At 36.4% G+C, this 144,179-nt stretch overlaps 3 protein-coding genes across 5 annotated transcripts; 2 read left to right on the top strand and 1 right to left on the bottom strand.

Annotated features, from left to right (window-relative positions):
- The first annotated feature begins 28,713 nt into the window (after positions 1–28,713).
- spred1 (sprouty related EVH1 domain containing 1) lies at positions 28,714–77,879 on the top strand. Its single transcript, XM_034037849.3, has 6 exons — positions 28,714–29,280; positions 51,501–51,675; positions 65,978–66,146; positions 69,831–69,880; positions 74,844–75,008; positions 75,294–77,879. Exons 1-6 carry the CDS (start codon positions 29,249–29,251, stop codon positions 75,957–75,959), a joined length of 1,257 nt encoding a protein of 418 aa, XP_033893740.3. The 5' UTR covers positions 28,714–29,248; the 3' UTR covers positions 75,960–77,879.
- A 4,118-nt stretch (positions 77,880–81,997) lies between these two features.
- LOC117422378 (protein FAM98B-like) lies at positions 81,998–92,660 on the top strand. Of its 2 annotated transcripts, none has more exons than XM_034037342.3 (8): positions 81,998–82,279; positions 84,234–84,286; positions 85,115–85,243; positions 85,346–85,524; positions 86,081–86,161; positions 86,480–86,596; positions 91,275–91,442; positions 92,112–92,660. In XM_034037342.3, the coding sequence occupies exons 1-8, from the start codon at positions 82,242–82,244 to the stop codon at positions 92,331–92,333; spliced, it is 987 nt and encodes a 328-aa protein (XP_033893233.3). In that variant the 5' UTR covers positions 81,998–82,241; the 3' UTR covers positions 92,334–92,660. The 2 variants fall into 2 exon arrangements, with proteins under 2 accessions (XP_033893233.3, XP_033893232.3); XM_034037341.3 differs by having other exon boundaries at positions 82,001–82,279; positions 84,234–84,382.
- Positions 92,661–95,204: 2,544 nt separating this feature from the next.
- On the bottom strand, positions 95,205–127,632 carry LOC117422376 (RAS guanyl-releasing protein 1-like). 2 transcript variants are annotated; one of them, XM_034037339.3, is made up of 17 exons: positions 124,082–124,301; positions 120,628–120,809; positions 110,698–110,803; positions 108,594–108,656; positions 108,364–108,495; positions 106,892–107,045; positions 106,171–106,344; positions 105,692–105,808; positions 104,796–105,071; positions 104,029–104,109; positions 102,117–102,221; positions 101,223–101,332; positions 100,205–100,349; positions 99,731–99,767; positions 99,080–99,229; positions 97,806–98,125; positions 95,205–96,377 (listed from the first exon to the last, which is right to left on the bottom strand). In XM_034037339.3, the coding sequence occupies exons 1-17, from the start codon at positions 124,198–124,200 to the stop codon at positions 96,243–96,245; spliced, it is 2,406 nt and encodes an 801-aa protein (XP_033893230.3). In that variant the 5' UTR covers positions 124,201–124,301; the 3' UTR covers positions 95,205–96,242. The 2 variants fall into 2 exon arrangements, with proteins under 2 accessions (XP_033893230.3, XP_034784052.2); XM_034928161.2 differs by lacking the exon at positions 124,082–124,301 and adding an exon at positions 127,559–127,632 and having other exon boundaries at positions 95,206–96,377.
- Between the last annotated feature and the right edge of the window lie 16,547 nt (positions 127,633–144,179).

Below are 144,179 nucleotides of genomic sequence, written 5' to 3'. Positions count from 1 at the left end.
AAATAACCTGTCCACCCACATTTTTTAAAATAAAGGCATTGCATGTGTCCTTTCATATCTTATCACTATTATATTATGATCTTTTATTGCAAGTCATGGGGAAATAAATAAAATACCAAATACATCACGCAGCTGTATTGATATAGCAGGCACATGCGTTTATTAGTTATTGATCTAATGTTGGTTTTGGATTTCTAAAGAATCTTAAAAAATGACCTGCATTTATAATATAACACTGGGAAGTATTTGAAAAGCAATCCTTCTAATTATTTAACCTGTTTGTGTGAATTTTACCATAAGAAATAAATAGCATTTATTAAGAAAAAAAAAAAACATGAATTAATGTGGAGGATAATACAGTAAAGAAAAAAGTATTATAACTGAATATACATCATCTAGATAAAGACAGGTATAATAATGCTTTTATTTTAAAATTATATAGACAGGCCTTTTAAAGAACAGGTCTATGTGAGTTTCATCATGCCCTTTAAAAGTACTGAGTTGTAAAAGATATAAGCCTTATAGCGTTGAGAATATTGCTGTAAATTCCAATTCTGTATTGAGTAAGAACAATAGTTGCATATATGCTGAAAAATAATAATGTTCCCCATGGCTGATATAACTATTTAGGTTAGCTGCTTAGCCCCCTTTAGTAGCATAGATGTATCAGTTCAAAACATAAAACGTATGTAAAACACATCGACATATGGCAATCATTGGTTGTTTGTTATAACAAGTTCTGTTGTTCCTCGAATCCTATGGCTCATTACTCACTAGAACCATCCCTCACCATATGAGGAGAATTCCAAATGAGCTGTAACTGGGCTGTATTGGACTGCAGTTTTTGTTACTGCTAATTTGCAGCTGTAGTTCAGATGTGCAGTAGAACTGTAATGGTGGTATTGAGATTGAAGTTCATTTTCAGATAAAGAATGTTGCATATGGAAGCTGTCTGCATTTCGGTAAATCATCTACAGTTCATTATTACAATATAACTGATGTTCGCTGATTACAGGTGGTTTGCAGTTGAAAATGTTTTTTACTGTTTCAAGTACTTCGTGGTTAACCCTTCAGTGCCTGAGGAGAGGTCTATGCCAACTACAGTATCATGATCATATTTGAAAACTAGGCACAATAAAAACAAGAGAACAGTAGCTCTCTGTCTCACCGTTATTTCCATAAACATAAAAGGAGTGATGAAGGCACTTGTCGGGACATTTGTCTACTTGACTTAGTTTCTTATAAGTTTCACCTCATGAATAGACACAAAGCCGGCACCATCTGTTTTTTTCCTCCTTCCTCTTTCAGTCACCAGTGCATTCTGGGTGATGCAGTCAATTCATACCTTTAAAACTAGGCTGTGTTTTGATCACAGGGCCCTGCAACCCCAGGCTGTAATGTCAAAGGCAGAGTTAGCACATAAACCACCGTTCTCTAAATTGAACACAATATTCTTTCTTTATTTATGTATTTATTTGTTTATTAACTCTGGTGTTAATACTATGGTAGCACATTAAGGGCAGGAGAAAAATGTAATATAAATGTGTTGTGTCAAGAGCACAAGATAAATGAACTCAATATCTTGATATTTTAAACCTTGAATTTGAAATGTAAAACACAATTTGAAATGTCAAGATCCTAGGATAATTCATCTTATGATCTTGAAATGTCCTCAATGAGCCACCGTGTAATACAGAGCTCAATACATGCTGTTAAAATTACAATTTATGGTAAACTCTTGTCTTCATCTCTTTAATCTTATTGAAAAATTCACTGGGATCAAAGAGGCAAGATGAAAGACTTGTATTTATATGGTGCATGTGCGCACTATACACAAGAGGGCGCTGTGCTTCAACTGAAACAATGACAAATGAGGTCCCATCTGCACTGCACATTTGAAACATTCCATGGTCCTCCTGGAACAAGAGCAGGAGCAGTGACCCCAAATCCCAGGTCAAATTCCTCTCAGTCCACTCCCCACCTGTGGTCTGCAAGTGGATAGGGCCCCTCTTGAAACTGAGCTTGTGTGCTCCAATGGTGGTCTTGTATAAACAGCCACCAAATAAATAAATAAAACTGGGTAGCTCCGAGACATGTGGAATCAGTACTAATAGCTGGCCCTTGATGAGCCTGTAATGAGGACGGCATGGTAATCTTCTATTTTGAGAAAGTTAGGTAACTTTAAACAGGGATAATTAAGTACACAAGGTTTTGAAATGCAGTATTGACTGTCGTTTCTCTCTGGATAAGAGGGCTGACTGTTTAACTGTATTTTGCCTGGAACATGTATTTCCATTACAGAACATTTGAGTGTTCCCTAGCTACAAGGGAGCAATATTTATTTTGTCCACAAGGTGGAGTAAGAAGATATCTTTAAGCCTTGTTTGCTACATCTTGAGGGGCTTCACTGAAATAAATCTGGGGTGACCCAAGCTATGCAACAAACAAATGAGAAATATTTTTTTAATAAGGATCTATTCAAATGATACACATGATGTCAGTAGATATCCAAAACGATTGCATCATTAGACTTACAAAGCAATCTTGTGCTTGTGCTTCCCGCTCCAACATATATTTAAGTGATTTCTTAAGAAAGATAACAACACAAACTAGGCTGTCACAATGAAATGTATACTGATAGCATATAATGAAAACAAACTTGAATATAATAAGTCTATATACAGTAGTAGGTGTATTATATATATATATATATATATATATATATATATATATATATATATATATATATATATATATATATATATATACTACCAGTTCAGACGTAGAAAATATCATTTTATTTCACAAACACTGACTGTAAAAAAAAAAAAAAAAATGTCTGGGCCATGCAGCCGGCAGTAATTTCAAATAGAAGTAATGAAATACCAGTGACAGCATAAACAGGCACATCCTACTGGGTTTGGGGTCTGGTCTGTCATTTCTTATAAGGCCTGATGGGTTTGGTTTGGCTTGTTTTGCTGGGTGGGAGCAGGCACATGTGCACCCTCACCTACTCTCAATCAAAAGTCACCATGTTTACCTAGGACACACCTTAGTTGGCCAACAATTTGATATCCCTGATTGGTAATTTCTGGTAAAAGTCTGCAGGGTTGTTTCTTTCCATTCTGTCAGCTGGAATGCCTCATATATATATATATATGGGTTTGTTCTGCTTCTCACAGTCTGTATTTATTTGGGAGTTGTTCTGTAATGGATTTAGTGTACCGGTATTTCAAAATCAACCCAGAGCTTTAAACTCTAAAAAAAAATAATTCTAAGGTCAAACTTACAAAGGCTTTATGAAGGATGTATTATTATAGTTTAGATGTTTGTCCGCTAGACTTACTCCTTTCTTTATTTAACTCATTTGTTTTAAAGAGAAAACATCTGGGATCCTATTTAGATGATGTAAATGGTGGCTACTTTAAACACGATGATGTTGTTTAAATGTTAAATATGGTCCTTCTGTAAATACCATTAAATATAAAAATCCACTGCATTCACATGAGCTGTTGGAGATGCTGTTTTTCATTGCCTATGTACACAAAGATCTGCATTTGAATTAATTCAATGGCATTGCTGTTTAGATCCACTGCATCAAATGAAAGAGGGTCTGAGATTTAACATTTCAGCACATCTCTAGGGGTTTTCAATGAACTTAGAGTTTGTGAACCAGATAGATTAATGCAGTATGTCATGTTACATCCATAACAAACTGTAGTAAAACAATGAAAACATTGTAAAACATGGTAAAGCCTGTTAAAACGTATAGAATATGATTAACTCAAAAATGACAGTGAAAATATACCATCTCATGCAGAAATGTTTGTATCATTGGGATACAGCATTACCAGAAACAACTCTAGATGAAATATTGCACAGTGGTCCTGATTTGGTTGCAGACTGGTACTGATAAAATATGGTACTATGGAACTGAAATGGATTGCCTTATATATTGGCCACTATATTGCCACTGCATACCACTCAACTAATGGCACATACCATAGTACCACCAGACCTTAGTACACAGCCATTTTGATGTTATTGTAGTGCCACTGCATTGCCACTGATGTTCATTAGCTAAGTATGGTGACCTTTAAAAGTAAAAGGGATTCTCCACACCTGGGCTGACCAAACCCTCCACCTTTAGCAGCATAGATCACTACCACATGTGTGCAGTGTGAAAGAGTTAGTGAGCTACTGGTGCGTGCAAAATGCAAGTTTGAAGTAAAGGTGTTGGAGCCAAACCATGAGCTGAGCCTTTGAATAGCAGGGAACACCCACAGTCTCAGCAATATAAATCTTGAAAATGCCAAGAAGTGTTTTGGGTTTGTGAACCATTTTACTGCAGTACATTTTCATATGGGGAAGGTTGGGAGCGAGGGGAGAACCTAAACAAATCTCTTAAAGGGTAAATAGCTTCAAACGTCTTTCATGTTTGTTTTATCTGTACCTTATCCTTTACCTTATCCTTTTATAATGTGGTTCTACAGAGTGGTTCTGTAATGCTTTATTTCAGCTTAAAGAATCCTAACTACCTGGACATTGTCTTTGTTTCCTGATTCCAGAAAACTTGTGTGAGGCAATGATCTTTCTGTTCTATTGGACACACCTGCTCTTTATGGTATAGTAAATAAGGAGATTGAATCATCACAGTTGAAATCTCTTTCCATATACTTCAGCTACAGTACTCCATTTCACTGCTTGTTGAGTTCTTAACTCGAATCTACTTTCCTCTGCCTAACCCTTAAAGGTATGATATTTATATATAGATATATTTGAAGTCGTGGATGTTCTTTTTCAGTGGATAACCTACTACACAAACACTGATACATAAACAACCCTAATGTATTGTAAGCGAACTTCAATAAATAGGTAATTGTATATAAATGAAATACCTATTTGTATATGATATGCATGTATATATATATATATATATATATATATATATATATATATATATATATATATATATATATTATACACACACACACACACATATATACACATACACAGATACAGTACATATTTAGAGTTTTGCTTCATAAATACTGTGGGACCCATACCTAAAAAACCACAACTTCCTTGATGCAAGGCATAGGCCCAAAACAGAACTACCCCGAATGCTGAACCTTAATAAAACAGCAGTGTGAAAAGGCCATGACATAATGTCTCTTTCAGTCTTATAACAACTACGGTTCTGAGTAAATACCTATTTTAAATATGAAAGAGGAAGTTTTGTTTTGCTTCTCTTGGCTTTGCAAGAGGCTAAAACAACAGTCATTTTCATGATACACGTTCCACTCCTTTAAGTCAAGGAAGGCGACGGTGTAATTGCTAGCTTCACTCTGTGTAAATTAGTATTTGTTTATTTGTTAAGTCTGGAAAAAAATAACTGCTGCAAGTTGCAAGACGTTTGGGAAATGAAAAAAAAAAGTTTCAAAATGTTGCTACAGTAGCATCCTTAACATCATCTTAGAAACAGCTTGTGTATGATGTGAACTGGATACCTCTTTGCTGTTTTGGATATTTATAGAATCCCTTTTAACATGTTAAAGTGGTTGTAGCTAACGAAATAACTCCATAAATGTTACTTCTCATGTGCTTCCATTTGCTATATAGGTCTCAGATGTGCAGTTTTGAAAGAAACACGTAAAGGCAGTCTTTTACGAATTGTTTAAACAGGAAATCACTAGTTTCACGATGATCTTGATTTGATTTTCACAATAGAAAAGTTAGATTTACATTATAGTTGTATAGCTATCATTTATAGTATCTTGATGTATTGTTAACTATTGGAATTGACTAGTATGACAATCAATGTAATATTTGAAACAAATACACAGTGTTAATGTGTGTGTATGTGTGTATATATATATATATATATATATATATATATATATATATATATATACACACAAAATAAATTATTTTTTCATTGAAAATGTGTATGATAGTTTAACTGGAAAACGACCGTTTAAGGTTTTAACATTGAATCTATTAAACACAGATTTACAGCCTTCCATTCAAGCATGGGACAAAGATGCTACACTGCTTCTTATAATACAACCCAAGGGCAAAAACAGGATCCCTCCCTGCTCCTGTTAAACTGTACACTTACTGTTATGTTCAGAGCAGCAGCCATCTTAACCTGCTTCTAAATCTGTTGACTGCTGAAGTAGTTCAGTGACTTTTGTAATAGGAGAGTGAAAAACTACATGTTTGGAGAACAACATTATCAGTGGTGGTCTCCAATTTTTTCTGTGCTTATGTTTAAAATGTTTAAACTGTCATAGGCCTATATTTTACTTGTATCTGATTAATCTTAAATCTGTAATTTTTTTACAGAGCTCTAGAGGATCCAATGTTTTACCGATCTTGCAATGTATAGTTTTTATTGGGCTCTTCCAGCAAAGTCCATTATCCACAGCAACAAAATGAAATCCAATCCCTGTTACAAGAAATGATTCATAATCAATTAAAACCCTAATGATTAAACTGTGTGCAGCAGGGTAACAGAGTATGGAAATAAAAACCACCTACCTCTCAAGGGCTACTGATTGTGCTTGATCTTTGTAAACTGCATAGAGCCAGGAAGAGGAGGAAGTAGTCTATTTTTAACTGTGAAATTTCTAAACCTGAACCGTAGTGTGTGTGTTTTTGTTTTTTGTTTCCTTTTTCTCTTTTACGAACTACATCATTACACTAAAACAAAATAGACACTTGATAAATCTACAAGAGACACAGGGGCCATATTTTCAAAGCATATCCTCCACTCTTTAATTAAATCCTTTTTTTTGAAAGGAGAAAGAAATCATGTTAATCTTACAAAATGAATAGCCAAAGCACATTAAGAGTGCTTGTTTGGTTCTGGTTTTACCTCTTTCAAAAAAATAGGAGTTAATTAAGGACTGGAGTAAAGCCTTTGAAAATATGGCCCATATTGGATTATTCAATTGATCTAAACAGCAGTGGATTTTAATACAGTCCACTTTTCAATCATTAAAATATGAACTAGAGTGGCTTGGCTGTTAAAGGCACAACCACGTGGTGTACAGGGTCAGTCAGGGGAGTGCAGGTTCGTGTCCTGACTGAACCAAGTTGACAATCTTTGCTGGAGATTCCACAGGGGTTAGGGATGCAAAATCGACAGGGACTGAGTCACTGCACCACACAACACAAGACCCTATTTGCCAGGAACCTGATGAGCTCAAACTGACATCAGGAAGGCTGACCTTTGTCCACTAGGGGCAGATAGCTCCCACTTTTGAGCTCCAGGATGTAAAGAGACGATTAGCTTGGTGGTGGGATTGGAGGACAATCTCCTGAAATGTTGTGAGGTATTGCTTAGTGGTCTCAATCAAGGACATAGTGGACATAACTCCACAACTCATAACCACCACATAATTCCTATTAAACACTTTTGCAGGAAATCACATGAAGACAAATGGAAGAAGCATTAATTTGAGGAGCATCACAATTCACCATAAACATAAAAAAAGAAAAGAAAACTAACAGATTGCAGGTACAGGCTTAACCATCCAGGGTAGTGCAATTGTCACTCTCCCTTGATACCTGGTACGAAACCAGCCTATGGATGTAGGACCCAATTTAACAAACTTTATAAGGAAAAGGTTTTTTTGGGGGGGTGGGGTGTAAGTTCCTGTAATTAATAGAGCAAATGTGGAGCCCTATTGCTTGGTTTAGTGCATGAATTAATAATTTATATCTAGGAAGCTACTAAATTGGGCGCTGATGGTCATAGTCAAGCTCCTGACTGGGTTGATATTAACACTCCTGTAATTCATGTCATTTGTAGAATTTGCACCTGTTCACAGCTCAACGTGGGATGTTGGAGTGTGTAATAGCAGGCGTGTTTGCCTACTGCAATCACTGTATCTTGTTTTGACATTTACCGATACTAAAATTGTTTTAAGGTACTTCAGTGTATGAATCATTATATAACACACACAGACACACAAACACACTCACACACACACACCTCCCTGTTTCAGAAAGCCTTTGTGACATGATGATTTCTCACTCTTAATGAATCAACAAATTAAAGGGTTTGTATGTGGGAGGAGGAATTTTAAAAGCAATGGCAGCACAAAAATAAGTGAAACGAGCCCACAGACCAAATCATGTTACTTTGTGTTGCTTTATCCCATGACGCATCATCCCTTGCCTTACAAGCCTGCATGTCTGTCTCATCAGGTTTTTGTCTGAAGTACCAGAGGTGCAACCAAGCCTTCAGCATATTCTCATTTCACATTTGAACAGGCTTGTATAATTTAAACGAGTTATGCTTGATTCCTACAGACAAGATATTAGAAAGGTTTACAGTGCAGGTCTCTTTACTCCCCTAGTAATAGCAGCAAAATATCAGATGTGCAATACAAAAATACAGATACTGTTCAAAAAACATTTTCGACAGTCACCTGACCTAAGAGGTCAACTGCTCTTATCAGCCAGTAATACCAAGAAGTGTTTATTTTCAATACAAGTGAATGACAGATGCACTGTGAATAGCAGCCACCTGGTTTTTACAGCTGCAAGTGTCCAGTGCCAAGAGTAGTTATTTCAGGTTTCACCGGGTCCAACATGATAATGTCCAATTGTGTATTCTCACCACGGCAATCCCCACAACAGCTCAGGAGAACTGAAGGACTGTCCTTAGATCTCATGATCAAGCCAGGTGCCTCTTTACATCCAGGAGCTCCCACAGCAGATGTGGGTGAGTTACCGACCCCTGGAGGGCAAAGGTCAGACCTGCAGGTAGCTGCTTGAACAAATTGGGTGCCTGGCTAGTAGGGTCTGTTGTAGTAAGGTGAGGAGTAACAGTGCCTTCTAATTAAAAAAACATCCTTTGGCCAGCCAACATATTACCTTTAATTTTAGCTCAAGTGCATTCCTTACATTGTAAAAGAGCTTTGCAAGGTTATTACAGTGGTGTAGTTGAGGGTATATGCAGGTAAACGTCGCTTCCCCACTTTTAATTTGGGCAATATAGCGTTTACCCACTTCTCATATAAGGGATACGGGTTACTCATTTCTACTCTCCTGTGATATGCATATCCTGGGTTAAAGACAAGATAGTTTAATGGTGAGCATCTGTGTTGCATTGCGGCATGCGACATTGACAGCTGAGAGGACTCAGTCACAACTGCAGCGCGAGCAGGGGGCGTGGCCACTGGACTACGTGTTGTGTTTGTGTGTGTGTGTGAGTGTTCTGTGATTGGTTGTTTATGTTCTGTTGTTAGGCACACCGGACCTGCAGGGCAGTGCTAGTAGACTTCATCCTAGCCCGTGAAAGGATGCTCACAGAACTGTTCACGTGAAGCTTACCATCGGGCCTGTGACTGTTCATACATGAACAGCACTGAGTGGGCTCTGGTTGGCTGAGGGTCATCTGTTCATGTTTATCTGTTCAACTCTACCAAACGGGAGTTTACCCACTTTTTTATTTACCACAACACCACTGGTTATATAAGAATGTTGTGTTATTTTTATTTTATTTTTTTAATATCCACTCAAGATGCTTACATGTATGTGCTCATGGCAATTAGACTGGTTTGATGCAACTGTCCCATATTCTCCATAATGTTGTATGTGAGAGTTATATTGCTATTATTTGAAGTTCACAGACTAGTCTTTATCCAATAGTATCAGGTTTTGAATCCGTTGTTTGAAGGGTATATATATCTTCTCTGATCAAGCAAAGTCTTCAAAAACAAACAGTAACAGACATTTACACAAGAAAAGGAAGTCCAAAGGAAATGATTTTATGGACATGGTGTTCTGTATACCGTTTCACACATTACTCATATATTGCTAAAAATATCTTCTCTGTTCAAACAGAATTCACATCTATAAAAACAACAGACACAAATATGTCTCTAAGAAGCACTGTTCTGAGGAAGGACATAACGCCAAACAATTAAGGGAAATTCAGTGACAGAGATGTGTGTTTTACTGTAAGTCAAATAAATCCCCAAATCCTGCATTTAAATAATGTGTCATTGTGTCAAAGGATGGTTATAAACAAATATACCATGCCTGTTGCCTTTAAACTTAATATACCCATCTCTTAATATCCCTAGAATATTTGGAGCTGTGTATTTTTATAGACTATATTTGGACATTTTTCTTCCATTGATTTCACCGTGTAACAATTTTTTTTTTTTTTTTTTGGTTCCTGGGTGGTAAGTGTTATTTCCTAATTGCTTATGCCTCAAAAGTATAGAAAATGGCTATTATTCCCCACAAACTTTGCTTTTGTGACCAGGACAGTGATATTTTGAAATGTACCTATTTCCAATGAGAAAACAGGCGAATTTGTGTCTTTTCGTTCACATAAAGTCAGAAAAAAACTAACATGTATTTATACTAAAGTAATACAAAAATGACTACAAAAGATTTAGAAGTGAGTAGTTTTTCGAGATTTACGATTATACTGTAAATCACTTTCACGAATCAGCCCCCAAATGTAGTCTCCCATCATGTTCTCGTTATACTGTCCTTGGTAGCGGTGTTCAAAGTCCAGTATATCCTGGTGGAAGCGCTCGCCTCCGAGTATGCTCCCATGTTCTCCTTGAATTTATCAAGATGAGCATCAAGGATATGGACTTTGAGGGACATCCTACAGCCCATTGTGCCGTAGTTCTTCACCAGAGTCTCAACCAGCTCCACATAGTTTTCGGCCTTGTGATTGCCCAGGAAGCCCCGAACCACTGCGACAAAGCTGTTCCAAGTTGCTTTCTCCTTACTAGTGAGCTTCTTGGGGAATTCATTGCACTCCAGGATCTTCTTTATCTGTGGTCCGACAAAGACACCGGCTTTGACCTTTGCCTCAGACAGCTTAGGGAAGAAGTCTTGAAGGTACTTGAAGGCTGCCGACTCCTTATCTAGAGCTCTGACAAATTGTTTCATAAGGCCCAATTTGATGTGCAGTGGTGGCATCAGCACCTTCCGGGGGTCCACCAGTGGCTCCCACTTGACGTTGTTCCTCCCCACAGAGAACTCGGTCCGTTGTGGCCAGTCCCGCCTGTGGTAGTGCGCCTTGGTGTCCCTGCTGTCCCAAAGGCAAAGATAGCAGGGAAACTTGGTAAAACCGCCTTGGAGACCCATCAGGAATGCCACCATTTTGAAGTCTCCTATGACCTCCCAGCCATACTCATCATACTTCAAGGCGTCCAGCAAGGTCTTGATGCTGTTGTAATCCTCTTTGAGGTGCACCGAGTGAGCCAGGGGAAGAGACGGGTACTTGTTACCATTATGGAGCAGCACGGCTTTGAGGCTCCTGGATGAGCTGTCAATGAAGGACAGTATAACGAGAACATGATGGGAGACTACATTTGGGGGCTGATTCGTGAAAGTGATTTACAGTATAATCGTAAATCTCGAAAAACTACTCACTTCTAAATCTTTTGTAGTCATTTTTGTATTACATTAGTATAAATACATGTTAATTTGGATTCATATGTTGTTTTTTTCTGACTTTATGTGAACGAAAAGACACAAATTCGCCCGTTTTCTCATTGGAAATAGGTAAATTTCAAAATATCACTGTCCTGGTCACAAAAGCAAAGTTTGTGGGGAATAATAGCCATTTTCTATACTTTTGAGGCATAAGCAATTAGGAAATAACACTTACTACCCAGGAACAAAAATTGTCTTACATAGTGTTACTTATGTATAACATACTGATCATTTTAATCCTACTGATACCAAAATCTGGTTTGCGGTCCAATTTTCAATACCATCTGTATCCATGGCAATACTCCACACAACATTTTATTAGTGGTAGCCCTTATGACACAAGAAGAGTATTGTGATAAAAGCATTCTTCCATATTGTCTACTGGAGTAATTTTGGCCTCTAAAATCGAATGTGTTGGAAATCTGCTCGTACAGCATTTGAGGTGCTATTTTTGTGAGTAGTCCATTGATCTTGATGGGACTGTTTGATAAGTAGATACCTCCATTGTGTGGATAACACAAGTTTCAAGATACAGGATGCAAGTTTCTTCATTTCTTTCTTAGAAGCTCATTTTGATTCTTTCCTCATGCAGGCACAGTTGTATCTGCAGGGCCTGCAAAATGTAAAAAGCTACAGCCAGAGAACAAAGACGCTATTCAGAGTGGAGAGCAGCTTCCCTTCTGCACCACTCTGCGACCACAAAAAAGTCTGCTGGTACATGCTATCTGACAGACACGGGATTCGATGGCAGAACAAGCCCCACAAAGGAATCAGTCTCATTATTTTATATACGCTTGGCTGTAACAAAGCAGCTTTTTCGGTTAGATACATGTGTACATGTGCATGTAGTGGACACGCTCTTAGGCCTCAGCACTTTTGCTGTTTGAGTTGTGCTAAAGCCTTTTAAAAATACGATTTGCCTGTTAGACCCCCTTCACTAATTTGTGGTACATTCCAGTGTTGCCGAAGTTGTAAGAAGACATTGTTTCTAATCCCTCTTCGCAGGGGTCATTTCCTGACTTTTGTGTCCCTTTTCTCCAGTCTAGAAATTTCCCATACCCCAGTGACTTGCTATAGTGAGATTTGAACGGCAGTCCTTTCCTCGTGCAGTAAGTCAAAACATCTGAAAACACTAAAACAATCTTTGAACAATGGTCCCCTTTGCGTAAGTGTCAAAAACCAGAAGATTAAGCTGTGGTTGATTCTGAGGTTGAATAAGTGAATTACATTATTTTTTTAGTGTTTTAGATATGATAACATGTTGCAGTTGGGTTGTTTTTTGACACCACGTGTTGAAACACTTTTGTTAATAAATTCTGTCACAGATATTTGTATGAGGTACAGAGTAGGTGACTTCGGATCGAAAGGAAATGTTTCCTATGGATTTTTTTTAACATATAGCAGCAAACTGCTTATTTCACATGCTATTATTTGAAGTTGGGACAAGAACATTACACAGCCAAACAACAGCCACGTGGAGATCAGTTTGCATGGTTGTTTAAAACCTAAGAACATTTTTTGGTAGGCCATTTCCTTCTCTTTTTTTTAAAATAACTAACTAAGTTGCAAAACTAATTCTATGTATGTACGCCTTGTTTACTCTTGCACCTCTTGGTCAAAGTCATGTTTAATAAGCTATACTGTTACTAAACTGAAAGCAACTTGAGAGCGCTTAAGAAACCACAAATTATATTTGTTGTTTGGTGCTGGTTTTAAAAAGTACCAGGTTTTTTTTTTGTTTCAAAACATTAGTCATTTGGAGAAGGTAATGCTTTGAAAATATTCCCTATTGGGCGTTAATTTTATACCTATTCTCCTTGAAGTCTCCTGATGAACTTCCCTTTTAAAAACAGTCCCTAAGGTTAAATAGATCCCCCATCCCCATCAGCCTGTTGGAAGTATGAAACATCTGGTCTGTTTTAAATGTAAATGACACCTCCATACCTTACTTCTGACACGTAACAGATTAGCAAGTGCTCAAGACCCATCCTTGTTAATTCAGAGTTTACTGTATATATATATATATATATATATATATATATATATATATATATATATATATATATATTACATTCTAATCTTTCTCTGTTCTCCACAAAGCCGAGATGGAGAGTTAATCTGTAACTTCCACCCCCTGAGTACTAATTATTCCCATGCTCCTTTGCTAATTACATGGAAATGAAGCCTCAATTCCAGTCAGTGGACGGTAGTCTTCATTAGAAAACCACAGCACATTTCAACACTTTTGCAAGCTGAACACGGACCAGATGGGCAAGGAGACTGAGAGAGGATGGCCTCTCCAGAGCAAACATGCAATGAGTTGAAACTATAGTGGACTTGCTTTGCCACTGCTTGTGTTATCCTTGCTCTGTAGATACTTGTTCCGGTATTTTTCATGAACACCAAAAGCGGTGTCTTTGTTACTTATGAAATACTTTGTTGTTTCTTAGATGCAGGGTTATAATGAAGAAATATCATTAGATATTGCCGTTTTATATTTTCCATATTTTTTTCCAGTGTTTTATTGAATGTTCCATAAAGCTTTAACATCGTTGAAATCTTAATAAAAGCACTTCCCCATCTTGTTAGTATTGCATGTGTTGGCAAAAGACCACCTTGTTCTAAGTCGAATGCTGTGTTTCATACGCAATATTGGCAGGATATACAAAAACTGACTACACAAATCTTTAAAATGAAGAAATTGTCAGAAAGTACATATGAGAATTGACACTTTCAGTGCCAGTATCAAATAGTTTCACAGATGCACATGTTTAATGCATGTTTCCGTATTTAATAACAAATGAATGAAAGTATTTTTATTATTTTTAGGTTATGGTGAATGAACGTAACCTGTACTAAAAATAATGTTTCACAGCACAGAGTGCCATTGGTGGCTAGACGTTGTAACTGCAGTTTCTTTTATCGGGATTGCAACTAACAGCAATGCTATAAGGAATCTTTAAGGAGGAAAAAATCTAAATTTGCTGTATCGGACAAAGATTTGTATTTTAGCATTTAATACTTGCATTAACTGTTTAATTAAGAGCTGGATTTTAGAAACAAACCATTATGTGATATGCAATCTGTCTGAGATTTTACTGTTGTCTAGTTGTGGACAAAACATTGCAGATCATTTTGCACAGTATTTAGATGTCATTTTATTTCACAAACATTTACATCTTTTGGGCAGAAACACAGATTCAAACAAATCTGATTCTATTCAATTAGTCATCTAAATTTAAGGACTCACTTCAGTCATGTGTGTGCTGAATTCATTATAAAGGTCAAAACTTTTCAATTAAAGTACCCCAATTTAAAATTGATGCTATGTATCAGCCAGTAAGTCTTTAAAAATGATTCAGCACAGCTTTGTTACACCCATTATCTGTGAATATTGGTCCCGTTTCCACATTAAGAAACAGGGGATACAGATGGGCGAGGCTATTGTTGCCAAGCTGTTCGGTCGGCGCCGAAACCCAGGCCTTGTATTGTTGATGTGGTTATAGGGTGAAAACTCATGCATTAGTGGACACAGGGTGTGAGGAGACCTTGATTCGAACGGCTCTCTTGGGCGGTGTGTCATGGCAGCCACAAGGTCAGGTGGCTATCTCCTGTATCCATGGAGACACGGCGACATACCCCATACTAAAAGTATATTTATCGGTGGGACCGATCAAACGACACCTGGTAGTAGGGGTGGCAGAAAGGCTAACATACCCAGTAATTCTGGGCCGGGACTGGCCAAACCATACAGAATTGGTTAAATTAATGGCAGCCCTGGTCACACACGTAAACGTTTCAGAAAAAGGGAAAGGGGATCCGTTTGGCAAGATTTTCCTCTTTACAACTGATTTGTTTTCCCCCACTTTTTGTCCTGGTTGGAGAACGCTCTGATGGTAGCAAACGCCAAACAAAGGGGGTTGGCACGCAGTGTGACCGAGCGGGCGAGGTTACTGGGCCATCCAGGCCAGAGGCCATTCCAGCAGACATGTGGGACCGAAGCGGGCACTTAGTGTGGGACCAGAAAAACTATTCCACACTGGTGCACACTTGGGGGCAGGTCCGGTCTATTGAAGGTAAGGATGTTGTTGCCACGGGCACAGGACAGCCTGTAACACAATTAATGATTCCCCAGTCTTATCGGACCGAGGTCATGAGGCTTGCGCATAACATCCCTTTTTCGGGACACCGCGGAGTCGATAAAACTAGGGAACGCATATTGGCCCAATTTTATTGGGTAGGACTTTATAAGGATGTGTCAAAATATGTAGCCACATGCCCAGATTGCCAGCGAGTTGCGCCGGGTCAAGTGTGCCCCGCCCCTTTGGTCCCACTGCCAATTATTTCCACCCCCTTTGAACGCATTGCAATGGACATTGTAGGCCCTTTGCTACCTTCTGATTCTGGGTATATGCATATATTAGTGGTGGTAGATTATTCAACGCGATACCAGGAAGCAGTTCCATTGAGGTCTACAAGTGCATCTGCGATAGCCAAAGAACTAGTCCAGATTATAGCCAGAGTAGGGATCCCCAAAAAGATACTGACTGATCATGAAACGAACCTCTCCTCTCAAAGATTATACAAAATACTTAAAATACGTCCCATCTGGACCTCTGTTTATCATCCTCAGACAGACGGTTTGGTGGAATGTTTTAATCAGACTAAAACAGATGAGACATTTTGTGATTCAAGAGCAAAAACATTGGGCAATGCTTCTTCCCTATCTCCTTTTTGCAGTGAGAGAAGTGCCGCAGAGTTCAACAGGGTTGTCCCCTTCGAGCTCTTGTACAGCCGACAGCCTTGCGGCATCCTCCATCTAGTGAGAGAGGGGTGGAAGGAGCACAAAGGCTCATCCAAAAATGTAGTGAAGCATTTGCTCCTACTCAGAGTGTGTGCTCGCTTGAATTTGGTTGGTGAATTGGCCCAGGACAATTTAAAATCAGCTCAGCATCGGCAGGAGCAACAGTACATTAAAAATGCATGTATTCAAAACTTTCGGCCAGGAGACAAACTACTGTTGCTCCTCCCCACGTTGGAATCGAAACTGTGTGCTAAATGGCAGGGGCCATATGAGGTGATTTGGGCTATAGGAAAGGTAATTTACGAAATGAAGCAGCCTGATCGCCAAAATGAGCATGAAATGTATCATCTTAATATGTTGAAGCCCTGGCAGGCAAGGGAGGCCTTATTTATAGCCCAGGCAAAGTAGAGGATAATTTAGGACCCTGTCTAGAGGCACCAGAGACATTCCAATGGAGGAACAGTTACTTCCAGATCAGCAAAGAAAGCTGCGTAAGTTAATTGAGGAGTTCAATGGTGTTTTTTCTGACTAGGTAGAACTAACCTATGCTATTATCTCTCCTCCAGGTTTCACGGTTTGAAAGAGACCTTACTGGATCCCAGAAAGTCGACGAGGTGGTGTTAACAAAGAGGTACGGGCGATGCTTGAACTTGGGGTGATTGAATCTTCCAGGAATGGGCGATGCAGTTCAATTGTGATAGTCGCCAAAAAGGATGGCACCAACCTCTTCTGCATTGATTTCCGTAAGGTAAACGCTGTTGTCAAGTTGGATGCCTACCCCATGCCTCGGGTTGACGAGCTTCTCGACAAACTGGGAACGGCCAGGTTCATCTCAACTTTGGACTTTGGATCCCATTAACCCACAGCTCTAGAGAGAAAATTACATTCTCTACTCCTGATGGTCTGTTCCATTTTATAACCATGCCGTTTGGGCTACATGATGCACCCGCTGCCTTTCATACTAATGGACCAGGTCTTACACCATCGTGCGTATACGTATATTGTATATACGTATATTGACGATATGGTTATCTTAGCGTATCCATAGCATATATCCATAGCGTATATTGACGATATGGTTATCTACAGCTCCACCTGGCGAGAGCATTTGGTTAGGATCACAGCCGTCCTTCAGTCTCTAAAGGTAGCCCGGCTGACAGCCAAGTTGAGAAATTGTGTATTTGCCAAAATAGAAACTCAATATTTGGGATGTATTATGGGAAATGGGCAGGTGAAACCCGTTATCACCAAAGTCCAGGCTTTGATGAACGCGGCAATCCCCAAAACCAAGTCCCAGGTAAGGTCTCTATTGGGGTTGTCCAGTTATTACCGTAGATTCATCCCCGAGTATGCCACAGTGGTCAGTCCTTTAGTAAACCTCACTAGAATGTGTACTCCAAATTTGATTAAATGGTCAGGAGAATGTCAGGGGGCATTTGACACTATCAAGCAGAGACTTTGCCAGGCCCCCACCATCATCACACCAGATTTTAACAAAAGATTCATCCTCCACACTGACGCTTCAGATGTTGGTCTGGGGGCAGTCTTGTCCCAAAAGGTAGATGGGGTAGAACATCCCATCATGTACCTCAGTAAAAAGATGCTCCCCGGGAGATATTACCTGCTGGGAAATTCATTCGATCTCGTCACAGACCACGCCCGACTCAAGTGGTTAAGCACAATGAAGGACAGCAATGCCTGGATAACTTGGTGGTATCTGGCATTGCAGCCCTTCATGTATCATATGATTCACCATGCAGGGAAAGACAACCAAAATGCAGAGGTGTAATGGGAAAAGTAGATTTAGCCGAGTGTTCCTTCAGCTCCACTCTGAGCTGTGGGATATGTGACAGAGAAAGAATGCATCTTGGTTATAAATCTCCCTCCCGACCTGTGAGGACGCTGGGTAATGGGAACAGTGTGCCCCGGACTGGATGGTCTGACTGTTAATTTCCGGGTAAGGTGGAAGTTAGCCATATAGAAAAGGGGCAAAGCCACGGTACACCAAGTCATCGCCCCAGACGGGAAGCGATGTGGCAACCGTGGATTGGAGGAAAAACTGTTGCACTCATTAACCAAGGTGGCGTGAATGACGGTACAAAATGGGACGTGGCTAAGCGATCAGTTCCTTTGTTATGGTTGAGAGAGAACCGCTGAAAGAAAATAAAAAGTAACCGTGAGTGTTTAGTGTTTGTTTGTTTTGTCATTTCTAATTGTACTCATCTGTTCTTATTAGACAGCTAACACATACCGGGAGCTGTCACTAAAGGCCAGCACCAACCCGGACAACACTTCACCACTGTGCACTAATAAATTGTATTTCACCACTTGCACATTAGCACTCACTCACCCAATTTTTTTTTTTAAAAAAGCCTGAGGTAATACAGCCACCTCTTGTATACTTAGCGTTGGACACTAGGCAAATTCCTTGGTCACGGTTAGTTGGCAAAATCAATTTCTACCAGCTCACAATCCTAACTGGGGCTGAATGAGTCTCAGTTCAAACCTGCTTGCTCTCAGTCTCATGCCAGTGGATCTGGACTGATTTCAAATCGAATTGTAGTTCGAGGTATTTACAGTTTGTATAGTAGTTTAAAACCTAAGAATTGTTTTTGGTGGGCCTTTTTTCAAAAGACTGACTGGTTTTTATGTATTTACGCAGTAAATGCAAAAATATATGTTTTCTTGTAGTGTTTACCTTGCAGATCAGAACATCATTACAGATTACTATTTCAGATATTAAATATATTTTGTGGATACAGTAACTCAAAAGAAGAAAGCCATTGTCACAAACATGATTCCTTTCATAGCCTTTCCTCAGTCGAGGATGAAGCTTGTTTAGCACACAGACGACAGGATGTTTAAATTAGGTTCTTCAGACCACATAGTTCTTAAATCTAAATATTCTTGTTGTAAAGCTGAGAGTAGTCTACTGGAATTCCACCTACAAACAATTATAATAAAGGTTTCTGAGGTGTTAGATGTTAACTGATAAACACTGATAAAAAAACCACAAAGCAAAGAAAAAAGAATCCTGTGTTTTTCATATACACATCAAAAGAACACCAGAGACTACTACTTATGTTGTGTTCACTTCCTGCCATTCATAGTGCAGTGTTTTGTTTGCAATAGACACACAGCATACACTGTGATCCCATATTTGAGTTGCCTAAGTAATATAGTGAATTGAAATCCTGATTCTGAAACCATTAAGTACTAGTAAAAAGTGTATACTATAAAATGCAGTATATGGAAGTAGGATTTTGTATATCTAAGCTGAAATTGGATTGGCAAAGTTTGTGTTTTTGTTTTTTGGATATCCCTAGCAGAAAAGTTGAACTAGCCACACTAGTATAATACCAGTGTATAATCCTGAAGAAACTCTAGTTGAACTATCAACACACCATGCAATACATATGAGAACATTGTTGTCTTGCTATAGCAATGCATAGGTGCTAAAATCCATTAACCCCATAAGGAATCTTCTTTTCAACAACCCTCACAAAATACATTTCTCGCAGTAATCTATTACATTTAGAAGGATTTCTGTATACAGGAGCAAAGAAAGATTTTCTTAATTCTCAAGTACAAATTCCCCAAAGATACCAAAGAAATATAAAACAGGAAGAAGGATTTACAGCCAGTGACTTAGACACGAAGGAAATGCATGATTCATACATCTGCTAAAGATATTATTATACAGTACAGCCAGGGGTGAAATTCTCAACAAACAAATGCAGGTACTCATATGGACAGCCGGGTGTAAACATTTAAAAAATTGAGACAATTTGAGTGCCATATGAATAAATACTTTTAAAATGTATACATAACGGTACACGATACACTTATGAATACAAAATTAGCTTTAAAAAATAACTGATCAAATAATAACCCATTCACCACAAACAAAGAAGCTGAAAATACTAAAAGCATTTTGTCCTCTGCATATATCACTCAGTCATCTACTGTAAAATAACACTTAAGTTAAACTTTAAATGACAACCATTAAGAAATATTATACTATGTGGTAACTGCTGTAGAGAGGGAGTTTTGTTTCAAGATATCCTAAAAAAGGGATGATATTATAAAAACTGATATAAAAAAAACAGCTGTGCTATGAAAAAATGATACAAAAAGGTCGTCAAACAATGCACAACAACAACATTATATGCCTGTTTACTTTATGTATTTATTTATTCTACAGTAATATATTCAGTGTGTTCTCTGTTGTGTTTCTGCGTAGATTAATTACAATGATCTATTCCATAAAAAGATTTTCCAGGCAGAAAAGTAGACTCTAAAAAAAAAAGAAAAATGTATCCCTGGTATTACGGTTTCTGCACATTTTCATAAAGTAATATCATTACTGTGGTTTACTTATGCCTTTTTTTTAGATATACATGTAAGTGAGTAACTCATGTTTAACTTAAAACTCTTCAAAATATTTTAGGAAAGGAGGCATTGTACAAAGAAAAAGCACCTCACCGTTTTGGTTTTCGCTTATTACAGTCCTCAGAACAGAAAATACTAGAATCACAACAAAACAAAATGTTTAGCACTATACTTAACATGTACCTTGCAAGTTGGGCCTGTGTTTGAAAAGCATGAAGCACACCTACATCTGTATCCCGATTCTGACTCGCTTACCAAAATCTGAAGCAGCACTTTGATCCTGTTTTATTTAATGTTAATCCCTACTGTCCCACACATCACTTGCCATTTTAGAAACATTCATGCAAAATGTGGTAAATCGGTGCAAGGCAAAACGCGTTATGATAATTATTTCTAATATTTATAAACTATGTAATTTATGGAGAACACTGATGTGGCTTTTTGCCTTCAAATTCATGTGCAGCAATGTTCGTTTTGAATATTTCATATAGTTTCTCCGCCGCACGAAAGAAAATAATTATTACTTCATAATAATCCAAATTACTCCATACTGCTGTTTTCACGTTGCACTGCTAAGGTCTTTTCTCGTTGATCAACGAATGAGCACTGACACAAAGAGAAATGATCAGAGATTTGTGACTCATGCCAAACAGAAATCTGATCAGAATGAAAGCTTGGCCAATTAACCAGCGGTGATTATACTGACATTAATGGTGGCCAATAGCAGCTAACAGAAACAGAAGCAGTATGAGGAAACAGAATGCAAGCAGCACGACCTGTGCTGAATGAAAGCGCATTTGAGAAATGTTGCACTACTGGACTGTGTGAGTGGATGGAATGCATCTGCATTGGATGAAAAGCAGAATAAATAAGTCCTGGTACCCAGTACCGGCATCAAAATAAGTCCCGGTACAGAGTACCAGTGAGTACCGGCTGAATTTCACCCCTGAGTACAGCACAGCAATATTGTACTTTCCATAGATCAGTTAAGAGCCAGAACAGTTTCACAAGCAACCCTATTTACAGTTCACTTTTTTCACATGCACAGCTTTTCTTAAATGTTCAGATTATACTTCCTTAAAATTATTCAAAACCGAAATACATTGACCTTTTCTCCGCTAAAGAAGCTTCCTTAAAAAGTTACAGTTCATTTTAGAAATTGCACACTAAGTATTATGCAAGTACAAAGATAATAGTATTTATTTGTATTATTTAAATATGGATGGATTAGCCAAAATATATTGTCAAATTTGTAATATATGGGTACTACATTGGTAAATATACCTCAGACACTTTGTGGTTACTGCATGGAATGGAATAAAACACTTTTACAAGTTCCAAAGTGGTACTTTATAACATTCCCATGCAGTAATCATTTTGTACCACATGGCCTATTTTATTAAATCAACAATCCATTTTTATATTATAATCACAACATAAAAGTACATTGTGGCTAAGGCCACGCATATGCATTTCATAAATTGTGACATCAAACTGAAGACAATCCTGTATCCTCTATTTATAACATGGATTTTACAGGATCCTTTTAAAAGTAACACCACTTTCAGTCATCATTGTAGGTTTATCCACAGCTAATGTTTTTGGTTTTTCTAAATATGTCTTCTGGGATCCAGATCTCAATGGGTTCTCATCCAGGTTAAAAAAAGAAAGAAAATAATTGAAGGTCCAGTGTATACTAGTACAAAACTAGAATATTAAATGTGACCCATATTCACAGTGTTGTTCATCAGTGAAAACATTACCAGTGTCAAAGAAAGCATTGATGAAAAGCTTGACAGATCAGAAATGCAGAGGATGAACACAGGCCAAATGCATATATCTTGGTATATTAAAAAAAAGAGGTTAAGAAATAAATCAATCTAATAATCAAACAGTACGACCAAAGGCCATTGAAAATACTAAATGTAGTTTTTTCATAATTGTTGTTTATTTTTGGAAATTTGGTTTTGGTATTATCAAGTAAATAAGCTGATCATGCTCTTCCTTAGTTGTGGTCTCCTGTGAGTTCTTTAGGTCCATATCTATTTGTGATTATCTTCTCTGATGCATGACATTCAAGATATATGACACAGAGGTCTGATTTCCTGGGACATATCGTAACGAAGCACCCTTTCAGATGTCACTCTTTAAGAGTCACTTAACTGAATGCCTGTTGCATATTACTGTTGCTCCTTTAAGTGACCGATGACCCCAAAAGTTTTTTGAGAGCTCTGTAAAGTTGGCAGATAATTGGCATGAACCAAGGGAGTTGACCTGACCCCAAATACGTTTGTACAATTAAAAAGGATGTTTTGTAGCATTCTGTTTTGCAAATAAAGGATTTAATTTCGAGATTGCTATATATTTATGAGAGGCTGTTTATTGAGCTATCTGGACAGGCAAGGGTTGGAAAGTGGAAAGTCTTCAGATTTGAAAATCTGCCAAGTAGTCCACTAAATACAAATAAAGTTTGTGAGGCAGCTCTACAATAGACATATTATCCAAGTCCCAAGAATTGGCAAGGAATACAGTAGCCAAATGGCTTGTCCTTGAGCTTTTTTGGAGGGATGGGTTACAGCTATCAAGTCTGGGAGGGGACAAGATAAGCTCACAGAAATTCTCACATCACCTAGAAGAAAGATATTCAGTTTTGTTGTGTTATCTGTCTTCTGCACAAGAAATGATATCTCCAGGACAGACGAAAAGAGGTATCTTATCAGGCTTGCAGTTCCGATAGCTTAACTGAGGAGCCCCATCATGATTCTGCTAGTGGGCTACTGCCTTTTTAATTTATTTTTTTAACAAATAGCAGGTGGTTTATAATAAGAAAGAAGGTGTTAACTTGGAATTATATTTATTTAAATCCCACAAGGCACAACCATTAGAACACCCACTGGAGTGATTTTGGCCCTTTGGAGCCATTTCATGAACAGTGTCCCAGGAACCCTGCTCACAGAAGTGCAAGGCAAGTGTCAGTGAGAAAATGAGTCAGAGACTAGGATGTCTTGCCTCTCAATTCTTAACTACTTGACCACACTACTTCCCCCAACAGGCTGCTATGTCTCATTCAGTTCAGATAGGCCTGCTGTAAACTCATTTGGCAGTTCTGGGATAGCCCAATGGAATAACAACCTCTGGAAACTGCCTCTTCAGAAACAAAGCATGTGTAACTGCCCTTACCAGCTCAAGAAATACTTCGAACCACATGCAATGAATCATTTGCCCATATCCACTAAAGTGTTATGGGAAACTGTTTCCAATGTCATTCAATTCTAAAATCCTTTGTTTTGTGTATTGTGCATACACCACCCATAAAAGAATCACCTTTTTCACACTGTTTGTTACATTCTTCCTTATACTTCTTTATTAACTCAATATAATGTTTGCTTGTGTTTTTGAATTTTAATTAAAAATATTTATTTTTAAAAAGGGAATGGCTGTAAGTACTGTTTATAGAGAATTACATGATAGAGAATGTACTAAAACTGGGAAAATATCTCACCAAACACACTGCCATCGCTATGACAACCAAGAAGAACCACTTCGTCTGATCTTTCAATTCTGCCTCCACTGACATGCAACACTTATGTAATCCTGATCATTTCTATAGATGTCTAGAACATTCACATTTATTGTTTTAATGGGAAGGGGACAGTCATTGTGACTGTTCGAGCTGTTGCAATCAGGTGACATGTTTTATTTTGTACAGTACTAAATATATGCCACTTAGATGATTGAAGAACTTGTGGTGTAAACAGAGGTCTGGGTTCAATGGCTTATTTTATGTTTCCTGGTCACACCACAATATTTTAACATTTAGCATGGAATTTATGAAAAAAAGAAAACACTGATGATCATTAAATTGGACTATGCGTGATTTCAGGCTTGCATTATGTGGGAACCCAGCAATCTCGTCATTACCAAGCCGCCTAGAAACAGCCTACCTACTTTGACACCACAAAGCTATCCAGCTTTCCCTATCATAATGTCCTTGTGTGCATTAACAATATCATTAAATGAAATTGACAGTATCACTTATATTTTAAACATGATTTTTATAGTAGTAATCAGCTATGGTATATTTTGGTATAATTCTTGACAGTGAGCAATCTTTTTTTTTTTTTTTTTAGAACTCACGACAGTGTACAAGTTGTCCTGTTTATGGTTCATTTCAAGGCTGTTTAGATGTTAGCTGTGTTTAAAAATAACGCTATGGGAGTGATGCAAGAATACGGGCAAAGTGATTTGCCTGTGCAAAACCCCCATAATTCTGCCATAAATTGTGTTTAGCAGCTGTAATGTCTGATTTTACCGGCCGCAAAAAATGCAGCGTATGTAAAGAATGGTATTCGCCTGCCATTCTGCACCCGCTATCAAATTTGCACTTTGCCATCATTAATCCATTACAATTAATGAAAAGAGCATGGAATTGGGTGGGATCTGGATACTAAGCTGGTGCAAACATTATAATGTGATGTAAGGATTTGGGATTTTCTTTTGCACTTAGGCAATTGCTGACCCTCCAAAAACTTTACACCTCTTCTTACAAGGTGCAAACCATTGTAGAAGCGAGTAACTAAGAGCTGTATAAAAGCACACACCTGCAGACCTGTCATTGGCTTCAGGATGGCTGCTGTGGTACAATTCCTGATACGGTGACACTTGGCTCTTGTTGAGGAAAGACAGGAACACGTTTGGAGGAGAAGGGCAAGACGAAGAAGACACTGCATATTCAATCCCAGGGTCACTTTGTTTGGGATGCCAGAGAATGTGGTGCTAAAGTGTTATCATCGCAGGTCATCCTTGACCTCATAGCTGAATTGAGGGATGAGCTAGACCCCAGCGTCAATCTAGGGACCGCTATCCCTGCACATGTGAATGTGCTGTGTTCTCTGCACTACTTTCAGACCACAGTTGGAATGTCTAGGCACATATCTGGATGTCACGCTAAAAAGGGTAGGCCAATACATATCATTTCCTAAAGATACTACCATAACTGATGTTGGCTGAGGCTTTTCCAAACAACTCCGTTTCATGGTGACCTCAGCCGTAAGGACTCTCCGCTTCTTTTCAGAAAGCTTTTCTTTTCCGTGCGCCAAGAGGACTTTGCTGTGCTTCCTCTGACATTTTATTGGTTTGTATTTTCATGCTCCACAAATGTCATACAGCGACTACAGCTCTGTGTACTCCAAATTCTGCAAGTGCGTCTGCTAAGAAATAAATTATTATTTATTTCTTAGCAGACGCCCTTATCCAGGGCGACTTACAATTGTTACAAGGTATCACATTATACATTATACAGATATCACATTATTTTTACATACAATTACCCATTTATACAGTTGGGTTTTTACTGGAGCAATCTAGGTAAAGTACCCTACTCAAGGGTACAACAGCAGCGTCCCCCACTGGGGATTGAACCCATGACCCTCCAGTCAAGAGTCCAGAGCCCTAACCACTACTCCACACTGCTGCCCAATATAAAACCTCAATAAGGAACGATGCGCTTATTTGTGCGTGTTGAGTAATTTGCATTGCTTTTAAACTTACAGAGGGTGCAGTGCAAAATAATTGCCTGGCCCTAATGCAATTAGAATTTTGCATCTGCAATTATTTGCACTGCGCCTATACTTACATCACCCCTATATACCTTTACCAGTATTGTAGCTGTACAGTTTTAAATGGTTGGCATAGCAACAAATGCAGAGGCAACACATTTGAACTTCTTTTCATTTGAATCTAAGTGGTCTTTTTCTTTTTCTGCTTGATTTTGCTTTGAAGTAATGCATAACTCTAGACCAAAGATGTTCCAATCCTGACCTTTTGACTCATAATAATATGCTGACTAAATTTAAATGTGGTTATATTTATATCATTGTTAGAATGGGCCTTATTCACAAAGCTTACCGGCAAAGCTGTTTTTGACTTCTTAAATAAGTATAGAAACGTTACATGAATATAAAACTTAAAAAGGCTTTAAAAAAATACTCATGAGTTAAAGCTTTGTGAACAGGGCCCAATATTCACAAATGAAGACACTATAAAATGGTTTGCAATAGATGACTGAAAGTATTCAGCTAAAAACTGCGTGAAGGTGTTCAGGTTATAAGAGGTATGTAGGCTGCCACTCTGATGAAAACTATTATTAAACCAGAAGCCACATGATCATGCGCATAATTATGGTGTGTAATTTCTCCGAGTCTAGATTTCTGAATTAGTCACTCCAAAATGTGCAGCGATTAGCACACACACACACACACACACACACACACACACACACACACACACATATATCATCATCATCATCTTCCGCCTCCCCAAGATTCTTCCACAAAAGCCTGTCTGCTACGTCCCTCATCCACGTTGCTCTGGCGTGTTTCCTAATTTCATCTTGCCATCTTCCTGGAGGTCGTCTTCTTGGCTGCTTTATATCTCTTGGGATCCAGTCTACTATCTCCTTGGTCCAGCGATGGTCTGTTCTCGCTACATGTCCAGCCCACTGCCATTTCAGTTTTTTTGCTCTTATAATAACAAGATGAATATATGAATATTCTGGATATAAAGGGGTTGTGGGAAACACCTTACACTTATTAATCAGTGCTATATTAACTGGCTATGGTGGCCCTATGTACAATTGTGTTACGTCAGTTTTTATTTTTTGTCTATATCGTGTACATACTATTTAAAAAGAATGGAGACGCCATTTTAGTGTTCAATGCCATGCATCGAATTTATGGAATCTTGTAAACCATCTCTTTGAAAATGCCATCATTTATTTCTTATGTTTTAAACTTATAAACTGTTTACAATTGTTGATCAGATTTTATTCAAGGTGTTGTAAGTAAATACACTAGCAAAACTCCCAGGTTAAAATGTTTAATATCAATTAGTAATATCTAATAATAAAATGTGTTTTATTTTAAAGTGAAAGTATAGCAAGACTCCCATACAGTCTAATTTGCACATGCCTCTTGTTTTTCAATTTAATGTTGCGGTTTTTTTCCTGTTATCATCATTTCTGCATTTACTGCTATTTTAGGTATATGCAGTTCATGAGAAAATGTGATTTGCTGCTCCTTTAGTTTGTACTGCAACAGGCTGATTGGTTTTGCATGGTTCACAGCCCTTGATTTTTCGGGTACCTGTAGTTTTTATAGCAAACTATAGAAGGGACGTTTTACTTGGAAATATGGAGCGATTGTAACATTCTTTTTTAAATGGTGATGTCAGTACAATGTAGTTAAAATGGCATACATTGTAACTTTTATAAAAAAAAATAATAAGAAGAAGAAGAAGAAATAATTTGCTTTTCAACACACCTTGCACGACATTTTTTCGTGTGCTGCAAGGCTTTTATTTCCAGTGTTTCTGAGCATATTTTGGACCGCTGAACACCACTTAATTTATGGTATTTATAACAGACTCATTTCTTACAATAATCCACCGGTTTATTTATGTATTTATTTATTTTGCACAACAATTATGTATACCCAGCCAGTGTAAACGTGCAAATGTTGCTCCACAAAATGTGTATTCATTTAAAAATGTATCTACATATTATCCTAACTAACAACTTACTTCAAATAGGATGATGCAGCAGCAACGCTATTACTTCAAACGTGCAGTGTGCTCTCTAATGCCAAACTGTAACCAGGCTATGCAAATTGTAATGCAATGCATTGCTATGCTGCCACACAACCTTGCACATCCAGCTAAGCTTTTTTGCGTGCTATCACACTCAGGCTCTTCCCTTTTCTGCATATCACTGCACGCCTGTGAGTGAGAGGCAACTTCTTTTGGGAAGTGTGCGGACTACTTTATTTAAAAAAAAAAAAAAAACTTCGAGAAAACACACATGATTTCACATAATACCCAGTATGCTTACCATATCGTTACACATAGTGGATTATATTATAAACTATTATAAGCAAAGGTATTGATACTCATAAATGCGTGTATTCTTACATTTTGCTAAACTGGCGCGGAAGGATCCAGATCGAGCGCTGAGGTCAACGCTTCCGCCCAGTTTTCCTATGTAGTGTGTCGACTTGAAAATGGAGTTCGAGGAAGGGAGATGTGTTGCAAGTTCTCATTGAATTTTAATTGTGTTTTTGCATTTTTGGTATTAAACTTTTTCAACTCTGAAGATTGGAAATTTATCCTCGGAGGACGATACTGTAACTTTTCACCATACCGTCAGCCGAGGTTGCGTTAAGAATTACTACCTTTAATGTGCCAAATGTCGTGTGTTTGGTGGTTTTATTAAGCGCTGGAGTTTAGTTGATTGTTGCTGAGGGTGATGATGGTGAGGATGTTGATGTTGTGGTGGTCAAATTGTGCTGCAGGAAAAGAAATAACGGCTTCCAGACTGCTTTTCACGTTTTTAATTTAGATGCTATTTCCTGCTTTTAGAAAGAAAGCCGCGATGCATTTTTAAAGATCTGATATATTTTTTAGACTTTATATAAACAAGTTTTTTTCTGAAAGAAAATGGTGATATTTGCGGTTAATTTCCCCGCCGTGGCTCCCTCGTCGGTGTTACTGCTAGGATTTGGATCCCGGTGAGAAAAGATGAGCGAAGAATCGGGAAATCCAAACAACGAGTAAGTTTGCTTGTTTTGCATTATATTATTGCATATATACAGTATGTGCTGTTTTAATAACATTACAACATATTGTCTTGGGGTTTGTCTTAAAGAATTGGACCTCAGATAATTAAGTGTACGTGTAACAATAATGTTACATTATGCAAAAGTGTGTCTGCTTGTATATTATTAAAGGCAAAAAAAAGAACGTGTACCTACAGAATGCCACACGTCGGTACATTCGTATGACACGTAGGGAGTCATTTATAATAGCCAGGGGTTACATGTCAAATGAAAGTGTGTGAATCTAATATTTATCGGACACGTATATGCAATCATTTTAAAAGCTGCTATTATTATTATTATTATTATTATACACATTTGCCCATCACGCTTTGCTAAAAAAGCCATGTTGTCTAGTATTTTTATCAGTGAATTTATTTTCTGCGTCCTGTGTCAAATTTGGTATTTCATTAAGATTATTATTTATTCAAAATACATATTATTTATGTAATTTGTTTTACAAAAAATGACCATACCTCATTGGAACTAAGCGCATCGTTTACAACATGGCAACTCAAAATTATTTCATTGTGTAAAATGTACACGGCTATATCTTAAACAGCTATTAGTGTTTAATTATATTGATTTTATATTGGATTTATGTTTTCATAATGAGTAATACAAGTCGGCGTTTTTATTTGCAGAAAGCCTTTTAAATTACCATTCATAACAATTTAATTCATTTTGTAATACTTTTCTATTCATTTATTTTGTGACCAAGGACTTTATTACAATACAGAGAAACACGATTTGTTTTTATCCTTAAGTAATTCTTAATTTGAAAGAGGTTGACTGCTGCAATGTCAGTCAGTGACTCAAAGAGCTAAAAGAAAGACGCCATCTTTTATTTTTTATCAATCACCCTCATTTGCATACCACTGTCTTCATTCATAAAAAATGTAAAAAGAAACCAACAGCACGAAAAAAACTAAGGGCTTTTGTCTAAAAAACACTCAGTCTACTTATAAACATACGTTGATTTACCTTTTACATTATTGGCCTATTTTGCATTGAACATTTGGGGTGTATAAATGGGCTGATCTCTGCATGTGCTTGTTGACAGAGTCAGTGAGAAATATCAGCTCAGGGAGGTGCTGACATCACATGATCTCCTCCATTCATAAAGTACCTGGCTTCCCATTCACAGTACAGTGTCTCGGCACTGCATCGGCAACCACACAAAGATTAGACCTGCATTGAGAAAGAACAAGGGCTTTCTCAGGGTGTGGGGATGTGATCAGGAGACACTCCTTGCAAAGAGAGATATTTTTTCACAGTATATTCTAGTAAAGCATTAATTAACATTTGGAAATAGAAACTGTGTCTAGTTATGGATGAGTAAAATATATAAGGACACTCAAAACGTGGTTTCATTGTATTGCAAGCATGTCTAAATTTCACTTAAGTTTCAGATTCAGATCTAAATATATTTGCATGGTTTCACATCTGTCATAATTGTATAGTGAGATGAAGTGTTTTAGTTTCGGTGTAAAACAGTCAGTTGCATAGTGGTGTAGTTTTTATACCAATTGTGGCCTACTGTATGTGAAAGCCTTCAATATATTTATCTTTTATAATATACCTTTTAGATATATTGGATCTACTTTTTGATTTAATGTACTTAGGGGTGGAAATTGATTGTGAATAAAAGCTTGATCTTAAATGTTATCAATATGAGGACTAGTGATTTTTCTAATCCTAAATTAAAAACAGAAAGCAATGACAAGATCAGTTTTATGAATATATCAATAGTATTAAATAAGCAGAACATAACGGTGTGTTACACATTATCACAGGTGCCACACATACATATCTAGTCATGTAGACGGATGGATGCATAACAAAGCCGAATGTATGAGTGGTGGTGTGGATGCCATTTTGATTTTAAATCAACATTCAGCTACTTTGCGTTGAAGGCTATTATTTTTAATCCTAATCTTAACACCAGTATGATTTTTGATTTGCTGCTGCAAAAAAATACACCCCTTTAAATGTGACCAACCCTCTGTGTTTTGTGTAATAAAACAATTAAATCACCAAACTTAGTCTACAGCCTATTTATGTTTGCTTAAAATAAATTGCTGGCCGATCAGCAAACCTTTATTTTTTTCTTTTTTTTTCTTTCACAAACAAATCTCGGTAGATACAGAGAGGTGTTGATTATTACTGTTCTATTTAATCTGTAGTATTTATTGCTGTATTTGTGTACCTGTGTTGTTAAGCCTATTTATTTCCATTTTGAGTCAGCCATTTCAGGGGTGGACAAATCACTATTATGTGTGGTAGACCGATGAGCTACCAAGAGGTGAATGTAGACAGATATAATTGTAAGGTTCAAAAAATAAATCCGAGATCACTTCTGAAGGCCACTAATAAAACATGTTTTTTTTTTCCCATATATAACCAGATACTGCCAACGTTTGCTAACAACCTAGTTTCTGTTAATATTTGTACCAAACAATAACAAGCTAATAATAGTTTCCTTTATATAAAATGTAGGGAATTATGTTTGACTGCATCATTTGCATTATTTTCCCAGACTTTATCAGTCCTGGGGACTCAGTCTGGGTTTTTGATCCAACCAATATCTCATCATTAGTTTTAACATATTCACTGCGTAACAATTTAAAACAATCATGTTCTGGGTCCTAAATGGATTGTGGGAATTATTATGCACTTGTAGTAGTCGTAGTAGTGTTTTTATTTTTCCTCACCTGTGCCATTTATAGAACCTAGCCCCACCTTTTAGCCCCACCTTTAGTCTTCATTAGCTAAACAATTTCGTACTGTTTACTTTTATATTTAAATATTCATAAAATATCTATAAAGCACATACATATAAAAAGGATTTGTTATTTTTGTTGTTTGCCCTATGCACTCACACTCACAGTATCCATTGCACATTCAGTAACTAAACTCTGCAAGTGTAGCATTTGTTTTCAGGACGTATTATTATACTATCAATATACAGTAGTACCGTACAAATACACTTGGTGGCCTAAATGTGTACGCAGAATATAAACATGAGCACGGCTTTCTGCTGACCTTAATAAAAACAATAACGTCAGGGTATGAGGGTACAGGGTACATTTAAAATAGTGCAAATGCATTGCACACTTTATAAAGACATTACCACATGAGGGTGCGCCCTCACAATACCGTTAGCTAATTGTTCAGTTGGAAATAAAATAACGCACCTTTTATTAACTTTCTACTGTGCTCGAGCTGCAGTGTCCCTGCACCTTGGTAACACTGTGATAGCCACTGAGGGTATGGTGTTCTCTCCTGTTTATTAATTTGTTTTATATATATATATATATATATATATATATATATATATATATATATATATATATATATATATATATAATGTGTGTGTGTGTGTAATCAGCCATAACTTTGGTAAAATATAGTAGTCTACTGTATACTTGCAATCACTATATACCGCTGGCGCCATTCTAGTAAAGTATAAAGCAAATTCCCCACTCTGATTGGTTTATCTGTCATGTCACTGATCTTGCAAGCAACTAATGTGTGATTTAAAAAAAAAAAGTCATGAATCTTAAGGCATGAACCAATCACAATTGGATTCACTACCGCTTCAACTGAGTAGGCGTGTACCAAACGTGAAGTAAACTGAGCTGTCTTATCTGTCTGTCTGTACAAAGTAACCAAATACTTTCTATATAAAAGATCTTTGAAGTAAGAAAAAAATATATATATTTAGAAGCCGCCGGTAGTGCCGCGGGCTTTGCAACATTACAATTCGGTAGTCCGGACCCAATTTTTGGTAGCCCCTGCATTTATGCGTTTAGGGGGGAAACCTTTTTGCTCCAATCATTTTTCTACATGTCGATAACTCCACCCCCAAACATGTCTGCAAACGATCTGAGCACTGTATTACCCCGTAAACATTGGGGAGTTTACTCACTTTTTTTGTACATCAGGTTGTCAATAGGGATTTTATTTTTAAAGTCTGTACTGTTAAACAAAATATATAATATTTTTTATATAATATATATATAAAAAAATAATAATCGGGCTTCTCACCAGGAATTTTTCACAGCGTGGTGGTGGGAGGAGCCGGGGCGGCGGCGACACAGCAAAAGAAACAGTCTTGAGATCCTCGCCCCCCCTGCAGGCAAAGCAGGACAAGTCATGCATATAATTACGCTTTGTGGAAGTAGTTGTCGGCATATATAATATTCTATATCTATGGTTGTCAGTAGGTAGATGCGAAGTCTGCGTCATAGGATGACGTACTCCCTAGCAACGCATGGACGCCATTCCACGGAGGGCAAACTCGATTTTTGCCATAGTGTTATTGTTTCTGTCCGACTGAAAACTGTTTTTACCTTTCAAAACATTAAGAATGGCCTACGAGTATGTGGATATAATTAGTGCTGTTTTTATTCTTCTTTAAATCTTAGGTTTTCTAAACATTCTTTTTTTTTACATTCCTGGCTGTCGTGTTTTTTTTCAGTCGTAGCCTACTGTAGTAGTTTCTGCATGTGAGTTGTATTGTATTTGTAGTTAAAGTGATATAGGCTACTTATTGATTATTTTAAGCAAACCAATTTCTCACAAAGGAATAATCAGCAATGTTTCACAGGATTATTATAATTTTTTGGCTGTTACACAAACTGAAAACACAACGTAACGGCCTGAATACAGCGTCATTTTTCCAGGTAACAACATAACGACTCATTACGCTCAACAGCGCTGGCGAGAACCCTATATATATATATATATATATATATATATATATATATATATATATATATATAATAAATAAAAATCTGTCTTGCTACTTTTTTCACCAATTATTGTTGTCCATCGTTTGATTTAATTATTTTAGTAACAAGGGCAAATTTAAAATACAGCAATATTCTTTATTCTTTTTAGACTCAACACTTCACTATTCGCAAGGTTGGGTTAAAGTTATTTACATTTAAACACAAGCCACTTCCCTCCTGTGTCCAATCTCACTTCCTCAGTGAGTATTTTTGGTGCAGACTGTAAAATGTATTTAAATGTTAAAGGAGAAACATTTTGTTAATACATTCAAGTAATTATTGTAATGTTTGATGTATAACTTTTTGGATTAACTTTTACGCAAAGACATTTTCAAATTAGATCTCAACTTTTGGGTTTCCATTATAGAATTTGTGTGTGCGTAAATGTATGTAATATTTTCTTTTTCCTTCCAGTATAGGCTAACTAGGTTTATTGGAAAACCTGACAGAAAGAAACTTAACCTTAACCTTAGCTTTTTGTTCTGTTTAGATAATTATAAATTGAAAAATGTTGTGATTTAAAAAAAAAAAAGGTTGTTTTTTTATGTATTGCACAATGAACTAGCTGCACAAAGTACTGCATGTTGCATAAGTGATATAATAAAAGTGATGAACTGAACCGTGCTTTGTTTGGAAAAATAAATGCAAAGCTTTGCAGATACTAGAATGGCAGCATTTATTTGCTATTTGTTGCAGACACAAACAAAACAACTTTTTTTTAAAATTTAATTTTTATGGTCTGAAACTGCATGCATCTACATAGTGAGTGAAAATTCATTATAATTGTGTACCTACAGCAATCTGGAACAGCCATAACCAGGCCAGTCCTTTTGTTCACTTGGCAAATCTGCTGGTTCATACTGTCCTATTCACAATAACGTTGATCATTGCTTATTTTTATGATATGTACATTTTGATTTTTGTGTACTTGAATGTTCAATGAACTGGTGTTGACCTTCAGGTGTGAGATTTATGGTTCAGACATTTTCCACTGCTACTTCCTTTCAGTACAGTTTGTTTAGGGTTTAGAGAACTGAAACAGTGCTGAAATGGCTTCCAGTTCTGCTGAAATAAATCCCACTTCTGCTGACATGACTTGTGGTTTTAATTCAAATTTGACAATTCACCTTATTTCAAGGTTGTGTTATATATATATATATCTATCTATATATATATATATATATATATATATATATATATATATATATATATATAATTATTTATTTCTTAGCAGACGCCCGTATCCAGGGCGACTTACAATTGTTACAACATATCACATTATACATTATTTCACATTTTACAGATATCACATTATTTTTACATACAATTACCCATTTATACAGTTGGGTTATTACTGGAGCAATCTAGGTAAAGTACCTTGCTCAAGGGTACAACAGCAGTGTCCCCCACTTGGGATTGAACCCACAACCCTCCGGTCAAGAGTCCAGAGCCCTAACCACTACTCCACACTGCTGCCCTATAGAATTATCTTTTTGCATCTTGCTCAATTGCTGTAAACACACTGATTCCATCTTCTCCAGCTTAACTACATCTTTGTTTTTATATTATAGAATGTCTAGTTCTTTTATGAAATGAAGAAAAGAAAATCTCCAAGAAAATGACTGAATTAAAAACATTGAGTCCTGTTTTTGCTGAGCTACATTAGTCACCCACAGTCATGTTCAATGTTACACCTGAACTATCAGCCATTTAATACCAATGCAGAATGTCTGGGTGGGATATTTTACTGTTCACATTTTACAGGAACTCCCTACAGAGAAATGCAGGCTGAGAACTATAATGCTTGTTTAGGTTTTTTTAAAAAAAAAAAAGTGGAGAAAATATTGGTCCTTATATTTAGTATCACCTTGGTAATAAGAAGTCACTTGCCCATTTCTGCATGTAGTGATAATTAAAAAGTAAGCAATGAAGAGAAACTCTTCAGCAGATATTACAAATACAATTAAGCCTACTTAACATACATAAAATAACTGTTGTGAAGGATTCCCAAAGTATTTTGTTGGCATTCGGTTATGACTGCTTAGCTGTTCAACTGTGTTCAGCTGTTCAATGAACTATAGTAGTACACAGAGAAGAAAAAAATAATTGTTATTTTTACAGTCCACAAATGCAGTTTCATTTTGCATGTTACTGTATACCGGTACAGGAATATTTTACGAATGATCTGATAATAGTAATGGTGGAACCCGTAACGTACAAAGTAATAAATGCTTGTGATCTAAACAATAAACAGCCTGCCCAGTACCACTGTGGCAGAGCTGTACTGTGAAAACGAGGTATGAGTGGAGCTCAGATAAATGATGCTTTTAAAAGTAACAAATGCAGCATGATGACACACTGCAGAATGGAAATACAGGGAACATTTGGCTCTGATGCTCTTACTTTTAGAACTTCTCTGTCAGAAATTTTGTTCAGTTTTAAATCAGAACTTGTTCGTCATCAAGTTTGGTAATTAAGTCAAGTCTCAAAGGAGTCTTTTTTACATCAAAGCAGGCTGAAACTACTACACTGCAGTTCAAATTTGCGGTCCCCTTTTTCTGTAATCGCAGCTCAAGTTTTTAATTTGCCAAATGCTTGTGGTTTAAATTAAGATCAATTTTAATGTGTGGTGTGATTGATGTTTCAGTATAGTTTGCTTTTGATATACATATGGGATACTTTAATTTAATTTAACTACTATAGAAGATGGGAACATCGTATTATCTGTAGTTTCCTGATTAAAAAATAATAAACTTGGTAACATTTTTAATTGATAATTGATTAGCCTATATACTTGCGTTTGTGTCTGAGAAAACAAAGTATTTGTTTAATATATACCACTAAATCCTTTACAGTGACATCATTCTGACTGTTTGGGTTTGTATAATGCTGCTTTTATTCAATCAAACTTTTTTTGTAAGTTAGAGCATTTTGAATATTGAATGGGGACCAGTATCGTTGAGGTGTGTGTGGGTGTTTTTTTTTTTTTTTTTTTTTTTTTTGTTACTTATCCTGGAGCTCAAGGAAGCAGATGGCAGCTCATTAAGATACACTGTTCAAATAATTTAAGTGATGCCTATCCATCTGATCTACTGTACATGTTTGGCAGATGTTGCCTTGTGATGCATTCCTTTTTTAATATATATTTTTTGGTATGCTTTTATCTTCAATAGTGCTGTAGCAAGTTAGTTATTTGAAATAGTTATTTAAATCATTTGTCATGGATTAATCTAATATTAATATCATTAATGCAGTAGGTAGATAAAACTATTAGTCGAAGTTGCAATAGCTTAGAATTTATATTTACAAAATCAGTAATAAAAATATGGCTGCTGTTTTTTTGCATTTATATATTTTTCCCACCTTTTAGAAAATATTCATTTTAAGAATCAATTCTTTAAATTATATATATATATATATATATATATATATATATATATATATATATATATATATATATACACATTGTTATCCTATTGCATCTCCAGAAGTAATAAATAACACAAAAAGCAGTAACAAGTGGGTCTGAATTGTTAAATTATAAACATTATATATTTTTATCTATTAAAAGTTCCCAAACGGTGAAGGAGAAAATATTGCAGCCCTTATGAATTCCAATGGCAAAATTACTTGATTTCAAACCCATTGATTTATTTCCTAATGGTGCAAGAGTGTTGAATATACCGGTAAGTACTGGTGCTTTTAAAAGATAACAATGTAGGGTAGGGGAAATGTACATTTACTTTTACAAAAAATTGCTTGCACCTGCTAATGTGAAAATGTACCTGTTATTGCTCTTTTGTGTTAAACTAAGAAGTTTTGAAACTACTTGCCAGCTTAATTTAGGTGTTATATGAACCGTAATTTAACTCAAATTCCTGCAGTGTACAGTACTGTAGAGAATTGTGTTGATGTATTTAAGGGGAGTGCATTTATTACTGGTAAATCAAATGGTATGTGACATGTTTACTGAATCTGAAAATATTTCTATGCATTGATGGGTGTTATTACTAAATTGGTGGTATTCAGATTTCACACTGCACTTCAAAAACTTGCATTTTATGAACACATAAAATCTGCATTTTAAAGCTTAGTCTGCTTTTTACAAATTGTATTAATATTGCATTTCTCTTTAGCATTGCAAACATAAAACACAATGTAGATCATGAAAACTACTCCGAATAATACAAATAGACAAGGTTACATTGAAAATATTTTTATTTTAAACTATTTTAAGTACGTAAATATTCTACAGTAGGACTGTGCTCAATGAAATGGTAAATAATAATGTGCAATAAACACTCGCTTTGGTCACAAACAGAAAACACATAACTTTTTAACTATTCTCTAATTTCTTCCCAATCATTGTGTAGATTTTTGTGTAAAAGCCTGTTGAAAAAATGTTATACTGCATTTTTGTAGACCTATTTTTTTTTTTATGGGGGAGTTGATATACCTGTGTTGTGGTTCAGGTACATTATGGTATTGGTACAGTTCCTGTAATGCTACACTGCAAATCATAATTGACAAAGTGAAAGAAAAGGTAAGTTTTCATAGGAACGCCTTTTTATTCAACATCCTGTTCAAAACAAGTCTCAGTACTACTCTGCTTTCTCACCCAGCCTTGCACTGGAACATTCCATCCACTTCTACCTTACTTCCAATCCCCATCATCACTGCTGTTTTGCAGTTGCATTTTTCTACTGCAAGCATGTTTCTCAACCAAGTGATGAAACTTGCAGCCTTAGCATAGTGACTGAAGAAGATATTTTTGTGAACTGCTACCGATTTTATTTATTTATTTTAGAGTGACCAATTGATTTATTTTCCCCCAGTTTGAAATTTCCAATTCTGTTTTTTCTCATCACCACAGCGAGTCTCCACATAGCACGGACATTCTGAGGGCATAAGAGCATCCTCCGATCTCACAAGCCTAAAGCCAGAATCTCTTTTACGCCAAGCAATCCAGAGCAGTAGTCGTCAGGCTACCTATCCCGGAAGACAGAGATCAGCCCTGCTTCTTATCCACTCTGAATATGCTCGGTGTCTGGCCAGTAGCGATTGCTGTTGCGCAATGAGGAGAATATGTCCCTGCCGGTTTCCCATTCCCCCCCCCCCCCAGGAGCGTCGGAGCCAATGCAACACCTCCCTCGGGGTCCCCAGCAAAGTTCGGCCTCTTTGCACAGCCTCGACGCGCACTGGTGCCGTCCAAGCTGTGTGACTTACCCTTTAACTGGATGAGCCACTCGGGGACTCCTTGATACTGTATTTTGATAATGGTTTTGAAGGAAACTGATTGACGCAGAATATTAGTTTAAATTAGCAGGCAAGCCACTGCAGCGGGATAGCCTACTTATTCTCAAAGTAGTTTTATTTAAACCTGTTTACAGTATTCAAACTTTTTTTAGTTTAGTTAGTACAAACACCATACTGTATGTGTACTGTACTAGTCATTAGTAAACAGTTGACTTGTCCAATAACAAAGGCCTTAGTATTAAAAATATATGTTGTAATGGTGGTGATATATGTATTAAGTACTAACCTGTATTAGCTTATTTCCTAATTGTTTACCATCAACTAAACAAAGCACTTATTTATTTACTTGTTTATTTGTATGTTAGAATTTTTCTAACAAACTGCAGCACCATGTGGTTTTGAGTAGAGGATAGACCTTAATAGAAAATACATACTGTGGCAATATTGTGCAACTTTAGGGTGTTTTTTTTTTTTTTTTTTAATTCTGATTGTCTTTATATAAAAAAAAAAAAAAAAAAAAAAGTTACCATTGCTATGCCTTTTTTTCAGTTTTGTCAGAGTAAAATATTAGTCACATTTTAAATCATTCTTTGAAAGGAAGTGTGATATTTGAATTACAGATTTACAGTAGTATTTCTCCTAATGCAGATTACTGGTACCTGACACAAAAGTCCAAAAACACAGATGATTAACTGTAAATAGAGTTGGAAAGCCCCAAACATGCCAAAGTACAGAAATACTGAGTTGGGCAGAAAAAAATAAATAAAATAATGCGGTTATGCATTATCATAATACTGTGTTCTGTAAAAGTTTGGAACAGAAAAGTTAACAGCGTGTGTACAGACCGTATATCACCCTGTTCTTACTGAAAGCGGCACACCCACAACAGTTTGTTCTGATGAGTGCTGAGTTGATTTGAACGGTGGGGACCAGCTTATTTAGTTTTATTGAAGGAGAGACCACGGACAAAGAACAGTAATTTTCAATATGGATTAGAGATAAAAACTGTAGGTCTGACATTCATGTTTAAGTATAACATTACAGGTATGATAGATTCTTTGGAATCTTGTTTTAAATGAGCTCCACACAGCGCTCTTGCATTGCTGGCTCATTGAGATGGGCGGTGTCGGGGATAATGATATTAATTATATTATAATGAGAATCTGTGATATTGATGACAGGAAAACGCTGATTACAGATTGTTATTTTATTGGTAATCGGCACGGATTCTGATCAGATTGTTGGTGCATTCCTAGTTTCCTTCACTTTGACCTGTGATCTAATTCATTATAATGTGAACACTATATTGTGGTGAGTATGACTTTGGTTTCTGGTTGATATTGGTTTTGTACTCTGTACAATGTTGTATTACGTGATTTTTCTAGGTCATGGCTGCCATATTGAGGGGAATTGTAGTCTTGGCATTTTAAAAGATAATTTAATTAAATGAGCTAGTTAAGCATGATGTGCATTTATTGTATTGTGCAATGCCAAAATTCCCTGGGCTGTGTCGAGATGATGTTCCCCTTGTTTGTAGGTACGATAGTACTCCCCCCCCCCCCCCCCAAGCAAGACAAAGTGTATTTTATTTGAAAACTAGTGCTGGGATGAACACAGGATTTTCATGTTCGGATATTTGTTCAATTTAAATATTCGTTTGGATATTCGTTAGTTTTTCAAAAAGTAATAAAAGCCAGTATATTGCTCTGAACGCAGGCAGAGACAGTGTAGCAGCAGAGGCAGGGGGTGCGGCTGTGGCCCCTGTGTGTGTGCCTTTATTTTACAGCAAGACCTTACAATATGTAACACGTTAAAATAGAAAAATATCCCAGGAGTAAAGAATAAGTTGTGTAGGACTTACTTTACCCCAGTGAATTAACTACAAAACAAAGGATGCCAAATAGCAGTTCAAGTTAAAGGCTGTTTTGTTTATTCCCAAAATAAATAGTACATAAAGCTGACACAGTATTTTATTTTATTTTTTGCATTCCTTGCCATTGCCATTTCTTCACAGTAAACAGTGGTCATAGACATAAAGTAATAACATGAGGTTAACTTGTGCCTTTTTGTAGCTGAACAAGCAAAACGAAAACTGAAATTGAATTTTAAACACTTTTTGGAAATGGTGCTGTAAAGTGAAGGTTGAAAAAACACCGTTTTGGTTCTCATTTATTACATTCCACAGAACAAAGTTGCAACAAAATATATATAATATATACAGTATGTAAAAATCACTACACAGCATTTTTTGGTACTGTTTAAGCGAGGCGTTTCAGAATGACGTGCTTGCCTTTTTTCTGTCCCATGAGATTCTGGCTCACTCTAAAGCAGCACAACTCGTTTTTGTCCCAGATGGCTCTCCATAGAGATCACTGTGTGTATAATCTGGTTTTACTTTTTGCTGTCAAACTTTTATATATAAGCTCAAGCGCTGCTGTTGATCCTATGATTTTTTTTTGTTATATTATTTTTATATTAATCTCGTATCACACTGAGCTCTTTTTCATTTGCCATTTTTTGAAACTGTCACACAAATTCAGGCTCTATGAAATCCGCGTTGTGGAGATTCAGAGAAAAAAACGGAATTAGGCACCTGAGGACATTACCACCAAATCAGTTTAAACAAAATATATTCTAAAAATTACATTGAAATAGTGCTGTGTTTGTATGACAAGAGGCTTCAAGAAACACACGTCATGGGAACGCATTAAAAAACTATTTTTGCACCTCTCAGCCACTGTACACGACCATGCTTTTAACTGTAAAAAAGCACTGCCTCTCGTGCCACTTCACTTGCTAGCTACCGTTACCGCTTTGGGGAGGACAGACGACTACCTTAGTTATTGTGAGCAGATACAGTAGTACTACTGCAGAATGTAGGGTCTAGTTGCTGCATTTTTTTCTCCCAAAGTTCTCAGGGAGATATTACTAAATGCCTTTTTTATTAAATTAGAAAAAATCAAAATATTTAGGCTTGTTTATATTGTTTGTCATTAATTATTAATGAAAACATTAAATCTATTTTGAAATGTTAGTTCAGCTTGTTGAAATGAAACTACTAAAAGCCTGCATTTAGATTTTTTTTTTTTTAATTACAATGTTCCTAGTTTGTTTCTATTACGTTGTGCCAATTTGTACCCTTTTTTCTGAAAGCACTTTGATTTAAAACTGTTTAGAAAGGGTTTTTTGTCATTTTTTTCATGCATTTCTAGCTTCATCATTGCTGTCGATGTATCAAACACTTGTGGTTGTAAAAAACGAACTAACAAATTAGATTTTTTTAAACCCAAAAAATCCGAAATCAGGAAAAAATAAATCCGAAAATTCAAAATAATAAAACAGATTTCATAGGTCCCTGAAATGTGCTTGCATAAATTCTGAATTGGTTTGCTGATATTCATGTGCTGCACCTTCCGCAGCTCTAGTTACACAAGTTTGTAATATTAACCCTTTAAGGACTGGAATCATGTTCACACGATCATACTGAAGTGGGCTTCTAGGATTGCGATCGTGAAACACACATAAATGGACGGGAGGGACTGACGTTCCCTGATTCGTTTTTTTTTTTTTTTTTCTTTGTGTGAAGTCACTAAGAGGGGCATTTAGTGTCTAAAGGGTGGAGACAGTTTACAGCAGCCTGTAGACCACAAAACATCACAGGAACTTGTTTAGAGCTAATAAGAAAAGGGGAAACACTGAATCTAATGTATTTGACATTAATTAAATTAGAACATTTATTCTGTCTCGTGTTAATATATATGTTATCTGTATAACTTTGCCTAAAATTATATGGTTATTAAAATAAAAAATAAATAAATAAATAAAAGAACCTGATCAAGCTCTTGAGCATTACAATTTCCAAGTACTCGAATCCAACATCACTCTCCTCTACATACTAGTGTACATAAACCTCCACACAATTAAGTAATATATTAATTGGTATGTTTGCCGCCTTGTGCAGTTCATTGTATATGGTCAAGTATTACTAAATAACTTAACGTATTAAAATTCACATATTCACACAAGCTTTAAACTAAATTGCTAAAAAGTTGGGCTGTGTTCGAAGGTTCATTCGCTAGCCAGGAATTCGATGGCAGTTTAAAACCTTCGAAGGTTCGTCAGGCAGCATTCACGCACTGTTTTTTTTCTTTTTTTCTCTAACAGACATTTGATCTTTTTGATTTGTATAATGCATATTACTAAAACAAAACTTGTATTAAAATCCACTTCTAAGTGTTTTGGTGAAATTTGTCACAGGACTGGTTATACGTCTAGCATATTAAACGTTTGACTACTTCTTGAGCGTTTAAACGTTTAAAATTCCCGTCCCTATTAGCTACGAGATGTAAGGAATCTTTGTAGACATAGGTTAAGTATCAGAAAATAGTAGGGCATGATTATTTATTCTGGTTTGTAGTACTACAGTTAAAATAAGGATGTGAAACTACAACACTGAGATGGGGACCTCTTTTGGAATTTCAAGGTCTCTTTCTAAATATTTATTTCCTAATGAAGCTTGATAATTTGACAACCCTGAAACATGGTCCATCCCTAGTGAACTGATTGTCTTGGCTCTGTGAACAGCTTTTGGAAACAATGGGCTAGAATTAGTCCGCACCACTTAATCGAGACACTGATAATCGGGATGCTTAAATGGGACTGAACTCTGGGAAACGGTTCTTCCCAATGGGATAGTATTTTCAAATGATGAACAGAGATCGCTTTCAGAGCAAGTCCGGTTCACATAGTGCAATGATTACGCTATGACTTGCGTAAACCACTGTTTTTTGCCTTTTTTGTCACTTGCGAGTTGTCGTCATGTCTGAAGTGAAAACGAGCCGATTTGCCTCTGGCTCAGGCTGTTAAGGGTGCAAAAATAATGACTCGTATTTCAAATGATGCATTTAACATTTATTCATAATGTGATTTCTTTCTTTTTCATTTAATTTAGAATTAAAAATAAATAAATATAAGTGTGACACAGGTCCTCTCAAATGCCTCTCGTTTATTGGAACAGCCGCTTATTCTGGATATTTTTACATTTCCAGAGGCGCCCTGATGAAGCGTTGCTGACTGTGTACAAAGCATTTGATCTCCTGCAGTGCAAAGTTTTGATTTAGAAATGTAACATTAACTGTTTTTCTATATGGCTGCAATATTGTTTACTGTTGTACCTTTTTTGTTGCTCATTTCTAACTTAATTGCGCCTGCCGTTTTACTGTTGAATTGCTTTAATCCACATTGCTCAATTCACCTCATCCCCTGCATAAGCTCTCTGGGTTGCAGGTGGTAGCCACGCTCCCAGACACTGCCCCACCCCTCAATGTTTCCACACTGGAGATTCCTGTGGATATTCAGATTGCCCTGTCAAATATGCCAAACAAACTGCATGCTTACTGTAAAAGTACTAACTTTATGGCCATAGGAAAGTTTGCAGATGGTCCAAACAACTAGTGTGTCATCGGAAGACCCATATTACTGTACTAGAGTAGTCTGTTTTTCTTTTCACCAAGAAACAATAATTTAAATGCAATTGGAACTGCCCTGAAGTGAATTATATTTATTTGGGCCACAGTGTGCTTCAAAATATTCTGATAGTGTACTTTACTTTTTGTTTTGCATTATATAGGCCTATATGCACCAGGGCCTATATGTATTACTATGACCTGCACTGTGTACCAAAGAAGGTCCTTAGCAAGTTCAGTTGGTGGTTCTTTTATATACAGTCACAGACAAAAGTATTTAAAAAAAACAAAGACAAACCACAAAAAGTGATTTCTATAATTTCTAATTGCTCTAGTGAAATACATAAATTAAAGAAGAGATTCGGCTTTAGGCTAAACAACTTATTACATAACATGCATAAAATGAAAAATATTGCGCAAAAAAAACGAATTTCATACTTTGATAAAGGGTATTTATTCGGGCATCCTTACATTAGTATTTTGTGTGCCCACATGTTTGCTTCCTTTACAGCTTGCAGTCTTTTTTTTGTATTTTGAAACCGTCCCTGGCATCTTTCCGGAGATTGTTTTGCCCATTCTTCAGCACATACAACTTTGAGTTCTGCAATCGACTTTGGTTTCCTTTTTGCAACCGCACGTACAGACACATGTACAGATATACAGACCCTCCCTCCCACACTACTTTCCTAGCAACAAGAGACAATACAGTAATTGTAGGTGATGATGATGATGCTAATAAATAGTAAAACATCATAATAGTGTCCTATTTAGTTTTTACAGTTCTTGGTCTTTAATTACAGTGGTAGTGCTTCAGGTTTAGTGGCGCATATCTTGTTAAGTTTATTGTAACTTTCAAAATTAAGCTTCATAAGTTTTTATTTAAAAATGTCTTCTATGTGAAGCCACTGTTTCTGTTTGGGGAATGGTGTTCGGAAGGAACTAGGCTATTCCAAATATAAATTAGTGTTGATTTAAAAAATTTCGAATAGACAGTTTTGGGGAATTTCAACAGCAACAACCTCCAACAGAACTTGCTGTTGGCCCAGAACTGGTGTTTTTTCTTCCTTTCTAATGCTAATGAAAAAAGGACATTTCCAGTCTTAACTTGCACAGCGTGTCTCTCCTGCAGCATGCTCCAGTGACTAATGTGTGAGCACAAAAACTGAAGGCCAGGATCTAATAACATGAAAATTCAGTGGAGAAGCAGCCATTGTGTGTAACAGAGTAAGAGGAGAGGGAGGTGGGGTTGGCTTGCAGCCAGGGATCCAGCCACATCCCCAAAAGATGCAGTTCAGTGACTGCTGTATTGTGAAGGCGTTTCTGCTTTTGCTGCAGACCTGTCACGGGTCCTGGAAGTAACTGCCCCCATGTGCTGTGACACAATACAGTTTTGATGAGCAGACAATCAAAGCAAGTTTTCTTTTAAAACAAAATAGTTTGGTTATACTTCAAGAAAAGCTGTTGTCTATCTTGCATTTAATAGTTATTAATACAAGCGTTTTTGCTTTTTGCCAACAGGAAAGTGATTCTTGCACAGAGATGAGAAAATGTGGCAAAATTAAGTGTTAATGGAAATTGTAAATGGTCATTTAGAAATTAGTTACATATTTATAAACCATTTAATTACCTCATTCATTTAAAAAATAAATCCAATCAAACATTCTGTCTGTCAGTCGCATGCTTTGAGCATAAAGATTCTTTAACTACTGGAAATAAATGCAACTGCATTTACAGTAAATGAACATTATTTTCCTGCTGTATTGTAATTACAGTACAGAAACATTGAATGTAGCCTACAGTTTTTATTTGTTTTTAATTACTAAATTCAAACCAGGCTGTTTTTCTTCTAACTACAGCATTAAAATAAATGTTTTGATCCGTGGCTACTGTTCTGAGTTCGGAAGGGAAGTCAGACTAACTTGGAATAGTTTTAAGACCCCTTCTCTCTGCGCTAGCAGCAGATCCATTCTGACCTTATGTTGCATACACCCAGCAAGGTGCACTGAGATTGCCCATTGTGCTTGCTTAGTTTTGGTTGCAACAAATTGTGTTGCTGCCCACACTTGTGGTATCAAAACCATTTCCATTTCACTTGAAATACAGACATTTTAAAATAACATGTACTGCCTGGGGGAATGGTAAAATATATATTTAATAGCCTGTGAATCAGAAATAATGTACTCTAACTTATTATAAAGAACCCCCTTTTTTAACTATCCAAGCAGCAAGAACTGTTTCCAATGAAAATGAGCCCTAGAACGATCACTTTTACAAAATTTACCCGGATAATACGATCATGGTAGTGATTGACACTGAACGTTCTCCAGTGTGAATGTGTTATTCTCTCAGTGAAAACAAAGACCTTGGTAGGCTAATTCGAAGATAAGGCTGATTCATAGATAACCTATTGTAGTGCGAATCATGTGTGACGTATGCAACCATTGCCATCTTCACACAAACTGCAACCATGGCACCAGGCGTGAGGCAGTAACAAGATTGAAACAGCATGTATTGATAAAAGAAAAAAAATCTGAAGCAGTCTTGGATATGCTTTAAGAGAAAGGGCACATAATTACTGTATTCAGCATGTAAGTGTACTTTTTTTTTTGTCATTTCTTTACTGTTTTTTTTAAACATAGAGTTTAAATGATGATCAATGTGAAGTTGTCTTGAAAGAACTACTGTATACTGTATAAAGATGTTCAATTCAATTTGGGTGTTTCTTCATTTATTCTGATACAGCAAATTGCCAAATCCTATTATAGTGAACACCCTGATATAACGAACATTTCTCCAGGTCCCAGGAGGGTTTGTTATAATTAAGTTAGACTGTATTTTTATGTGTCTTCTCCATGCCCATTTATATATATATATATATATATATATATATATATATATATATATATATATATATATATATATATATATATATATATAAATAAAAACACTGGGTTTAATGTTTTTGGAGAACACTATTGTAAATAAGTCCTGTACTCCTTTTACAATTGTTTATTATAGAACATGATTTTTTGAAGTCTTCATACATACAGTTGCCTAAAATACAGTTTGTACTGTAAACCTACATTTTCAGATGTTTTTTTGTGCTCATACAGTAGCACTAAAAGCAAGAGGCACTTTTTTTTTTTTTTTTTTAGAACAATGCTTTTAAATGTGCATTGCATTTATAGTTGTCTTTATATTAGCACCATCTTTTTAAATGATCTTTATTTAGCGCAAACCAAAGAAGAGCAGTGGTAATCTATTGTAGATTAAGTTGGGATTTCTAGTTTGCAGGAGAAACAATTTAAACTACAGTAAGTGCAGTTGGTAGTTGTGATGGCTGAATCAATACAGTACTCGGCCATAGTAGAGTGTTAGAATCGCAAAGCTTTATTATTTACTGCATTTGCCTGATTTATTGTGCATGCCAAAAGTTCTGTGAATAAATGGTCTGCCCCCTTTGTCCTCGAGTTCACTATGGGACACATACTGGCATGGAGAGGTCAGGTTCTGGTCAGCGCTCTAGGGGACAGCTGCTTGCCTTTTGGCCTTGTGGTGTGAGCGACATGGCTCCTGCTTTCTTGGCATTTCCTTCCTGTCAATAACAGTTAGACGGGGGGGTGGGGGGTGGTTGCAATTGATGCATGCTGCATTGCCTCTCCCCAGGCTGTCATTGCAAGGAACAGCAAATGTTTACTTTGCTTGCTACTTAGGGGAGACAAACAAAGTGGACAATAAAAGGAGCGATTTTCACGAGGGTGCTTAGACTGTCTTGGTGAAATGGGCTACCCCAAATGCCTGAGGAATCTGTGTTCTCGCTGGACAGACCCTGCTGGTACAGATAGTGTATGATAGAACCTGAAATCAAGTGGGAAGCGAAAGTTTGCTGTATAATGTGTGTGTATTGCAAGAAGCTATTTTTTGTATTGTTGTAGGACTCTATACAGTTGCCACATGATATATCCAAAACCTGATACAAACAAATGTATTGTCTCTTAGTGTTCAAAGCAGCCTTAATAAGTCAAACATTCAACTATCAGAAAAAAAATGTGTTTTGCTAGTCTACACCATAAACAATATTAAATAGTTAGTTATTATATTTTACATTGAGACTTTCATAAAGTAAATTTAGGTGCAGCAAGTAGGCAACTTGTGCCTTTTTGTTAAGTAAATCCTCAGCGATATAACAGGCATGAGTTGTTACACACTTCAACCCATTCATACATTTATAAAATAAAAAATAAATTGAATTTCCCATTACTGTATTGTAAAGCATTAGATTTCAGGAAAAAATATATACATTTCTCGTTAACCTACAATATTCTTTCATGCCTTGTAAAATTTAACATGCTCTCAATATATATTTATTTGAATTTGCATACCTGGAAAATAGCTTTGTGATACAGTAGCTGCAACAGCTGAAATAAAAGGCATTTTACATTTACATCTCATTTAAATCTTAACAGTTTTTGTTGAATTACAAAACGATTTAATAGAAGCGTTTCACATTAGCTCTAGCTCCCCAGTGTTAGTGCATTTATACTGTCTTCAGATTTATTGTATTCCTATCAACTGATGCTGTTTTGAAGGCAAAGGGTGGTCACAACAAATATGGATTTGATTTAGATTTTTCTTCTGTTCGCTCACTTTGCATTTTGTTAATTGATAAATATAAACTATTAACATGTCTATTTTTGAAAGCATTCTTACTTTACAGCATTTTTTCACACCTGCCTAAAACTTTTACACAGTACTCTGTGTGTGTGTGTGTGTGTGTGTGTGTGTGTATATATATATATATATATATATATATATAATATATATATACACTGCAGTGTACAAAATTGAAGGCATATGAAAGAAAAGGTTTTTAAAAAATGTGCACAAGGTTTAGATACAAAAATTCTGTGTGGTGTCATGATTATTAGAATAGAATGGAACCTCTGGGAATTAACATTCTAGTCTAATAATCATGACACCATCCACAGAATTTTTGTATAATTACAGTTCTTGAATAACAAGTTTACTGCACTGTGATTACTTCTTTTTAAACAGCTGAAGAAGGGCTTTTAACATCCCGAAAATTAAGATTTTTTTTAATCTTTGAAACCTTTTGTGTATATTTTAATGTATATAAAATCACTTTTAAAGGTGGCCTCCATTTCTTGAAATTACACCCCCCGAGACAAACAAATACAATGATAAATTTGAGGCTCAACAAGCATGTTCTAATAAAGTTCCAGATAATCTTCTTTTACACCAAGCTTTCAGAACTAAGTTATAGAGATTTAACAGCTCCAGTGCATCTTCTTTGTACATACGTCATTGTTTGTATACATCGTAACTGCGGCACAATGTGAAAATGAAAAAAAAAAAACACCACACATTTAATAGCAAGTAGAAGCAATGCTTTTGTGATTTTTATAACATATTGTGTATAGGGTGTCTCTTATTGTAAAAGAGATCGTTTTGCACGGTTTGACCAGCCAGAACACACTGACCAAACTGCAAAATGATACAGTACCGCTTACAATCTTGAGAGAGACCCTGCACAGAACTTCGTAGAAAATGTCTTTTGAATGATTTCAGAATATGCTTTTATTTATACATTCATACTTTGATAAAATAATTTGCGGCTAGATCATTACGCATTTGTAACATGATAGCCTATGCATTTGTGTATTCTGTATTGAAGCATTAGTTCACTGTCAAACAAATATGTTTGTATGGAGCTTATAGACTATTCATTTGTTTATCTGCAGCTGCTGCTTCATCAACTGCTCATACATGATCACCTCATACATTATCAAGATTCCAAACACATTTTTAGTTTTACAGAAACTACAGCTTAACTTTGGCGAGTGATCTACTAAGGAAACCCTTTTGCGGCAGGATTTAGACAAATCTAACACCATTGCATTGTCCATGCTTTCTTCTCGGGTTATTTAAGGTAACCACTTTATTTGCAGTCATGTAAACCCTGCATGCTAGATATTTTGGTAACTGCCATATTGAGGTGCTGTGACTTGAATTGAACAGCCACTTTGCATTGCTTTTGCATTGAGATTTAAGCTCTAAACATTTAATAGCAAAATAATGTGGTACAGATGTCCAATATTGGTTAATTGTTTTGTGTCTGCATTTTGTTTTTGTTTACACTCCATTTCTATTTCATTAATTAACAAACTAAATTCTGTACTTGACACCTTTTAGAAATATTCTCATTTTTTTGTAATTTTGCTTCTGATACATTGTGCTTCTTAAGAAACTGTAATTTGAACATTTGAGTACCTGCAACGTCCCTTGTTCCCAAATTACTTTAATAGCTGCTATTCCTGATGAAAATCACAGAATCAGGAGAGCTCAGGAAATTGTCTGAAATGTCTGGTATTGTCCTGAAACCAACTGGGAACGATTTCGTAGTGGAAACCTAAAAATAAACATTTTAATATTCAAATCCGTCAGAAGGCTGAAGGAATGCAGTAGGTGGACACCACGTTAAACAATATAGCAGCTAAATGACAACTTTTTATTTTAACATATTAATTAACCTTTATTGCTACTTCTCTGAAACTGAAGATGGTGGACTGTAGATATTTAAGATGTCTTGGGTTTCTTTAAGCTGCCATTTATTATTTATTTTGCGTTTGTGTTTCAGTGATAGTTATGCACGCGTGCGAGCAGTGGTGATGACCCGAGATGACTCAAGTGGTGGATGGCTGCCGTGGGGAGGGGGTGGACTCAGCTGTGTTACGGTCTACAAAGTCAATCGTCAGGAAGAAAATGGCTGCACCGATTTTCTTATCCATGGAGAGAGACTAAAGGACAAAACAGTAAGACTTCATTTCTCAAATATAATTTATATATGGCAAGCCAAATTGTCATTTAGAGATATCTTCAAATATTTAGAAATCTCTACATTAATTTGAGATATCTCTCAATATTTGAAGATATCTCTAAATTTCCAGATCTCTCAATATTTGAAAATATCTAAAATACATTGAGATATCTCAATGATTTCCAGATATCTTTTTAAATGGAGCTTTAAATTCGATATCTAAAATGCATTTTCAGATATCTTTAAATCATTAAGATATCTTGAAATGACTTCCTGTTCATTGTGAGATCTCTAAGTGATTGAGAGATCTCTACGTGAACAATAAGTTATTTACAGATATCTTAAAATGGTTTAGAGATATCTCTAAATGTAGAGGAAGTTGTTTCAAGATATCTCTAAATGACAGTTTAGCTTACCATGCTAGCAAAACCATTTAAAGATATCTGTAAATCAATTTGAGATCTTATTTTTTAGATATCTTCAAAAGGGTGTGTTTACAGAGATCTCTAAATATTTCAAGCTATATTAAAATGCAATTTGAGATGTCTAAATGATAGTTTGGCTGCCATTTATATAATATACATTCATTGCCTGGTTACAACTGGGCTCAACACCTGTAATCGGCATTTTAAATTAGAACAGGAAGAAACTTGATTTGTTGCATATTAGATAGATGGAAGAAAATTGCAGCAACACTTTGATGCATTGTGCTTCCTAACAAACAGTGTTACAAGGAAGATTAAATACATGTTTTTTGGCAGGATAAATTGTGGATGTAACTGTTATTCTGAGATTCTGGTGTGGTTTATAAGCTCTGAATAATGAACTATTGACTTTTAGGCAGTATAGTATTTGGCTAAAAAATAGTTTCCGTAGTATACAGTAGTAATAATTTGATCTGTGGCTTTTTATTTCTTTATAATATGATAAATGTCATACAGTATATAATATGATTTAGCTACAGTATTAATTCAAGTTTTTGAAACTACAAATATAAATGCAATAAAACAATGAAAGCCTTGTATGCAAGCAGTGTTCCCTCGAATGCTTAAAATGCTCACATTTTTCTCAATAACTGTGAACAGCCTTCGCACTCAGTTTACTAACTTTCGCAAGTTATCATAAATATCAACCTTAACCAAGACTCCATCTCAAGGTAAACCTATCATTTTGAGAGCATTCTTGCAAAGTATTAACTTAAACATATTTGCGTCTGTCTTGCCGTTGATTCTCTAAGTTCCCTCTGTAAAAATGCACGTCACATTCCTGTACAGGGTGGGCGAAGCAGGCGTCTGGCGATTGTGCCTCTAGAGAGTGCTGCTCACGAACTTTGCGGTTTTTAACTTGTCATATAATTGAATACTAATTAGTGAAGAGAAATCTTTCAGCATTATTTAGAAGTATAAATACTCCGGTAAACGTAAATAAAAATCACAATGCTCATAATTTTCGGTTTTTGTTTTATTTCCCTTTTTAAAAAAAAACGACCATTTCAGAAATATCATCTTTGCAAGCATTTTGAAACGCGGTAAAAATTTGTGGTAAAAATGTAATCAAAATATTAATCTAGAGTCAAATACACATTTGAATGTATCGTATAGTAATTGAAAACGACATACCGTGTGCATTATTTTTTTGCAAGTTGAGTTTATTCATCATGTGACTTCACTCATGTGTCTCTGCTGAAACTCAACATGGCAGCTGCACCAACGAAGAAAAAAATGCAGTGTTTCAGTAAAAGACAGGGCTAAAAAGAAAAATCTGGTTTATCTATGTTTTGCTGTCATTCCATTTGATCATGTAAGAGTCAATAAGTCAATACCATTAAAAGATCATATTGCCAGCAGTGGTGAAGTCAACCCAGAAAAGCGCTGGTACTTTTTTCAGTAGGCAGAACCTTGACTTAAGAGTTAATTTAAGAATATAAGAATTTTTTTTTTTTTTTTTTATGAAAACTGTGCTGCGCTCAGGCGGGGCTTTCCCGAAGAAAGTAAGCCAAATTATTTGCAAGTTTAATTATTGTTTAGTTTATTTCTTTACATGCTTCCTGCCTTTAACAACGCTATTATTAGCAATGTTAGACCAGGGCCATTTCTTATTTACATTGTTATCTGACGATGAAGAAACGAGCTCAGAGCTATTTTTCTAGCTATATGGTCAAAGGAAATGCATTGCTTTACTGTGTAAGGGATGTAGTCACTACACTACACACCGTTTGGGAGGATTAATTATGAGTTTACATTAAAGGGGCGATATTTAAATTACAATCGGGCGATACACAACACTGAACCTGTGAGAGCAACGGAGTCAGTCAACAGTGCACTTTTTTAAATCAGTGTTTCATATTTTATCCTGGTTATTGTAATGCCAGTAACATTTGTGCAGTACTGTACATAGGATTGCTCTCACATGACATTGCTGGACTGTTACTAAACTGTTTCATTTTTTTTTATTGTTATTGTAATGCCAGCAATAAGATAAACAGGTAGTTTTCAAAACACCTTTATTTGTAGACTGAACTACAGTGTCAGTGGAAGACTGTAAATACGATTCTCACGACAGTGCTGAACATTTGTTTTCTGAACTGTCGTAATATAATTCCTAGGTTTTCCTGCTTATGAGCCAAATGATGTCTATAAACATTGACAGGTTTGAAGTGTCTTCAGCTGATTTACTTTACTTTGCTTTAATAAAAATAAAGAATTGTGGTAATATTTATTCTTATTTTAACTATCAACATTATATTTGTTCAAATGCCATGTTTAATTATTAATATGTTGATAAAGTGGGAGACAAACAACTGGCCATTTTTAAACAGAATTTGCTATTCCCAAAATGGGAAATTTAGTAGCCCAAAAGATGGTTACAATTAAAAGCAGTGCAGACGCCAGTGTTTTATACAGTAGTATAAAGCAATTATATGCAGGCTACCAGTTAAGCATGCAGTCTATATCTGATAACAACTGACGGGGCTGCATTTATGATAAGATCTGACAGGCTTCATAAAAATTCTAGATTATTTTATATAGATAAATCGGAGGCTGATTCACAATCTGAGGCAGATTTACCCTTTCTCATTCAAAACGGCAAGTTTCTCAGTATCTTAAGCTTAGAGGGTATGCTGTATGGTATTGGAGTTTTAATATTTTACATCACTAGAAAGTTAAATGTGCCTGCTCTGGAACTTGCCTGTATTACTTTCATATTTTTAAAATTTAAATAATTTCAAAAGGGATTCCTACTGTGACTTTGGCCCTGCTAAACATGATTGTGACTCATGCTGTTGTAATCAAACTTTGCCTTGGAGACCAAACCTAATTGGCAGTTTGTCTTAAATACTTTCTGGATTTTAATTGAAACCTCATTTTATATAATTTTCTACATTGAAAGCTTTGTTCCTTTTTTCATGGTTTTAAGTTACAGATGTAGCTTTTTATCTTTTTTTTTTTTCTAAGCCACTTACAGATTCAGTCAAAATACTTTTCCAGTACATTGGCTCCATGAGAAGCATCTGTTACTGTAGCGTGTAAAACCAGTCCAAATTTAACAAAGGATAATGTTCAATTAGTCAACAGATAACCAGTTGTTGACCGAAATATTCTTTATTTTATGAAAAAGCTTGACATTCTCAACGGAATTGTTTTTCTTCTAATTGCATAAGAATTTTAGTATGTCTTGTTTTAGACCAATATATCCAAGCGGTCAACAAGGTAAAGAGACAAAGTATTCCTTGTTTTATATAAAAGGCTGTTATTTGTGAATGGCCAAGGAGGAAATGTGCAAGATATATAGAGGAAGTCTTCTAGTCTGTGGAGATTTCCAAAGTGATCTGCATCAAAGGACTAGGGTCATTTCAGAAGGAGCTTAAAACCACCTCTTTCCTGTTATAGCCTTAGGACAGGAAGCACATCTTGAAGATTCACTGTATTCCTACAGGACCAGCTGTGAGATGGACATTAGGAATATAAAATAACTAGGCTGATTTTAATAAAGGTACTGCAACTCAGATGTGGTCAGATCCACTGGTGCATGAAGTATGGAATTTCAAAACTGGCCATTGTAATTGGATACATTTTACAATACCCAATATAAATGTGTTACAGTATGTAAAGAAATTTTTGTTTTAGAACTAAATTTCCTGAAAGCTATAGAATTTCCCTGTTAGCCATAGGTTAGATCAAGCAATACAACACATTAAATGTCCCTAACCTTTTAGGGCCCAGAAAAATATTCAGTTCCTGTATCTAGCTGTCTGTCACAGTCTGTTCTTTTAGCAAACCATTGTGCTTAGGTGGTGAAGTAAAATGAGCGCGCCTTCTGTGCTATAAATGTCTAGACTCCATTAAGGATTCAGGAGGGGGGAACAAAGCACTGTGACACTTTACTGAAGTCCAATCATAGTGTCACTCTTATTTCTACTGCTGTAGAGTGTGTCCCTGCAGCTTCTGACATGATCGATCACGACTAACCACTCACTCGTCTCCAAACCCACATGGTGCTTGCCTAAACAGTCATTGCGTGGTTCACTTCTGCTTAAAGAGGCATTTTATACTGTGACTCTGATTCTGAACATGGTTCTTTCTGTCTTCACTTTGAGAAAACAATGCTGCATGTTTTTGATCATTGTATGATGTAATCTCAAGTGCAGTACGTATGGTAGTAGAGTATGCAGAACTACAGCATATGCTTACGTAAATTACTGAAGTTATTGCCAGCACAAAAAATGTATACGTTCCTTTTTGTTTAGGCCTGGAATAATTGTATTTATTTTGAATAAAAGCTGGAAGAACCTGAATCCAAAAATAATTTCTCGCTTCTTTCATTGTACCGGTATTTTGCATTTATTTTCTTTTAATATTTTACTGTGTATTTACTGTGTAATTTATTGTAAGCTATTTAAAGAACATTAGTGTGTGGATTTCAGTTGTATGTACCACACATTATCAGTATTTATTTATTTATTTATTTATTATTATTTTAAGCACCTACCCGGTTACATGCTGTACAGTGCTGTTGTTTTTTGAAAATTATCATTGCTGTTCCCATGTGTTTATTCAGAATGTATTTGACTGATTGCATGGCATTTTTTTAAAATGTTTTTTTTCTGTTTGGTATTGTTATTGTGAATGTGATCCAAGGTGCTGTCCACCACACCAGAATTCTGTATTTTCCTACTGTAATATGATTGAACTATTGAATGCAACTCTCTGAAATGTATTGCATAGCTACCTCTTTCTCAAAGAAAATACAGTCCATTAACACAATTTTTTTGGAGTGGGGTGGTTGCATTCCAGCATGCCTTTAGTACTGGTTAATCTAGTTTACCTGCAGGTTGTATTTTATTTTAGCTACAGTAAAGACTAAGTATCAGTTACTGCACACACTCTACCGTACTTTAATTACCAGTAGTCATCTTTCTTCTTTTTTTGTTTCTTTTTTCTCACTGCGTGTTGAGCTTGTACTGAATTTGGTGTAAGTTCAATTTATTTGTTTTTGGGGCCCCTAAATAAATTCTCTCCAACAATGGTTCAAGGCTAAAGAGACAATAAAAGTCCTGAATGTCCAAATAAAAAACAATTGAACCATTTTAAACAAGAAATAAACTACCATCGTGAAAATAAATGTTGAATGTTTTCTGCTAAGAAATAAATAAGAATGTATGTACCTACAGTTTTTGTGTCTCGCATTTTTTCTTTTCTGACTGTGGTATGTGGAACTGATTTAATTGTTTGCTTTGTCTTTTTTATTTAAAATTAAAAATAAATAATAATCTTTGAGTTTCTGATGGAGTGCCCTTTTAGTTTTGAAGGGGAATTCCTTTTTCTTTTTTGTTTGCATCTCTTTTGGAATGCAGTGTAGACGCATTCTTCCTTGAAATGCTTATACTTCCTCCACTTCCTTTTTTGCACTCCTTACTAGTGTTGGCATTAACCAGTCTAGCCGCAACAATAACTCTGTGCTCCAGCCTACTCGTGGCAACTGGATTGTGTAAACAAAACGTTACGATGTCTAGTGGTGGATGTGTGATGTATAGCAGTAATGTTATGGAACTTTACCGCTAAGGATTCATGAAGATTTGAGGCGATTTCTTGTGAACAGTCAGGTGAGACTTAAAAGTAAAACAATAAGAAAAGGAATAACTTGTTTGTTTTGTTCAAAATCCTTTATGCTCACTTTAGGTTTATTTCTCAGGATCATTCTGTCCTGCACTGACTTTCTGTACACTGAACGCAGACCGCACTCCCTCGAAACTGCAGTTGCGCTCGGCTCCCTCACTACTGGCATGATGCTTCATATAAACTTGGTAGTCCACAAGATTACATAACAATGTCACTAAATAAGGCCATAGAGTACATACAATGTGAAAGTAGTGTGATTCCCACTAGTTCCCGCCACCACCACGTTGCTTTCCCTCTACACTCTACTCTCCTGCACTTTTCCTCTAAGGCTACCTTTACTTCATGCATCATTCTTATTGTGGACAAGGAAAGCAACTGCAGCAGTACAGTACTTTTATGACAACACATATAACCCTTAATGGGCCTTAAATGTAAAACAAATGATGTAAAATACAATTAACTTACAAAAACCCTGAGAATTGAAAATGCGGTAGTCTCCGCGTATAGGAAGGAACACTTCAGCTTAGTTAACAACCTTGGTGAAATTAAATTTTCCCATTGTAAATGCTCCGCCTAAAAAACTTTTATTCTGTTAATTTCATATGTTGATGCACGTGTGTCATGACAGAAGTAACCCATACATTTGTGTTTATTGATTCATATTGTGATTGGCCTTGGTGTATTGTGTCCGGTGGTCAACTCTTAGAAAACACCGCTTGCTTCTCAAGGGGTTTTCTCTTAGCCAGACTACTGATACATAACCCAGGGAAGTCTTTGTGTATTGTTTTATCATGGATATGATAAGTTAGCATGTAAAAGCTTTCCTATTAAATTTGTCCTATTTGGGAGAGAGTTGTTTAACACAGTACATTAATGTTTAATAATGTAATTATTGTTTGTTAAACCCTAATGTGACATTGGCTCCAGCCATTAAGAAACCGGTCATTTTAGTTTAGTTGTGTAATGTAGGCTTTTTTTTTTTTTTTTTTTTTTTTTTGCTTTCTTTCCACGGGGTACTTTTTACCTGTACATCTGCTTTCGCTTCAGTATTACTATTCATAATGATTATTTTCAATTTAGAACATAACTGTATCGTGCTTCTCCTTTCTTTCTAGCTTTGGCAATTTTAAAGTATGGGAGTTTTATATATCCTGCAGTCCCATTAGTTATTTAAAAAAGCTTCCGTTTTCTTTTATGACCACACATACAGTACTGTGCAAAAGTTTTAGGCAGGTGTGAAAAAATTCTGTAAAGTAAGAATGCTTTCAAAAATAGACATGTTAATAGTTTATATTTATCAATTAACAAAATGCAAAGTGAGTGAACAGAAGAAAAATCTACATCAAATCAATATTTGGTGTGACCACCCTTTGCCTTCAAAACAGCATAAATTCTTCTAGGTACACTTGCACACAGTTTTTGAAGGAACTCGGCAGGTAGGTTGGCCCAAACATCTTGGAGAACTAACCACAGTTCTGTGGATTTAGGCAGCCTCAGTTGCTTCTCTCTCTTCATGTAATCCCAGACTCTGTGGGGGCCATACCATCACTTCCAGGACTCCTTGTTCTTTACGCTGAAGATAGTTCTTAATGGCTTTCGCTGTATGTTTGGGGTCGTTGTCATGCTGCAGAATAAATTTGGGGCCAATCAGATGCCTCCCTGATGGTATTGCATGATGGATAAGTATCTGCCTGTACTTCTCAGCATTGAGGAAACCATTAATTCTGACCAAATCCCCAACTCCATTTGCAGAAATGCAGCCCCAAACTTGCAAGGAACCTCCACCATGCTTCACTGTTGCCTGCAGACACTCATTCGTGTACCGCTGTCCAGCCCTTCGGCGAACAAACTGCCTTCTGCTACAGCCAAATATTTCACATTTTGACTCATCAGTCCAGAGCACCTGCTGCCATTTTTCTGCACCCCAGTTCCTGTGTTTTCGTGCATAGTTGAGTCGCTTGGCCTTGTTTCCACGTCGGAGGTATGGCTTTTTGGCCGCAAGTCTTCCATGAAGGCCACTTCTGACCAGACTTCTCCGGACAGTAGATGGGTGTACCAGGGTCCCACTGTTTTCTGCCAATTCTGAGCTGATGGCACTGCTGGACATCTTCCGATTGCGAAGGGAAGTAAGCATGATGTGTCTTTCATCTGCTGCAGTAAGTTTCCTTGGCCGACCACTGCGTCTACGGTCCTCAACGTTGCCCATTTCTTTGTGCTTCTTCAAAAGAGCTTGGACAGCACATCTAGAAACCCCTGTCTGCCTTGAAATTTCTGCCTGGGAGAGACCTTGCCGATGCAGTATAACTACCTTGTGTCTTGTTGCTGTGCTCAGTCTTGCCATGGTGTATGACTTTTGACAGTAAACTGTCTTCAGCAACCTCACCTTGTTAGCTGAGTTTGGCTGTTCCTCACCCAGTTTTATTCCTCCTACACAGCTGTTTCTGTGTAGGAGAAATGCCTACAAAATCCCTGACTCTGTGCAAGTGTACCTAGAAGAATTGATGCTGTTTTGAAGGCAAAGGGTGGTCACACCAAATATGGATTTGATTTAGATTTTTCTTCTGTTCACTCACTTTGCATTTAGTTAATTGGTAAATATAAACTATTAACATGTCTATTTTTGAAAGCATTCTTACTTTACAGCATTTTTTCACACCTGCCTAAAACTTTTGCACAGTACTGTATATAATTAATTTTTTCTTAAATAGCAACCGCTGGCGTTCATGGGTCTTAAATGTAAAACAAATGAATAGCGATATACAGACGTGTTCAAATTTGTTGGTACCCTTACAGCTCATTGAAATAATGCTTCATTCCTCCTGAAAAGTGATGAAATTAAAAGCTATTTTATCATGTATACTTGCATGCCTTTGGTATGTCATAGAATAAAGCAAAGAAGCTGTGAAAAGAGATGAATTATTGCTTATTCTACAAAGATATTCTAAAATGGCCTGGACACATTTGTTGGTACCCCTTAGAAAAGATAATAAATAATTGGATTATAGTGATATTTCAAACTAATTAGTTTCTTTAATTAGTATCACACATGTCTCCAATCTTGTAATCAGTCATTCAGCCTATTTAAATGGAGAAAAGTAGTCACTGTGCTGTTTGGTATCATTGTGTGCACCACACTGAACATGGACCAGAGAAAGCAAAGGAGAGAGTTGTCTGAGGAGATCAGAAAGAAAATAATAGACAAGCATGGTAAAGGTAAAGGCTACAAGACTATCTCCAAGCAGCTTGATGTTCCTGTGACAACAGTTGCAAATATTATTAAGAAGTTTAAGGTCCATGGAACTGTAGCCAACCTCCCTGGGCGCGGCCGCAAGAGGAAAATCGACACCAGATTGAACAGAAGGATAGTGCGAATGGTAGAAAAAGAACCAACTGCCAAAGAGATACAAGCTGAACTCCAAGGTGAAGGTACGTCAGTTTCTGATCGCACCATCCATCGCTTTTTGAGCGAAAGTGGGCTCCATGGAAGAAGACCCAGGAGGACTCCACTTTTGAAAGAAAAACATAAAAAAGCCAGACTGGAATTTGCTAAAATGCATATTGACAAGCCACAATCCTTCTGGGAGAATGTCCTTTGGACAGATGAGTCAAAACTGGAGCTTTTTGGCAAGTCACATCAGCTCTATGTTCACAGACGAAAAAATGAAGCTTTCAAAGAAAAGAACACCATACCTACAGTGAAACATGGAGGAGGCTCGGTTATGTTTTGGGGCTGCTTTGCTGCGCCTGGCACAGGGTGCCTTGAATCTGTGCAGGGCACCATGAAATCTCAAGACTATCAAGGCATTCTGGAGCGAAACGTACTGCCCAGTGTCAGAAAGCTCTGTCTCAGTCGCAGGTCATGGGTCCTCCAACAGGATAATGACCCAAAACACACAGCTATAAGCACCCAAGAATGGATAAGAACAAAACATTGGACTATTCTGAAGTGGCCTTCTATGAGTCCTGATCTGAATCCTATCGAACATCTATGGAAAGAGCTGAAACTTGCAGTCTGGAGAAGGCACCCATCAAACCTGAGACAGCTGGAGCAGTTTGCTCAGGAAGAGTGGGCCAAACTACCTGTTAACAGGTGCAGAAGTCTCATTGAGAGCTACAGAAAACGTTTGATTGCAGTGATTGCCTCTAAAGGTTGTGCAACAAAATATTAGGTTAGCGGTCCCATCATTTTTGTCCATGCCATTTTCATTTGTTTTCTTATTTACAAAATTATGTTGAATAAAAAATCAAAAGCAAAGTCTGATTTCTATTAAATAGGGAATAAACAATGGTGGATGCCAATTACTTTTGTCAGTTTCAAGTTATTTCAGAGAAAATTGTGCATTCTTCGTTTTTTGTGGAGGGGTACCAACAAATTTGAGCACGTCTGTATTAAACAAAATCCAAGCAATGCATTAAATGTGATTTTCACAGATCTAAAAGTGGTTAGTCAAAAGCACAGAAACGCCCTACAGAACGTTCCTTCCCTATACCGCATGACAGACGGCATCAATAACAAATATTTTATGCATTGTTTTGATTTATTTTTGATTTTACCGGTGATGGTGCTTAAAACAGAATATGATGTATTTATTAATGCAAGTCACAAAGGCATGTTACCAGCATAGAATTCGTGTTCTCTCTAATTCCCCATGCATCTGACTGTTTTCAACCTTTTTGAGTCATCCAAGCATTTAAGCTTCCAATTAAATTGCCGACGGTTACAAAGTTCGAAAAACACAGTAGTTGCCCAAGGTAAATGCTGTTGATTTTTATAACAAAATAATACCCATTGTAATGACCAGACCCCGATCCCTAAAAGTTACTATTGTGGCCAGAACAAAATATGAATTGAAATATGAAATGTCACCCTCTACCTTTTCTTACATTACTTTGATTCTAGCATACTGACACTTAACACTTTAATAATTCGATAGGAAAATTGTCAAAGAAGCTGATGAATTATAGTAGTGGTTTTACTCTAGTGACTGGTCTGACAATACATATCTTTTGTGCAGTAATACTAAACATCTTCAAATATAATCATAACACTTTGTAGTTTTAAAACTAATGTTTTCTACTCCTTCAAAAAACAAAACAAACATTGATTTTGTGCTGCACAATTTCCAATCAGTGAGCCCTACTGTAGGCTGTACTCTTGGTGGACTTACTTTACAGTAACTACATTATGAGAATGCAGATTAGAGAGGCTTTAGACACTTTGGAGCAATGTGTAAAGTCCATTGTGGTGTAGGGAGGGGTGGGGGGTTAAAGCTGTTCTAAACCCAATCAAGAAATGATAATGAAACGTGTACTTAAATAAATGTATATTAGAACTATGCAAAATAGTTTAACATTTCTATCTATATCTACCTATCTCTGTCTGTCTTTTTTTATAATTCAGTAGAGTTTGGTGCAATATGTATTATAAAGCAGTAATGGTAGACTACAGTTACATTACAACATAACAATTGATTTTAGAAAAGTGGTTTATAAAATCTTATTACAACTACTGGTTGAATTGGTCCAGTAGGGAGTAGGTTACAGTATAAATGAACGGCACACAATGTCACAATGGTAAAATGAAGAACACTTCTCTCTAATAGGCCAACTCTGTGTGTAAGGAGGCATACTGTAGCTGCACATCTGTTTATATTTACAGACGCAAAGGTTAACTGAATATAATGTTACAACAATTACTGATTTTTAGAATCTTTTTGACACTACATCTCTTTGTACCGCATAGCCTATACAATAATTTTACATGTTGCTGATTTAAGGAACAGTCACAAATGTGTCATGGAGAGAGCTCTACTAAACAATTTAAAACATGTGGACAACCCTTTTTAATCTGAAGAAAAAACGGAAATTCATTGTTTCGTAATCAGCATTTTTATGCTAAAGCCTTCGAAGATACCTTGCTTTCTGTGATATTAAGCATAAGTCAACTTTAGTTTATATATTTTGAACTGGAGCATGTATGTGCAAATATGCAATGGTTTTAAAAAAGATCAAAATGGGGGGGGGGGGGGGGAGGGAAGAAACCCCTGACTGCTGAGGAGACACTGTAAAGACTAAAGGATTGTGTTTGCTGCGCCAGCACCACAGCGCCCCTCTCAGTGCCCTCCCACACTCAACCTTAATGCATCCTTCAATCAAGCTTCACGCTACCTTCATGCTACAAACATTGACCATTCCTGCAATCTCCACGCAGCGCTTACCCTATATTGGAGGACTACGGTGCACTGATACAGGGACAAAATGCTTGCCAGTTCTGGAAGCTTTCTAGTACTGAACAATAATACAATGTGGGTATTGCATTTCAATTCATGAGGAAACTGTGTTCCAAACCATTTGGTTGTACTGACGTGTTTACATTGTTTGGAATCCTTTTCAGCCAATCGAGGCACTTTGTGTACCCAAGCCATTTTATAATACAGAAGAAATGAAAATAATACCTTCTTCACTACAGGTAAAATAAATAAACAAAAAAAACAATAAAATTACATATGTGTTTTGACTTGTTTTAATACTAAAGTTTATTTTTCGTACTCAAGCTTAATGCAATTTTATCTGGCTTGTCATAATCATGTAAGATGATTCTATTTTATTTCTGAATTGTGATACATTAGAACTGTTTTATTAATCTGTTGCAATATACAACCCAACTGGAAGACGAACATAGTCCCAGAGCATACCATTGTACTTGTTGGCGCTTGTTTGATATTTGAGATAAAAGCCTGCCTTATTTTCATTAGTGCAGAGAGACACAAAAGGGACTTCCATTTGCTTCACAAATAGCACAAAGCCCTTAATGCCCGTCTCCCATTTCATTTGATCTACTAGGAAGCTCTGTTGGAGTTAACTCAAAGGACTGATTTAATAATGGGCTTTGGGAAACTGTTACTACTGTACAATATAATGGTCTTCGTTTCTGCCAATCTGTGTAGCAATTTCAATGCTGTCTGCTTTAACCTACTGTACAGTACTACCTAGAAAATGTCTTCAGTTCACCACGTTTTAGGCTATATTGGGTAAATGAGTGTGAGACTGTAGGTTACAGTAACACTGCTTTTTAGCTATACAGTAAATTGGGTTTGTATTTTTAATGTGCTTGCTTTTTGTATATTCAGTTATATTATCGGTTTTAATTTTGGTTAATAGATATGAATTGTTTTAGGAAGGTATTCTGTGTGAATTTGTGTTTTTGTATTTTTTTTGGCAAACTCCTTTATCGGAAGGAGAGAAATCCTGCAAACTATATCAAACCTAATACAGTTTTAATTATTTTATAATTTGATATTAGCCAAATCTGATAAAACCTGTTCAAAGCTAAAGGCTTTTTGATAGTCTTTTGTGTCTGAAGTTACAACATTACTGTAACTATGAATTGATACATTTTTGAAAAGATACTTGTAGCAAATGTAAACGCTGCAACAATTATTGGGATTAAATGTGAAACAACTATTCTCTGAAATTGTGTAGGGGAAGCTTGAGGGGAATTTTACAAGCTTGCAATATACAAACCTCAAACTAGCTTATTTTACATCAAAGAATGCTGTATTCCACATGTTTGTACTAAACCCTGATTGAGACCAAATTGAGACCTTTTTGAGAAAGGCTGAATGTTTTCTGACCTAATTATGTTCCATACAGTACTACATCCAAATAACTAATTTATGCATCATTAAGTTTTTAAATGTTTAGAAAGCCCTTGACCATGACTAAAGTACCATTTCGGGGCATCGGGTTCACTGGACAAAAATGTATGAAACGCAGTCTTGGAGTGACTAATTTCCCAGATCTCCAAGTGTTGTACATGCAGTTTGTACATGCAGTACCTTTTTGTTTTTAATGACATTTTTTAAATGTTCAAAGAATAGGTTTAGTAATGACACTTCATCAGTAGTTTGTGCTCACAATAACTTTGTCCTATTTTGTTTAAGTATTTATTTATTTTTTGGGATAACTACTTTTCTGTTGATCACTTTACACTACTTCTCTGGCTTACTGGACAGCTGCTTTACTTGAAGACATATTGATGAGAATAACCTAAAAGAAATGCAGTAGAGATTTGTTGTACTGTATGCTCTAGTGTACTAAATTTTGATAGTTTTCATAACGGTTACATCTTGTTTTATTTAATTTATTTTAAATGTTTCCATGTATTGTTGTTTACAGGTGGTATTGGAGTGTATATTGAAAAAGGACCTGGTATACAACAAGGTGACCCCAATATTTCACCACTGGAGGATCAGTGACAAAAAGTTTGGACTCACTTTTCAGAGTCCTGCTGATGCAAGAGCATTCGACAGAGGCATTCGCAGAGCCATCGAGGATATCCACCAAGGTACATTCCTCCCCAGATTACTCAGGATGTGTGGAGATATTCGAGATTCAGGAAGGTTCTCTATTTGAAGCAAGACAGCCAGCACATATTTGATTAAAGTGATTAACAAGCAGAGTAATTCCTTAAGTCTCACTTCTGTTCATTATATAGGTATCAAATATCCAATTTTAAGATACACGGTATAGTAAACATGTTTTTTTGGCAATAGACATGATATATGGTACTGCACTTGGTTTAGAGGAATCTCTGTTTGAAAGTGATGCTTTCATGTAGTGTTGCACATGCTTCATTTTACCTGGTCCCTACCATGTCAATGTAGGTCGATTGATTGATTTTTCTTGAACTGCCCAGTTATAGTTGGTATTATGTTTGACCCACCCTGACTTTAATCTTGAAAGGAAACCACCAAACTAATTTTATTTGTGGATGAAGCCAGTTTGTCAGAAGCCAGACAAACCTTGTCCATTTTTAAGAGGGCTTCAGACCAGTATTAAATAAAAAAAAAAAAAAAAAAGGATAATACATATACACCAGGTAAACTGGTCGTTGACTGTAATTCAAATATTTTATAAACCTGAGCATTGGTCCTGAATTGGTATGTAAAATACCATGTGTTGACTTCATGCCAGAGCAGTGCCAATATGCTTGACACTCAGTGTTGTAACAAGGGTGGAGAGAGTTTACACAAGATAGGTGTGACTAAATAGAGCAGCATAATGCTTTAAACTCACTTTCAAATTGTGTCATAATATTTAGTCATCATCTGCTTTATGGGCTATATGAAACCCTAATAAATCTTCTGCATGTGTTGTAAAAGTTGGTGTTTATTACTTGATAAAATCAAACTCAATGTATTAGTTAATGTATGAGTTAAACAAGTACCTGTAAGAACGATGTTATCCAAAGTTGGTAAAGTGAAATGTTTCTTTAACAGGTGCTGGCATGAAAATTGTTCAAGGGATTGTGCACATTTTTTATTATTTTATTTGTTTGAATTAAAGTGGCAGCAATGTTTCAGTGGGTAATTGAGCTTGCAGCTAAAACTCTCTTTCGTAAACCCATGTAAACAAAGCTTGTTCTCTAATAAAGGTTAAACTACAAGAATGTAATCAGGACTCTCTGTTACATTAAGAGAGATGGATTTTGGTATGTTGAGGATTTGTCGGAATTAAAAGTTCCTATAGGTTTAGGTGTGTGTGTGTGTTTTTTTTTTTTTTTTTTATTCACCACCTCCCAGGCGACTTTACTCTCCATTCTGTCTACTTGGTAGATTTCCTGGGCTTGTAATTATTTGGAAGATGTATAAGGGCAAATACAATTTTTTAGTCCTGAAAAGTCTTACAAATTACAGCCTATTCTTCCATGTCTTGTATTTGAATCGGTTTGCAATAGCAGCTGATGCTAACATTATTTTCATGACCTTTTTTCCCCCAAAAACTTGGTTAAACTATTTCAAGACAATCTTTATTACCACTGGCATTCCACTGCAATGTTTCACTGTGTGCTGACCTGTACCAGCCCTTTCTGTTTATCTTATCACTAAGCATGAATGAGATAGTGTTACTTCCTGTGAAGTCACTATTTAAAGCACAGCAAAACAGTTTGACGCAGCAGTTTTGAAGATCTGATCACATGTTTTCTTGAACTAAATAAAATAGCAAAGGTAACATCTACATCAAGCAATTGCAAACGGTCTATAAATGCACATAATTTGAAAAAAGTAAACCATAATTTCAATTCTGTTTTTAAAAGGAAAATATTTAATTTAGAAGTTTCATGAACCCACTATATATATATATATATATATATATATATATATATATATATATATATATATATATATATATATATATATATATAAATATAAATAAAGGTGCTTTTTTAATAAAAAATATCTACATAGCAGGGAAAAAAAGAACAAACCACAATACATTTGTTAGCATGGCACATGACTGTCACAATCAGACCATTTAAATAACAGAATACATGTAATACAAAAGCAGACATTTAAGTTACATTAAAACCCACTAAGATACAAAAGCCATTTTATAGAAGTGTGTTTTTAGTCTTGACAATCTTTAACTGTCCCAGCTTCCCTGACAGACAAAAAGGCAGAGCATTCCATAATTTAGGAGCTCTACAAGAAAAAGCCCTACCTGCTGTGTTGCTTTTGTTGACCCTCATATCTCCTTATTTTGAATTTTAGATTGCAGTTGTTTCCTTGAAAAACTGTCTGCTGTAATAAAATCAAATGACTTTCAGCATCTGATTGTGTATACCCAGCCCAATTACGATCCTTGCCAAATCTTGGAAAGTGACATTTCTGCATTAGGGTATCAAACCCGATTTCTGAATTTGGTAATGAACACCCAAGCAGATGAGGTTTTATTTTGACACATACATAATGATTTGAAACATTACATTGCAAAAAGGAAAAACTTGACAATCTAACTTTTGCTCCAAATTGTACCCCAGTTCAGTACTGTACAGTTGATCGAATAGTGATCTCTTTTTCATATTCCTATACCCTGCTGTATGAATGCAGAGTGTAAACCTAATGTCACCAGTAACCATGACGACTCATCACTACCATTCTTCCACCTCTGCAATTACAAATTTGTACATGAGAATAGATTGTGGAAACTAAAAGAACTATTTAACAATTGGCAAAAAACAAAAAAAAAGAATCTGGACAGTAGGACCACTCCAGGAAAAAATAGCATTGTGCTTGCCACTGAATATACCTAGCAATGGCAAACACCATTTTAAGGTCAGTGTGCATGATCGTGTGGCATGTAGTCAGCACCACAAAAATACAGTGAAACCAGTTCAATATACATTTTGTAATATCGTCCTGTGCTTATCATCAAAATGAAATCTTGTAATGTCATGCAACTTATTTCCAGTGTGCTTAGATGTGAAGTTGCATTCAGATTATATTTTTTTTCCTGAATTCTGCTCCCCTGGTTAACTGCTACTTTTTCTTGCTTTATGTATAGCATATAATGAGTCCTGGTTCACGGTCAATAATTAGGGTTGCTTGCTGCTGCTTCCCAGAATCTTACTGGTTGATGACGTCACCTCTTAACACATGCATAATACATTCGTTACCCCAAACTGAGACCTACTACGGGCAGCATTTGAGAGAGAAATGCTAAACTAAATGAAACCCATTGGTTTGAGCTCCATTTTAGCACCCCCGCAGCTGTTAGATTGGAAAAATAACAGCTTGCCCTGTAGGATATAAAGGCCCATTGAGAAGCAATAGATCTCCACGTAGTTGCAATGATAAAAATCTGATTCATGGTTCATCACCAGCTGAATTTTATTTTATCAAGCTAAAAAAAGACCAAACTAGTAGGTTGATCACAAAGAAAAAATCTCTACTTGCTTTACATTGGAGGCAACCTAATCTATTGTGCATCACGAGGTGTCAAGGGCACGAAATCCCCCTCCCCTTTTTTTATTTTTTTGGTTACATTAAAATACAATGAATATTCCATGTTATAAAAATGAAAGTTCTTTCCTGCACCAAAGAACCCAACAAAAAGAATCCTGCTGTTTTAGGATGCTTTCAGTTAGGCTTGTGTTTCAATGTGTTCTTAAGATGAGTTTAAATATGAGTGAACTGTGCTGATACATAACTTCTAACTCTGATTACTAAACAATATATACATTTTATAGGTTGCCCAACATCATACAATGAACCAGAAATTGATGAAGATGGCTTACAAGTAAGTACATTATATTGTTAATGTGTGTCTGTGTGTGTGTTTCTTCCCAAAATATGTAAAATGACAAACCCAGTTACTAAAACCAGAAGGGCTCATCCCACCATAATTCTGAAAATGAGTCTCACCCAGCCAAACGTGTGCCCAGACTTTGTGTGGTCTTTGTTTGTAGGCATAACTGTAAGGCTTTCTCAGTATATTTGAAAAATGTCCACTTTGTTAGTTTAATCAGAAAGACTTTGTGTGTATGGCAGTAGTACACCTAAAATCGTTGTTACCTGTTTTTATTTATTTATTTATTTATTTATTTATTTATTTATTAGAAACAGTGTCAGTTTAGAATCTTTAATCTATGTGGTGACTTATTTTAAATGATTTGTATTGTAAGACAATGGCAATTTAACATTGTTTTGGCAGGGGGTTTACAGTATACCTAGAAATACTAAGATAAACTTAATAAACCTCAGTGGCAAACATTTTTCTCAGTGTCTTACAATAGACCACTCTAGAAATGACTGATTTAAAGTTAGGTAGAACAAAGTTGCTTAGTTGTGTGGATTTGGTAATGAAACTCTTTTTTAAACTTGGTGTTTGAAGCCTCAAATATCAGATGATCCTTGCAAATTGCTGACTGGTCTTTTAAGGATCACAAGTGTCTAACCAATTAACCACACGAAGTTCAAGAGATTGAACCAGTCTCTTTAGAAACTGAGCTTCCTTTAATGAAAAGGTATGGGGGAATGGAGCACTGTAAGGTGCTGTTTGAAGTTTGTATACTAGAAACAAAGTGATGGGTGCATACATGCCTGATGGTAAATCAAGAGTATCAATGCCTCCTCACTAGAAAAAAAACACTACAAGCTGAATTTGAGATGCTCCTACTTTGAAAGTAGTCAAAATGACAATAATAGTGCCAAACTATTTTAATTACATAGAATTGTTATATCAGATTTGCTGAGGGGCTCAACATACTGGCAAATAAGAAACCTTAAAAAATTTAAACTGGATTAATACAATTATAAAGTTTAAAGGCTGTTTTGAAGTTATATTATTGATTATCATAAAAAGCTTTGTAATGTGAAAAATGTGATTTGATGTCATAACATGATCATAAACATTTTGCCATATTTTAATTAAGATTTACCATTATGTGGCATTTTAAAAATGCACTTCCAATAACCCAACATTTTGCGTGTAATGTGTGTGATGGTAAGTACTAGCCATACAAGCACCTTACTTCTGATCCTTAATTGGAAGATTAAGAGAGAAAAAAAAATCAAAGTGTAATCTGTCTGGAGAAATAAAATAAATTAATTAATCCAATAAAATCCTCAATTTTCAATCCGACACATTAAAAGCTACCTGTGTTATTAAAGCCAACAATCCCGTACCTGTGGTTTACGTGGAATGTGTTCAAAGTGAACACCAGGTTCATACTTTTACAAGGCTTGACAGGTAATGAGTCATTTCCAGGCAGGTGTATTGGCATGATTAGCCAGCCACAAAACCATCTTTATTGACAGGTTGTGAGGAACATCTCCCCTTACTGGCCTGAGGCAAAGGAAAGATGAGTAATACACTTGGCAAGAAAAACTAAAAGATGTCAGTTCTCTTCAGTGGCTTCGGGCGAGTGCTTGACTGTTCTTTGTTGGGACCAGGCATTACAGCTTTATGCCAAACTGATTAGAAAAAAAGGGACTGTCATTTACACACATTGTCTGAAGTGGTTTTGCTTTAGGCAGGCAGGATGTGGATTTTTTTAATATGCTGCATAGAAAAGGTAACTTCTGACAGGAGGTGATTTGCTTTTACATTTGGTAAATACATTTTATAGGGTTTGATACACAATTTACCAGAGGGGTCAAGTGGTACATTCTTATATGTATGCCTAAGTTTCATTACATGTATCAGAATAATTTGCACCTATTTATTCCATTAACAAACAAAAAAAACAATGACATGCCTTCTATTGGCTTGCTTATGATTCCACCCTATTCATTTACAGTATTCTAATAATGGAGTACTTTTGACTTGCAAAAGATGGCATTCCTGTTATTTAACACAGTGTGCTGTAAACCATTAGTGAGGCATGAAATATTCATACACCATGAAATTGGTACTGTAAATGAGGTATCTTTGCATGTTGTTGTTGATCACTTCTAGAGTGTAATTAAGGTCTCTTGAATACATCTAGAAAGTTTTCTTTTTTAATTCAGGGTTCTTGAAAAAGCAAAATAGTTGGATATAAAACAGAATATTTGTTCAAAATTGACACTTTGGAGGCCAGGATTTTTGCACATCTTTACACCCTTTTTCCACAGTTCCTCCTTGTCTGCAAACACCTAATGGAAATATTTTTTGTTCTTGTTTTTATTGTGCATCTCCCCAAAATGTTTTAAATATATTTAAAAAATCATCATAAAAAAAAAATCACTTAAGCTGTTAGATCAAAGATCTAAAAATTGTGTATATTATAATTGTACCCCTGGCTTCTCCTTTAAACCACATCCCATTTTTTTAAAGCTAAATGGAGGCTTTGCTATGTTGCTTCAAAACAATTGTATGGGCCTTGTATTTATTTGTTTCATTTTTAAATACAATTATATGCCTTTTTCTGATCCAATACCTTAAACCAAGGGATAAAATAATTCACTGTTTCAGCAGTACTGAAATTTGCCTTTATTCAAACTGCTTTTTCTCTCAAATACTGGTAACACAATTTAACCTATCCCCCGCTTCCTGACCACTAGCCCCCAGCATCTACTTTCCACCCATACAATGTACCTAACCACTCATTTCCGTCAGGCTACACCTAGACAACTCATTCCTATCGCATCATACCCTGTTCAAATTAGAAACTTTTCTGAAACCCTTCACAGCAGCAGTGATTGGTTAGAATTGTGCTCAAATGGGGAACATTTCATTACTGTACAAATCTTTTTATAACAAGTGTATTATACAGTCATCCGTAGTGTTGGTTTTGAACAATTTTCTGTAATAGGCTAACAGATCATGTAGTCAGCTCCCACACTAAGACCTGCAAATACAGATTATGGAAGGGATTCCAAATTTGAAAGAGGGAAGTTGCTGACATGCACTGGAGCCTGCAGTTCTGTAGTTGATTGCACTGGTGTTGGTGTGGAGAAGCCCAAGCAGCAACTTAAGGTCTTGTGGGACGAGGGAGAGCACTTATGGGAAGTGTAGTCTTTTAAATCATGCTTCTGTTTATGCAGCCATTTTAGCTGGAACTGAGCTGTAGAGGAGTGTTTTTATACGTTTGCTGAATCCTGAGCAGGTGACAAGACTCAATGAGAAACTACTTTTAAAATATTTGTTTTTGTAGACTAACTTTAATCATCCATAAGATTTATGGAATCCTAGTTATAATATGGGAAATAAACCCTTTTTTGTATTTCTTACACAGAGGGGAAAACTCCCTAACAACTAGAAACAGATGAAGGTGAACTAGAATTATACAAGAGCTAAGCAACAGCTGCTTATACAATAAACAACTGTATGCTAAATTACTGGATTCTGTGATTAAAAAGGGATGATGCCATCCACTCCTTTCTGAGTGTTAATCCTTGTTAAAGAACAATGCGTGTGTGTGTGTGTGTGTGTGTGTGTGTGTGTGCAGACCCACGAGAGGACGGGGACATTACATTGAAAAAAGAAAAAACTACAGTACTGTACACCAACTCGATGTGTTTCAGTTGTGTAATGATTGTGTACACTGCACCAGTGCAGGCGCTGTCAAAACACTTCCTTTCACGCAATGATTTGAACTTTCGCATTTCATATTTTACTACACCAAAAAGCTGAAAAAAAGGCATAGCAATTTTGTGTGTTTGTCTTTAAAAAAAAAAAAAAATAATAATAAACTTACAAATTTAAAAGAACCCTTAATTCTATTATGATCTATAATTTGCTTAAAACAAAGTGGTGCAGCAGGCCCATGATGGCTCTCGGTGGCCGTGTGTGTGTGTGTGTATGTATGTGTACTGTATATCCCCAGTGCTTCAACTGAGAGATGGAGACTTTGAAGATGGAAGCTTGTCTGGATCCCATTTTCCCTGCAGCTGTCATCTGGCTTTAAGTTCTGCTGGATTTCTACAGCTGGAGCTGTTTTATTACTTTACCCATCATCCCGTATTGGCCGAGCATACAGAAATGTTTTAGTAGTCTTGAGAGAGACACACACACAAAAAAAAGTCAAAGGAAGCATCTCTTAGCAACCATAAGACAGTAATTACTATACCAGCAGCTGGGAGCAAACCAGATTTCCGTTGTGCATTAAAAAGCTGGCGTGGGTTACTTTACAAACGACACAGACTAACCAGTGCCAGCACTGTACTTCACAGACTGTCCAATCTCCTCCAACCATAGGCGGGGTGGCAACTGAGCAGTTGTCCAAATTACATAGAAGCAAAATTCCATAAACTTCCAAGTGTCTAATGGTTGATCATTTTTAACATGTACTAATAAAAAGTGTGGAATGACCCGTTATACCAACAAAAAAAAGTGTTTCTCATCATGAAATTCAAATCTTATACACATTACATTAATCATTATCTAGAAGTCTTCTGAATGCCAATGCACATTTTGTTCTGTTAGTCAGTTTAGTAAAATTATACTATATAAGGCAACATTAAAATTGTTTATAAAATCTATATAATAAAGGAATACCTGAATATATGGTTTCCTTTTACAGTAAAAAAAATTTTTTAAAAAATTAAATTTCTTTGGTAATACTGTATTGTACATTAAGAATTTGACTCAGCCTTGTGTGGGTGTGTTTTTCATGATTCTGTTTAGAAATGCTCTGAAGGCTGTAGTGCACCCTCTGGTGGACAAAGTATGAATTAATCGGCATGTTCAATTTTGTTTCTTTACACATAGAAATAACAAATACCCTTCCTGTATGTATTTTTAAATGTATGTGTGTGTGTTTTGTTTTTTTTTTAAGGCAAACCAAGAATATACTTCTAACAATACCCCAACAAAAGAGCCATTCTCTCGACACAACAGTGTAGTGACCAATGAGCCTTGTAGAAGCTGCTATGTCAGAGCCCAGCCATTTGAGGAGTTTAATTCTTCCAGAAGACTTTATTTTCCTCCCCATCAAAACCAGGTAATTTAGTTTTATTGATTGATGTATTTTAACTTTTTTTGTTATCTCCTTTTGTAATTGTGTATGTATTGCGGCTGTATGTGTGTTAGTTTCTACATGGTAAATAGTTTAATATGACCTTAATCAATTGCTTGTGTAATCACTGAAGTTAAAGTACAAACAGTATCCATTTAACTGTTTATTACTAGCCAGTTTATATACAATCTGAATTTAAGTTTGTTTTAAGTGTGCCTGTAATTTTGCAGACCACCTCCTGTTAATTCCTTTCATTTTGTACCCTTGCAGGTCTCATTCAAGCCAACACGACACGTTAGCTTTCAAGATGAAGATGAAATAGTTCGAATAAACCCTCGAAAGGACGTTTTAATTCGAGGCTACGAGGATTATCGTCATCCTATTATGTGGAAAAATGACTTGGAAAGGGAGGACACAGATTCCAGTGTTCCGTTTTCCAAACCAGACTCTAAAACGTCTGAATACCTTTATCCCTGCAGTGATGGACCTGAATCCAACCCAATCAAAGACACCAAGAGTTCGGTGGTGTTTAAAACCCAGCCTTCTCCACTACTGAAACCGAAAAAGTCAAGACGGAGGAAGGAGGATGGGGAGCGCTCGCGCTGTATATACTGCAGAGAAATGTTTAACCATGAGGATAACTGGAGAGGACAATGCCAGGATGCTCCAGATCCCATAAAGAGATGCATTTATAAAGTGAGCTGCATGCTTTGTGCGGAGAGCATGCTCTACCACTGCATGTCGGATTCAGAGGGCGATTTCTCAGACCCTTGCTCATGCGACACTAGTGACGACAAATTCTGCCTGCGATGGCTAGCACTTCTAGCCTTGTCTTTTATTGCACCCTGTATGTGCTGCTACCTTCCCCTAAGGGTATGTCACCACTGCGGTGAAGCATGTAGGTGCTGTGGAGGGAAGCACAAAGCAGCTGGATGAAAGAAAAGCCTGCATAAAAGGAAGCGGAGCTTAACATCTTTTTATCTCCAGGAAGCATCTATCTTGGATCTTTTGGAGATTTGTTTTGGCCAGCAGAACCGGATTACCGTCTGCACAAGGAGCCATGTTATAAAGCTTGATCAGAGGAAGCAGTGGAGATTACTAAACAAGGCCACCATGCCTAACTTCATTCAAACGCATAGTGTAACTTGTGAAGGAGCTTTTGGGGGGTTTTTTTGTGAAGAAAGCAATTTCTTGCTTTTTCGGCTACATGCGGAGAGTATATAGTATGATTTTATGCTAAAAGGGATTGTTCTTGCATTATTTTTTTGTACATTTGCAATTGGGTAACAGGGGCCTTTCATTACTAAAGCATTTACTGACAATGTAATTATTAGACTAAAAATACACTTGATGGTCGGTTTAATTTTAAAGATCAGTTAACAGTGGTGAGTGCAACTTAATCCCTTGCTTTGCAGTGAGATGTTCTGTGGTGGACTTTTTTTTCTGTGTCAAAAGAACGATGCCATATAATTTAACAAAAATCAAGGTATGATTTTGATATTGTTTTTCTGTAAGTAGAGTGCCACTTAATTTTTTTTTTTTGTACCCTCCCCTCCACATCCCATCTCCAATATATTTTATTCCACATGTCGACTAAAACATTATCTTATTTATGTTACTGAAAATATACATACATTTGAAGTATTGTTATCGTTGTATTCTAAAAAGGTGATGACCAATATTTTCTTCACACACACGCAGGCTAAATCCAACTCCCCCTTTTTTTGTTAAGAATGAAACTATATTAAGATTTAAGATATTCATCAGTTTTGACAAACTGACGTTTTGCTCAACCAGCAAGTTTTTTTTTTTTTTGTCCAATACAAGATTGTTGTATTACCTGTACAACTGCTGAACACTTCAGATTAGAGAGAGAGAGAGTGTCATGATTAGAATCCCTTATTTAAGTATTCAATGCCAAGCTTTGATTACATAACGGTGACCAAATGTAGGTACTGTGAATATTCCTTATTTTTCAAAATTGGATGGTGTACGGTGCATCTCTGACCACCTCATTCATATAAATACATTTTCAGTAGACAGACATTTTTAATTTTTAATGATGGAAATGTCCCAAGCAATTTTTTTTTCTATTGGTCACTTCAATAGTACATAATATTATCATCATTATTATAATTTATATACTGTGTAGGTAGAAATTAATTTAAGATGACCATGCGATAATCACTTTAAAACTACTATTTCATTGTTTTAACCAGTATTCACATTTTTTTTAATGTAATGCATACATTTAAAGTTTGCACCTGAAAAAAAAGTGCCGATTTTGAAAGTGTACTTTTTTTTGGTAAGGTTGGTAAAACATAAATCATTTATGCTATAGAACTGGTGGCAAATACCACTTTATGTTTAGTATGGCTTAGGAACTTTGTGTTAAAATATATTTCTCCTTCAAGCCAGAATCAATAAATCCTGGTCAGGAAACCTGCACAGACTGTATTTACTGTCATTGTGGTATGTGTTGGGAATTTCAGTAAGCCTACAGTAAGCTCTTGCTTTAGGGTTACATATATAACCTAGTAGTTCATGCATAAAAACACATGACAGCTGGCATCCAGGGGCGTTCTGCTTCCAAACCTAATTCTACATAGGTGGTGACACTAAGTATTTCTTTCCTTTTCTATGCAACTTTTAACTTGGGGAAATACTAAAATTTTGTCTGTCTAATTTAATTAAAATATTTGACACTTTAATATTTGTAGATGTTAACCCAGGTACCAAACGCTAAACAATTGTAAATAAATAACACTATTTAAGAAAAGAAAAAAAAAAAAAATTCCCAACATAGGTTTTAAAAAAAACAAAAAAACCTTATTTATCAATAGCTGTGAGTATATATCTTGAACTGACAGCATTATGTACATAAGTCATCTTTTGAGTATTATTTCACATTGAAAAGCAGAGGGGTTGAATAACAAAAATGACTACAGAGGTTTTAATGAAGAGTTTTGTTCTAGTTTTGTATTGAAGAAAAAATGCTTCAAGAAAAGTAGTGCGGTACAGTAACGACAGTCCACTTATTACTTTTACAGGTTTGATATCCAAGCTGCTAAAAACAATCACTAATTTCATTGTGTAAAATTTCAGCTTTTTGATTACAAAAGACTGTTAACACATACCTAATTCTCAGATGGTTTAAACCAAGGAATAGAGAGATTTGTTTTTTATTATTATAATAATTATTATTATTATTATTATATTTCACTTATATTTTTAGTGTCCGGAATTTAATTGCTTGGCGTATTGTGATCTGAACCAAGGTTTGAATAACCTAATAAAACTTGCTGGCTGTAAAGCAAAATCTTTTAAGATTTGTATATATTTTGGGGACAGATTCAGACTAACAAGTTTCTCTCTGTAATACATTAACCAGCACAGTGCAACTCCTGTTTATGTACTGTATTTTATATGCAATGTGAGTCTGCTTTAATATATATATTTTTTTTAAACCAGTCTGTTAACTTGTGTATGTATAATTTCTGAAATGATTTTAGCCACTTTGCTGCTTGTATTTTATTTTCATTACAAAATCCAGTACATATTTTTGGGATGTATAAAGGTGTACAGTCTTGACATTGTCAAGGTTAAGAAAATACCTGAATTCTATTGTAGTTGATAGGTACTTTTATCCAGCAGTCAAGTGGTTATACTAATTCTCTTTATGCTTTGGTGCACTGATCATGTATGTAAGCTTTTTTTTTTTTTTTAATATAATTATTATTCGTAACAGCTTTTGATGATGTAACCTTTCCGTGATAAGTTTTGAGTGCTAAAGCATTAAATAGTGGGAAAACATTTGTTTGAAGCTGCAGTATAATTGGTACTCGGATTCATTTTTTCTCATGTAAACACTGCTTTTTTTTTTTTTTTTTTTTTTTTTTTTGCTTAGTGCCATTCGCATCACACCCTGACGACCTCAAAAAAGTGCCTCACGTATATATTATAGTTTCCATTAAAACCTTAACAGCTGTTCTGGTTATTTGTTTTATATACGTTTTAGGTATTTATATTACGTGTTTTAAAAATACCAAGTATATGATGTACAATTTTTAGTTTAACTCATGTCATAGTTGTATTTTCTTTATACATATACAGATGTAGCTTGTTACTTTTCATAAGTATATAATGTAAATATGCATATATATATATATATATAAGTTTGTAACTGTTTTTATGTTACAGCATACACTTGTAATTTGACATATCAAATAACATTATCGTAATAAAACAGTGAGTTTTAATCTCTTGTGTCTGTGTTGGGAGTGCTAGTTTGAGACAATTTTACAAAGAATGTGGAGACATGAAGCTCAGCAATAAGCCAATTCTGAAATTAAGTGTGTATCATGATTTTTGTAAGTATTATGGGACCACCAGAGCACCGTTCACTTTTCTTTTGGGGGGGGGGGGGTACACTTTCCACTTGTCTATTTTGAATTTCATTCCTACACTCATTGGAGGTCTTTATTTATTTTATTTTTTTTAAATGCATAAAAGCCAATTGACAGGGATCCCACAGGATGATTTTGAAGCTGCTATATCTCAGGTAATTAAGCTCAACAATTTGTTTTAAGGCTAGTTTTGGATCAGAACAGACACATGCAATATACAATAACACCTTAAACTGTAACCTGTATGTTAAGTTGTTGAACAGTAACACTTTCATGACTACTAACCAGCATTCACACACACAAAAAAATGCAATATGCAGATTTCAAATATTTATTCTTATGCTTTTTGTTAGTCATTCAAATATCATGACACAATTACTTGATTTTCAGATAATATAAATAAATCAGGTAAAAGAAATGTGTTCATGATTCTATGGTCATGACAGCTTTCACCAAAGTGAAAATAAAAGCTGGGAAATCTACAGTTAAAATAAGGGACTTGCTGAAAGGGTGTTTATTATTATTTTTTTTCTAAAGCCTTGTCTAATTCCACTTTCACATCTAATATAAAATGAACTGTTTTGATCTTTGTAAAGTATTGCATTAAAAGCTACCCAAAAACTTGTGTCCTGATGGATTTATGTTCTGCATGTGGCATGCACTGCATTTGTGTTTGCTTTTGTTCCATTTCAATACGACTTACTGTAACAGCCCATTCTTCTCGGACTCAATTTAAATGGTTTGGGGTATTTTTCTCTGAATCCTACGCAGAGTGTTTTCTAGTGCTGAGGCCTGGAGTGCACATAGGTTAACATTATGGGTCTCAATCCACAAAATAGCCAGTGTAGGAGAAAAGAAAATCCCTACATTCTTTCTAATTAGTATGGGAGTGTCCTCGTTAAACAACTTCTGTCTTCAGCATTACGAGATGTGATAAATATTAAAAGATGATATTGTTTAAAGATGTTTTAACTTTGTGCTTTCACATACAGCCACACATTTGATCCAAAACCACCCACATGCATGACTGTTATATAGTTCTGCTTTCTGCTTGATGTCATAGAAATATTCAGACTTAATTTTCATCTTTATTTCTGGGAGGAAAAGGCATACAATTGAATTGGTGGTTTCAGCTGTATTTTTGGTGGCAGTATTGCTTCCTTTATTAAACCACCATAACCACCATGCCAAACGACATAGGTTATAAACCTTTATTATTATTATTATTATTATTATTATTATTATTTATTTCTTAGCAGACACCCTTATCCAGGGTGACTTACAATTGTTACAAGATATCACATTAGATAATACAAGTAGGTCTTGAATTTCATGACTGCTAAAATGAATTTCCTTCGTTCATGCTATAGAGAAACATAGCTTTTTGTTTTGGAGTAATGTGTAAAGTACATTTTGGGATTCATTCATTTTAAACAGCACCATGATCTAAATGCAACGTTTTAAGAAAACCCCAGAGACTCATCATAACCCTGGCATACAAACAGTCATTTTTTGATTATCTAAACAACTGTGGGGTAGACCATAGCTCTGCTGCTGTTTGTACGAGTTGACTAGACTTTGTTGTCTTCAGTGCAATATTGTGTACGCAACAGGACTATCTAAAACCCACAAAGCCAGCCAGCTACAACAACAAAATGTTCTTGGTGATAAAAGCTGAGCTTTTAGGTTATGGTGATTATGGGTGTGGGTTGTCTTTGAGTACTGTACATATTTACTGTGCTATTTGCACTTTTCTTATTCTGCTGTCCTTAATAAATACCCATTGCTCTGGAGGGAACAATCCTAATGGGATAAAGGAGCGATTCAGTAGCCATAGTCATCCAAAAGTTCACATGCATTGCAAATACAGTAGTATAGTGTTTTTGAATGATGATGTGTGTACCAGCTATACCTAACATGTGAAAGAGAGCATAATGATAAAGTGAGACCCATTCAGTGTGCTACTAGGGAGACCTGTATACAAGATGATTTATGATTTCACCTCTGATCCCTCTTAAGAAAACGTTGAACATGCAAACTGCATTTATTATTTATTTATTTATTTCTTAGCAGACGCCCTTATCCAGGGCGACTTACAATTGTTACAAGATATCACATTATTTTTACATACCATTACATTATTTTTACATACAATTACCCATTTGTACAGTTGGGTTTTTACTGGAGCAATCTAGGTAAAGTACCTTGCTCAAGGGTACAGCAGCAGTGTCCCCCACCTGGGATTGAACCCACGACTCTCCGGTCAAGAGTCCAGAGCCCTAACCACTACTCCACACTGCTGCATACGTTAACTTTAACAGTGACGTTCATTTTACACAATAATATAATACTGGCGTCTGTTAACAACATTTTTCCATAGTTAAGCTTTTGACCAGCCGTGCGTTTTAGAAATCAGACCTAGTTTGTACAGTATTTAGCCGTAGGGGGTTGACGCAGCCTGTGGGCCATATAATAAAATTAATTATGCTTAACATTTTTAAACACGCATGTTCTGCCTCGTACATAATACACCACCAAATACTTGATATTCCGTGTTCCTGCTTCTTTACTGTCGACAGTGAGTGGAACCGATACATCACTTTTCAAGAGAACCTTCTTTGTGTAGGAACTACTGTTCCTGTGCATAAAAGTTTCATTCCGAGTTATTTCTGTTGTAACACCATGGCGCTTTACCGCACATTGTTACTTTAATTAAAAAAGTGTACATATGAAGATGTCAGCTTGAAAACAAAAACTTAATTTGCAGTAAACAAAAAACAAACAAACAAACAAACAAAAACAGCTTTTAACAATGGAATACGATATTCTGGATACGCTAGACGATCTTGGGTAAGTATGTAAATAGATTGTCGAAAAATGTTGTCATATCGTTTTGGAAAGCTGAAAATGTTGCATTGTATTCTCTGTCTCTCTCTCTCTCTCTATATGTTGTACGTTATTAGTAATATTACTTAGGCATGTCAAGAATATGCATTATCAAACTCTGTGACTTTAACAAAAATCCCACATAGTTATATATTTTGGTTATCGCTGCGAGCACCAAAACAGAAGGATGTCACTGTGTATAAATATTTAGATTTAATTTACGGTATACAATAGAATTGTTTGTACACGCTTATGTGAGTGCAGTGATAACACCGTGTAACATTTTTTTATTTATTTTTTCGTTCCTGGGTAGTAAGTGTTATTTCCTAATTGCTTATGCCTCAAAAGTATAGAACATGGCTATTATTCCCCACAAACTTTGCTTTTGTGACCAGGACAGTGATATTTTGACATTTACCTATTTTCCAGAACATTCCAGATAGATTCAGCGTTGAGTAAACTTGGAGTAACTTCTAGAACTTTCCAGTAATATAAATAGTAATATAAATACAGGGACCTTAAGCCCACCAGTTCAGTTTAGTTCCAGCTGCCAAAGTGGATACATATCTGCATTTTTCTGAGATGGCATCAAGGTCATAGGAGACTTCAAAATGGTGGCATTCCTGATGGGTCTCCAAGGCAGTTTTACCAATTTTCCCTGCTATCTTTGCCTTTGGGACAGCAGGGACACCAAGGCGCACTACCACAGGCGGGACTGGCCACAGCGGACCGAGTTCTCTGTGGGGAGGAACAATGTCAAGTGGGAGCCACTGGTGGACCCCCTGAAGGTGCTGATGCCACCACTGCACATCAAATTGGGCCTTATGAAACAATTTGTCAGAGCACTAGATAAGGAGTCGGCAGCCTTCAAGTACCTTCAAGACTTCTTCCCTAAGTTGTCGGAGGCAAAGGTCAAAGCCGGTGTCTTCGTCGGACCACAGATAAAGAAGATCCTGGAGTGCAATGAATTCCCCAAGAAGCTCACTAGTAAGGAGAAAGCGACTTGGAACAGCTTTGTCGCAGTGGTTCGGGGCTTCCTGGGCAATCACAAGGCCGAAAACTATGTGGAGCTGGTTGAGACTCTGGTGAAGAACTACGGCACAATGGGCTGTAGGATGTCCCTCAAAGTCCATATCCTTGATAATCATCTTGATAAATTCAAGGAGAACATGGGAGCGTACTCGGAGGAGCAAGGCGAGTGCTTCCACCAGGATATACTGGACTTTGAACACCGCTACCAAGGACAGTATAACAAGAACATGATGGGAGACTATTTGGGGGCTGATTCGTGAAAGTGATTTACAGTATAATCGTAAATCTCGAAAAACTACTCACTTCTAAATCTTTTTTGTATTACTTTAGTATAAATACATGTTAATTTGGATTCATATGTTGTTTTTTTCTGACTTTATGTGAACGAAAAGACACAAATTCGCCCGTTTTCTCATTGGAAATAGGTAAATTTCAAAATATCACTGTCCTGGTCACAAAAGCAAAGTTTGTGGGGAATAATAGCCATTTTCTATACTTTTGAGGCATAAGCAATTAGGAAATAACACTTACTACCCAGGAACAAAAATTTTGTTACATAGTGTAATATACTGAGAAATCTGACCATGAATGGTATGAATTTGTTGTGGGCTTTACCTATGTTATAGATTGTGAAGCGTCAGCTGTTGAACAGTAACACACACACACACACACATATATATATATATATATATATATATATATATATATATATAATATATATATTGCATTATTTCTGATAAAGTAATTGAAATTGGTCAGAAACTGAAATTGGTCAGAGTTTTTCATACCATGGCATTACATGTAATTTGCTTTGTTATATCGTAACCCTAATAACCAGCCTGCACTCCTCTCAAGAATAATGTTTCGCTCTGCTTTGTATTTAAAGGTACACAGGACCTCTGCTGGAAGAAGACACACTTGCAAAAGCTGCAGAAAATGGTTTGTTTTCTCCCGAGTACATCAACCTGTGTCTGTGGTTAACATCACAGCTGAAACATCTGTCTCTGTTAGAAGAGAGCATCAGTGCCTCTGCAGGTAATGACTTGCCTTCAGTGTCTTGGTGAAAGAAAATAGTTACTTTTTTTTTTCTTTGCTACAGGTTTGCTTTTTACTTTTTTATATTGTATTTTTTAGTGGCTTATAATTTAGTTTCTTTCTGTTAGCCAAACACACACACACACACACACACACACACACACACACACACACACACACACACACACACACACATATATATATATAGATATAGATATAGATATATATAGATATAGAGATATATATATATATATTTATGTAGATTACAGTGGGTGAGTTGACTATTCCTTTTATTTATTACTTCAGGCTATTATTCGAGACTTAGGGGGCTATTCAAGTTAATGTATAAGCACCACTTCTATTTTAATCATTGTGTTATTGGACCCTCCCTCACATTTCGCACAGACCAAAAAGCACTTGAGTTATAATCAAAATCAAACCCTTTGTGTACCAAGCACGAAAAAACATCAATGCTCTCTGTAACATTGCATGCACGTGAGGCACTTTAGAATTGAATGTACTTTGAATGGTTCTTATTGTAAATCTTTGGATCATTTTGTATTGAAGTACCTTCACCTGATTTCAGGAGTGATGTCTAATATAGAGACACCTTGGCTGATCTAGCCAACCAGAACTGAAGAGCACTGAAGAAAGTATCATTTGAAGTTACTCACTCTCTTTAAATATGCTGTTTGCCTGTCTCTGAAATGCCATGCTTGTGTTAATGCATAGATGATCCCGAGAGCTTCCAGCTGGAGGTCAGTGGCCTCCTCAAAGAGATGGCCTGTCCGTATCCAACACTAATCTCTGGAGAGATCAAGGACAGACTGAAGAAAAAAGAAGACTGTCTGAAACTCATTTGTAAGTTTGACATTTGTAAAAATGAGCTAAATGAAGTAAATATCAATGCTTTACTTGTAATATAAACTATTGTGTAAATTCATTTTGTTGTTATTTTGGCAGTATATTTAAGCTCAGAGCTTCAAGCTGCAAGAGTTCTTCAGGGCAAGCTTTCTCAGGTCCACTCAGCTGAGGGGAAAAGTGAAGTGAATCTGGATTTAAAAGCCATCTGTAAAACCCTGAAGCTGCCTGAACCCAGTAGCATGACATCTTCTCAGTTATTTCCAAATATAGAGACAAAGGTATAGTAGGCTATGGACACTATTTTTAGAGTTGCTGTAGTCTTGGAAATGTTTTTAAAAATTCAATACCATATCTCTTTTTTTTTTATAATATTTCGTAAGTGCTAGCAAAACTGACTTATGCAGCAGTCACCAAAGCTCAGTGTAGAAACTACAGAACAGTTCTGGAAAGGTACCCAACGTAAAGACATACTACTTCATTTTTAGACACTTTACATCTACATCTTTTGGGGGCTATAAAATAAAACAATTCACTGCATTTCTCAGTATGGTTGTACAAATATACTCAAATGATATCAGTAATTCCCTTTAACTTTTTTGTCTGCCAGTTTTAAATAACATTTAATTTAATTAAACCTGTTAAAATGTGTTAATTACACAACAACACATCACATCTAAAATACAAGTTGTTTTAATCACATTGTCAGAGAAGCTACTTTTTGATTGTTGTTGATTGGTAGTGTTGAATTAATCATATTTAACTGGCCTCGTTGTTGAAATTGGTGGAGATACTTTTCTGCTAGCTGTTTCTTAAAATCATTTATTTTTACTTTAGATAAAGGATATCCTTGCAAAAGCCCCAAACAACTGTGTGGGAAAGCCAATATTCAAGCAGACGCTAACCTTGGATCAGTGGGTAAGACATTGTTTCATATTTTACATGAAAGTGTTTTTGTAATGGAGAATTTCAGCCTGACAATACATACAGTCATGTAAGTTTGAGTTCCTGGCAGACAGAAATTCAAAACAGCCTCATTAAAACAGAAATCTATCAGACATTACTGTAAAAGAGTTTGATTTCAGGGTGGCAAAGTTGTTAATGTAAATTGCCCTTTAATGAGTTCACACTTTTCTATTGCATATTGGTATTTTAAAAACTGCTTCTGAGGAGTCTGACTGGTGGTGGTCAGCTTTGCACTCTGTTTTTTGTTTGTTTGTTTGTTTTAATCTGCAGGTGAAACTGGAGAAGATTAATGCAATGCTTTCTGGAGAGTATGAATGTCGCAGACGGATGCTGATAAAACGGCTGGATGTCACAGTGCAATCGTTCAGCTGGTCTGAGAGAGCCAAAGTAGGTGTCCAGGACTAGAGCACTTAGATTCAAATTAACAAAATAATTCATTTGGTTGGTTGCAACAGTGGACATCACAAAACCACCTCACAGTTTGGTACAAATGTCAGTCTGTCCTTCAGCAGGGCCCAGAACTGAATGGCAGAGGGTGTTCTGATCATGCCTAAGGTACACTTGCAGAGATGTGAAGGATTGCTCTCATGGGGCCTGCTTGCTCTGGGCCTGCCTTTAGCCTATGCTATTGCCCTTCATTTTCATCTATGAGCACTAGTGTTGATATAGTTTAGAATTAGTAAAATCTTGCTTGTATTTTTGGAATTTCTTACATTTCTTTGCTTGTATTTTGCATTTAGTACAAGTATTTCATGTTACATTTATCGGAAAAAGATCACCTTGTTCTAACTTCTCATCAGTCTAGGTGGACCTATATTACATACAGACGTGCTCAAATTTGTTGGTACCCTTGCAGCTCATTGAAATAATGCTTCATTCCTCCTGAAAAGTGATGAAATTAAAAGCTATTTTATCATGTATACTTGCATGCCTTTTGGTATGTCATAGAATAAAGCAAAGAAGCTGTGAAAAGAGATGAATTATTGCTTATTCTACAAAGATATTTTAACCCTTTGCGGTCCATTTATTAATCGCGCGTCAGGCACGCCAGGTCTAATTAATTTTCACACGCGCAGTTAATTTTATACGCGCTGTTTAAAAGTATTTTTTTTCACAGTCAAACGGGTTTAAATGGCCCTGCATATCAACAAAGCACACACTAGGCATCTCCAGCCCCTCCCCAGCCTTTTGTTTGCTATAGCGTTCAGCTGTGTAAGAAATAAATAATAATAATAATAATAGTCGTACATACCGATCGATCATCTCCAGATCACTCGTTTTATCACCAAACTCCTCAATAATGCGATCCAAGTCATTATTTTATTACTATAACATCTGAAAAAAGCTCTGCAAATGTCCATGATAGTCTCAGTGCGCTGACGCACTTAGCCAGCTTGTTTATTATCTGATACCTGATACCATGTATGACTATTCATGAAATACGCCTTTTTTTTTTTTTTTTTTTTTTTTTTTCCGACTTGTCTCGGCTCCTGTCGCTACCACTCGGCAATTGAATGGTTTTCTCTGCTTTTTCCGGAGAAAAAACGACTAAACACCCGTTTATTGCGTTGCTATAATGATGTCGGACCCAGTCCGACAAAGGACCTGTGAGGAATAATTGCAATGTCGGACCCAGTCCGACAATGGACCGCAAAGGGTTAAAATGGCCTGGACACATTTGTTGGTACCCCTTAGAAAAGATAATAAATCATTGGATTATAGTGATATTTCAAACTAATTAGTTTCTTTAATTAGTATCACACATGTGTCCAATCTTGTAATCAGTCATTCAGCCTATTTAAATGGAGAAAAGTAGTCACTGTGCTGTTTGGTATCATTGTGTGCACCACACTGAACATGGACCAGAGAAAGCAAAGGAGAGAGTTGTCTGAGGAGATCAGAAAGAAAATAACAGACAAGCATGGTAAAGGTAAAGGCTACAAGACCATCTCCAAGCAGCTTGATGTTCCTGTGACAACAGTTGCAAATATTATTAAGAAGTTTAAGGTCCATGGAACTGTAGCCAACCTCCCTGGGCGCGGCCGCAAGAGGAAAATCGACCCCAGATTGAACAGAAGGATAGTGCGAATGATAGAAAAAGAACCAAGGATAACTGCCAAAGAGATACAAGCTGAACTCCAAGGTGAAGGCATGTCAGTTTCTGATCGCACCATCCGTCGCTTTTTGAGCGAAAGTGGGCTCCATGGAAGAAGACCCAGGAGGACTCCACTTTTGAAAGAAAAACATAAAAAAAGCCAGACTGGAATTTGCTAAAATGCATATTGACAAGCCACAATCCTTCTGGGAGAATGTCCTTTGGACAGATGAGTCAAAACTGGAGCTTTTTGGCAAGTCACATCAGCTCTATGTTCACAGACGAAAAAATGAAGCTTTCAAAGAAAAGAACACCATACCTACAGTGAAACATGGAGGAGGCTCGGTTATGTTTTGGGGCTGCTTTGCTGCGCCTGGCACAGGGTGCCTTGAATCTGTGCAGGGCACAATGAAATCTCAAGACTATCAAGGTATTCTGGAGCGAAACGTACTGCCCAGTGTCAGAAATCTCTGTCTCAGTCGCAGTCGCAGGTCATGGGTCCCCCAACAGGATAATGACCCAAAACACACAGCTAAAAGCACCCAAGAATGGATAAGAACAAAACATTGGACTATTCTGAAGTGGCCTTCTATGAGTCCTGATCTGAATTCTATTGAACATCTATGGAAAGAGCTGAAACTTGCAGTCTGGAGAAGGCACCCATCAAACCTGAGACAGCTGGAGCAGTTTGCTCAGGAAGAGTGAGCCAAACTACCTGTTAACAGGTGCAGAAGTCTCATTGAAAGCTACAGAAAACGTTTGATTGCAGTGATTGCCTCTAAAGGTTGTGCAACAAAATATTAGGTTAGCGGTCCAATCATTTTTGTCCATGCCATTTTCATTTGTTTTCTTATTTACAATATTATGTTGAATAAAAAATCAAAAGCAAAGTCTGATTTCTATTAAATATGGAATAAACAATGGTGGATGCCAATTACTTTTGTCAGTTTCAAGTTATTTCATAGAAAATTGTGCATTCTTCGTTTTTTGTGGAGGGGTACCAACAAATTTGAGCACGTCTGTATTTAACGTTGGAACAGTACATAATAACGAGAAGCTATGCACTAAATTAATCTGTGTTAACCCGCCTTAAAGTGACATAAAGTGAAACTTAGTGGATTGCTGTACATGCTTATAATAGATTGAGTTGCATTTCTGTTTTCAGAAGATACAATCCTGAGGATTTTGTTCCTGGGTAGTAAGTGTTATTTCCTAATTGCTTATGCCTCAAAAGTATAGAAAATGGCTATTATTCCCCACAAACTTTGCTTTTGTGACCAGGACAGTGATATTTTGAAATTTACCTATTTCCAATGAGAAAACGGGCGAATTTGTGTCTTTTCGTTCACATAAAGTCAGAAAAAAACAACATATGAATCCAAATTAACATGTATTTATACTAAAGTAATACAAAAATGACTACAAAAGATTTAGAAGTGAGTAGTTTTTCGAGATTTACAATTATACTGTAAATCACTTTCACGAATCGGCCCCCAAATGTAGTCTCCCATCATGTTCTCGTTATACTGTCCTTGGTAGCGGCGTTCAAAGTCCAGTATATCCTGGTGGAAGCGCGCGCCTTGCTCCTCAGAGTACGCGCCCATGTTCTCCTTGAATTGATCAAGATGAGCATCAAAGATATGGACTTTGAGGGACATCCTACAGCCCATTGTGCCGTAGTTCTTCACCAGAGTCTCAACCAGCTCCACATAGTTTTCGGCCTTGTGATTGCCCAGGAAGCCCCGAACCACTGCGACAAAGCTGTTCCAAGCCGCTTTCTCCTTACTAGTGAGCTTCTTGGGGAATTCATTGCACTCCAGGATCTTCTTTATCTGTGGTCTGACGAAGACACCGGCTTTGACCTTTGCCTCAGACAGCTTAGGGAAGAAGTCTTGAAGGTACTTGAAGGCTGCCGACTCCTTATCTAGAGCTCTGACAAATTGTTTCATAAGGCCCAATTTGATGTGCAGTGGTGGCATCAGCACCTTCCGGGGGTCCACCAGTGGCTCCCACTTGACGTTGTTCCTCCCCACAGAGAACTCGGTCCGCTTAGAAGGGTCCACCATGCAGAAGTAGCAGTTGCTTGAGTGGTCAGTGGGTTCCCGCCAAATTCTTGGGATAGCGAACTTCATGGCTCTCTTTTCCCCTCTGTACCATCCTACAAAAATACATTTATTTCACCCATGACTAATGTGTAAGAGATTCTCGCAACTTTTTTCATATGTGATATATTTTTTCAATAACATTGAAAATTGTAAAACATTTTAAAATTAAAAACTTTTACAATTTTAAAAATTTTAACAAATTTTATAACATAAAATTCCGAGCAACAATTGTCCATCTTACCTTCCAGAGTTTTTTAGCAGTGCTCGCAGGTGAAATGAGGTGCCCAGGGTTTGTCTTGATCCCCGACAGGCATGCCGAAATATGCCTTGTAGGCCTCACACATCTTAGCAGATGCTTCCACGGAGTACGTTTTTGCTCTTGTCTTGATAAATTGGCTGCAGATATAGCAAAATGCGTCTGCCGGATGCTTGCAGCCTCTTGATGCCATCTCAGAAAAATGCAGATATGTATCCACTTAGGCAGCTGGAACTAAACTGAACTGGTGGGCTTAAGGCCCCTGTATTTATACTACTATTTATATTACTGGAAAGTTCTAGAAAGTTCTAGAAGTTACTCCAGCACTGAATCTATCTGGAATGTTCTGGAAAATAGGTAAATTTCAAAATATCACTGTCCTGGTCACAAAAGCAAAGTTTGTGGGGAATAATAGCCATTTTCTATACTTTTGAGGCATAAGCAATTAGGAAATAACACTTACTACCCAGGAACCAAAAAAAAATAAAAAATTGTTACACGGTGATACATGTTGTTTTCTAACTGCTTTATGGATAGGCTGTTGCTTGGTTTTAGCTATGTATAAACCAGTACTTTAGAAAGGTTAGGCTTGTTTTGTTAACATTACAGGCACACACCGACAACACGGCGAAAGCATATCAGCCCAAAAGACATGCACTGTCCATCAAGTCCATCATCAGTGTTGCACATCTGCTGGCAGCACGAGAAGACCTTTCCAATATCATAAAGACAAGTAGTGGATCTACTCGAGAAAGGACAGCATGTCCTATTAACAAGGTATCCACTTTCAGCACTTTAATCCTTTCACGATTCCGATGAACACTTTGAGATAGTAATGAAACCTAGGAAGAGGGAAATACACTTTCTGGCCACTTTATTAAGACCTGTACCTAATATCATGTTTGGACAAAGTTTGCCTGATCACAGCCTTTATGTGACATGGCATAGACGACACAAGGTGCTTGAAAGTGTTTTGAGGGGGAGGGGGAGGGAGACATGAAAAATGCTTGAAGACGTGCTATTAAAACAATTCACACAATACTGGCCTAGTGGATGGGTGAATTATCATCTTGAAAGTAACCATTCATTTCAGGGAACAAGTACAGTATTGTTGGGTGGACTTGATCAGCAGCAATGCCTAAGTTAACTACAGCTGTGTTATATTCCTGCAGGGGATCACATGTCTCATCACATGATAAACCTCTAATCGAGGGTGTTGCCAAATCCAATTGGATAGACCGTGTATGTTACAGCCTGGATTTAAGCATCCATATTCATTATAGGATAGTATAACATATGTTCATACGATTTTACACGATTGCCTGGATGTGTGATCTTTTGAAGTCATTCAAGTCATTCTTGTGTTTGGAGTTCTGTTTCCCCTTTGAGGCTTTATTATTTACTGTTGATTGTAATATATTTATATGCAATTTTTTTCTTCTGCAGATTCTTATGGGCAAAGTCCCCGATCGAGGAGGGCGACCATCTGAGATTGATGCCCCTCCTCCAGAAATGCCCCCCTGGCAGAAGAGGCAAGATGGGGGAGGCAGAGGAGGGTGGGGTGGCAGGGGAGGGGGAAAAGGAGGTGGTGGGGGGTTTAGAGGGAGAGGGGGCCAAGGTGAGGGGTATAGAGGAGGAAGGCAAGGGTATAGTCGTCACTGGGTATAGAAATTGTGCAGGTATTTCATTGGACGCTTGGACAGACCCGAAACACAGTGAGTGGTGCCTGTCTTTTGCTGCAACAGTTCATAGGGAGAAGTGAATTATTCACTTCACACCTGTAATAAAGATTTGCACCATGTACTGTGGGGAGAATAGCTGTAGGTAAGAACATTTTACGGTTTATTTATAAAGAAATGCAGTTTGCAGATGTTTTGGCCAGGTATTTTGTTTCTCCATAATTGTGTCAAAAGGTGGCACACTTTGAGTTGGATTCTAAAAGGAAAATTAGTTTGGAGTTTATTGTTTCTTAAATTAAACAGTTTGTATTTTAAAGTGATTCTGGACTATTTTAATCAAGGGGATACCACTGTGTTTAATCTGATTGTTTGAGACAGATGAAACCAATGTGAGAGATGTTACAGAAGATAATATAAACGTATTTTGCTAGTCCGTGGTATATATATATATATATATATATATATATATATATATATATATATATATATATATAATGATGCAGCTTACATTTTGGTGTAAAGACTGTGGCCTTTTAACCGTGAAGCCTACAATCTATGTTAAATAGCTGATGCAAGTAAGGCATTTGCAACACTGGTGTAAATTCCATTTAATCCAAACTGATTTAAATTATATATTTGAGTGTCCAATTCTAGCCCGTGACCAGCAGGGGGCATACAATATAGGTTTTTATGTAATTGCATGAAAACCTTCATCCATCCCTGTTTAATAGCTAGACAATGCTCTGTTCAGTCACTCTCTTGTTATGCTTTTCAGTCCTAAGTAATTTGCTAACCTAGGGGCATTCACATGAGAGACTAGCATACAGAGCTCCCTTATTTAAAAACAGTATTTTTGCCTAAAATGATATCTTTGTTCTGCTAATGTACTGTAAAAGCCTGTGACTTTGTATGGGCCACAGAGAAACTAGTGCTCATTTTTTTTTTCCGTTGCCTAAAGTGCCAAACCTGAGTGCAGTTTTAATTGTTTGAAACCATCTGGTATGACCGTGTTGTCTCCTCATTTAATATACTGGCTATTTAAGCATGGTATGACATGCAAGATTTACCCAAGCTACAGTGCAGGGCACCAGCTGGAAAACCAGAAATACCACATGGCACCACATGGAATTGTATTATCTGTTAGTGTCAAGCGAGAGGTGAGTGGGAAGTTTTGAGATAGGCATCATATTAACTTGTGTCATATAGTATATACAGTACAATGTTCTATAGACATACATGCATTAATATATGGTAACTTTAGTAGAAACCAAAAAAGAACAAATCTGAACACTATTGTTTATTGCGACAAGTTGTCGCATGCAAATGACAGTGATCTGTCATAACAGTAGTAATCACTGTATCAATCTGTTCAAGGTAAGCATGGATATTTCTTTCTTGTTGTGGACAGTATTGTCATCAACCAAAATTAAGTTTGAGCCGACTGCACTAAAATAAGCTCTCACAGTCGTATGCAGGATCTCATCTCGGTACCTAACAGCAGTGAGGGGCCATTCTGGGAGACCTGGAGGTCCGTCCTACCCTCTGTTGATTCCAGTTCTAACTTGTGGTACATTTTGACGGTCATTTATCAATTGGGTTGCGTTTACGAAAGGTCGCCATGTGACTCTCTTGACATGAACGTCTTCCCGAGGGATTGTGATTCTTGTGCGTTCCCCACCATGTTGTCTGACAAAACGGTGTTTGGTGGGTGTGGCACTTTCTGTTATGAGGGTCTAATAAAGGACTTTATGAACCACCTTCTGTTATTCCTCATTTTCCACCGGTAAACGGTAAAAAACATCAGCCATTAAATAAATGAATAGCACAGTATGGAACTCCTCAGTTGAAAATCCTAAGCAAACCTTTAGTATATGTGTTTTTTATAACAAATATCTTATAATATTATATCAGCCAACCTTGTATGAAATAACGTTATGCTCTTTACAGTTTGCAACGATAAAATTGGTTGTGCTTTCTGTTATTTGTGTTCATTTGAAAAGTGTATCAGAACTTGCATTTTAAATTAGGGTTAAGCTGAACTGCACAGCTTTGCATCACATTTGTTCAAAAACGTACTGCAAAACAAATTAGTAGGAAATGATAAATTAATGCTAGGTTTGCTCATAGCTTTACTTTATGGAGTTGATTTCCTGTTTGAAAAATACAAAATGGACCTGTGTGTGTCATTAAGCTTATATCACATGATTGTCTTTTCTGAATACTACTGTGAAATATTCTTTGCATCTATTTTGTTTGCATTTTCAGCAAATATAGGAGATCAAAACCTCAATTGAACTTCCTGTTTATGGTTATTTCCAGCCCATGTAGTACTGGCAGGAAATCAAGAATAAGTCACAAAGGATGTTTAAAGCACCTACACTATAGGCTGTGAAGAAATTGTCCAGAAGATGACTAGCTGTTTTGCACCTTTTTCTATTGCAGTACTTTGCTGTTCTGTAATAATAGACAAATGGACACTTTCAGTGGCAACGATTGTCAGATTAAATCTTTGTAAGTAGAAACTGTGTATTTTAAAAACATAGCCACAGCTTAGCTTCTATTTGTATTAAAATGCAAAGGAAGACATTTCTTTCTTTGCTTTACTGTAGACAGCAAACTGAGGATGCAGCTAAACCAGCAGACAACAGTTGACCTAATCTGGAATTCTGCAATAGTGATGTAGTAGGAGAAATATTACATTACAATCTGTAACTCTGTGTTGGCAATCTCTGTTTTTGTGCCATTTGTTAAATATGTGTTATCATGTCCATTAGCTTGAAAAATACACCCCTGAACCTATTGGCCAAAAAATTTAGGACCACTAAGCTATACCAATAGGTGTTTTTAAATAGTTTAATTGTTGAATATTTAACACAGTAAAAACACTGTATTCCACAACGTTACAGGCACAGTATATAAACAGAGGTCAGTAATACAATACATTAAAACAACTGTACAATATATTTATATATTTACATATTTACATATTTTTCTAAATCACAACAAATACTGGTAATAAGTCAGTTTTGGTTCCAATTAAATTAATAGGATCCTGAAGGATCCAGGCAAAAATGTTACATTAACTTCACTTTTTACAAATACACATCTATAGGAGTACAATGTCCTTGGTAGGGTTATTTAGAATATTTTACATTTTATACAGATATTAATAAATGAAGATTAAAACAGTTTGATATGTTTGAAGTTTTCACAAAACTACAAAATTGAGGCATGTAGGGATTTCATTTGAAACCATTATTCATCAAAATACTGAAACATAAAGTCAAACTGCTATTAGGTCAAGTTTACCCTGAAATTTGACTTGCTACAAATATTTAATTCTTTGAAAAGTACTTAGTAATTTGTGCTACAGTTGTAAGTACAAAGCCTGTTGTACTCTATATATTTGGTATCAAATAACTGTGCTGTATCTGTTCTTGTAGGCATGTTTTTAATAGAACTATAGCTCTAATACATTTGGTATTTTCAGGATATCAGGGAAATTCATATTAATAAAAACAACATCCTTGACCTAAATAATTATACTTCTGATACCAACAATAGTATTTTTCTGTATCAGACATTCAGTTACTGACTGAGAAATCACAAGTAAATTACAGATCATGAATAATTTACCTGATACCAAACATGACATTATTAATGTAAAAAAAAAACAAAAAAAAACAGCTTGTTGTATCTGTGATGATTGTGACATTTGTGAATATACAGAAGCAAGTAAACACAACTGGCTTGTTAAAGCAGCGAGGCCTACAAACAGCATTTGGAATGTCCATTTAGTTGGTTGACCTTTCAAAAAGTTCTGTCCGTGCCTGAGCAAGCACACCAGCGTCACGGAGACGGCAGCAGCTTGTCGGGCTCTTACTGAAAGTTCTCTGCATTATGAGGAATCTTCTGGTTCCAGGGGGTGGAGGGTGTGTCTTTTGAGGAGGGTTTGCAGCACCTCAACATCTCGTTCTGATGCCTTTAACTTCCGCCGCAGGGTCTCATTGGACTTCTGAAGAGTGCATTTTTCCTAATTAATTGTTAAAAAGATAAACATTAGTGTATTTATTTTTTCACTTCCTCCAGCTCACCAATTAACAAGGCTTTAGAGACAGAGGAAGACGTAGTTATAGAAGGATTTTATTAGATGGGAGCTAGTCTTAGTTTTTCAACCCTCTGCCGCCACACTAATCACAGCTAAACCATTTAAGCTAGCAACTTCAAATTTTCAGTGTTGTAAAAACTCAGAATCTAATGGCACCCTTCAATTTGACCTGTGACCCAAGATGGCTGCCTTATGTGACTTCTTGGTTTCCGGATGATAAAGTCCTGATGCTTTGAGATATTGGCTTCATACTCAGTACACAGGTCTATCTGTGATTCTATGGGTCAAGTTTGATCAAGAAAAATGAACCCTTTCCAGCCTATTTTTTCGCACAGCTGCTACCGTTTGTACTTTATACAAACTTGGAGTTATCTGCGGCCCGTTTTACATAGAAAATGACACCAACTTACGCATGCAGAATACTTTACCCAATTTAAGGCATGACAGAATCTGTTTTTTTGTAAATGTGTATGTTTGTTTTACGTATCGTTATTGCAAATATGAATTTGTCCCGATACATAATCACGCTTTATATAAAAGGTCAATGAATGTCCGGTTCCTCTTAAGCGTGTTGCTATGAAGTTGTTCCTGCCTGTTAGCATGTTACTGATTATTTTATCTGTATGCAGTAAAATAACTGACCACAGTTATTCTAGATGTACTTTAGACAGGGCTGTCTGGCAGGTGGCTCTGAGATCCACAATATGGCTCTTTTCAAGTGTGCCATTTAGTTGTTTAAATCGATTGTCTTTGGTAGAAGCAAATACAGTGAAATGTGTATAATGAGAGGAAAAGTGCTGAAGCTGTGTCTTAGAGTAGTTGCTACAACCTACAGCTATGGCCAAAAGTTTTGCATCATCCTACAGAATGAACTAATTTTGCTAAATAAAGTCGAATGAAACCTGCTGAATAATGTTACGTTAACATATTGAATTACATCTGGCATTGTAGTTTTGCCTATACTTCACGAAAAACTGACAATTTGAAAAAATGTGACATTTCGAAATCTAACATGAAATACTGTTCTGCTATTATGGCTTCCGGTATACTTTTGCAATATAATTTTGTAGTTTCTTTGATCACATGATGTTAAATAAAATATCTAAATTATGTTCACATATATTTAATTGTCTCAATCCTAAAATTATAGGTGATGCTAAACTTTTGGCCATAGCTGTAGACAGATTGTTCGTAGTAATAATTATGGTCTAAGCAAAATCAACAATAGAGAATGATAAAGAACACAGTAGTAGGGTATGAAACACTTAAGAAATTAAATCCTGTTAACGCTGTAACATACATGATACAAAAGGTCAGTTTAAGATTGCATTTACAATAAGAGAACAAAATTACCATTTCCAGCTGCTCGTAGGTTGGCTTCACAGTCGAGGCTCTGTTCTCCCACTTTGCGTAGGCTCGTTTGCGGACTGGCACAGGGCTTGGGCAGGGAGTAAGAGGTGACGGGCAGGGGGAGAGTGGAGCAGGCAGTAAAAACACAGATTCTGGGGACTGGGGCCATTCAGTCTGGGTGCTTTTGTTCACTGCCCATGCTTTTGGTTCTCCTGAGTGTGACTGTTCTGATACACTTGCAAGAGTTGGCTCCCATTCCTTGCTTTTGTCTGAATGCTCGACTCCTTCACCATTAAGGTATGTGAACTGTCCATCCTCAGAACCTGCAATAATAGAACCATTGAGATTAGACAGTTTTTACCAATTGTATTTTAAGGCAAACCAAAGCATGTATATCCCATGATTTCCCATGAAATTCAGGAGAAAACCCAACATATCTATAATATGACAGATTATTATATTACAGGTTTTAAGTCTATTTTCTTCTTTTTGGTGAAAGGTGGAAAAGTGAAAAGGTAAGAATGTGTTGGTCATCCATACCTTTTCAATTAATAAATGGCACACAATACATTGTGTGTAGAGTCTCTTGTTATCATTAGTCAACTCAGTTTGAGGGAGAGGACTGTAAGAGACACCCTAGACACCACAAATTAACTTAGTATAATCTCTGTTTCTGTGACTTGTAGTAAGGAACTATGTTTAAACATACATTTTATATACACTAGAATTATGTCAAATGTTCTATGCATTGGTATCTCTACACCTGAGAAGATATACTGGAAATTTGACAGATCCTTAACAGTGATTTATAACCGAGCATAGACTGTATATGGTAGTATAATCTGTTATAGAATGTGTATTTTTCAGTAACTGAAACAGTTTGCTAGTTTCAATGAAGATCTATTAAAATATTTCTCTGGGCTTTTAACACCAGCGATTCTGTGACCTTTAATGCACTCCTACACTGGGAAATAACCGAGTGAGCCTCTCAATTATGAATGATCAGTTACAGTAACTCAGAGGCAAAGTTCTGTTTTTTTCTGATAGGTGTTTACAACTGAATAAAAAAATAAAATAAATAAATAAATACTTAAGGCAAATCATTTCTTGAATTTGCTTGTTTGAACTGTCCAACATATTTTCTTTGTCAAATTCTGTATCTGAAATCCTACCGTAAGCCATTGGCTTGTTCTAAATTAAACAAAGTTTACTTTGTGCATGTTCCTTTCTTGGTAAGGCAGGGGAATATCTTTGTTCACCTGTAAAGTTACACATACCATGCCCGTAACCTCTGACCCCTGGAGTACAGAGTGCCGTTGGAGTGGAGCTTGACGTGGGGCTGTTGTCTGCTGCTGTGTTCTTTGCATTCTTTTTGCATTCAAACGCCACCAGGTCTTTGCATTGCTTGTGGCAGTTCATTCCACAGTCTGTAAACAGGTTATCAAAAAAAGATAAGGACGCGTCACTGTGGTTTCATCGTGCTGTCTGAAACGCAAGCTCTCAAACTGATTTGCACTTTGAAAACCTCTTTCATGCGCGTTGCAGAGCTCAGCTTGCAGTCTCTACTACAAAAACCACAGGCTGTGAATCTTCCACCGTGCTTACCTTTGTAACATTCAGGATAAAGGTACACAACAGCTAGGTTTATAAGCCATTTAAGAATTTTGCCAGGTAAAATTCATCTTTGAATCACCTTAATTGTTTATTTGTATTTTATTTATTTTCCAATAAACATGGGGCATTACTGAGAAAGTTAAGACAGACACAGAGATGCACAAATCTAATGCACTTCAGACAACAGGACCTAGCTCATTTTCAGCCAGGTTATGAAAAGGATCAACATGTAAAACAATAAAGGTTGAGTGTTATTTTTTTACATTTAAAAAAAAAATCCATATCAAGTAATAAATACATAAAATAAAAGTTACCTCTGCATCTGTATCCTTGCTTGATAACACCCCAGAGCTAGAAGAGAAGAGAGACCGGAAGACAGTTATAACAAAAGACAAAAATGTTTGATAAACCTGTACAATATTTTAAGGTTCATTTTGTGCCACACGCTTTATATGGTACTGAAATTAATTGTGCTTCCTTTTAACTTGTTTACAATTGTGATGTTTAATTGTTTTTAGAAGATTGGGTCACATGGCATAGCCATGTAATGGATGTTAATGTAAGCAAGCAGTAGATAATTTTGTTTAGCTGCATCTGCACTGTAAATTTAAAATGGGTTTAATAATCAAGAAAAGATAAACAGGTTTGTTTTTTTAATACATGGAAGGTTTTAAGAACAGATTTAGAGATGCACATGGTCATTCAATGTCTAGTGAGGTGGCAGATAGGTAACACAAGCTTTTACTGAAGCAATCAAAGAATGTCTGTCCGACGGATTATGCACTTACAAATCCAGCACAGTTGTCACAGAAAGTGGGTTTCATGTAGGTGGTCTCCTGGAAGTTGTGGATAAACCCCAAGCCCAGTTTGGAACAGATCACACTGGCCCTCATGAAGTAGGCAGTGATTTCCTCCCTACTGATCAGTCCTTCCCTGCACAACAGGAGAACGAGGTGAGAAATACTTCAGATGACAAGATGCTTTGACATGCAATATGTACAGGTATGTCAGAACACAAATTACAAACAGAAGTATGCATCAAAAAACCTCTTTATTGTGTATGTAATGATGCTGTCTTAGTCAGGCTAAGGGCTGGTTCATAGTGTGTCGATCAATGGCTTCAGAATGTGCAAGACGTTAGTTGACTGAAGGTAAAGTTCAGATACCAAAAACATTTTGGCTTTCATGGGCCAGATTATGAACTAGCTTTAACTTAACTAGCCTGTTTGTAATTAAACTTGTCCTGACAACAATGTTGATAAGAAATGGGATCCATGGGAAATATTTCACACCAGTACGTAACCAACAAATAATTATTCAATTTTTAATTTTACCTATCCAACCAGTAACTTGTATGCTGTGCCATAAAAGTCTATGGGAACTAAAGCTGATATTTACTGCATCTAAATTAACAGGCTTGGATACATAAAAAATTAAACAAAATAATCGCTGATTTTAAGCTATAAAAAAATGTATGCAAACCTTAGATATTTAAGGGATTCTAAATTAGCAAAAAAGCTCAATGAAACTTTCTTTATGGAAATTCCTATGAAGAGAACAAGGAAGAGATTTATTTGGTTTCACCTTGCAGGGGTGAAACGGGCAAAATGTACTTGAAAATTCCACTTCCTCTGAAAATGTTACATTTGAAAATAGGAGACAGTTAAATACCATGTTGCCATGATATTTCATGTTTTTTGTTTTTTTTTTCATTAACTTTACTGAGCATTAACACATTGCATAGATTTTGGTTCAATGTGCTAGGCAGTATTATGGAAATAAATGTCTGTTTTTGGTATTCCTTACTTTTCTTTGTCCATTACACAGAAGGAAAATGGGAAGCTAGCAGCAATCTTCTCAAAGTCCTCTTGAGAAATGTAGCCATTCTGGTCATGGTCATAATTTTTAAACACTGACTGCAAAATAATAAAAAGAGAGAGCTTTAAAAAGACCCAATTCCCTCATTATAAAGAGGCCCTTTATACTGCAGAACCAGTTCTCAGGTGGTACGGTCAGAGCGCCTATTTGCCCCATTATGGATTTCGACTGGCATCTTGCACCCAAAATATTGCATGGCTTCAAAATAGGTTTCTTTTCTTAATTTCTTTTCAGTATAACTATGGCTCCTGACCACAGCGTTATGGGAGAGGGAGCACTGTACCTTATTTATATGCCTGTAGCATTATTATAAAATGGTTCTGAGGAATAGTAATACATTTCATACTAAGGTGTACAGTATTGAAAAAACCTAAAACTATGTATTTCCTTGTTAAATTATGTAATTTCCTATTATTATTATTATTATTATTTATTTCTTAGCAGACGCCCTTATCCAGGGCGACTTACAATTATTACAAGATATCACATTATACATTATTTCACATACAATTACCCTTTTATACAGTTGGGTTTTTACTGGAGCAATCTAGGTAAAGTACCTTGCTCAAGGGTACAACAGCAATGTCCCCCACTGGGAATTGAACCCACAACCCTCCAGTCAAGAGTCTAGAGCCCTAACCACTACTCCACACTGCTGCCTGTAGATGTTAAATATATATGTTAAATATATATATATATATATATTTTATCATTTTGTTTTTTGAAAAGGGACGCACAACAGAAAGCAGGTGCTATTTAATGGAAACACAATATATTGTAAAGTATAAAGAAAGTGAAAAACTAAAATGGTGAAAAACATACATCCACCATCCTCTGGACATGTTTACTGATGGTCTTGGGATCCGGTTTGGGGGCCACCCCAGGTGCCCAGTCTGACACTACTGGGGGCCTGGCTGGAGTCCCTGGCTGTAGAAAACATGTAAAAAATGTCATTTGCTCAGTAAGTCTGGTCATTAATGAAAAAAGGGCTTGTTTAGGCACCAGATAGCCTTTTAAGAGAGCAAGCCTTAAATGCAAACAATAAACTTCTTGTCACAGTTTTAAAATAGTAAGAAAGTTTTTTTTATTATTATTATTATTATTCTGGATTAGCCAAGCAATTAAGAAAAAAATAAGAAAAAATAATAATTAAACACATCCAGCTCAGTGATAGAGTAGATGAATGGTTTCACAAAGTTGTTTTCAATGGGAAGTATATTAGTAAGATAATATGTTGATAAAAGCTATAAATGTACACACACCTTATTCTTTTTGGATTATATCTATATATTGGTGTACACAGTTTTAGGAATGCAAAAATCACACAGACAATAATCTTTACACTGTTGTTTCTCTACACCAGAAATCGATTACTTGGAAGAAGTATTTAGAATGGATTAACTTGCAGTAAATGGCTCGAATATTCAAGTTTGATATTTAAACAGCTCAATGTCAAACTTGGTGGATTAGATATTCTACATATACTTGAAGATCTTGAAAAGAAAATATACACTTAAATTATTCTCTTTAACAGAATAATTAAAATATATTGCTAAAATCTGCAACCAGCAGCCATGCAGTACTCAAGTACGCCCTAAAAGATGCAATCTGTATTTTAAACACTTAAGATAAATTTGTTAAAGTTTGTGTATATATTTGTATGTACTGTTTGTTGGAAAGTTTATTTTTAGACATGCTTTCTGCTGCTAATGTGCAAGTCATTTAAAGTGTTACTCATTCTAAGATTGCTCACGTAGACTGCTTAAATTGATCCGAAACCACTTTTTCCTAGCAATTCAATCAACAGCAGTTCTGTACAGTTTAAGTGGTTTGCTGTGTCGTTTATTATTTAGCTAAGCAAAAACAAGTTCTGTTAAAACTTACCTTTTTGTCTTTTAAATATCCATTAAAGCACATTCAATGTCAATTGAGTACCATGCCTCTTACTTGTAAACCTGTGTTTACTAGAACATTATAAAACAGATCAGCTAGATCATTCACTAGAGTGAATGCTTAAACACTCACATGTATCCTGTGGAGGACTGATAAGATTACTGATAAAAACTTAAACCTTAAAGTTCCCCACCTCGGTACTCTTGAGCTAAAATTCAAGCTCTAAAGACTGATAAACGGTATAGTTTGACCAAAGCATACGATAGAATCAAAAGAATGTCTGGGTAACTAAAAATAAAAACACATCTGTAGAATTCTTATTTTTACAATCCCAAATCAAATTAAATTAAAGTACAGTATTGTTATCTTTTTTTATTTTTTTATTGTACACCTGCATGTAAACATTTAACCTGGTATTCAGTTTCCCTCATCTGTGTTGCTGGGCCTATTTCCTGCTTGTGAGATATATGGCCAATTTAATTGGTTTAATCTGACATGTTGAAACAGCAAAGTGATGGTTTTGGTAACCTTGAGTTCAGCTGTTTCGTGGTGGTGTTTCTAAGCAGTAATGAACCAATGAACCCCGCTCCCCCAGAGCACAGGTGTGAAATGTCTTCCACTCAGCAAAATGAAAGAGAGAGACTATTTTAACATAGACAATATATACAGGTAAAATATACTGAAGTAACCTTTTGAATACAATGAAAAAATGAATGAACTACTGAACTGGATTTTTTTTTTAATGTATGTAAAGATTTAAAGAGTCTTAAACCACTAGATTGCCCATCAATATATGTGTGTGTTTGTGGCTCTGAGAACAGAGGCTGAGATGAATTCTCACCGGTGCTTTGCTGTTTCTGGGCTCACGCCCGTAGGACAGCTCGTAAATCTCATCTTCACTGTAGTAAAGGTCCAGTGACAGCTACAGGTAAAAAGAAAGTGAAATCACACATGCATGTTTGAATTTGGTAAACTTAACACATTAAACAAGGAGCTGAGTAACGCAATGTGAAATCTGTGCACAGCAGTGCTCAGGTTTAAGGTAAGCAAGTGGCATACCGTATTAGCGCGTAACATTGACTGTGGTCTGTTTTTCTGTTAAAGCCAAGATACTAGTGGTTTTCAAGGGATTTAGTTCACCAGTTCTTATCATTTATTAATAGTTACCTATAAAAGCATGCACCACAGCTGCAATGTTTAGCCATTTTACTCTGTGGAGTTGCAGTTGACTGCAACAATTGTGGGTTACGTGCTCTGTTCTGATGCCTGCTTTTAGACACAGACAACATACAGTACCATATTTGTGCAATATGGGCTTTTTTATGTGTCTGAGTTAGGTAATAGTGTTTGTTTGTTTTTTTTCCTCAACAACCAATAGTCACATTTTATTCCTTGCAAAATGACCTGGAATGTGATGAATATGCCCAATCAAGAAAAATAAATAAAATAAACAGGCCACCAGATTAGAATCTCATGGAGATTCATGTACCCGGTGATACAGGGCCACCACCATATGCTGTACTATTGAGTTTCTTTCAATGGAAACACAGCATCCTTGACAAAAGGCAACAAGCCACAAAGCTTCTGTATTGGTAATTTTCCACTCACCGTTAGCAAATGGACAAGGTCCTTGTTAGCATCCAGGCGAGGGGCCAGCTGCTGCAGCACTATCAGTTCATGGATATGGTTATAAAGTGTCTGAAGTTTCTGTACATTAATCTTCTTGTCTTCCACATAATCTGGCATCGCCTCATGCACTGAGATGAGGTCCTTCAGGTGAACCCCCAGGATGGGGATCTTAAAGCCTGTGCACTCACTGTACACACGCCTGTAGTTGTCATAGTTTCTACAGGAGGAGAGCAGCTCCGTCATCTCATTCAGTACCTGTGGGAGACCAAGCACAACAAAAAACAGTTTTCTACATTCAAAAATATATATTTTTAAAACATTTCAATATGACTCAATTTTTCAGCCAGTACAGTGCATATTCAGTTCACATACACAATTTAAAATGAGAGAAACTGAAGAATCTGCTCCCCAACTATCTAGGTATTCTCAAGTGTCCTGCTCACTCTTTTGAATTCTCTTCTGATGAATGCTCCTTTAGAAAACAGACAGCATTTCAATTCCATAAAAGGGCATGTATTCATTGTATGATATTTTATTAAAAATATGAATTCTTCCTTAGTCAGAACCATCCAAACGTCAGGAGGTTACATATTTAATATGTTCTTTGTATTTTGTGAGTAACATATAGGAACAGTTGCTTCTGCAGGTCAATCTGTCATACACAAGTAAAGTGTGTCTCTTCCAGTACTTCATTTACTGAAACAAACAGACTCCAATAACTGAAGGCCTGGATTAGAATGGACAAAGAGCAAGTGAGTTCCACTGTACCAGTGGACCAGGATTACAACACCTTCCATACATGCTCGGAGGGCTACCTGAATACATTTTACACATAAAAGATGGATTACTAAAGTTGAAAATGTGTTTAATGTTACCTTGTTAACCTCATTTGGTACATGTGAACTGGTTTCCTTGAGTCTAGAGATTGAGCTGTGGCATAAACCCCCAACCACTGCCATTAGTGTGTTAAAGTTCTGGACTTCATGGAGTTTCTGTAAAAAGAGAATGGAAAACATACAAGATGAGAGACATTAAGAGCACAGCTGTATTTCAGGGATGGTTACTGTATTGGGTCTGACTGCAACGCATGCTCCTGAACAAATCAAGGTTAGTAACTTGAATATAAAAGCATGTGGTGCTGGTGGTGTTCTCAATCAGCATGACTCAGCAAGAGAATGATTGTGAAGTTACGCTAGCCTGGAAGGTCTTCCAGTATTCTGGAGAGCTAAACAATTGGAGACGCGTCATCATGATACAACAAAAGTAATAGGCAAATAATAATTTAAATATTTCTTAACATGAACAGAATTTTAAAGATGAATATGGGGATATAAATAGCACCCAGGCCTCTTACCTGAGCTACATTAATGAACTTGGTGAAGACCTCTGCCCGCAGCTGTGCTGTGGGTCTGCTCAGCACCATCAGCTGAACCCATTGGGAGATGCCATTGCACAGCGCTATGGAGCGTTCCATTGCTGGGTTTTCCTTCACACAGCCATTGACAACATAATTCTGGTAGTCTGCAAACTGATCGAATGAAAGTGTAAGTACACCACAAACAAAAAAAATCATCTGTTTCTATTTATAGAGAATATCTAAGCTATAGGAATTTTGATTTAAAAAAAGACCAGACTAATAGACCAAACTGTTCTGTGGTTTTATCATATGGGGTTGAGGTTTAGTTTAGAATGAACATAATATGACTCTATAGCATATTTAATCTTGAGTATGTGGGCCTTATCAACAGTGTATCATCCACAATATTTAATGATTAAGATTTGATTAGGTTGAGGTTAAATATCTGGGGCATTTATCACACCACGATAAGATACCACCCATTTATTAATATTATTTATTTATTTTTAAACAAAATTATGTTAAAAAGTTCCAAATAAATAACTCTGAAGGTTAAGGGCTCCTACATTTACATTACTCATGTGTTGCTAGTTCTGGAAAATCAGCAGTTAGTTTTTAATTTTTACAAAAAATGGTGCAAACTGAACATAGTGGTAAATGTTTTGTGAATATTGGCCCTGGACAGTTTTGGTCAACCAGTACTTTTCTGTGGACTTACTGTTATCCTACGGAAAGACTTGAACTCCAGATAGGTGAGGTGCTCTGCCAACTCCTCAGGCTCCAGGTGATCAAACAGCAGGGAAACTTTTCTCTTCTTACTGCTGTTAGCTTTTATTCTCTGGGTGATCTTCCGGGACCATTCTCTGGCATTTCTAAAAACAAGCAACCCAACAGGGGTGTGCAAGACGAACATTAAACCATTTGGTTGATTTAGCTTGCTGTACATTAAATGTTTTTTGATTAGCATGCAGTAACAACCAGTGGTCAAAAATGGACTGTACAACATAAAGAGAAATGTCCTTTTTAGGTTACTTCTGGGCTTTTCTGGTGCTTGAAAAAACTTTATAATGCAAAGTTAAATGCTCAATTTCATATGCAGAAGCGCAGTATTTTTCAGCACCTAGACCTGGAAACACTGTAAAGCCCTACGTAAGAAAAAAAAATGTTGATGACTCACACTGATGACTATTCACAATCTCTAATTACTGCCTCTGAATGCATGTGACAGCCCGTGCTAGTGTGATATCACAAAAGGCTGTTATCTAAATGGCCAGCTTTTTTTGTAGGAACATATTTCAAGTGGGTAAAGTGGGTTCCATTGTAACATTTTACTTTGACAAGCTGATAGAGTAAAACAAAAGAAAAGCCCTCTATTAGCGGATGTCTGTCTGTAAACCTAAAATGCACTGTGATTTCCACGGAATGGTAGGCTCCCCGCCTCCAAATCGGAGGCGTACATTTTCAATTTCTCCATGACTCATTCCAAGTGGTACATTGTTAAAAGTGCAGTTACAAATCCTCAAATGTTCCTTTAAGTACAAAGTTGAACAATTTAGTTATGCTAGAGCAGATGAAACCAGAGTTGAGTCTCAAACTATGCCTAGTAATCAGGATTCTAGACAACACTGCATTAAACCTACAGAGACTAGTAAAACTATTAGAAACTAAAAACCCTCAAACGACTGCAAGCATTATAGGTAACAGAATGTTATTTAAGCAATAACATCCTGATTAGAGGGCATTGCTCTCTGGTAGCTGACCACATTGGAAAGGTTAACATACAGACAAGGAAATTGCCAAGGTAATAACCAGGGTTTTATTGTGTTTAGAAACTGGTAAACAGTGTCTTTATTGGTATTTTAAACATATTCAGTCTTTCATTTACTGATTTATTTTACTGTGTGGTAGTGCCCTGCAATGGAGCTTGCTAGATGAAAAACTTTGTCAATCTGTCCCCCAAACCTTTTTCTATTAAATGATCAAAAATAAAACTATGACCTCAAATGATTTAAAATACATCGTCACATCACATATCCCTGGAGAAGTGGGCATATCAAGGCAATTTGTTATTCTATATATACTGTACATGGGGGAGTGAAATTTGGCAGTATGAAATTTAAATCTGCATTCGGCTCAATGAGTCACTTCATGACAACCAAGTGAACAAAGTCTTGAAACTGAGATACTTACATCTGCGTTGTATCAATCAACCGGCAGTGTCTTTCCTCCCTGTTTTCCCTGACCAGTTCTTGAAACTGCTCCATCGTGTCAGTTAGGTTGGAATCCAATTGAAACATTATCCAAAACTCAGTGATCCAATACCTAAACCAAATTTAAAATAAACAAAAAAATAAACCCTTTGTTCTCGTGCTTTTAATTGTGTTTTCAACTAACCATTGTCAAGAAAAATATTAGCTTACCTGATCACATAACAGATTTTTAGACAATCTGTGGGGCTCTGACTTCCAAAAGCATTTTTATAAGTAGAACGCTGTTAAGAAAAACCCTTTGATTGGTAAACCAAGCTCCTACAAAATACAAGTGGCTGAGATGTTAATTAGCTGAGATTTTCTTTGAGAGCTTTGATGGAGATTCTTCTTTATCAACATAATTGTAACTAATTATTATTCCTGTTTTTCCATTTCTATGTCTCTAAAAAGTTATAGTTTACATATTAGACACATCTTAATACAATTCTACTATTTTTGTTCCATCTCTAAAGGCTGCATTCATAAATGCCACATATACACATGGTGCTGAAAGGCTGATACTAAAGACTCTATAGATAATCATAAAACTAATTATCAGGGCAATGCACGTTAGTTTTGCTGTGCATCAAGACCCACAACAAATTATGTATTGTTACCACTTGTCTTGCTCACATATACTGTAGTACTGAATGTTTTTTGCTTCACATTTTTAGATTTTTGGTCACATTTGACTAGAATAAGGGGCTAGATTCTCAAAGCTATTAATTCTAAATTGTTATAAACACAGTTTTTTTGGGTATGGCAACTTTATTGTGTTGGTTTTTCGCTTCTGATAATATTGTGTTTGTTACAATTCCGTGTAGTCTGAAACTGCTCTGAGGCTATACAGAGGCAATTGTAGGGAAGAAAAGGATTTTAAATCTGGGACCAGGAAGATACAGCAGCAGTACCCACCTCTGAAAAATTTCCTCGGAAGAAAAAATGTACAAAGGGGGATTTCCAAAAAGAAAAAACAAAAACAAATAGCAGTAGGATGCAAATAAAGTCGCGGGAGGAAACAGACAAAAATAAACTATGCGGATATGAATTGCTAACTGTTTATCAGGCGGGTTTGTCATTACAGCAGTGGGGACACTGCTGCTGTACCCTTGAGCAAGGTACTTTACCTAGATTACTCCAGTTAAAACCCCAACTGTATAAATGGGTAATTGTATGTAAAAATAATGTGTAAAAAAAGTAATTGTATGTAAAAATAATGTGATATCTTGTAACAATTGTAAGTCGCCCTGGATAAGGGCGTCTGTTACGAAATAAATAATACAGGTATTCACCAAACAGACATCTTACTTTGAGGCCTGTGAATCTCTCAAACACTGTGAATCTCTCAAACACAAACAAGTGTTGTTGTATGTTTTTGTCATTTTTGGAAAAACTTTGGTATGTTAGTAAATTGCAAACAACATTACACAGGGTGTTGCTTGAACATATCTTATTATGAAGTGATCCACTCCTTGTAGTTACAAGTACTTTGTTTTTGTACATATCAGGGTTTATTAATTTCTGAGCTATTAATAGCAATGCACTTTATAAAAAAAACTACAACCCCACAGCCTGCCACTATAGTATTAAAAATGTAGAATGGAATATATTCCCAGCAGATGACAGAGAACTTGAAAGGGACATGTTTTGAGTTCACATTAGGAGTAGTTCACTATACAAATGCAAATCTGATCCTTTTCTTAAATATAACTCCACTCTTTCTATTCTCAACAAAGACATGCTGCTAAATAAAGTTGCCCACAGATAGAAGAAAGGCGTCATATAGGCTGAAGTGGCTCCAGCCCACAGAATCCAGGGGAACCTGGTATTAATAACCGCAAGGTATTAATGAATATGCTGTTCTGTTGACCATATTTTACATTGTTTGATGTGCCACTTAATTTATAAGCAAGATTCAAAATAGTCAAAGGAGACTAAAATAAGAAGGGCATATCTAGTGTACTGTGTAACCTGCAGTCCTAGTAAATGCCTCATTAGCACAGGGCATATATTTAATTAAAACCGAAGACCTTTTTTACAGCAGAGGATAATTAACACCTTGAGTTTTTCCTGAAAGGAATACACATACATGGATTACATTGGTGAACTGTTAAACTATTTCTTTCCGCACACAGAGATGGATACTACTTGCACATAAAACATTCTGCACAGGCAGTACCGTATATGACCAGATTTGGCAAACGCCATCATTAGGAATGATTCTGTAATGTCAATGTTAGCTCCTTTCTTTAGATGCAAAGCAGTTAAAGGATATAGAGTGACAAGTTTCTCCAGCAGGTCAGATGATGACATGATCAGCCGGTGCATTGTCAATGTTATCTGCAGCAGGTGACCACTTCGACACAAGCTTCCATCTGCATCTGAAATGAAACAGCAAAGCTTTAAGGCAAATATAAATATCAAGCATTTTGTTTTTCCTTTTAAGTATAACTTAACACAGTAGTTGTAATACAATACTATTGACACTACTGGCGCAGGTGCTAGCATTCCATGCTGTTACTAAAGGAAAAGCTAAGCCCTTCAGGTCTTTAATGGTCTAGCTTCTTAAACCCACCAAGCAAGAATTCCAAATAAGATATTTTAGTGATGAAAAATAGATTTGAATTTGTACACTTCTTAGCCCTCAAAGTTTGTATTGCACTTGGTGACATTAGTAAGGAGGTCAATATATCAAGCCTAGAAAACAACAATTGAGGGTACTGCGATACATTCTGGGACCTCAAAATTAAGAGTTCAGACTAAACTTTGTTTGCTTGACAGTGAAGAATCATATTACACATAGTGTCTGAACCTTGTAACATCTTTTCAGTACAGTGCACACCACCCTGAATCTAGATTGTATGACCTCTGTTCAAAAATCTCTTGTTATGACCCTGGTCTTGGTGACTTATACTGCATCTGTGCAATGGGATTAATTAGAATGCAACCAGTTACTGCAGTTCATCCCATGATTAGATTATGAGCCTTTTATAACAGTATTATCAATGCCGTTTCTTCTGACACATTTGAAAAATAGGAACATAAGACGAATTTTGATCTCCAAAACACAATAATGCTTTAAAGCTGTGAATAAATGCTTAATATCATGTGATGTTTTTCAGTTACACTTTCAGACACCTTCATACAGAATATGCCATGTCTTCATAGAAAACCTCAAACACATAATTGTTACAGCAGACTTGGTTTTGTCCAAGCACATTTAAAACAGTGCTTGTTTGTTAACAGGGTAGAATTGACACTGCAAAGTTATTGCATGTAACATAACAATCCATTTACTGTCCTACTATCTACATACAACATATCATCATTGCTTTGTGACCTACTTTATCTATGTATCTCAGATCTTAATCTCTTAAAAATTAAACTGCACCAACTTAAACAAAAGAACAAGGTTCAGCTTCCTGCTTCCTCAAAACTGTTTTGCGTAATGTCTTGTGTGGTATTTTTCTAGGTATTCTTGGTATGTGATGTGACATATTGTCCTCAGTATATATTTTTTATTGAATAAGGTTATTAAGTTGTAGGGGTAGTACTGATTTACTATAGAATAGCTAAAACTGGCTCTTATGGCAGCCTTTCTTATATATATATATATATATTTATATATATATATATATATATATATATATATATATATATATATATATATATATATATATATATATATATAATTATTTTGGTGTAACTCACTGAAGCCCATCTATTATTTTCTCTCTCTCTCTCTCTCTCTCTCTCTCTCTCTCTCTCTCTCTCTCTCTCTCTCTCTCTCTCTCTCTCTCTCTCTCTCTCTCTCATTATGATATTTGTACAACCTGGAGGGAATGGACCTGTGCACTCCAGATCTAAGGATTTAGAAACCAATACAGGCTCCCCACAAGCAAATGTTTTTCTTAGATATGTTTCTGTCAATTAAGATAACTGCACTAATGAGGCTGACAACACCACAGTGAAGTTTCAAACTCACATTTCTAATCCAGTATTTGCGTCTGCCTACCAGTCTTTGAATCTGCCAGGCTAACATGCATACTGTAACCTAGGATACTTCACGATCACATAAACAGGCACCAGGTAGAGCATTTCATACTATGTGGAATTCTCCCACTGCCCGGCTTCTTTCATGCTTCTAAGTGCTTCAGAGAAGCACTTTTCATGTTAATTGTTGCTAAGGCTCCCGTCATACTGGTGTGAGATCTTCATTTGCTATATCTTCTTACAGTGGTTTTGTCAACATTAATAGGAGGTGGCTACTACTGTTTAGCTGGATATGACGGGTTTAGAGCAGATAGTATCACACATTGATTTGGCTTATCTAAAAGGTCAAGGGTTTCTGAATAAAACCAAATGTTTATCAGTCAAATCAAGCTGTGCATCCTCTCTTGTGGTTTAGTGATGATGACTTGCTAAACGGTTCTGCTTTACACTTTTGGAGGTTTTGAGGAAGCAGGAAGTTGTTGTTTTGACCTATGTATATATTTTGTACTGTCCCCTTACTGTATCCAAGTGCCAGTCCAGTACCATCTACTTCACAGCACTGGCTCTAACCACGCCACTAACCCTATTGGGGCTGCCACCACAGACGAAAAGGACTAATATCAAATGCAGATAAATGGACGCTATTCACTCATGTTATAAGCTATTAATTATTTTTAATTAATTAATTTAATATTCTTTAAAGTGTTCTAGATTGTTGCTTTTTTATGTAATATATATAACCAAATATTTTAAGAAAACTCACAAGTTAAATCTTTATGAATGTATAGTATGTACGTGATATGGACTACCCCCGATCACAGTAATATGTGATGCTTATACTCCAAATAGATTACTATTTTTGATACATGCTTTATTCATGTTGTTTTCTTGTAGTCACTATCATACAGTTTATCATACATCATCTGTCATTAACGAGCAGGTAACATTGATTATACTTCTAAACAAAGGAAGGAATTAAAATCCAAGTATCGTACATAGACTGAGATATATTGGCCAACCACAAAACTTAATTAGTATTTATGGCATTAAAAAAACATTAATCACACATCATTACCAATAAGCTGAGCTAAGCTGATTTTGAAAATAGATTTTTCAATGGCTAAAGTATTTCTGGGGTTTTCAAAGCACAAGCATAAAATCAGTTCTGAAAAGACATAAACCTATGCTGATCCCATGTCTACTTTGAAAAACATACTAATGAGAAGAGAATTGTTGAAATGTGATGAGCGTGAATGCTGTCACAGTTGTTCATCAAACTTCAACAAAGTGCTCAAAACCTACTAAAGAATGTGAAGGGTCAGACCAGACTGCCTTGGGTTGTTTTTAATAAATGTTTTAAACTTCCATATTGTAACCATATGATTGCATCTCATAAGCAGATGTTTGTAATATTAAAGTTTAAAGGGTGAAAAAGACCTAGGAGTTTATGTTGACTAAGAAATGTCTTCATCTAGACAATTTGGGGAAGCTATAAAAAAGACCAACAAGATGCTCGGATATATTGTGAAAAGTGTCGAATTTAAATCAAGGGAAGTAATGTTAAAACTTTACAATGCATTAGTAAGACCTCGTCTAGAATATTGTGTTCAGTTCTGGTCACCTCGTTACAAAAAGGATATTGCTGCTCTAGAAAGAGTGCAAAGAAGAATGACCAGAATTATCCCAGGTTTAAAAGGCATGTTGTATGCAGACAGGCTAAAATAATTTAATCTATTCAGTCTTGAACAAAGAAGGCTACAAAATTCAAAAAGGTATTGACAATGTCGACCCAGGGGACATTTTCGTCCTGAAAAAAGAAACAAGGACCAGGGGTCACAAATGGAGATAATGGGGCATTCAGAACAGAAAATAGGAGGCACTTTTTTACACAGAGAATTGAGGGTCTGGAACCAACTCCCCAGTAATGCTGTTGAAGCTGACACCCTGGGATCCTTCAAGAAGCTGCTTGATGAGATTCTGGGATCAATAAACTACTAACAACCAAATGAGCAAGATGGGCCGACTGGCCTCCTCTCGTTTGTAAACTTTGTCATGTTCTTATGTTCTTATATGTGTTCTTGATACAGCAGGGTAGTAACACCATACAGTCTTAGTAAAGAGGATGCATATTGTGGGAGTTTAAATGTTAAAAAAGGCGTACCCTGACCTGACCTGCACTGTTAGTGGTTGGGGAGAATTGCAGACTCATATTTCCTACCGTCTTACATTTTGAAATCTCCTTTTAAGATTTACGGAACTTCATTCAGAAGGTCTCACAATAAGACAAGCGTCATTTTTTTTTTAGACTTAATCAAATACATTTTGACGCGCAGAGCAAATTCAAATCCGTTTTTCTTACCTCCTCAAAAAATATGAAATGTGAATAGGTCTGGGTCCCATTAGTATTTGTGGTGAAACAACCTTTTTTATTCTTCACACACTGGCAATGTGTCTCCCGAGAGAATATTATCAGATACAGTAATATAATAACTTCCTCTTGTATGCAGTCTACTGTAAGTAAATCTATCCTGAGCTATAACCAGGTTGGGATTTAATCAGATTTAGATCCATAGGCTGTAAATAAGAGTAACCTTTACTTTAAATCCAAGACATAGAACTAAATGAGTTTGGAGTCTGGTGTTGTCCATACTATGGACATACTTGTCCATATTAAAAGTGTGCATTATAAAATACATTAGATTCCCTCTAAACTAACCAATGTTGCAGTCATAAGCATTCTGAGAGTACAGGAGCATCTTGGTATGGGTGGGAAATATGTTACCTTAACTAATGTAAGGCTTATGAATCCAGACCATTGTTGGCTACACCTTGCTGTTCCAGACACATACTTGAGTTACAATAGGTGCGTTATCTGATTCTGTCTATATATTTTGCATATTTCCTTTTAAGTGTAGTGTTTTGAATTGCTGCTGTTTCTTGTTTGCTGTCATCTTTGCACATTCCTGGGAAGTCCCTGCAGTGTTTTCATAAACACACCTGGCTTCCAGGAAGAAAAGTGAATGTGGGGTGCTGTGAAATGTTGCTTGTACTTCACAATGCTGAATGCTTTCAGTCCTGGCAGGAGCTCAAGGTCCTGCATTATCTTAGTGCCGTTTAGAGTTCTTACAGTACTGACGAGACTTTAAAGTTCCATTTACCAAAATGTATGTAAAAATATTTTTTTGGTCCTGCTCTCATGTATCCTTAATAAAGGAGTTCCTTTTTTTAATTGGATAACTTAATTTCGCTTTCTTCAGCTGGACAAAAATATTCAGGACTGAAAGGGTTAAACGCCTCATCACGCTTTTTGCACTCCTATATCGAATCCTAACTATTGCGACAAAAACTGAGCCATGAAGTTATTTTAGAAATGTTGTTGTTGTGTTTCGAAATATAAAATCGGATACATCATGGAAGCATGCTATTTGAGACCTAACATATTTCCAAAGAGTGTGTGAATGTGTGAGTGTGCAAAGAGCTTTAAAGAGACTGGGAAACAGTATAATATATAGGCAGGTATCTGTTTCTGCCTGGCACCTTAAGAACACAACCTTTCTTTTTGCTCAGTGACACAGACTCGTATGCGTTCCCGGTATTATAGAGGTAGGTTAGTGTGTGCCTTTTCATTTTATACATTATTCCTTGTGTGTGAAAAGTAAATACATTTTGAAATGGTATATATATATATATATATCCTGTAAACCACCTTTTATACATGCAAAATTATTTTAGGTAATTTCACTTTACAAGGCTGCTAATAGCAGACATTGAAAACAAAAGCCTGGGGATTCACAGTATAAAATACTTTCAGGTTTGTGTTTGCTTCTCTGGTGCTCTAGTCTGTGCTATAACTGTAAAACCTGAAACTGTAAAATCTTTGATTGGTACACCAGGGGCAAATGACAATGATAGAAAATGATAAATGAACAGACAATCTAGAATGAAATGTAGTGGAGCAGTGCATACGCAATTTAATTCAACAGAAATATCTTACAACCCTTGTTGTACAAACACTATTATTCTGCCAAGTTTGTCAGTGTCTATGTGTTAGCAGTGCGGTGATCATCCTGTACACCAAAGTCCCTGTTAGAGTAAGGCATGCCCCGCCAAGGGCTGTTTAGCAAATTTAGATAGAACACCCCCTTCCCTTTTTCACACGAGATGTATAAATATACCAAGTGTGATCATCTGTACAAAATTGGTTCAGCTATTTTGAATAAATCATGCAGTGCTAAGGGAGACAGCGGTAAAAAAAAAAGTTAATTAAATAATGTATCATTTTTTGCAGGAAATTCTATCTAGTTATATGCAGTAAAATGGTGAGCCGAGAAACAAAAAAAAAATTATAAGGCTTAAAATATTTGTGGTGACAATTTAGAATCTGCCAGTACTGTATGAGCTTGAACTTGGCTTTGGTATCACGATTGCTTCCAGATGTTTACACTGAATTAAAATAGTTACAAATGGAACTTGAACAAGTGCAATTAAAAATGAAATAATGCTTCGCCATCATCTTTGCTATTTATATCACAAATAAGTATCTATAATGGGAGCTTCGATAATGTACAGTCATTTATGATTGTTTTTTGTGACTTAGGTAACAGTCTTCGGTTTAGCCAGCTGTGCTCATAATGATTCAGTTTCTGTCAGTCCATCTGTTTTCTCATAGCACAGGTCTCGGCAGTATTTCACATGCTCAGTTACTCCAGGAAAACTATAATCGGTGCCATCTCATTGCCAACAGAAAGCATGGCAGTCTGGTCTCTGGGCACCCAGCTTCCAAATAATACTCACCTAAAAACTGCATTAGGGCTGACTCGTCATCCTTGACCAAAGTAAAATGTGAAACATGACAACCCCTGCCACTCCAAAAAAAGTCGAAACATTTGCCATTGAATTTCAGTTACTTTTAGTATTTACTAAATATAGTACATGTGTTTTCTTGAAGTCATCTTCATCCCTCCACCTGGTGTGCACCACATTCTCTGCAAAGTAAAAACCACCATCCTGCTTAGAATAAAAAACATGTGCATGTGTGGTTTAAATTTGATCTCTCTTTCTCTCTCTTAAACAAGCTTTAATATTCTCTGTACAACATGCTGAGAAACCATATTTTACTGATGACGTTTTTTCATCTTATAACTTGAGCTACAAATATAATTCCTATGATAAAGTAGTTCCTTAAACTAAAGGTGAAGACTTTGTATGTACCATTGAATGTTGATGTATTACCTCTAATGGTAAATGTTGGGACTTGCAGTTATATTGAATTTATATTACTTGTCACTGTAAGAAGCCTCTGCATATCCAAGTCTAGTAAAAGTAAAGCATTTTTATATTGGAATTCTCATGAACAACAAGATATTGCATTTTTAAAAGAAATGACGCTGACATGTAAGCCAATGTTATAGCCAAGGTGAGAAAGATCAGAACAGCAGCAGTGATGGCTTGTGATGTCACACTATATTGATCCACACCTCAGAGAATTTCACATTTCAAAGAGGAGCAATCTACTGAGATACCTCATTTGGAGACATGACATTTTAGCTCTCCATGTATCGAACTAGGCACTGAATAATCCTTCAAATAGACTGCGCACATTTTAACATTTAAAAGCAACAAAACCACAGGACCTCTGTGGTACATCTCTGATGTACTGGACAGAAGCTGGAGCGCTCTCCCTTTGCAGTCGTTTCATTGCTCAGGTTCACTGACTGGGGTTCCATAATGCAGTCTTGTAATGGTACCTGTATCTTTATGGCTTCATCAGTGAAGCTGGTCATATGGGACCAAAGTCATAACACTCAGGCAAGACAATCAGTAAAAATAATAAAGGTCATTTAACCTTTATGCATGGGACCCATTTCACCAACATTCTGTAAAACGGTACAATTCATACTGTAATGGCTTAAATATGCAATAAACAAACAATATGAATTTAAAGTGCCAGTGTTATTACAGAATATCACAACACCAGAGCAAGACATCCTTAATTATCTTGATGTGTGGAGTGGCAGCGTGATATTACTGTATGTTCTGAAAATCATTTTCTATGCTTGGATTTTGCCTGCATTTTTACTCTACAACACTCTACAAAACTCTACAACATGTTTAAGGATAAAACAATTAGTAATGTCTTCAAACACATTGCTAATACCCAATCTAATCTTTTTTTTGGTTTTGTTCAAAAAGTGCTGTTAACACTGAAGAGAAACGGGGAGGTGAAGCATCTGCAAGCCTGATAACACATACTTGCAGTCATAAACAGATTCCACTTCTATCTATCCAACGATAGATAATCAAATCAATCAATCAATTCCACTTCACTACTGGTATGTACACACTTAAAAATATTGCAATGCATTGTCACTTCATTTTATTTGATCTTACCTTCTACATTTTATACATCCACACTCAGATAAGTCATTGTGAATAATATCCATAGCAGCATGGTATAGACACCTTTTAAATTGAATGAGAAAAAGTAATGATGTGAGCTAATTCTAAGAAGTGCAAGACTGGTAAACTCTCATTAGTAATACTTATTTCTTTCCCATCTGAATAGACAGCCATTATCAGTATATTGTCCACTATAAATTAGGGTAATTATAAAAGATTATTGTAAATCCACAGTGCATTAAACCTGTATCTTTTGTGTTACTTTTTCATCTGTGTCTTTGCTCCATTTCTGTCTCCTAGCAACACAAAACTTAATGCATATCTTTTGAAAGACTTAATCACGCTAAGTTTCAGAGCATTCTTAACACTTCAGAAGATACATAATAGGCCCCTAAATAATACATTTGTCATTTATCCACTGTTCTTCCTCATAGTGTAAAATGGTTCTATGTAATGCTACTTTTTTTATTGGTGCGCCAAAAGCACACAGATTTTTACGCCCGGTTTTGGAGCCCTATGAAAAATTCAGTTTATCATTTGTTTTGGGGGGTTTTTACCCTCCCTTTCTTCCCCCCCCCAGGGACCAAACTTATCAACAGAAACATGCAAACACACAGATGTTTCCTGCAGTAAACTTGTAAAATTGATATGTCAGTCACAGTTATATGTGCACAAAGCAATTAAAGCAATAGCCTATTAAATAACAATAAGGTGACAGCCTTTCTTATAACTGTGTATCATATAATAGAACAAACACCCTCAAGAGCCGTCTATACTGGTTGCTTCCAGAACTGACAGGAGTTATTATAGACTAAATTACAGGGGGTTTTAAAACACCTCTAATATGTAGTCTCTATGGGCTTCCGGGTCAAAGTCATAACTGTTGGTCTTGCTTAAAATAGCTTTGAATGAGCCTTGCTATTTAACAACCAAATGTATCTCTTCACAACATCACAACATTTCTAAATCCTGTAAGGCAAGGCACTGTATAGTCACATCAATTGTTGAAGCCTTTCCTACATTAACACAGGTGCAATTTTAGACAGAACCTTTGTAGTACCAGGGTGTATTAAGCCTGCATTTTACTAAACATGAAGTGCTAGGTTTGATTTCTCTTCATTGTTCAAACAGAAACCAGCAGATGTACAAGCATATGAAAATTGCAAACTAGTCTTATCAACTTAAAAATGGAAACAGTATGTGGAACAGGGAGTAAATTCAGTAGCATTTGAATGAATACTGTACATGCTTTAATATTTGCACAACTTAAAATATTGTGACTTCCTACTGCTCTATACCTCTACTGTATGTGTAAGTCAAAACACCTTACTAGACTATAACAACAATACTTTCTTACTACAGGAAATATGTAGGTGTTTTATTGTTTTTTTTCCTCTAGAGTGGTAAAATTAGACTAAAAAACATAATTTAGGTTGTTACTAATTTATAATAGACATCGTAACATATAGAATGGCTAGTACAGAATATTACTTGCATAACAGCAGCATTTCCAAGCACCACAAATTATAACATTTAGTCTTACACAGTAAATACATTGTAAATGTTAGTCATTTTTATAATAACGTATAGACTAACTTAAATGTCACAAAATGTACTTGAGTATATATTTCTTTTCAGCGGCCAAAAAAGGAGAAAAAAAAAATTCAACAGATAAATACAAATGTGTACAGTACCTTAACGTTGATGTCACAAAATAAGTATGCTGAACCTTACAAAGTTCAATTTTGACACTGCAATGCTTCATACCACGTACTATATTTCTATGCAACAGAATAAAAAAAAGCTGACTTACCAAATGACTGAATGCAAGCCTCGATGAGCTCGTCCAAACTGGCCCCCTTGGCTAAATGTCCAAGAGACATCATTACTTTCACCTGAGTGATCTGGGCAAGGCTCGGCCTATTGATCCGGTGTCGGTTTGGCCTCTGAATAGGTGAAAATCTAGGGATCGCTGGGCATCCTTGCGAGAGCCTCCTGAAAGAGCAGCAGAAGGCAGGTCAGGGGACAGAGCACTTCTTCATCTAAATCTCAGTGCATCAGCGGGTCAGCATGAGGAGGGGGAGAGAGAGAGATGAAAGACAGCAGGGCTGTGAGAGCTGGACTTGTGGGAGACATCAGCCTCCCTCTGCCAAATGAACCAAACAAGACCGTCACTGATGGAAGGACATTTCATATGCAAATTCAAACTGCAGGGAAAGTTCACAACCCCTATAAAGGGTAAAGTGAGTTAGTTATGTGACCACAAGGTGCATTATCGTCACATACACACACACACATAGTGGTTACTGGAATCATATTTAACACTGGTGTTGCCTGTAAATGTTAATATAGCACTACTACTATACAATATATACTGTCAGGAGCCGCAACAGGACCCTGAAGACTGTCACCAGTCTGTTACCCATATGCTAAAAATACTAGAGCTAAATATAGTGCATGTATACATTGGGAAGTTTCTTATACTTTTTTCATATGGGACATGTTATCTGGGCAATTCTTGTCTTCAATTTAAATAAACAGGTGTCGGCATTTGAGTGAATTAAAACTATATTTACTATCTGAAAGAGTGATTGTTTATATGAAGTATAATGATGAAACCCTCCGTTATGACTTCTCATACCAATTTGTGCAGTGGGAATTAGCTCAAATATACCGGTCCTATAAATTTAACCATATGAGGCCATTTTCTTTCCTGACCCCCAAGTACCTGTATACTGGTGCTTTAAACTAAATCCAATTTTGCCATGCCAGAGTATTCAAAAGCCTTTTTAACTGAACGCAACACTGTAAAAATAGAAAAAATCTGCCTTGGACAGAAGCGAGTACTGCTGCTGCTCAGTGTTGCTTCATAAGTGCTGTTCCTCCCAAAACTCGACTTGTGGCGCTTATTATTAGTTTAACAGTGCTTCCAAGAATACATCTGAATTTAACGCAGAGACCAGAGTGGACCTTGTGTATTAGTTTCCACTGCATCATTCTCAGGAGCTGTCTGCATGCAGCCATCAAGGGGAAGAGACACGGTACGTTACCTGTAGATCAACACATCTGTGTCGCAACAACTTCGGTTTAGCTCTTTACCAGTTTTGGATCCTGTTACTGATATGGTATTTGAACTGAATTTAAGTGTTTTGGTCTGTTTTTATCTATGATTTTTACTGATGTTTGTTACATTGGCAATGCAGGGCTGTTCCTGCTACCGCCAAATATCAACAAACTCCTGTCATATCCATAGTTCCAAAGCACACACACAAATATTTTTGACATGGAGAATTAAGAATGGGTATATTAATACATTTACTAAATCAACACATACACATTGACTGAAACTTGCCATAATGCAGTGTGTAGTGTGATCCATGTATTAATGTGCTCTTTCTTCTCTCCATCCACAAGTGTATGTTTTAAACTGTATTAAAGCTACAGCAGCTGAACTTTACAGCAGCGTTTTTTCTATTATCAGTAGAAGTCCTGGTAGTAGTTTTTATTTTATTTTTTTGGCATAAACTATTCTCTCAAATACTATTGAAATTATATTTAAAATGATTTATTGTATACGTGACAAATGTGAAACAGCCACTGAACGTCAAAAGTATAAATAATATGCTTTAATATGCTTTCCCCTTGGAAAAAGTCTCACTCTTTGAGATCATCCAACCTTTGCATCGTGCAATTCCCTGATGTTTGTCTGAATAGTTTGCTTGGATCAATATTTTCCTCTTCACAGTATTGCCAAGTTCCATTAGGTCACAACAAAGTCTGATTACTAATGGGAAGATGACCAACTTCCTTGACCTTTTCATGTACCCACGAGACATGTCCCCTGTTTATCAAAGCTGTTAACAACAGCTTTGATGACACTGCCTTATTGTCACATTATATGTCCTGCTGTTCCTAGCCTTGCCATACATCCATTACACTAAACTGTACCTGACATCTACAGTACAAATCCAGCTATCTAAAATCAGTAATCACTATTATATTGACAGTATTAGTTTGGCAGGTTTAAGACCCACATACTGATGTACTACAGAAAACAAGACCTACATATTATACATATTATAAGGTAATAAAAAAATGTTAATTGATGCCTGTCAAACAGCCAATAAGTAAATGGCCTATATCTTTGTTTTTGTCCTAGGTCAGCATTTTGAAGGACCTTGTGATAGGAACTTGTGATATTAAGCTATATTAGGCATTTTGTTTTTAAATATCTACGTCATGTTAAACGTTTTCAGACACGTTTTCCAATGCAACACATAATCTCAGCAAATGCAATTGATACGCTTTGGTTTGCTACAGTGTTCATGGCACCTTCTCTGATGGCAATACAGATATGTTGCAGCTGTAAGATAAACTTGGAACATCAACTGTGTATGTATTACTCATCCTTTTAATCATTACAACTGGAGTATACATACTGTACCTGGTGTACTGCCAACTTCAAACCGAAACTCGGAAAACAGCAGGTTTAAAAAGCATTTTTTCTGGTTCTTTATTTTGATATTTATTTGAAATATAATATTAGAGTAGGGCTCACTCTAACAACTGAACTGGAACAGGTTATGTGAGTTTTTTTGTTTGTATAATTATTTAATTGTTAGAATAATATACAATCAAGCAAAACGGGATTTAATTACATTTAAAAAATCAAAATAATACATAAAATGAAGACTAAAACACATTTGAAAGGAAGACCAATTCTCCCACTAAAAATGTTTCCAGGGATCTTTCAAACAGTGTCTTTAGTGCGATTCTTGACTCTAGCCCACTGCTTTAAGACCACTTTGCAGAAGGGGCTATATCGTCCACTTGTTCTGTGCGGTTTATACTAGCCAATGTGTTAAAATAATGCTGATGTCCAAAAAGAACATCATAACGAATATGCATTGTAAATAATAATAATAATAATAATAATAATAATAATAATAATAATAATAATAATAATAATAATAATAATAATAATAATACATGTTTATTTTATTTAACATGTAAAAAATAAATAAACAAATAAAACAGCATGAACCCTACTTTGCCACAACATGAGCCAATATTACTAAAATACCGCATTCTTTAGTTATTTTAGAAGTCTATGGGCTACACTATTATTTCAGTTATTGTCCTCTGCTTGTTATATTTATTTACAAAACACGTTTTATTACCAGACGTTACAACAAACCAAACTGTGTGTGTGTGCGTGCTGATGTACTGTAAAACTAACTATGAACAAAAGCAAATTGTGAACTTACGTATTTTCATTTTCTTTTCCAACTGTTCCCATGTTGCTAACGTTAAACTGGCTTGTCCCTTTTGTTTTGTATCCCATAGTGAAATACTGAGCTCCCAGTGGCCCAGCAAGACTGTTCATTTCAGCACTGCCTGGTCCATTTACTAGTAACACATCGTAGCATACTCTGGTACTCGGACGCTGTCTGTACAATATTCTTTGTTGACTGTGGGTGAAACCATTGAGACTTCAGAGCTTAGTCGTGAGACACACGAGGAGCTGCAAGGAAGTGGGTGGATCTTATCATGAAGGCATTTCTTTTTATAATCACTATTTTCTGAATCTGAAACTGAAATGTTGCAGGTAGAGGCTGTCGTCATGTGTTGTGTTCAGAATTTGAAAAAACAGTTCTGTTAAAAGGCATGCAATTGATGAACAAAAAAATACTTTGTCTAAGTATTCAAACGGTTAAACTTGAATCTAGTTTATTTAGTACACTTATTGTATCTATGGATTTTTGTATTAAGCTTATTTTTGGGGGTTACATTAAAATAAACATTAAGAGACACATTTAGCTGAATATAAACTAGTGTGTTGTCACAATGTCCTCACATTCAGTTGGAAATCTAGATTATCCCAGAAAACAATATATTAAAAATTTTTTAAAAAGTTTGTTTTTCTTTCTTGTCAGCACTCTGTAACCTTAGAGGATGTTTGAAAAAATATTATAACAAACAAAAACAATAAGCAAATTAAAATGAACAGTGAGTTGAATTTTCACATTTAGGACCAAAATGTAAAATATATTCTTTTGTTGAAAGTCCTAATGTATTGCTAGTAAGATAATGGCAGTCTGCCTACATACTTATGACTAATAAGGAGGATGTGCAAACCTCTCCAGGGCTTTCTTCTCAACCTATTATGCTAATGCAGAATGTACAGTATAAAAGCATAACAATGAGCCTATCAAAATGCCACTGTTTGAAGTCTGCACTTTAGTTTAAAAATTCAGTAAAGTAAAATGTATTTTAATTGAAGGTACCAGTAATTGAAATGCAGCACATTTTAGAAATTAAACTGCCTATAATGTGTCTCATAGCATTCTGTAAATCTGCCTCTAGCAGGCAGCTCTGCTTGCTATCTTTGACATGGAGCCTGTTAGACCAGCGGGTATGGACCAGTTCCAGTCAGTTATTATCAGTCCTATCATCACCAGCCTTTCACGTTGCTTAGACTTCAGGCCAGGAAAGGTGGAGTTTTCCCCTTACAAATCTGAGCTCCATGGGACTTGCAGTGATGTTTTTATGAGCTTCACCCAGGCTGTATATCACAATTCTGGAACATGTACAGATACGAGCCTACAAGATACTGGTGTCTCTGTTGTGCAGACAGGACGTGTTCCAACACGAGGGCCTTAGTATGCTGCCTCTTATAATGACAGGTCTTGAAACCTTAGGGTAAATGTGCATGATAATGGAACAGTGTAGTATGCCTCTCAGGCTAGATGGCACCACCCCTCCCTCCCCAAACAAAGAAACGACTCACTCTGTCTGGCTACTGTAGCCTTTCACCACTGTTATCAAGAACTACATTCCCAGCATCAGTCTTACTTTTGCCTATTTCCTGGTAAGATTCAGGAAGGGAAGATCTTTGATCAATGAACATATTTTTCACATGAAAAGGATAACCGCTTTTATGGACTGAACTGGACAAAACATCTAATTTTCTAGAGATTATGTCTATTCATTACAAAATGTTATTATGGACTTCTATGGCACCATATTAACAGTGATACAGGACTTTTGCAGTAACAGTCCCTACATGGATTAATAAAAATGTGATGGCAGTACAGTAGGTAAGGATGGATGGAAGATACAGTATTTGTGAAATGTATATCTAATTTGTAAGACACATTTTGTATGGCCTTGATTGTGCTCTTGACCCAATAAATAACACAAGGAATCATTATAGTTTCTTAAAGCTAGTGCTTAAAAACATTTCCTATCCTTCCTTACCTACTGCCTACGTGTATTTCATGGAATCAGACGGTACTCCATATAAACTGTACTGAATAGTATTCAAAAGTACCTCTTCTAACATGGTGGCCTATGAGACTGAATATTACAGCTTCTCACTGAACGACTGCCATGTGGTTTTCAGGACTGGGACATCATTCTTGTGTTGCACAGACAAACTCTACAATTTGAGACATTTTTTAGTCAGATACCTTATGTGCCAACTCTGTAAAAACATAACCGATTTAAAATAATCCACATAACTTATTGATCTTTAGCATGGCATAGCAGCCTGTGGAGGAGTGTCCCGTCCCTTTGTTTATTATTTATTTATATTATGAGTTATATGTTTATATGACGGCGAAAGCCAATTATTGTCTGTTATTGTTTTGTATATATATTTTTAAAAACCTCGTGAGGATGCGTGACTGATCAGCTAGTGATTTATTTAACTAGCTGACAGTCACGCATCCTTATTAAACTCATGCAGACTATGGTCGAGGGGTAATAGGATAATTAATTAACAGCTAGTTAACCCCTCGGCCAGAATATAAAAGAACCACTCTCGACTCAGAAAGGGGGAGTGTGTCAGAGGAGATACGTAAGGCTGTGGGAGAGGGAGAGGGAGAGGGAGAGGGAGAGGGAGAGGGAGAGTAAAACAATTGCTGGACGTGCTGGCTAAAAACCCGCACGACACTTGTTTGTTTGGCCAACGCGACTTTTTGTTTTGTGTTTGTTTAAACCTTTTGTTTGTTTATTACTTAATAAAACACTGCACCATTGCGCTTCAGTTTCACCCATCATTCATTGTTTTGGTTTCTGTTCCTGGTCCATGACGTCACCACCCATACGCCACTCAACAACTCGGTCACACAGCCATACAGTACCATATCACACATGGCTCACAAAGGTTGTACAAGGAGCTGCGAATACACCTGCTGGCAGTCTCTGTTCTGACCTTAGAATTGTGCTCTGCCCAGTGGATCAGTTGTGTGAAGAAATACTGCACCACTATTGCAAGCATATTGAATACATTTAAGCATAACTACAAAGCCTAACACATACTGTACTACTTCCATTTCATTTTCTAGGTACGATCTAAAGGAGAAAAGTGGTGAACACGTAAAGCATAGCAAAGCGAGTCTCTTTTCTTTAATGGATTAGGAAAGAAATAGGAGTTTTGAGAGACTGTTGAAACCATGCATAATGAACTATTTTTTCAGGAAACAAGGCCATGCAGAATTGCTTCTGTTATAGGTGTCTGAGTCGTTTGTTAAATAACTGTTTAGTCCTGTTTACTCTTGCAGCGCTACAGACCTGTGCACAGGTCTAGGAAACATAACCGCAGAATGCTTTTGCAGTATATGAAACATGACCTTACTCAAAACAGCAGAATAGTAAACTAATGTCTGACTGTTTTGTTCAGTTAAAGCCCATACAATTTGCATAAATAAACAGTACTTACAAATGAAGAAGGTTCCTACCTTGTTAACCCTTCAACATTGTGGCTTGTTTCCTGACCTCAAAGCAGTGGCCCCGCCACTGCAACTGGGGCATGCATGAAGATTGTTCTATCTGAAATAATAAAATATGTTACAAACAAGTGTAACAAAGCATTGCATCCCTTCTATGTCTATTTAAAAGATCCAAAGACATTCCCGCGGCAGTCATTCAAAAACAATAAATTGTTGGCACAATGTTGTCATGAGTGTGACAAATTGCTATATTATTCAGTCACTTCTGAGTCATGGAATTATGAAGCCACGGCTTTAGTCTTGGAAGAGCAGTGAAGCTCCACCCAGATCGGAGCCTGGATCCAGGATCAGATCCCTTTACTACAGCAGCGTTGAGCGCTAGAGCGAGTGTGGCATCATGCAGATTTAATGAGAGGCATGAGAATTGCTTTTGATGTATATCTCTAGAAACGCTGAGCTTCCTACACAATTGAAATACTTTAGATAAATACAGGTTTTGCTATTAAAATGATGCTAGTACTGTATTGGCATAAGAAATGTTTTATATACGATCATTTTTGTAAAGGTTATTGCTTATTTATTAGTTTATTTGTTTAGTAAAATATGACCAGGAGTGAGTTTTTGGAACATTGATAAATACAAATGCCAGAGTCCGTGCGATGTATTTAAACACGCAGAATAATTTAGAATCACTACTATATCGTTATGATTAATTTGGTATAATAATTGTGTAAAAAGTGTTAATGTATTTAGTTTTTATTGATGTATATATTTATTTCCACAAGACACAAATGTCATTTTGCTGTATGTAGAACGAAACCTCAGTGTGATAACATTAGTAAATAACACAAGCTGAATTACAAACAAACCATTTTCCTGTGTTTTGGCTACAGCAACATAGTGCATCCTCCTCTATCTTTGTCCATCTGTTTGCAATGTGAGGAGGACATTTCCCCATCATTGTCCCCCGCGTAAATTACGGCTATGTCTCAAAGCAGGGGTCTCCAACACTGGTCCTGGAGAGCTACTGTGGCTGCTGGTTTTCATTTCAACCAATCTCTCAGTTACTTAATTGAACCAATTATTGGCTTAATTAGTCAAGATTAACAGGTTTTCCAGATCTTTAGCCACTGACGATGTAAAGAGACCTATAAAACCTGCTGGATAGGGGCTCTCCTGGACCAGGGTTGGAGTCCCCTGCCTCAAAGAGTAACAGAGCTTGAAGCTGCATGCAATTGCAAAAGGAGCGAGCCTCTTTAAAGGGAGCGGTAGTTTCTATAGTACAAACAGACTTTGGAAAATACAACATAGTAAACACGCCAATGGGTTTGTGTTTCGTATAAAATAGAACATGGCTGTGGGGGATGCGTAAGTGTACCGCTAACACCTATAAAATCTTAAAATGTGTCCCATAATTTAGATACATCTCCTTTAAAGATGTTCTGACCCTGTTAGTGATTGAGCTTTGATGCATTGGCTTTCACAGCGGATACCCAATCAAACCATTTGATGACGTCGAGACTGCTTTTGCTGTGATTGTCTAAAGACAAAGACCAACCCACATAATATAACTGGGGGCGAGATTATTATTCACTTGTAACGAACATTCTTTATATTCAGGAAGATTGAGGTGGATATGTTCTGCTCGAAGGAAGTTAGATGCATGTAGGCTCCATAATAAAAGACAGTGGGCAAGGACAATGACTAAGATACAGTAATTGACCCAAGAAATTAAATGAAGCAGAACAAGGATCAAATAACCCATGCAATCCCATTTAGTCCTTGAATGCAGGTTGCCAATAGTCCTTGGGAGATGGGTGTTAATAATAAGTGTAAGCTTGTAAGACCTTGGTGGCTAATCAATATTACTGTAACAGGTTTTGCTTTACAAGGATACAACAATTTGCAATCACCCATTGGTATTGATTCAATTGCGGCAGACCAAAATACAACCCATATTAAAATAGAATCAGGCCTGGGATTTTACACACTTTTAATGTCTAAAATACACTAAAAGATTTGCACATACCGTTGGAGATGATGTTTTTTCTGACAAAGTCCCCTTCTATTAAAGGGACTTTGGTATTAAGATCCCCCACCACTTATGAGAATGTGGACTCCAATGGACACAGATCTGCAGTAAGTAGTGTTTGAAATTATACTGTTTATTGTATGATGTCTGTGGTCTAATTAAACCGTCTGCTAATGCTGGTTAAATGTTTTAGCTGAGCATCACTCAAGACCTGTACGTGTGTGGGAGAGAGCACCTTTTGTGGTTCAGACACAAAGCCTCATAATAAAAGCATTAACCTTGTCCTTTTCACTAGCCATCAAATGTGGAACATTTAATGACCTTTTGAGCCACAGGTAATGGAAAAGCGAAGGTTCTTCTTAAATATGCAAAGCAGATGAACACATTTTGATAACTGTAGGACACCATACAACCAAGCAGTAAGGCTTCGAATAACAAAATGTTTCCACTTTCCATTGTATTGCTCTGTTCTTCGTTCTGTGAACCGTGGGGAGTTTCCATGTATCACATTTTTTAAAGAATGTTTTGCCATATATATGCAAATTATAACTGTGTCTAAACAAAATCGCATACTGTATGAAAGTCAAAAACAAGTTTAACTGCGGGTTTTATTTATTTATTTATTTATTTATTTATTTATTTATTTTTATAGATAATGCCGTACTTATAATCAGAGATACAGAAGACTCAAATTAAAAATATGTGCGTTGTAAGAATTTTGCGCATTTAGTAATGTTAACACTAGCATACAACAACTACGTCCAGGACCTAGCTGGAATTGCACAGCATACTGCAGAATGATACTTATGTAAATATCACATCCCTGCCTCACTTGAATACAAATAATACTACATTATGTACTATGTTAGATCAAACTAAGGTAAATCAAACATATGTCGTTTTTATAGTTGTAATTCTATTGCATAGACCAGGTGGGAATACGTCATTATAATAAACAGGTTGTTATCAGAATTGTGATGAATGAGATTTAAATCAGAAAAGAATAATTTACCTTACAATTAAAATTATATCGACAATAAAATTAATATTGTGGATTACTCAGGATAACAGGATTCTATGAAGACATCTTGTACGTGTTTATACAAATGAGATGCACAGCAATTAGGGTCAATTTATCTGATTTTACAAAGCCCTGGTTGAAGAGCCACAAGTAATATACGTATACAGTCGTATATTTTACCTAAATATTGCCCTCTTCTGGTGAAAATGTATACTACAGTATTATTTAAGTAACGGTTGTATAGCAATATCTCATTGATTCAAACAAGAAGAAATACACCTGCGGCTGTTCTGAGGTCTATGCAATTTCATCAATAGCAAAAACAATGTGCCTCAACAAATAGAGCTTGGAAGAGTTTGCATGAATTATAAATATCTAGCACATGCTATATTGTACTGAACACAGACTTTTTCAGGATAGGACTTCATCCAGAGGAAGTGGTCATATCCACAGAAGAGTACCAAAAGTAGAGAACAGTTGCCAATGCACTATTTCACATGATAGCAAACATAAAACTGTTTAGCAAATTATGGAATTCTGTGTTTCTCTGGGCACACCAGTAACACCCAGTTGCCCCAGGTGCATTGACAGCCATACAGGTGATTGTTTAATCCTTAGCAGGAAATCATCAACTTAGTCCTACAGTTTAAAACAACCGAATCAACTTTTCATAGATTTGATGTTCTTTATATATTATACTGTATAACTGCTGTCATGACATGCAAAGAAAACACAATGTCTACCACATCTTATTGCAATTGTACCAGTATTTTGCTAAAAAGTAAGTTATATAGCAAGCAAACTTACTTTATTTAAAATAAGTACTTTCAATAATGGTTTCAGGCGAAGTGTGGTGGCTGTTTGTGACACTGATGGCTGTAGGGGTGATGTCAGACCAGGAAATGAAACCACAACACAGGCAATTGCAGGGGCAGCACAAAGGAATATCCACTAGAAAGTGTCCTGAGGGCATCAGATGATTTTTAACAGTTCGGGTTAGGGTTAGGTATTCGGTTAGGGTTAGGTTTTAGGGCTGGGGTTGCTTAAGGTTAGGGTTGGGGTTGGGTCAGGGTCAGGGTGAGCTGATTTCGTAGAGTTGCCGACCTCTGGAAGTGAAAGGAGGGAGTGCCCTGCAAATGCCCTAGAACAGGGGTCTCCAATCCTGGTCCTGGAGGGCCGGTGCCCCTCCTGGTTTTTGTTCCAACTGTACCCTAAATTACTTAATTGGACCAATCAAGCTTCTAATAAGCACTTAACTTGTCCAATTAAGTAATTTAGGGTACAGTTGGAACCAAAACCAGGAGGGACACCAGCCCTCCAGGATCAGGTATGCTGGTTGCAAAACCAGCACACGTAGCAATTGTTATATCCTGTAGTAATAGTTTTCACAACTCACGTTTCGTTCCACTTGTACACACTCCCCTGTGCAGCCAAAGCTGCAGGTCATTTATATTATGGCCGAGGGATTAACTGGCTATTAATTATCTTATTAACCTCTCGGCCATAGTCTGCACGAGTTTAGTAAGTATGCATGACTATCATCTAATTCAATAATTACTAGCCAACAGTCACACATTCTCACGAGAGGTGCGTAATCATACAAAACAACAACACATAGGCCTAATGGTGGACGGCATTTCCGCCCTTCCTACATTTAAACAATAATAATAAAATACATAAATAATAATAATAATAATAATAATAATAATAATAATAATAATACAAAGTAACACAAACACATAGGGGCGGGGTCACACTGTTGCTTTTATTTTATTACACTTTCAAAGTCTTTATAAAAAAAAAATGTTAAACTCTCTGCTCCCTGTGATGTATAATATTAAACTCACCTGTGATGTATCAAAGCAGGTACATTAAAATACATATATCTGGTCTGAACTTAACTCAGACTCTAACCCTGCACTTTCCACAAACGTTTAATTGTGTAGTAAAAAAAAAAAAACAGGTATCCATTTTGCAGTACTACTGCCAGTGGGAGACAGATTGCTGAACAGATTATTTAGTAAGCATTAATAAATATGTCTGTACTTTTGTAAATGCCTTAATCCTGAGGTTTAAATATATCGGATAAGCTGTTGCACCCATCAGCAACACAGAAAGCACTGGAGACAGAATGGACCTCCATTCACCCTTCTGAAAGATCTCAGTCCAGATCCTGCTCCATGATTTCTTAATAAAAGCTTCATTAGCTTACCAAAGTGCCTATTAAATAATTCACGAGACAACTCTTTTGCAACGCAGTCCAGTTGTTGTCATGACAGAACTATATGTGCACTGTCACTTCTTGTATTGTGCTGGGATTACCCACACAGAAACAGCTAACACACTATCCACAGGAAATGTTGATGTCATGCACATTCATTGCATTCATGTGAGAACATTGCAGTACCATAACACAAGCTGTCCTAGAAGTGTCTCTTAAGCTTTTTAGGACTTGGTCTTTCATACCTGAGATAAGATTGCATTAAAGCTACATTCACTTAGTTATTGTGACCATTTTCTACCACAGAGGTGAGGAGATTATATCTGTGGGAAACATTTATTCAGAAGGTTATAGTTTCAGTATTCATCTCATGGTGTGACCAAATCATACTAGCACAAGACCTGCAAAATGCCCAATGGAGGTGTCATTAAAATGATATTACAAACTATGATATAATCAGCTGGTGGACATTGAGTACCTGACTCGCCAAGCATTGATATTAGAGTTATGTTGGTACAAATAAACTACACACAAACTGGTAATATTATAGCACTGGGGCACACTAGATTGATTCTTTGCTGGAGATCCTGACATTCATTCCATGATATGACTACAAATGCAGCAATCAGTAACATTAAAAAGTAGATCAACATGTCCTATAACCACTGTATCCATATGTATTCATGTACGTATGACACACAAACAGTCAGACCGATGCATCCGTATAGGTCCCCTCAATATCTTGTGCGAAAGATTGTCTCTACCAAGTTGTGAATAAGTGCTTCTCTACACGTATTAAAACAGAAGGCAGTATACTCAATAGCCTTAACATAATGCTGTATACTCAAAAGAATAACTTAATCACAGCTAAGTGGTTCCATAGTTAATGTAATTGTAAGTGTAACATACAGGCAAAAGATTGCAGACACCCAGCCACAAATACTCACTTAATAAAATACACAGACCTACTGTATTTAGAATAACAACAACCTGTGACATTGATGATTTATATAACAGTTATTAAATAAACATGTTAAATCTTTCTAAAATGCATAGGTATTTAATCTGTGCCAAGTTAAAAAATGATCATTTTAAAACAAATCCATTTTGCAAACGTACACATTGCATTTGAAATAGACAAGGAAGTTTAACTTAAAGAACAGTGTAGGGTTCTCTTTAAATCAGTGACAACAAAGATAAACAATTCCATTTCCATATGATAAGAGAGGAACTGGTAAGATTTATAGTAACCCATTTATATCACTAAAGCCATTAACACCAGACAGAAGGATATCTACATCATCATATGGAAGGAAACGTAAATGGATGGAGACGCATATGGATCACATTAGTTTACTGTAAAGCTACGTCTTAGTTGGTGCTTATCTTGGCGAGAGCCGAGTTCAAATCAGCATGAAGTTTTAACATCTACTCTCGTGTAATGGAAATCAGCTAGTACTGGTGGTAAAGCTGTAAAAGTCTTACCTTTACGATGATTTAGCTTTCTCTCTCTGTTGGATATAATTGCACACGCAGTACTTTCACAATCGAGTGAATTAAGTGAACCTGATGCGTGTGGTTAAGAACAGTTCAATTTGGTCGTTGTAGACTTGTGGCTCTTAGACTACCGTAGTGAAACTGAATAGTTCCCTAGTGCTAGTTCCCCTAGCCTGTCCGGTTCTATACAGTAAGCATACAAGTATTCTTTAACAGCCAAAGCTGATTGGTGCTCTATTTCATAAACCCATGCTGCGTGGCATAACAATTAAAAGGCTCAAATGATTTTATTGAAATATTTGTGTACGTTGTTAAAAGTGCTGCAGAGATAAAAACTCTGCCCTCCTGATCTAAATAAAAAACTGTGTGCAAACAGAGGAGCTGGACAGTTAAGAAACAGTCACAGCATAACAAAAACAATGTTACATTTTAAACAGATACGTTATACGATCTGTAACAGAATACTGTAAGAAATGAAACAGTATGGTATGACTATACTACACATTGACCCCTGGTCTATAGTGAATGAAGATCAACTACTAAGTGGTCATAATAGAGGGATACCACTGTACATGACCACTAATCCCTGTTACTTACAGCAATTTGGTTAGCACAGTACCTTCTATACAGAATATTACTATGAACACAGCAACAAGACTCACAATTTATTACAATCCACAAAACAAAGCTGAAATTAGGAAGTGCGGTCATTCGCTGGCAATAATTACTACAGGTATGCTTGGTTAATTCCATGTTGCTGAGCAGCTGCAGCCATTTCCTGTAAAATGTTTTTATATCTGGGGGATTTTAAACCTAAGTTATTTTTTGCATACAAGGATATGTTTATGTATAAGAATGTGGCATCGAGCAAAGGCGCTTTGTAGCCTTTGTCCTTTAGGTTCAGAAACTAACATTCAAAATAAATGTATAACTACATAAATATTGAAGAGTGTGCTATCTTTTGAAGATATATTATAAATGTTTTTTTTTTATATAAATGTTTTTCAGGTTGGCTACGATTGAACTGGAGCACCAAGGGGACCTTTATAAAAGTATGTGAATAGCATTCTGTTTATAGTGGCCTGTTTAATTATATGTTTTCATGTTAAGTTATTGGTTCCCACAGACAGTGGTTCCATAAACACCTCCTTACAAAATGGCAATCTTGCAATTCCCATAGCCTGCTTCCAATAACACTAGAGTATGCTGCGAAGAAGGGTCACCCAGCTTGATATGATATGATATTGTGGTTAGTGCTGGACTGCAGAGCTGGAGCTTGTGGATTGGAGTGACCAGATGACCAACACCACCACAAACTGACAAGGGTGCGAATGAGCTACACTTACCGTATATACTGTAGCAGCAATCAGTTCATTGGACAGAGTGGAGAAATGGTAACTGGAGTACAACGGGAGTTCAACTGCTACATTCACTATTCAAAAATTGCTTTTTCAGGACAAGGGGGATTTGTTTGGGTGGAAGAATGACATCTCATGTCTAAAATGTGTTTTGGGGAGACAGTTACCATCAGACCATTATTATGATACTAATAATTATAAGGGAACCTTATGTCTTACCTGAATAAGACATCTCTAGCTTGATCAGAGAAAGAAATGAGAATTTAAATGTGAAGAACAAACCATCGAGACTGTAACATTGACATTTTTGCAAAGGTGGTTCAGATTATTCTGTTATTATTAGATTATTCTGTGCATCTAACTTTGAATTCCATCAAATCTTCCCCACCCTACCTGGAACCCAACATGCAAAACTTTCCCGTCATAGTAGTACAGAGCGTTAAGCTGAAAAGCTAGTTTGACTAAAGCTGAAATACTGAAGACGAGAAGGTCTCTACTGACTTACCACAACTAGCAAAAAGCCTTTGTAATTGTAATGGGTCTAAAAATGCACACATGTATTGCACACAACCCTACATCACCTTTGTTTCCTTATTTAGCCCCTGCAAAGCTCTTATTGTCAGTGAGACTGTAGCATAAGCACAAGCGTTTTTTAGCATTATGTTGCACTACTAAATTGAATGATAAGTTTAAAAGATAGTGTTAAATACTTTGCTCATGTTTAAATTATATAGCATTTGAAAGAAAAAGCTGTGGTATACATAAAAAAAAGGCCATCGCCTTTTTTAGCTTTGACTACCGCAACCAAACTGATAACGTTTCTGAAGTACCCTAAGTACCAGGTTGTCATTGGAAAATGTGTAAATACATGTTATGACTAATAACAGGTGCAGAAACATCAGCTAGTCAGAGAGGTGGGGTATTACCTTGGTGAAACTTTGTATTAAGATTTTTTATCATATGTTATTGGGAGTATCAGATTGTGGGGATAAATGGAGGTCTCTCTGTCTGTACATCAGTCTTTCTGAATGTCACGCTTACATTTTTACATATATCTTCTTGGGAACACAAAAGGTTATTCCACGTACTGTAAATCTGTGATTTTAATATACTTTTTACGAACACCTGATTTGTTTACCTAATTACTTCTTAAATATCACTTACTACTTACCACTTTGCCATTATTTATGCTATACCATTCAGTACATACTAACAGTCAATGTACAGTTGTAGCAGGTGATGTACATTACTGACATGCTTCATATGTTTACTGTAAATAAGAACATAAGAAAAGCTATGAATGAGAGGATGTGAATAATACTCAACCGGATCTTAATGGCTCACTGTTTCCAGACCCCTATGCAGATGGCCATAGAAGGATACCAACCCATTCACCACTCAGTGTAAAAAAAAAATCCCTCTGTCTCTACTTTTCAGTGTGTCCTCTGGTCCTCATCTTTGTAGTTGTTTAAATGAATGACTGGGTTGACTTTGTTCATTCATTTTAGTGTTTTAAAAACTACCTAACAGGCAAGCCCAGATATTAGGCTGTGTCTGTAATGTATGTCGTGTGTATCAAGTTATATACTGTCCTGTATAATTTATTAATGACGAATGAGTTTCATGAATGACCTTTGTTTACCATCCTCATTACTATTTGTCTTGCCAAGGTGGTTATTACACAAAATAAATCATGTGGCTCATCACTGCAATAAAGAGCTTAAATCAGACAGGAAGCCATTTTATGTTTCTTTAGATAAAATGGTTATTCTAACTGAAATAAACAGAAATACATATACAACAGCCCCAGACACATCCAGATAGTTACCCTAAGTTTTATATATTATTATACCACCTTACATTTTTCTTTCAATTAAACATGTACAATGTACACATATTCAAATACCCTTAAACCAATGCTTTTCCTGTGGAATAAACCCTGAGGAAATATTTTAATTAGTTCAAAGAAGAACAAAAATGTGGATACGTAAAATTTGGCCTTAAAAAAGTCCCTTGCTTTTGTAATAATACTTTCTCGATTTGCACAATTTTGAACCTAGAGAAGTTCAGCATTCTTACATTCTGCTTACCTAATTACAAAACTCTGACGTCACCACTGGTGCAACTTACTTCTCCTTGTTCATTATGTTTCCCAGATTATCTTCATAGCTGGTGATTTAACCATAAAATATTTCAAAATACGTCTACGTGTATAGATATTTACTGAAGTACATTTTAATGTTTCAAAATAAGTTGCCAAAGCCTGGGGTGAAAAAGTATACATTCTAATGGTTTGTGAATTAAAGCATTTTACACAATAAGAGAATAGTGTTGTATACCTCTATTCAATGCTTTTTTGTTGAATAGCTACAGTGTTCCATGAACCTTCATGTAGTGTTCTCTTCTTAAACACATCAGTGAATAACCTTTTGTTGTAGTGTCTCATGTTGGAATTGACCTTGCATGCATTTTATGCCCTCAGAAGATGTAACCCCTGAGGTTTGAGGGTAATACCACTATGAAACTAGTCCAGGGTGACCTACTTTCCTGTAGGTCCATTCCACTCCAGGTTTAACAGGAAAAATTACATACAGACGTGCTCAAATTTGTTGGTACCCTTACAGCTCATTGAAATAATGCTTCATTCCTCCTGAAAAGTGATGAAATTAAAAGCTATTTTATCATGTATACTTGCATGCCTTTGGTATGTCATAGAATAAAGCAAAGAAGCTGTGAAAAGAGATGAATTATTGCTTATTCTACAAAGATATTCTAAAATGGCCTGGACACATTTGTTGGTACCCCTTAGAAAAGATAATACATAATTGGATTATAGTGATATTTCAAACTAATTACTTTCTTTAATTAGTATCACACATGTCTCCAATCTTGTAATCAGTCATTCAGCCTATTTAAATGGAGAAAAGTAGTCACTGTGCTCTTTGGTATCATTGTGTGCACCACACTGAACATGGACCAGAGAAAGCAAAGGAGAGAGTTGTCTGAGGAGATCAGAAAGAAAATAATAGACAAGCATGGTAAAGGTAAAGGCTACAAGACCATCTCCAAGCAGCTTGATGTTCCTGTGACAACAGTTGCAAATATTATTAAGAAGTTTAAGGTCCATGGAATTGTAGCCAACCTCCCTGGGCGCGGCCGCAAGAGGAAAATCGACCCCAGATTGAACAAAAGGATAGTGCGAATGGTAGAAAAAGAACCAAGGATAACTGCCAAAGAGATACAAGCTGAACTCCAAGGTGAAGGTACATCAGTTTCTGATCGCTCCATCCGTCGCTTTTTGAGCGAAAGTGGGCTCCATGGAAGAAGACCCAGGAGGACTCCACTTTTGACAGAAAAACATAAAAAAGCCAGACTGGAATTTGCTAAAATGCATATTGACAAGCCACAATCCTTCTGGGAGAATGTCCTTTGGACAGATGAGTCAAAACTGGAGCTTTTTGGCAAGTCACTTCAGCTCTATGTTCACAGACGAAAAAATGGCTTTCAAAGAAAAGAACACCATACCTACAGTGAAACATGGAGGAGGCTCGGTTATGTTTTGGGGCTGCTTTGCTGCGCCTGGCACAGGGTGCCTTGAATCTGTGCAGGGCACAATGAAATCTCAAGACTATCAAGGCATTCTGGAGCGAAACGTACTGCCCAGTGTCAGAAAGCTCTGTCTCAGTCGCAGGTCATGGGTCCTCCAACAGGATAATGACCCAAAACACACAGCTAAAAGCACCCAAGAATGGATAAGAACAAAACATTGGACTATTCTGAAGTGGCATTCTATGAGTCCTGATCTGAATCCTATCGAACATCTATGGAAAGAGCTGAAACTTGCAGTCTGGAGAAGGCACCCATCAAACCTGAGACAGCTGGAGCAGTTTGCTCAGGAAGAGTGGGCCAATCTACCTGTTAACAGGTGCAGAAGTCTCATTGAGAGCTACAGAAAACGTTTGATTGCAGTGATTGCCTCTAAAGGCTGTGCAACAAAATATTAGGTTAGCGGTCCCATCATTTTTGTCCATGTCATTTTCATTTGTTTTCTCATTTACAATATTATGTTGAATAAAAAATCAAAAGCAAAGTCTGAAAGTTCTATTAAATATGGAATAAACAATGGTGGATGCCAATTACTTTTGTCAGTTTCAAATTATTTCAGAGAAAATTGTGCATTCTTCGTTTTTTGTGAAGGGATACCAACAAATTTGAGCACATCTGTGTTTAACTACTGAGAACCAAGTTTAGTTGGAACAAAGAGTTGGACCTTGGGATAACATTGCCCACCTGTTATTATTATTATTATTATTATTATTATTTATTTCTTAGCTGACGCCCTTATCCAGGGCGACTTACAATTGTTACAAGATATCACATTATTTCTACATACAATTACCCATTTATACAGTTGGGTTTTTACTGGAGCAATCTAGGTAAAGTACCTTGCTCAAGGGTACAGCAGCAGTGTCCCCACCGGGATTTGAACCCACGACACTCCGGTCAAGAGTCAAACCGTACCCATTAAAATAAGTGTACTTTACATAGTTTAAAATACAGCACAGCCCCTTTCACACTGGCATGCTCTACCCGGGTCAGAACCTACCTGAGTGAGCACCCGGTGTTATGCGGGTCGGATACGTGATTTCACACTGCTTTTGATAAAGCAGGGTTGACCTGGGTGACAGATGCAAGTACACAATGCGTGTATCAATACCCGGAAGCAGCTTGTTATGGACACTTCCACTCAATCCGGGTCAAAGCGTGTCGACCCACATCCTAAGGTGGGTCGCTGGAAACCGGGTCAACCCGTGTATGACCCAGGCACGTGGCTTCGCCCTATGCAGGATTGTGACCCGGATATCCAGACCCAGGTAGGAGTGCCAGTGTGAAAGGGGCTTTAGGCCCACATTGCACTTGCTTGAACCATTTGCATGAACCTTTAGTTGCTCTGATGTCTGTTTATTAAAGTCTACTAGTCATGCCTTCCCTCCACTCTCCGTCCTCCCATGCCCACTCCTTCTCTACCCTAGCCCCTCTGTGGTGGAACCAGCTACCAAAGAACCTCAAGACTGCCTTCTGCAGCCTCCTGAAGACCCACCTGTTTAGACTGTACTTGTAGATCGCTTGACCTACCCCTCTTACCATGCACTGGACTTGCCTGACCTAAGCACCATGTTCCGGACCCTCACCTAATGCACTTTGCATTACTATGATGTCATTGTAGATATAACCTGTTGTAATCCTAACTTGTTGCTTCCTAGTTCACTATTGTATTTTAGTCGTACTATTGCACTTACTGTAAACTACACTGTATTTAAATATTAAGCTTGCATTGTAACCCTGTACTGCCCTGTAACACCTGGAAGTCACCTTGGATAAAGGCCAAATAAATAAAAAATAAATAAATAAAAATGAAAGTGTTATAGATGTAATTTTACAAAAAAGAAATGCCACCCTGTGGTACCATACTGCAACTACAGTGTATCTGTGCTATTTCAACATGACAGGAAAGAGAAACGCACACAATTATTCTGTCTGTGCGTGGTGAAGTTTTCATGATCCCTGCAATGAAATGATTTATCACTCATGAGATAAGCAAACATACTTTGAACACAGACATATTTAAATAGTTATTCCAGATATTTAATACAACTGTATATAATACAATTGATGTTGCACCTAAAACAGTTTCCTTATTGTAATGAGGCAATTCAGTTTCCCTTCCCCTGTGTGGAGGAGTCTCTCCATCTACAGAGGACAGTTCTTTTTTCCATTATTGAAGCCTTGAAATCTGGTGTGTTTTGCAGAATTTCAAAATATGTATATCAGCAAGGGAAGTATATTAATCTATAACGTTCAAAAGCACATTAAAATAATAATAATACAACCCCCCCCCCCCCCCCCAAAAAAAACCCAACATGTTTTCATTTTATTGGTTCTTAAATACATTTTCTATAAAGCTATAGGTATAATTTTTATAATTGCAAGATCTTTTAAAATCTATAATATATCATGACACCAATGAATGAGGGTGGATACTACCTCTGTCTTTGGCTGGACGGCAGTTTGGGGAATGTAAATATAAAGATCTTATGTGTGAGGATTGACTACCTCCCATCTTCAGGTTATTAGGATTTAGCTTAAATAGTCCTGTAATTTAGTCTTGTCAATTCAAATAAAACAAAACCTGCATAGACCAGCATAGCAGTTCTGCACCCATTAGGGAGTGCATGTACTGTATGCTAATCTAAACCCAAGATGATGAAGTATTTGCTAAACCAATGCTTATTGCAAAACAATCCATCAGATTCTAAAACAAATCCAGAAATGACAAAGAACTGAACAGACTAGATGAGTAGAATGTGCTCTCCAATCAGTTTCCGGCTAGTATAAGCATGTTGTCCTTTGTATTGCAAATTCACCTTCAGTTAGCATTCAGTGTTTGCATCTGTGAAAAAATACGTATTTGTTTTGGTTTTGTTGCTTTTACAAAGCGGAATCATTTGAATTTTTACACCCCATGCATTCTCTTAAAAATCTAAGTGGTAGAGGGCAGGGCATCAAACAAGCAGCAGAAACACCTTGTTATACAGTTGATGTATAGAGATACTTGATATACAGTACATCTAAATCCTACTGAAGTTGATGCTAAAGATTAAGCTTTTTTTGCCACAATGGTTTTCATTGAAATAATTGCAACATTGACGGCTAATGGATGTATTACCTGTTTGGTTCTTATTGAGACCATCTTCATCATTGTCAGTAACATGAATCTTAGACAGAATGGAAGGAATCTGCAGACCAGCAACATCATTGTGAACAGCATTGCTACTTTAAGCTTGATTTTGGATATAGCTGTGTCTTTGTATTTGTGCTTCAACTTTCTGGATTATTTTTGCGACCTTCCTGCGTATGCTCAAAAAACCATCACTTTTCTGATCGTGACTTTAACTGCCACAGAGTTCTGGTTCACAGCTTGGCTGTGCGTTTTTTACTGCATGAAAATTGTCAACATGGACTCAAAACTTTTCATCTGGCTTAAGCAAAAGATCCCTGATCGCATTTTTCCCTGCCTCATCATTTCTATGGTGCTTTGCATTTTGAATGGTTGGCCGCTGTTTCTGTTTGCTTTTACCCATCATGAACAATCATTTACTGCCAACTACACTGCCAGGTGTGAGGTAATAAATGAACTACCAATGGAGACAATAACTTGGTTCTTCGCGTTTATGCTTTTTGTTTTGTTTTGTGTCCCGATGATTCTGCTGCTGTATGCTTGCCTGGTGACTGTGTTTTACCTGCGGCAACACTTGCGTCAGATGAAAGGGAATCTGAGTGGGTTCAGTCCTGGTCCCAATCTGAAGAATCAGATTCTTGTCTGCAGGATGATCATGTCTCTAGCGGTTCTGTACACACTCTGCTCCATGCTGTTGTTTATTAACAATATTATCTATTTTGAGCAACAAAATTTTAATTTCATTATTGCTTCTTGCTTTACTTTTCATATATTCTGCCTTGGGAACTCTCTTATACTCATATTTAGTAATGTGCACCTCAGACAGAAGCTAATGTCTTTGTGTAGAAGAACTGGGTCCAGTTCTTAGGTCAGTACCTACTGCCTGTGCGTGTCTGCCTATATATATTACAGTCGGCTTGACAGGTGATCTGCCTATCTTACTGTAATTTATATCAGGGGTTCCTAAACTTTTATTTATTTTATTTTATTTACCTGAGGCCTACCTGTTCATCTGCATTAGGCACTGTGGCCCACTATTAGCATTTCTTAAGAAAACATTTTTAAGCCTGTTACACTGTAAATAAACTTAATCTAAATTGTTCTTTTTTCATTTGAATCTTATTTTTTCATCATTAGTATTAGTTTGTTGTTGCTGTTCGTTACTATACATATATGAAATACATAGAATGCTGTTGCTCCCGTGCCCACTCTGGACTGCGTTGCAGCTCACCTTTGTGCCGTGGCACAGTTTGGGAACCCCTGCTTTATACCAACATACATCCTATCTGTTAGTGAGTTGCACTAAGTGGCCCTGTACTCATTAAGGATCCAAATACACTGGTTCCAGGCGTCATTATTGCTGCCTGAATCCTAGTTACAATCTGTGCCAGGGAGCAGCTTGCAGCTTCCCTGGTTTGCGTGAGTCCCTTTCCTAATTCATAGGGCAACAGAATCTATGTTTCTATAGGGTCCTTATTAAGCACATTATTGTAACATGGCTTTACTTTTCTGATACAATTATACTATAAATGAAGACTTAAAGGTTGTCTGTTTTTGAATGTTAATTTTCTTTTTGTAAGATTAGATCATGTATTGTTCAAATAACTTCTATCAACTAGTCAAATTGTTTATTAAAGTCTTAGACAGTTTCATTTTCATTATGGCTAAAATAATATGTAACAGTTTTATTCAATTATACTCAATATATAATTATGGTGAATGTAGTGCACAATAAATAAATCATTAACATAGCGGAAGTGTG

Source organism: Acipenser ruthenus, chromosome 15 (assembly GCF_902713425.1).
Source record: "Acipenser ruthenus chromosome 15, fAciRut3.2 maternal haplotype, whole genome shotgun sequence".
In the NCBI taxonomy this organism is placed as follows: domain Eukaryota; kingdom Metazoa; phylum Chordata; class Actinopteri; order Acipenseriformes; family Acipenseridae; genus Acipenser; species Acipenser ruthenus.
Note: the sequence above shows the minus strand (reverse complement) of the source record. Positions and strands in the feature narration are given on the sequence as shown.

Bases quoted from the DNA above. Each gene is read 5' to 3' on its own strand.
- LOC117422378 (XM_034037341.3), top strand. From the start codon at position 82,242: ATGGAATACGATATTCTGGATACGCTAGACGATCTTGG. The intron at 84,383-85,114 runs GTAATGACTTGC...GTTAATGCATAG, and splicing joins GAGCATCAGTGCCTCTGCAG to ATGATCCCGAGAGCTTCCAG. The intron at 91,443-92,111 runs GTATCCACTTTC...TTTCTTCTGCAG, and splicing joins CAGCATGTCCTATTAACAAG to ATTCTTATGGGCAAAGTCCC.
- spred1 (XM_034037849.3), top strand. From the start codon at position 29,249: ATGAGCGAAGAATCGGGAAATCCAAACAACGA. The intron at 29,281-51,500 runs GTAAGTTTGCTT...TTTGTGTTTCAG, and splicing joins TCGGGAAATCCAAACAACGA to TGATAGTTATGCACGCGTGC. The intron at 51,676-65,977 runs GTAAGACTTCAT...TGTTGTTTACAG, and splicing joins AGAGACTAAAGGACAAAACA to GTGGTATTGGAGTGTATATT.
- LOC117422376 (XM_034037339.3), bottom strand. From the start codon at position 124,200: ATGAACAGTCTTGCTGGGCCACTGGGAGCTCAGTATTTCACTATGGGA. The intron at 108,496-108,593 runs GTAAGCTAATAT...AATTTGGTTTAG, and splicing joins AAAATCTGTTATGTGATCAG to GTATTGGATCACTGAGTTTT. The intron at 98,126-99,079 runs GTATGTGTAACT...CTATTATTGCAG, and splicing joins GGTCAGAGGTTACGGGCATG to GTTCTGAGGATGGACAGTTC.